This window comes from Salvelinus fontinalis, chromosome 18 (genome assembly GCF_029448725.1).
Source record: "Salvelinus fontinalis isolate EN_2023a chromosome 18, ASM2944872v1, whole genome shotgun sequence".
Lineage (NCBI taxonomy): Eukaryota > Metazoa > Chordata > Actinopteri > Salmoniformes > Salmonidae > Salvelinus > Salvelinus fontinalis.
Window position 1 is genome coordinate 27,883,303 of NC_074682.1, and position 119,621 is coordinate 28,002,923.

Genomic DNA, 119,621 nt, shown 5'->3' on the forward strand with positions numbered 1-119,621 from the left:
CCTCATCTCTGTACCCCACACATAGAATTATCTGTAAGGTCCCTCAGTCGAGCAGTGAATTTCAAACACAGATTCAACCACAAAGATCAGGGAGGTATTCCCATGCCTCGCAAAGAAGGGCACCTATTGGTAGATGGGTAAAAAATAATAATACATTGACTATCTCTTTGAGCATGGAGAAGTTATTAATTACACATTGAATGGTGTATCAATACACCCAGTCACTACAAAGATACAGATGTCCTTCCTAACTCAGTTGCCGGAGAGGAAGGAAACTGCTCAGGGATTTCGCCATGAGGCCAATGGTGACTTTAAAACAGTTACAGAATTTAATGGCTGTGATAGGAGAAAACTGAGGAAGGATCAACAACATTGTAGTTACTCCACAATACTAACCTAATTGACAGAGTGAGAAGAAGGAAGCCTGTACAGAATAAAAACATTCCAAAACATAAATCCTGTTTACAACAAGGCACTTAAGTAATACTGCCAAAGAAATGTAGCAAAGCAATTACATTTTTGTCCTGAACAGAAGTAGGAACCTAATTTATTTTTTCTTTCTGTTCCACTGTTCCAAACATCAAAATAAAGATCTGAACCAGTTCAACCAACCCCCCCCCCCTCCCAAATTATAGCCTTATATCGTTCCTTTCTGTCAATTTTTTTACCTGTGAAAACAAAATTTTACATTTAGCTAATTAAATTCCGTCACCAATCAGTGTGGATAGAGCAGGCAAGCTAGTTGTTTACATGTGTGATGGACAGACAAGTGTAGCCTATGGCTCAAGAGGTGACTGAAGTTTTACGAAAGAGAGTGAGAGAAGGTTGAGGAGCAGGCTTAAAGCACTAGGCAGCTTTATATGACATGCATTAACTAAATTAGGTCAACAAAATTATACCTAGGAGGAGCGGCTTCCGGCGCCGACCGAGATGGCCGCCTCGCTTCGCGTTCCTAGGAAACTATGCAGTATTTTGTTTTTTTATGTGTTATTCCTTACATTGGTACCCCAGGTAATCTTAGGTTTCATTACATACAGACGGGAGGAACTACTGAATATAAGAGCAACGTCAACTCACCATCGTTACAACCAGGAATATGACTCTCCCGAAGCAGATCCTGTGTTTTGCCTTCCACCCAATACAATGGATCTGATCCCAGCCGGCGACCCTAAACAACAACGCCGTAAAAGGGGAAAACGAAGTGGTCTCCTGGTCAGGCTTCGGAGACGGGCACATCGCGCTCCACTCCCTAGCATACTACTCGCCAATGTCCAGTCTCTTGACAATAAGGTTGATGAAATCCGAGCAAGGGTAACATTCCAGAGAGACATCAGGGATTGTAACGTTCTTTGCTTCACGGAAACATGGCTCACTCGAGAGACGCTAACGGAGTCGGTGCAGCCAGCTGGTTTCTTCACGCATCGCGCCGACAGAAACAAACATCTTTCTGGTAAGAAGAGGGGCGGGGGTGTATGCCTTATGATTAACGAGACGTGGTGTGATCATAACAACATACAGGAACTCAAGTCATTCTGTTCACCTGATTTAGAATTCCTCACAATCAAATGTCGACCGCATTATCTACCAAGGGAATTCTCTTCGATTATAATTACAGCCGTATATATTCCCCCCCAAGCAGACACATCGATGGCCCTGAACGAACTTTATCTGACTCTTTGTAAACTGGAAACCACACACCCTGAGGCTGCATTCATCGTAGCTGGGGATTTTAACAAGGCTAATCTGAAAACAAACCTCCCTAAATTCTATCAGCATATCGATTGTGCTACCAGGGCTGGTAAAACCTTGGATCATTGTTATACTAACTTCCGCGACGCATATAAGGCCCTCCCCCGCCCTCCTTTCGGAAAAGCTGACCACGACTCCATTTTGTTGCTTCCAGCCTACAAACAGAAAATGAAACAGCAAGCTCCCGCGCTCAGGTCTGTTCAACGCTGGTCCGACCAATCTGATTCCACGCTTCAAGACTGCTTCGATCACGTGGATTGGGATATGTTCCGCATTGCGTCCAACAACAACATTGACGAATACGCTGATTCGGTGAGCGAGTTCATTAGAAAGTGCATTGACGATGTCGTACCCACAGCAACGATTAAAACATTCCCAAACCAGAAACCGTGGATTGATGGCAGCATTCGCGTGAAACTGAAGGCGCGAACCACTGCTTTTAACCAGGGCAAGGTGACCGGAAACATGACCGAATACAAACAGTGTAGCTGTTCCCTCCGCAAGGCAATCAAACAAGCTAAGTCCCAGTATAGAGACAAAGTAGAGTCGCAATTCAACAGCTCAGACATAACAGAGGTATGTGGCAGGGTCTACAGTCAATCACGGATTACAAAAAGAAAACCAGCCCCGTCGCGGACCAGGATGTCTTGCTCCCAGACAGACTAAATAACTTTTTTGCTCGCTTTGAGGACAATACAGTGCCACTGACACGGCCTGCTACCAAAACCTGCGGGCTCTCCTTCACTTTAGCTGAGGTGAGTAAAACATTTAAACGTGTTAACCCTCGCAAGGCTGCAGGCCCAGACGGCATTCCCAGCCGCGTCCTCAGAGCATGCGCAGACCAGCTGGCTGGTGTGTTTAAGGACATATTCAATCAATCCTTATCCCAGTCTGCTGTTCCCACATGCTTCAAGAGGGCCACCATTGTTCCTGTTCCCAAGAAAGCTAAGGTAACTGAGCTAAACGACTACCGCCCCGTAGCACTCACTTCCGTCATCATTGAAGTGCTTTGAGAGACTAGTCAAGGACCATATCACCTCCACCCTACCTGACACCCTAGACCCACTCCAATTTGCTTACCGACCCAATAGGTCCACAGACGACGCAATCGCAACCACACTGCACACTGCCCTAACCCATCTGGACAAGAGGAATACCTATGTGAGAATGCTGTTCATCGACTACAGCTCAGCATTTAACACCATAGTACCCTCCAAACTCGTCATCAAGCTCGAGACCCTGGGTCTCGACCCCGCCCTGTGCAACTGGGTCCTGGACTTCCTGACGGGCCGCCCCCAGGTGGTGAGGGTAGGTAACAACATCTCCACCCCGCTGATCCTCAACCCTGGGGCCCCACAAGGGTGCGTTCTGAGCCCTCTCATGTACTCCCTGTTAACCCACGACTGCGTGGCCATGCACGCCTCCAACTCAATCATCAAGTTTGCGGACGACACTACAGTGGTAGGCTTGATTACCAACAACGATGAGACGGCCTACAGGGAGGAGGTGAGGGCCCTCGGAGTGTGGTGTCAGGAAAATAACCTCACACTCAATGTCAACAAAACAAAGGAGATGATTGTGGACTTCAGGAAACAGCAGAGGGAGCACCCCCCTATCCACATCAACGGGACAGTAGTGGAGAAGGTGGAAAGTTTTAAGTTCCTCGGTGTACACATCACGGACAAACTGAATTGGTCCACCCACACAGACAGCGTTGTGAAGGCGCAGCAGCGCCTCCAGGACACCTACACCACCCGATGTCACAGGAAGGCCATAAAGATCATCAAGGCCAACAACCACCCGAGCCACTGCCTGTTCACCCCGCTATCATCCAGAAGGCGAGGTCAGTACAGGTGCATCAAAGCAGGGACCGAGAGACTGAAAAACAACTTCTATCTCAAGGCCATCAGACTGTTAAACAGCCACCACTAACATTTAGTGGCCGCTGCCAACATACTGACTCAACTCCAGCCACTTTAATAATGGAAATTGATGGAAATTATGTAAAAATGTATCACTAGCCACTTTAAACAATGCCACTTAATATAATGTTTACATACCCTACATTACTCATCTCATATGTATATGTATATACTGTACTGTATATCCTCTACTGCATCTTGCCATCTTTATGTAATACATGTATCACTAGCCACTTTAAACTATGCCACTTTATGTTTACATACCCTACATTACTCATCTCATAAATATAGACTGTACACTATACCATCTACTGCATCTTGCCTATGCCGTTCTGTACCATCACTCATTCATATATCTTTATGTACATATTCTTTATCCCTTACACTTGTGTGTATAAGGTAGTAGTTGTGGAATTGTTAGGTTAGATTACTTGTTGGTTATTACTGCATTGTCGGAACTAGAAGCACAAGCATTTCGCTACACTCGCATTAACATCTGCTAACCATGTGTATGTGACAAATAAAATTTGATTTGATTTCTATGAAGGAACTTTGAATGTCCTTTGAGCTAGCTAGCTAACCAGCTTGAGCTATCACGCTATCAAGCTTGTGTGTGCAGAGCGGCACCAGAATTAGAAACACGTCTTACCTTTTTGTAGTTAATAAATCCAACTTGAAATGTGATAACTAGGCCTATAGTATCCTTAACTAGCATTGAAAAAGTGAATCCATTCTTTTCTAGCTAATAAAAAATCTCTCCCTATCTTCTCACGCTTCTAACGTAACCTATGCTTTGGAGGGACAGGTGCCTAAACACTCACAAACAATGGCAAAGATTTTCAGCTTTCAGGCAGACACTGGAATACGTTTCTGAGTGAGAGAGTGAGGGCTTTGCATAGGCGCTTTGTTGATCTTTTTTGTGGGACTAGAAAATAAATATAGAAAGTAAAATAACATTTTTACCGGTTTCCATGCTTTTAAAATAACAGCTCTGTTCCGGAACAGTATGGATCACTTTCGTTCCCGATTCCGTTTCTGTTCCTTGAAAATGTTTGCTATTTTCTGGTTTTCGGTTCTGTTCCCTGACCCGGTTCCAACCCCTAGTCCTGAATACAAATTGTTATGTTTGGGGCAAATCCAATACAACACATTACTGAGTCCCACTCCCCACATTTTCAAGCATAGTGGTGGCTGCATCATGTTAATGGTATGCTTATAATTCTTAAGGACTGGGGAGTTTTTCAGGATAAAAAAGAAATGAAATGGAGCTAAGAACAGGCAAAATCCTAGAGAAAAACCTGGTTCAGTCAGCTTTCCACCAGACACTGAGAGATGAATTCACCTTTCAGCAGGGCAATAACCTTAAACACAAGGCCAAATCTACACTGCAGTGGATCAAAATGCTAATAAAGTAATTTGCAATCCTAATTTAACTAAACCAAGAAGACAGTGAATGTTTAACTAAACCAAGAAGACATGTGAAGTGGCCGAGTTACAGTTTTGACTTAAATCTGCTTGAAAATCTATGGCAAGACCTGAAAATTGTGATCTAGCAATGATCAACATCCAATCAGACAGAGTTTGAAGATTTTTGAAAAGTATAAAGGGAAAATGTTGTGCAATCCATGTGTGGAAAGCTCTTAGATACTTACCAGGAAAGACTCACAGCTGTAATCGCTGCCAAATGTGATTCTAACATGTATTGACTCAGGGGGGTGAATACTTATCTAATCAAGATATACAGTGCATTCGTAAAGTACTCAGACCCCTTCACTTTTTCCACATTTTGTTACGTTACAGCCTTATTTCAAAATGGATTAAATAAAACATAATCTACAATCTACACACAATACCTCAAAATGACAAAGCAAAAACAGGTATTTAGAAATGTTTGCAAATTTATTACAAATAAAAAACAGAAATAACTTATTTACGTAAGTATTCAGACCCTTTGCTTTGTGTCTACAACTTGATTGGAGTCCACCTGTTGTCACGATCGTCTATGGGTGAGAGAGAGGACCAAGGCGCAGCGTGTGCAAAATACATTCTCTTTTATTTTAGAGAAGGGAAAACACAAAACGAACACTGAATACAAACTAAACAAAACAACAAACGACCGTGAAGCTAAATGACGTAAGTGCATAGACAAGCAACAAACGTTCAACATAGACAATTACCCACAAAACCCCAATGCCTATGACTGCCTTAAATATGGCTCTCAATCAGAGACAATGAACCACAGCTGCCTCTAATTGAGAACCAATCTAGGCAGCCATAGACATAACTAGACAACTACACTAGACACTGCCCCCATACACATACAACACCCCTAGACACTACAAAAACACATACATTCCCCATGTCACACCCTGACCTGACTAAAAAACATAAAGAAAACAAAGAACACTAAGGCCAGGGCGTGACACCTGTGGTAAATTCAATTGATTGGACATGATTTGGAATGGCACATACCTGTCTATATAAGGTCCCACAGTTGACAGTACATGTCAGAGAAAAATCCAGGCCATTAGGTCAAAGGAATTGTCCGTAGAACTCTGAGACAGTATTGTGTCTAGGCACAGATCTTGGGAAGAGTACCAAAAAATGTCTGCAGCATTGAAGGTTCCCAAGAACACAGCAGACTCCATCATTCTTAAATGGAAGAAGTTTGGAACCACCAAGACTCTTCCTAGAGGTGACTGCCCGGCTAAACTGGGGCTCCCGAGTGGTACAGCGGTCTAAGGCACTGCATCTCAGTACTAGAGGCGTCACTACTGTCGTGGCAATTTCCTGTATTACCAAATGATGAGAGAGCAAACCACACACACCAGTCAGAGTTATACTTAAACTTCACCTTTAATAATCATTAAGCTTTTGCAATAGCATTTGACTTTCAACATTTCAGTATCTCTAATTAAATAGTTGAGAGTGGCCAACATAATGGCAACTGAGATCTTTTATAGCAAAAATCCACCCCCTAGTCGACATGACAAACCACAGATAATAGGAACTGCTTCACAAAGAAAGACTTTTACTTGAGAGAGGAGTATCCCATAGCTAGACAGCATTCGCTATAAGCTATCGTTCAGTTTGGTCTCCTAAACAAGGTTCTAATCTCATCCTTGGTACTTCACTGTCTACCAAAACATTACCTCATCCAATGGCATATAACAATTGTCAATCCTAGATACTCCCAAACCTGGACAAACTCACTGAAGACAGTGAGCCTCTTAGGTCAAATACTAGGTCAAGATAAGGGCAACCTCAGAGGGGACATACAATGGTTCCAGACACAGCCATACTCTTTCCCCCAATGAGAAAAGTAGGGAGTGACTGGCGTACAGACATTGTATGAGATAACTAACTGGTTCCCCATTAATAACGCCATCCCTTCACATGGTTTAGGAATAGTTACAGACACATTCCCATAAGAAGACAATGTTCCATTCTGTCCTCCTCCCCATCTGATATTCTACATAGCACCACATGGTTTAACTTCTTATGGCTGCAGCCCGACGCCGGTAAACTTATGACAACAGCCAGCTCAAGTGGAGGGCGCGAAATTCAAAAGATATTTTTTTTAAATATTTAACTTTCACACATTAACAAGTCCAAGACACCAGATGAAAGGTGCACATCTTGTGAATCAAGCCAACATGTCCGATTTTTAAAATGTTTTACAGGGAAGACACAATATGTAAATCTATTAGCTAACCACTGTCTTTCAGGCCCCGCTGTCTTTCAGGCATTTTCACAGGTTGCGTGTAATATGTGTGTGTGTGTGTGTGTCTGTGTGTGTGTGTGTGTGTGTGTGTGTGTGTGTGTGTGTGTGTGTGTGTGTGTGTGTGTGTGTGTGTGTGTGTGTGTGTGTGTGTGTGTGTGTGTGTGTGTGTGTGTGTGTGTGTGTGTGTGTTCAAACACAAAAATCATTAGTCATTGCGGATGTTGACTGTCACAACATGTAGAGGGCATTGTCTCATGTCTGTAAGTGTCATCATGTAGCTATGTAAATAAATACAATTAAATATGAAATCATGATCTATCCCAGTTTCCAAGTAAAACCTCCTATTACATTTTTTTATTTGACATTTTATTTCACCTTTATTTAACCAGGTAGGCTAGTTGAGAACAAGTTCTCATTTACAACTGCGACCTGGCCAAGATAAAGCACAGCAGATTGACACATACAACAACACAGAGTTACACATGGAATAAACAAACAAATAATACAGTAGAAAAAAGAAAAAAGTCTATATACAGTCTATATACAGTCTATAATTACCCGAAGTAATTACAACATAGCAATTAAACACTGGAATGATAGATGTGCAGAAGATGACTGTGCAAGTAGAAATACTGGGGTGCAAAGGAGCAAGATAAATAAATAAATACAGTATGGGGATGGGGTAGTTGGATGGGCTGTTTACAGATGGGCTATGTACAGGTGCTGTGATCTGTGAGCTGCTCTGACAGCTGGTGCTTAAAGCTAGTGAGGGAGATATGAGTCTCCAGCTTCAGTGATTTTTTGCAGTTTGTTCCAGTCATTGGCAGCAGAGAACTGGAAGGAAAGGCGGCCAAAGAGGGAAATGGCTTTGGTGGTGACCAGTGAGATATACCTGCTGGAGCGCGTGCTACAGGTGGGTGCTGCTATGGTGACCAATGAGCTGAGAAAAGGCGGGGCTATACCTAGCAAAGACTTGTAGATGACCTGGAGCCAGTGGGTTTGGCGGCGGATATGAAGCGAGGGCCAGCCAACGAGAGCATACAGGTCGCAGTGGTGGTTATTATATTGGGCTTTGGTGACAAAACGGATGGCACTGTGATAGACTGCATCCAATTTGTTGAGTAGAGTGATGGAGGCTATTTTATAAATGACATCACCGAAGTCGAGGATTGGTAGGATGGTCAGTTTTACGAGGGTATGTTTGGCAGCATGAGTGAAGGATGCTTTGTTGCGAAATAGGAAGCCGATTCTAGATTTAATTTTGGATTGGAGATGCTTCATGTGAGTCTGGAAGGAGAGTTTACAGTCTAACCAGACACCTAGGTATTTGTAGTTGTCCACGTATTCTAAGTCAGAACCGTCCAGAGTAGTGATGCTGGACAGGCAGGCAGGTGCGGGCAGTGATCGGTTGAAGAGCATGCATTTAAGAGCAGTTGGAGGCCATGGAAGGAGAATTGTATTGCATTGAAGCTCGTCTGGAGGTTAGTTAACAGTGTCCAAAAAAGGTCCGGAAGTTTACAGAATGGCGTCGTCTGCGTAGAGGTGGATCAGAGAATCACCAGCAGCAAGAGCGACATCATTGATGTATACAGAGAAGAGAGTCGGCCTGAGAATTGAACCCTGTGGCACCCCCATAGAGACTGCCAGAGGTCCGGACAACAGGCCCTCCGATTTGACACACTGAACTCTATCAGATAAGTAGTTGGTGAACCAGGCGAAGCAATAATTTGAGAAACTAAGGCTGTTGAGTCTACCAATAAGAATGTGGTGATTGACAGAGTGGAAAGCCTTGGCCAGGTCGATGAATACGGCTGCACAGTAATGTCTCTTATCGATGGCGGTTATGATATCGTTTAGGACCTTGAGCGTGGCTGAGGTGCACCCATGACCAGTTCTGCATAGCGGAGAAGGTACGGTGGGATTCGAAATGGTCGGTAGTCTGTTTGTTAACTTGGCTTTCAAAGACCTTAGAAAGGCAGGGTAGGATAGATATAGGTCTGTAGCAGTTTGGGTCTAGAGTGTCTCCCCCTTTGAAGAGGGGGATGACCGAGGCAGCTTTCCAATCTTTGGGAATCTCAGACAATACAAAAGAGAGGTTGAACAGGCTAGTAATAGGGGTTGCAACAATTTCGGCAGATAATGTTAGAAAGAGAGGGTCCAGATTGTCTAGCATATGTACATGCTGTGTGGCTCACATTAGGCTGTTGTGTCTTTTGAAAGTGACATCAAATATGCATGTCGGTTGGACAGGTCCATAGTAATACTGTATACTAGAAAATAGTTGATAAAGCTCCCCTTCCCAGAAATGAATGACTGTAATAGCCTACTTCAGACCACAGATAGAGCACCTTGCGTCAACGTCCGATACACAATTGGCCTAGGTTAGACTGGAATGAACTACATTTGATCTGAAAGTTTTGACAACCTAGTATACCCGGTCAATACTTTCCGATGCACTGCTTCTGGTCTAAATGGGGAAACCGGTAGCCCTGTCAATGAACCAGTCGACGCGGACGGGGGTGGGGTAAAGGTTGGTGGGTTTCGCCAGGGGGGCAGAACCGCGCTGTGTGCATTTATCAAAGTAGGCCATGCATTATGTCAGACATTAACTCCTCTTCAAAAGGCTACAATGCAAGGAGGTCGGTAGATTGGTTAAAATGTATTTGTTTGATAGCTGTCATTGGTAGTTTTTAGTAAATGTATTTGTTTGACATTTAACCTACTTTGATATTTGCCATGGCTGCTGATCATTGATCTGGCTCTCTTTATCCTCACAAAGTCTTGGCAACATTGGGGGATGGATGCATTTGATATTGGACAGACATTGAAGGTTATATTCAAATGCTATTGTATTTTTAATACTCAGGCTATTTAGCAGTCTTTATGAGTTCTTACATTTTACAAATCCCTGGTCTTGGAAATTCTTGATTAGTACAGAGTTCTATTATTTTCTTAGGCCTATTGCTATGGATTAGACAGATAGTTTCATTCAAAATTGTATTTTTAAACTTGTTAAAGATAATTTATAGGCTCGGCCTATCATAGTTCTGTGATGAGCATCGAGATACCTGCTGGCTTGACTGATTTGCTGCAAGGATACACTGTGGAGGTACTACGGCGCCAACCGCCAGATTTGGTTGAATTCGCAATCCAATATTTCACGCGTCTACAAGACAGCCGAAAACACGACAGACATGTCAAAGAAAGCCTAGCCGATTCTACACTGGAAGGGGTGGCTTTTGATAGTATTTCAGTTGAATCAAATGAAGATGAAGACTCTGATGATGCCTATAGTGAGTGACATTTTTAATCTCTATTTGGCCACTATTTTTGCAATATTCTTCATGATTTGATTATTAAATCTATTTTAAAAGATTTTCTCATCTGTATTTGTATTATAACCTTTTTACTCTAAATTATAATAACTTTTTTTACTCTCACATAATAGGCTACACAAGCGCACAGAATGCATAAGGAACCATTATCTCATGGTATTATGAAGCCATTTTTTAAGTCAACTGCACACCAGTTGAATGGGTTCTCATCAAAGTAACGTGAGGGCCTGTGTAGTCAGGATTTTCTATTTCATTGCCAGAGGTTATCAGATTATAGGACTGCAGTGTTTTAGCCTACTGAATAGCTATTTGTCCTGAATTATTTCAGAATTATTCAGTAGTCTATTTCTAACAAAATAATACAAGTTTGTTTGTGGGTATCTTTGCCTCTTGATAAATCGGTTTCTGTGCCCTGACAAAAAGTCATGACAGAAAATAAGAGGGAAGAATCTGGTATGGCAGTAGGGGGATGGTCATGCACTGTAAGCTAAAGTGTGTCAATGGATCCATCAGAACAACTAATATTGATGTTCAGTGGGAGCAACTTAATTTCTAGTGCTGAAACATTTCTCTGTCTCGATAGTGCCCCCCTCCAACCCTAATAAATACAGTCGCAGACAATCTGGTGAGTGTCATCCTTTGGTTTTACATCCATTATATGCTGTGTATGAAGAATATTATTTCAGTCTCACTTGTGTGTTAGTTACAACATTCCCTTTGAGTGTATTTGTTTGTCCCCAGTGTGTGTCACAGTCATTTTGCTCCCCCAGTCTGTGCAGAGGCCTACAACCCAGATGATGATGAGGATGAGGACTTTGAGCCGCGGGTGGTACACTCCAAATCAGACGAGCAGCGTCGCAGACTCCAGGACGCCTGCCGAGACATTCTACTGTTCAAAACTCTCGACCAGGTAAAGTATTGTATGTAGTCCTGTAAGGGAGTGCGTAACTGGTGTCAGGGAAGTCAGGCGCAGGACAGCAAAACTGGATAATCAACGGAGCAGTTTTATTCATAAACCCACCGGTAACCAGAACCACAAACAAATGGGTACAAAATCCGTCGCTCACCAGAGAAAACATGCACATGCACTTACAATAAACAATTCCACACAAAGACATAGGGGGAACAGAGGGTTAAATACACAGCATGTAATGAGGGAAATTGAGACCAGGTGTGTGAGAAGTCAAGACAAAAACAAATGGAAAATGAAAAGTGGATCGATGATGGCTAGAAGACAGGCGACGCCGACCGCCGAGCGCCGCCCGAACAAGGAGAGGAACCGACTTCGGCGGAAGTCGTGACAAGTCCTTGTAAGCCACTGAGAGTAATTCATTCTAAGTCAGTGAGAGTAACTTGTAAGTTAAAAGTAATAGCGCTTACTCTTTTATCTTTTTATCTTTTGTTCGGTTATGAACTAAACAAGCCACCTCTCAATAGAGACAATACACATTAGAGATTGTATAGATTCATTTGTGTGATACTTGCTGGGTGTCCCAGTTTAGTATACAAACAAACACACATGGTCCTCTTCTAATGTGTGACTGTTGTTTCTCTCCTTCAGGAGCAGTTCTCAGAGGTTCTGGATGGCATGTTTGAGGTGTTGGTCAAACCACAGGAGCACATCATAAACCAGGGGGAGGATGGAGACAACTTCTATGTCATAGAGCGGTGTGTGTGTGTGTGTGTGTGTGTGTGTGTGTGTGTGTGTGTGTGTGTGTGTGTGTGTGTGTGTGTGTGTGTGTGTGTGTGTGTGTGTGTGTGTGTGTGTGTGTGTGTGCGTGTGCGTGTGCGTGCGTGTGTGTTGAATCTATCATTTTGTTCTGTTTGAGGAGCATTAGGCCTAATCATGTGAATGTGATGTTCTCTGATTCCTCTGGTGTCCTGTGTACCTCTCTCTCTGTCTGCTGTAGGGGTGTGTATGACATTATTGTGCTGATTGATGGAGTTGGAAAGTGTGTGGGAAAGTATGACAATAAGGGCAGTTTCGGGGAGCTGGCTCTCATGTACAACACCCCACGCGCTGCCACTATCATGGCCACCCAGGAGGGGGCACTGTGGGGACTGGTGAGTCACAGTAGTGTGTGTGTGTGTGTTTAATGTGTATCTATGAGAGATGAGTTGTAACCTTTATGTGAATGTTTTAGGATCGGGCCACATTCCATAGACTCATAGTGAAGAACAATGCCAAGAAGAGGAAGATGTACGAAGCCTTCATTGAGTGTGTACCCGTTCTAAAGTCTCTCGAGGTGTGTGAATGTCTGTTTTATTTGACCACAGAATCGTTTTTGTGTCCTTTACAATCAAAAGTGTACTATGTATTCAAAGTACAACATAAGAGAAGGTACGTGAGAGGCTCACATTATAAACAATCCACACTCAGAATGCATTTAAAGATCGATGTATACTTTTATCACACCATCTTCTGTCCTCGTCTTGCTTTTCCTCAGCTCTCTGAGAGGATGAAGATTGTTGATGTCGTGGGAATGAGAGCGTTCAAAGATGAGGAGTGCATCATAACACAGGTATTATGGCTTTTTATTGTACAGTTCATCTAAGATTATTCTTTACTTCAAACCACTGCTTCTTCTACTGCTTTTCTACACTTTTAGGGGCAGAAGGCAGATTGTTTCTACATCGTGGAGTCGGGCCAGGTGAAGATCATGATAATAAGCAAAGTAGGTGTACATGTTTTGCTCTTCACTTGGGTGTGTTAGACTTACTCTATAAATAATGACTTTGCTGTGGGTACCTGCGGCAAGGAACTGACTGTACTGAATGTATGCCTCTAACGTCATTGGAATGTGGTACAACACTCAGCTGTATGTCTCCCTACCTAGACTAAAGCAGGACAGCTGGACAATGCAGAGGTGGAGATTGCACGCTGCTCTAGAGGCCAATACTTCGGAGAGCTGGCTCTGGTCACCAACAAACCACGTGCAGCATCCGTCTATGCTGTAGGGGACACCAAGTGCTTGGGTACGTTGTACACACATACAGCGAGCTCCAACAGTGAGCTCCAAAAGTATTGGTACAGTGACACATTGTTTGTTGTTTTGTTTCTATACTCCAGCATTTTGGATTTGAAATGATACAATGACTATGGGTTTAAAGTGCAGACTGTCAGATTTAATTTGAAGGTATTTTCATCCATATCAGAAGAACCGTCTATAAATAACAGCACTTTTTGTACATAGTCCTCCCCATGTTAGGGCACTAAAAGTACTGGGACAAATTCACTTATATGTGTATTAAAGTAGTCAGTTTTGAATTTGTGTATTAAAGTACAAAGCTTTGTACTTTAATAAAATGTGTATTAAAGTACAAAGTTTTGAATTTGGTCCCATATTCCTAGCATGCAATGAAGCTCGTGACTCTACAAACTTGTTGGATGCAAGTTTTGGTTGTGTTTCAGATTATTTTGTGCCTAATAGAAATGAATGGAAAATAATGTATTGTGTCATTTTAGAGTCACTTTTATTGTAAATAACAATAGAATATGTTTCTAAACACTGCTACATTCATGTAGATGTTACCATGATTGCGGATAATCCTGAGCGAATCGTGAATAATGATGAGTTAGAAAGTTACAGACGCACAAATATCATACCCCCAAAACATGCTAACCTCTCACCATTACAATAACTGTCTCTCTGTCTCTAAAGCAGTCAGAAATGAATAGATCAGGGAGTGTTTTCAAACAGGGGGGAATTCCCTTTTAATGTACTTCTCTCTTCATGCGTACTCTGTATTCTGACCTTGAATTTAAGCATGAGAATAGCATGCTATTCACCCGCAATTCGTTTGGGGTAGGAGATCTAAGAAATTAAGGTGTGACGTAAGTGTGTTTACAGATACGCCATATTCTGACTTTGACTTAATTTCCTCATAATTCCACCACCTTTACGCGTGAGTAAACCATGAATACGGTTGAGCAAACCTGCCAGTTCCAAGTGGAAAAAGCATCTACTTTCTTTTTTTCTGCAATTGTTTTAGATGATTTTTACTTATAATCTCTGGAGACGAATGTGAAACCAGTCATATGGAAGCAAACTGAAAATCATATCAACATTACATGTATTGCGGACCCTTTTCCACAATGAAGTAGGATATAAATAGCTGTGCCATTATTCCGAAGTGCACACGAGCAGTGTGGTCAGCCTATAACATGCTGACCGGACTGGACATGTCGCTTGCAGGTTGCAAAATAAATGTAGGAATATATGTTATTCAATTATTGCACCCACACTGCTCGCACGCGCTAACGAGCGTCTGCATTGCCAAAGGCTAAAATAGAAGTCATTCCTATTTCTGACGCAGATCACGCTGCAAGTCCTGCCTTCACCATATAAATTCAAAGATGAAAAAGCATGGAAGAAGAAGAGATGACTAGAAATGATTCGGTTGACCGTTTTATGTGTGGATTAATTGTCGGAGTAGCGGACCTTGTGCATTTCAGGTAAAATAACAACTCAATGTTAATATCCCAGGACAAATTAGCTAGCAACAGCAAGCTAGCACATGTTGATTTTGTCCACCCACACCAGAAGCGATCAGGACATGCTGGTTGAAATATCAAAACGAACTCTGAACCAACTATATTAATTTGGGGACATGTCGAAAAGCATTAAACATTTATGGCAATTTAGCTAGCTTTCTTGCTGTTGCTAGCTAATTTGTCCTGGGATATAAACATTGGGTTGTTATTTTACCTGAAATGCACAAGTTCCTCTACTCCGACAATTAATCAGATCAAAGGGTAAACCAAGTTTGTTTCTAGTTATCTCTCCTCCTTCAGGCTTCTTCTTCGTTGGACTTTATATGGCGATTGGCAACCAACTTTAAGGTACATTACCACCACCAACTGAACTGGAGGGTGGACCTCAGTTCATCTTTCAAACACCCACATGGTTATATGCTCCTTAAAAACCAATGAGGAGATGAGAGAGGTGGGACTTGCAGCGCATCAAGTGTCACAAATAGAACCAAGTTCTATTTTAGCACCTGGCAACGCAAACGCTCATTGACGCTCGCGAGCATTGTGGGTACAATGATTGAATAACATGTATGTGTAAATTTATTTTGCAACGTGAGCGGTGTGATCAGCATGTAAGACGTTGGGGGGTTAGTCATACCATGGATCATTTAGCTAGTCAAAAAGACAGTCAAAAAGCAAATCTTAAGGAATAAGGTTTTGAAGTCTGTCCAATATCTAGGAGATACAAGAAAGCTCAGGAAATATTTGTGTTTGTTTGGCACATATTTAACCCCTTATTTTTATTGGCACAAAACTATTTCCATACTTCTATTAATTTGTGTGGGCAACCTTCAGACGAGTCCTGTGAAACTTGTGGAGTCGTAGAGAAAAACGGTGGCTAATATTTAACATGATAGAAATAGGAAAAGGAACATGTGGGTAGCCTATAATTAAGACATTCGAAGGTGCCCATCTCTGGAAGTTAAAAGGCCGTACATTTTAAATTCTGCATAATGGCACAGCATTTCATAAACTTTACTGTGGGAAAGTTGATATGTTGATATGCTTCAGTTTGCTGCCAATATGACTGGTTTCACATTTGGCTCGTGATTTTAAGGTAAAATAAAGGCTATCTAAAACAAGTGTCATTTATATTTGCAATTCTGTTATCCAAACAGATTACTCATTTACCTAGCTCTTATCAAATTGTAAATTACAGTGCATGGAGAATGCTGTTATTTCTATTGGGAAAAAAATAAAGTAGATGCTTTTTCCACATGAAACAGGTAGGTTGGTGAGACCTTAATAGGTGCCTCGCGTGTAAAGGAGGTGGAATTATGAGGGAATTAAGTCAAGGTCAGAATACGGTGTATCTGTAGACACGCCTCCACCACACTTTCATTTATTCAATCTCCACCCAAAACGAATTGCAGGCAAATTGCATGCTATTCAAAGTCAGAATACGCATAGAGAGAAAAGTACATAAAAAGGGATTTACGCACGCTTAACTCAGGTCAGAATGAATAAAGGCCCAGCAGATCAGTTTGGGTCTGTTTAGCTTTATCAGCTTTTTATTGTTTGACTTGACTTGCACTCCCTCCTTTTTTCTCTCTCTTTCCTCCTACACCCCGCCCCCCAGTAATAGATATTCAGGCGTTTGAGCGTTTGCTGGGTTCCTGTAAGGAGATTATGAAGAGGAACATTTCCCAATACGAGAACCAGCTGGTAGCTCTGTTTGGTTCTAGTGTAGATTTGAAACATTAAAGTATAATTGTAATAAACAGCACACTAACACAATCCAACAGAGTGCTTCCTAAACACATACTAGCTTTACATACTTACACATATTTGTTGACATTTAATTGTACAATCTACTGGACCTGATTTAATAATTGATATCAATGTTACAATGTGAACTGTCTCAAATTACTTTGATCATTTTGTTTATATGTAGTATTTTCCTTTTTTGACTATTGTTGTGGAAGTATCTGTATTGTTCACCGTGTTGGCTTGGTAATTTTTCATGCATGTTAGCCCAATTTATTGATAAATCTAGCCCAATAGCTTCCACACAAACAGATGCAGTTTTTGTACAGAAATTGCCTTGAGGTCAAAGGTCCATCAATCAAATATTAATGTCCTTTGCTTTGATATGGAAATACTTTTCATCTGCAGATGGGGAGATTTCATAAATGTAATCCCTAGTCAAAATGTTGTCAATAAAGTAAATGGAAGTAGGTATTTTGCAATGATTTTTGCAGTTACCTTTTTAATTGAAGCAGTTTAAACTGTGCTGTGTTACTGATGTGCTGGATGGCACTGGAGTTTATTGAACTTCAGGTGATGTGATAGCCAAGTGTCGGTGTGTGTAAGGACTTGGACCAACATGTTACTGTATACAATTTCAATACACAGTCACCCCTTTGGTAGACACTATCAGTGATGAAATCCTATCAAACTATAGAATGTTACCATAATGGAATGCATTTGCAAACATTTGACAATGGGCGAGTTCACCTTGGATAGGCAGAGTTTGCACATTTTAGACAATTCCATTGGTCCTTAACTGAAATCACCCACCCGGGCCATGCAAAACGAACTGGCTGACTGAAGGGGAAAAATCACGGAATCCACTACCACATCCTATCAATATGTTACATTAACCTAACCCAACTGTTAGGAATGCAGAAGTAAACTTCTACTGAACTGCAACAGAATATACATCCCCAGCATAAAAGAAATGTTAGTAGAAAGCTCAGACTATATTTACACAATGTTCAAATATTTATTTCAAACAGACAGCATCTCAAAGAGAAACAAGAAAAAAAACATCCAGATGAAAGAGCTCATGACTGTTTTAGTTTTCTGGATTAATTTTTTATTTGAGTAACAAAATGTGAAGTGCCCCCAGCAAACTCCACACAAGTTTTCCAACCTGCTGTGTCACAAGTATTTACACCACAAAACCAAGGGGTTTCCCTCAGTCCTTCCTTACACCCCCAATTAATTCATCCCACCTTACCATCTTGTATTTCCATGGTTGGCTGGAAGTCACTTGGTGTCAAGTTGTCACAAGTTCTAGTTTGTCAGTTTTAAATATTTAAAATATTTACAGAGTCCAGTATTCCAAAAACTCCTAAATCCCACTGTTGGTCGTATAATACGGAAACAGATGGAAGGGAACAGCCTTGTCTTGTTTAAGTAGAGAAATGGAACAGCAGAGCTGGTGGAATCAAAAGGGGTTTGTTAGGCTGACACAGTCCTCTCTACAAGATCTCAGTGCGTCCCAAATAGCACCCTATCCTCATATTGTGCATTACTTTTGACCAGGGCCCAAAGTACTGGACCAAATAAGAAATAGGGTGCCATTTTAGACGTGCCTAAAAGTTTTTTTAAAGTTCCTTCTTCCTCTATGGGAAAGGCTGAACAATGAAGTTTGTTTGTACATAATCACTGTACTTAAAAATACACGTTGAAATGTCTATTTTTGCCATTGTTTAATGGCTTCCATGATCCTTTCTTATGAAGAATTTAAAAAATGAACAGCAATCATTAAAAAAATGAAGAATAAAAGGCCACCCACGAAGTCACTCATTCTTCTTATTCATCAAACATCAACATTTTTTCTTCAAAGTAACTCCCTACGTAAAAATAAAACTCCCCAATAAATACAAATACAGCAGAGATATAGGGTTCTGGTCTAGTCCATCCCTGAGCTCGCTCTTTTGAGAAGGACAAAAATACCAGACAGGTGTGAAGAAGAAAAAAAAGATGTGACTTGGAAAAAGTTTGAATAGGACGTTATTCCCAAATGTTCCCAGTGTCTCCAGGAGCAAAGATCCTGCCATTCCTCTTGTTTCCTGAGGCTCAACTTGGTGTACATCCACTAATAAGAAGATGTATTTCCTTTTCCCCGCTAGAGGGGGGTGGGTTGTTACACAGAGGTGATGACAATCATGAGGTGAGGGGAGATATTAGAGATCCGGTTGAGGAGGTCAGGGGCTAGCCGGGATAAGTGGCTCTCTGAAAACTCACATGGTGGGAATATCTGCAACACATAGGCAGGCTGGAGAAGAGATAAAAATGGATCAGTTGAAAGACTATGCGATCTAAAGACCGCTCTAAAATGTAAAACAACATTTTATTTGTATGTAAATGTGAAGTTGTCAAAAACCAGCAGTGGCTGAATGTTTGCAAAAAGACAGACATCTACAGTAACAAACAAGCAGAGAGACTCACCTGATTGGAGCCTGGGTTGGGGACATTGATGATGCCTGCAGCCAGCTTGGCCTGCAAGTAGTTTATGAAAGCGGTCCTTAGGGCCTGGGTCTGATTCAGGACATCGTCCTGGTCCCGTCCACATGGCAGAGCTAGCAGGAGACAGAACTCACTCTCCCCCTGCAGGAAACAGAAGAAAAAAAACATTAGAACAGGCACATGTGATGTACATGAACTTGAGAAATTCTTCCTTAAAATTGAATTGGTCGCATTCACTACCAAAAAAGTAAGTGGACAACTGCTCGTTGAACATCTCATTCCAAAATCATGGGCATTAATGTGGAGTTGGTCCCCCCTTTGCACCTATAACAGCCTCCACTCTTCAGGGAATGCTTTTCCACTGTTGGAACATTGCTGCGGGGACTTGCTTCCATTCAGACAAGAGCATTAGTGAGGTCAGGCACTGGTGTTGGGAAATTAGAGCTGGCTTGCAGTCATCAGCATTCCAATTAATCCCAAAAGGTGTTTGATGGGGTTGATGTCAGGGCTCTGTGCATGCCAGTCAAGTTCTTCCACACCGATCTCAAACTATTTCTGTATGTACCTCGCTTTGTGCACAGGGGCAATGTCAAACTGACCAGGAAACGGCCTTCCCCAAACTGTTGCCACAAAGTTAGAACCACAGAATCATCTAGAATGTCATTGTATGTCAGGTTGGATGGGTCAAGTCCGGGCTCTGTCTGGGACACTCAAGGACATTCAGAGACTTGTCCCAAAGCCACTCCTGTGTTGCCTTGGCTGTGTGCTTAGGGTCGTTGTCCTGTTGAAAGGTGAACCTTCACCCCAGTCTGAGGTACTGCGCGCTCTGGAGCAGGTTTTCATCAAGGATCTCCTTTTACTTTGATTTGTAGAGGGCTGCAGAGTTGGTTGTCCTTCTGGAAGGTTCTCCCATCTCCACAGAGGAACTCTGGAGCCCTGTCAGAGTGAGCATCGGGTTCTTGATCACCTCCCTGACCAAGGCCCTTCTCCCCCAATTGCTTAGTTTGGCCAGGCAGCCAGCTCTAGGAAGTCTTGGTAGTTCCAAACTTCTTCCATTTAAGAATGATGGAGGCCACTGGGTTCTTGGGGAACTTCAATGCGGCAAAAAAAAATCCCAGTTTGCACAAATTCAATGTAGTTCCTTGACAGCCGTCGTGGTATCGGCTTGAGGGGGAATATACACTGCTATGATGATGACGGGAGGTAATGCGGTCTGAATTTGATTGAGTTATTCTAGGTCGGGTGAACAGTTCCTGTACGTTACCACAATCACACCATGAGTAGTTAAGCATGAAACATACATCTCCGCCTTATTTTTCCCAGGAGAGTTCTTTATTCCTGTCTGTGCGATGTACTGAGAACCCAACTGGCTGTATGGATGGGGACAGTATATCCAGAGAGAGCCATGATTCCGTAAATCAGTGTGTTACTTTATTGTCCAGGGACTGAACATTAGCGAGTAATATACTTGGAAGCGGTATGAACAAATGCTCCAATTCAGGAAAGTTAGCGCCGCTCTAATATCCAAAAGTTATTTCCGGCTGTATGTAATAGTGCAAAGGACGTTCTGAGCTAATACTGTGAGAAATAACAAAAATAACTTTACACTAAAGTTGCTTAGGAGCCATGAACAGGGCGACCATGTCTATCGGCACCATCTTGCCAGTCCTTCATGATTGGACCATTACTTTAGTTGCTTAGTGACTAGTTTATTGACTAGGTTAGTGAAAAGTGCTCATCATCAAGTAGCATCCACTCACTTCCTGTTTGCATCCACTTACACTGGGCCAAGTTAACACAATTTAGGATGGACTCTCATCCCCATGACAGGGAAAATAACTTACTGTCATTCTTCTAGCCACACCATCCAGTTGTGATGCCTCAAGTCTCATTCTCTGCACGATCCGAAGCAGCGCTCCTCCCTCTGGTAAGGGCAGCGATCGTAGAGCCAATGCTTTGTTGCCACAGACAAAATGCAACTGGACAGCAGCTTGGTCATTCTTCAGTGCTAGCAGCCCTTGCCACACTATCGGGTACTTCTGCTCAAACAGAAAATTAAAAAAAGTGATATAAAATGCTATTTCTTTTTGTAAATATTTAAAATAATAATATAAAAACAATATAATTGTGAACAGTTTACCTACACTACACTTTGTCCTGTCCACTTTGCCCACAGCTCTTGCCCATACCTCTCTGGTCCTGTTCAGTTGTCATTCTGGTTTTACACTCTACTGTCTCTAATTCGCGGTCTGTTCCCCATTTCCATAAATCCTTAAGTGACTCACCGTGAGCAGCTGCACCATGTTGACAGGTTGGTGTCCAACTTGTTTCACCTTGCCATCAGCTTGTGAATGGCTGGGGTCTGTACCCTGAGGTCCAGAAGAGTCATTTTAGTATAAACAAGTTGTTTTTCAAACATCATTCAAGACACTACCCCATAATCATTATCAAATTGTGCAGAGATACAGTACACCGAATAGGGTTTAACTCACTAAGGCAGAAGTGATGTTGATAGGTGCCTGGTTGATCCCAAAAGAAGTCTCTGGGATCTGGGAATGGACGGCCCGGGTGTTGCTGTACATCCCTGGATACTCTGAGAAGGAAGCTCCCGTCCCTGATGGCAGCAACTGCACCCTTTGTGGGGACGCCATGGCGGCCATAGATGGCCGAATCCCCATCATCCCATCCTTCAGAGGAGAGTGTGGGCTCTTGACCTCTTGTGGCTTTGTGCCATCCTTCTCAGAAACACCTTTAGTCAGCAGATGTGCCCTGGGGGACAGGGACGAGGTGATATTGGTAGATGTCGAAGAGGGTGGGACAGTCTCTTGGATGTGTCCCTGGTGTGGTTCTGAGGCAGAGCGCTCTCCCTGCGGGTGGTGCATGAGCACACGCATGTCCCTGGGTGACATGTACGGGTCCAGCTGTAGTCCGCTGCGTAGAGCTCCGCGGGGATCCACCTGCATAGTTTCTGGTTTCAGCTGGGTGGCAGATGGTCTCCCTGTGGCCTGATGGAAGCGTCTGGCATCCTCTTGCTCTCCCTCGTGGCCCCTTACATTCCCAGGGTTAACCTTGAGGACCATGTCTCTGCCTACCGCCTGGGGCGAGGTGGGACGTTGCTGGAGAGGACCAGACCAGGGAGAGGCAAGAGGGTCTCCATGCATCCCAAAACTCATCACAGAGAGAGGTGGTGTGTTCACCCTGACCTCTCCTTGGACAAGGTGCCCCATGGGGATTGCTTGGGAGACACGATGGGGTGACATCCTGCCAATGCCACCGTGAGCACTGTGAGGTTGCATGATGACAGACTGCTCAGGGTGGTGGACACTGGTGACATACTGCTGCATGGCGGGAAGGCCAGAGGGCAGCATCCCAGGGAGGCCTTTCGGAGAGGAGCCACCAATGGGAGAGGACACTTTAGTGAATGGAGAGTGTGGGTGGCCTGACTTGCGAGGAGAACGAGGCTCCTGTTTGACCCCACTGAGATGTGACGGAGTTCTGTCAGTGGCCGAGCCAGAAACAAAGCCTACGTGGTTGCCAGCCGGAGAGGGCAAGTGTGGGCTTATTGCAGGACTTATGGCAGAGTTCCAAGATGGTTTACCCCCGTCAGCAGTCATAGCATCAGCCCCATCCACTTTCTTTGGATGCTTCAATAACATTGTGAACTCTGGATGATGGTAACCCATCACTTGTGGACTACTAACCGTCTGCTGTAGCCTCTTCACAACTCCTTGAGGCCCTGATGGGTAGGGAGATTCTAACTTTTCCATACCAGTGTTTTCTTGTTTAATGGCAGACACAGGTTGTTGTGTCTTAGGATGCCCATGGTCTGTCTGTATTTGAGGACACTTCGGAGTGTTTGACTGGGAGTGGGTATACATCTCCTGTTTTATTTGGGGCATGGACACAAGCTGCTGAGATTCCATGTCAACTGCAGTAGCTGGTGGGATCTGGCTGATTTTGGCACTTATCCTCTGTGGTCCTTCCTTGATCTGCCCTGAGTGACTCAGCACCACCACTCCCTCTGAGGTATTCACCCTTAGACCTGGGATCGAGCCTGTACCGAGACCGGAGCTCTCAACCAAGTACCTCCCAGTACTTCCACCCTCCTCACCAACTGATGGTCCATGGTACAAACCACCGTCCCTGTCCTCCTTGCTGGGCGGCCTGTATGCCTGCTTGGGAAGTGGCAGGTCCACACAGGGATTTCTGTCAACCGAGATATTAACTTTCTCCATGTCGGGTGGATTGCAAACACGACTGATAACAGAAGTGGCAGTGGAGGCGATAACAGAAATCACAGACTTCGACTCAGGGGATGGTAGTGAGGCTGGGGGCCGGACTACAGGCTGAGCTGGATGAGATGGCAGCCTGTTATCATTTAGAGGGGCCTTACTAGGTACAGCAACCATTGGAGTATTACTATCAGAAGGGTGTGGAGGATCCCTAAGGGACGAGGTGCCCAGATTGGAAGGAACAGAACTACTGCATGGGACTGGGAGTGAAACATTTTTGTGCTTCATGAGAATCCTACGCAAGTCACTGATGTTGTGATCAGTCTCCATGTGTTCAGTGTCAAGGGACAGTCCTGGGTTCTCTACAGGAGCTGATGATGCTCTAGGAGAGGAAGGGACAACTGCGTCCTTGGACTGGTTGAGCCAATCTGGTGGGGAAACTGGGATCCTGCTGGGCTGTGTGGTTCTGATGTTTGGCTGGGTTGGGGGTGGAGAAAGTGAGGGTGAGATGCACTCTGGTGGTGGTGGTTGTGTATGAGGCTTGGTGAGAGTGGGACTTTTGGTTGTGGTGCAGACAGGTTTCAGATGTTTAGGTGGAGGTTGCTCTGAAGGGGCTGGAGGCAACTTTGATTCTTTAGGCATGTCTGTAGTCTTGGGAGCCAAATGCACCGTTTCAGGCTTCCAAGAGGTGGCTGTAATGACACCAGCAACTGTAGATGAGGGAATACTTTCTGGAACAGGCTGTTCATTGGAGGGTGTGCTGTCTGATGTGATAACAGAGGTGTTCTCCGGTTCTGATGAACTTTCTTTTACAGCATCCTTTTTGTTAGATTTTTGGCTCTTAGACCGCTTCGGTGTTTTAGCTCTGCCCTTAGCACCTTTCCTGGGTGTGGTTGGGAAAAATGACTCCCCCTGATTAGGAGATATGTTAGTCACAGGTTCAGCTCCCTTGGTCGGCTGGATGAAGGTTGGAATCTCTAGATCCGAATCCACAACAGCACTATTTACCGGCTCTTGAGGCAGAGGGACGGCTATATCCTCACCCATAATGGAATCAATTGCAGCAGCAAGTTCATACTCACTAGCAGGATTGGCTGGTTTGTCTTCCTCAGTCTCAATTTTTAATTCTGCAGGTGGTTGGGCAGGTGGAGTGGGTGGCTCAGCTGGGAGGGTTGGGTCTGTCAGTTTAGCAATGTTCTCCACAGCTTGCTCCAGCTCCTGTTCCTGTTGTAGCAAAGTTTTAGGATCTATTGGAGGCTTATTCTCTGATGTCACCCCATCTTTATCCTCGTTGCTAGAACTCACATCTTTTCCTGGACTAGACTCTAATAATAATGGGTCATTAGTAGGTTCACCTGGTTTAGTCTTTTTAGAAGAATCATCCTGATTTCCGGGTTCCTCATCCCCCATTTGAAGTAAATCTTTCACCTCAGTGACATTTAGTCTGATCTTGAGGTTCTTGAGGACAGGAGATTTTGGAGTCCGTGTCAAGCGTGGGGCTTTTCCTCTCCCACTCTTCTCCAAAACAGGCTGTTCTTCCATGACTGGAGGTTCAGTCTCTTTCTCACCTAATTTACTTCCACTGGCTTTCTCCTCAATAGGGCCAATTTTCTGCCCGTCTTTATCGCTTGATTTCTCTGTTCCTAGTTGTTGCTTGACATTCTCCTCTTTTTTTGTCACAACTGGCACCACAGAATCTTCTTTACATGAGACAGTGGAATCTGGCATGGCCAAAATGTCCTCATCTGTAAAATCTATCGGTTGAGCAACATCTTCAGGGGGCTCAGTTTTTTCCCCCTTCCTACTGGATCCAGTCACTGTGGACATGGGTAACTGACTTACCAACACTTTATGACCATGAGGAGAATGTCTGCCTTTTGACACTTTTGAGATTCTTTCACTACTCTCTGATTCATTGGAGTCCGTATCCTTGGTCTCCATTTTTGATCTATCCCCTTTAGCCGTTAACATGTCCTCTCCTTTTTGACGATTCTTAGGAGGACGTCCCCGCCTTGAGGTGATCGGCGCAAGTGAATCCTGTTCTAATGGTTGCTGAGGGGCTGCTTCTTTGTCTCCACCTCGCTTTCGTGCAGAACGTGGTGACTCAGTTACATCCTTTCCAGCCCCCTTAGTGGCATCTTCCTCAACTGGGGTGGCATATACAGATTTCACATTTCTACGCCTTGCTCTTCCAACATATATACTTTGCTCTGTGCCATGCTCGGGGTCTGCACCATGTATAGGAGACTTGCCTGTGGATTTGGAATCCAAGCTTCCCTTCAAAGACTCCGCTCTAGGGGATGATGCACGTTTTGTGCGTTCACTCTTGCGTGTAAGTGGTTTCTCTGAACTATTTGCTGAAACCAAAGGAGTCAGTGGGACTTGAGTAGGAGATTTACTCTTTTTGTTCTTGGACTTCTGAGGTGGTGAAATTGACTCATCCCTGGTTTCATTATCAACAAGCACCTGTATCTGATTGAGATCAAGTTTCTTTTCCACCCCTGTGTGAGTGTCTGTATCTTCAGTGTTGGTATCCTCTTTTGAAATCTCATCAACAAGGTTAGGTGGTGTGGAACTTTTCAATTCAGGTGGTAATTCAGGAGGTCCTAGCTCAAGCTCAGAACGACTCAATAACGTTTTATGAATATGGCAATCACTGTTGGAAGACTGCTCAGGAGTCAATGTTTTAATATCCTGAGCTATATCTTTAGATTTCTCTTCACTAGGGTATCTTTTAACTTTTCTCACCAAACGAATGGGCTCGGGGGCTACTAAATTAACAGAAGCAGGGGGAGACATCGAACGGGGAGACATTTGCGGGAGGGGAGGGAGCTGTTCATTTTTTATGTTTTCTTCTTTAGTCAAAGGTTCTAGAGCAGCTGACTCTAGGGATGGAGTAAACAAGACACATGTTTCCACTGGTGGAGACATCTGCTTGGGTGGAAGGGGTGGAGACATCTGCTTGGGTGGAAGGGGTGGAGACATCTGCTTGGGCATAAGTGGGGGCTGGGAAATCATGTCCTCAGCTGGGCTAATAGGTTTAATCTCTGGATCCATGACAGGTTCTGAGGTTTTAGGTAACTGCAGAGGTTGCTGTTCTGCCTCAGGTGACTTCTCCACCCTATTGTCATCTATGGAATCTGCCTTTTTCACATCCGGTAGCGGTTGGTCTTTCTGCTGTTGAAGCCGTGTGAACTCCAAAAAGCGGCTATGGAAGAGGACAACTGGTTCTGTGTCAGGCTGCCCATCTGCCGGGCCTTGCTGACCAATTTGCTGACCCTGACTCTGCTCAGGGTCCTCATGCTTTCGCTCAAGGTGCTGAAGACGTCTTGAGTCCTGCTCAAATATCGAGCTGTGAAGGAAACGTGAGGCAAACAGTTCCCTGCGTTCATGTTCCTCTGGCTTGGGCTTGGGCTCTTCCTTCCGGTCATCTAGTTTGTCTTCAGACCCACTACTGCGAATTTTCTTCTTCTTCATGTACCAAGAGGGTGTAGGTCGAGGTGCTGACTCAACCTTTTCAGTATCTTTCCTACTGCGTAAACCAGCAAAGTGTGAATCATAGTCCAAGAAAGACCAGTTGTCCTCCCTAGAGGAGGACAGAGACTTTGCTCGCTCTAGCAGGGCCTTGGTATCTGGTGTGATGGTTTGGTCAAGTGCAAAGGAGTAGAACTTCATCCTCTCCAAGGTGGCAAGCTTAGGGTCTGAAAATCTGTCTACTCTCTGCCTGTCAGACAAAGGTACCGAAGTGGAGGGCATAGGAGAGTGGGGTTTGTTCTCTCTATCCTCCTCAGAATCGGATCGTACTTCCCCAGGCTCCAAATCATGCACAATTCCGTACTCCAAACGCTTGCGATGGTGTGGATTTTTTGCAATGCCTCTTGAGAAGTTTAAGTCGGGTAAAAAATCTTGCTTGACTCTGCTGTCCCAACGTTTTTCCCGCTCTTCCTCACTAATTTGTAAAGGAGTGTTTGACTTGGACATTTGCATCGTATGTGTCCTTTTGACTGCCAGCTCCAGGTCTGGGTGGCTTTTATCCTCGGTTTTAACCTCCCTGAGGTGTGAAGATACCACAAAGTCCTCTTCAGCATGATGAGAAAAGTGTTGCAAGCCTGGAGATGCAGTGTTGTTCCACTCAGGATCTTCAGCATGATGAGAGAAGTGTTGCAAGCCTGGAGATGCAGTGTTATTCCACTCAGGATCTTCACTCTTTTGCCGGAAGCTCCTGTAGACACGGTCCCCCCTCTTGGCACTAATATCTGCATCAAATTGCTCTAGTTTCTTGAGTTTATGAGATGGGAAATTATCTGTGACGTCTTGAGGTGGCTTGCCCACTTCATGTACCAGACTGCGGTGTTCAAGATCCTCCCTTTCTAAGCCTTGTGGACTTCCTGTTTTTTCTTGTTTGTCTGGCTCTTGGAGCTGTTGGTGAAGTCTCCTTTGCTCCATCTGTTTGCGGTAACTCTGGGAGAGGTCAATATCCAGAGGCTCTTCCTTGACACCCTTGTCATTGTCCTGTGCACCATATTTGAAAGGGCTTGGTGGATCTTGATCTCTTGCATTATCCTGATCCATGTTCCCATCGTGGGAGAACCTTCTAGACATGCTGTGGCGTTTTGAGTCTATAGGGTCCATGCTCCCCTCGGGCAGCTCTTCCTGTCCTCTCATTACAGGATCCTGACTGCCAGGAAACACCAGCCTCTCCGTTTTGGATCTTGAATCCCTCCGCTGGGAGTCTTTTTGTTGAGCCTTATTGTCGCCATCCGTCTCTTTTGAAAAGGCAGTGCTTGCTCCAAAGTCTGGGGGTTGACTCCCATCCTCCAGCCTTCTCCTCTTCTGCCGAATGGTCCTCCCACTGGCATCTCCAAAGCGCCTCTTTCTCGCAGCCAGCCGATCAGAATCCAGTGATGGATCTTTCCCATCATTTCCAGTGTCAGACTTTTGGTGTTTCTTGGATCGTGTTTTAACATCCTTGTCTGTGATCTCACCTTTCCCTGACTCAAGCCTCTCACTTTTTACAGGCTCATGGCGAGAGGTTGACGCGGTCAGATCTGAAGGAGGAGGGTCATTGTCACCTTTATATATCTGTCTCTCAAGGCTGTCTTGGTCCGACACCTTTCCCCTTCCAGAGCCTCCATCCAGGCTGGGATCTAGCTTTGTCTCAGATGGTGGGATGCCGGGAGATTGCACCTTTCCTTTCCTTGATTTACTCTTCTCCCCTTTTTCTTTGTCACCTTTCTCCTTTCGTCTTCCCCGCTTGCTTTTCTCAGCCCCAGCTCCACGCTCACGCTCAGGTTCAACCAAGTGGGCGTCTTTTTCCAACCTCTCACTCTTAGAGCTGGTTCCATGTTCCAATGGAGGAGCCTTGTCAGCCTTGTCAAAGCGTGGTGGTGAGAGTGAGCTGCAACTACCACTTCGCTCAGAGGACTGGCTGTAGACCCGTCGCTCTGAGTCTCTGGGAGCACGCTCAGATGGTGAAGGGGAGGCAGAAGGGGTGATCGGGCGCCGTGGATGAGACGGGCTCCACCTGACTCGGTCTGCCTCAAAGCGCTCCCGCTCCCTTTCTCGCTCCCTCTGGATGTATGTGTATTTCCGAATGTCCTGCTCAAAAGGATCTCGATAATCCCTGAACTCCCGAGGGTCCTCATGATAGCGTGGGTCAAAGTGTTCTCCCTGGTAATGCTCCAACTCCGAATACCGATCACGGCTGCGGGCGGGGTAGTCTCTGTGAGGGTCTTCGGGGTAAATTGTGCCAGGGGTGCGTACATTCTCAAAGTAAGCTCTTTCTGCTGAGAACTCATGGTATGGAGGTCTTGGTCGTTCCTCCCTGTAAAGCAGGGGGTTGTGGAATAGGGGGGGGGGAAAACATTGAAGTGAGATCCAATAAGTACACCAGAAAACAGTAATTCAAAGTATTCCCTCCATTCATCTCACATTACAAATGTGAACCTTACCTTCTTTCAGTCGGAATTTCATAGAAATCTCTAATGTCTTGCCCAGAGGCCTGCATAGAGCGATAAAAAGCCATCTGACTCTCTTGACTGGCAAAATCCACCTGCAAATAAACAAATTAACTCCATCTGGTTTACTGTTAAAATGTCAGTCACTGATTGATTAATGAAACATATTTATTCCTACTTTTATTTTGTTGCCTCCAATCTTCCAGCCTTTTGTCTCCCTGACAGCTGCCTGTGCAAAATCTGTGTTGTTATACAATATGAGAGCCATCCCCTTCAACCTGTCAAACACAACCTAAAAGAGGAAAAGCAGAAATCTTGTTTAGAACAACTTCTCTAATATAGTATCAAAAATGTCAGGGATTCCAAGAACATTGGGGAGGGAAAAAAGGGTAGACCTTGACTACATGTCCATAGCGGCAGAAGTGGCGTGTGAGATATTGCTCTGTGATGTTGGAAGCCAAACCGTCCAGCCAAACACATGTTGTGGGCATACTCTTTCCAAAACCCAGCTGCAAAGGAGACCGAAAACACAGGATGTAGAAACATTGACAATAATAATTGCGGAGGGTAGTTCTGTATCACTGAACTCAATTCCTTTTCTACCAACATGGATAACTAGAGGTAAGGGCAATATAGATTTATGAATAATACCTTGAGCCGGTTGCTCCCTAAATACTCTCCATCCATCTTCTTTATAGCTTTGCAGACACTGGCAATATCAGAATACTGCACAAAGGCGTATTGAGGAATACCATTGACTTTTTTAATGTCAATATCCTGTATGAGAGATGACAAAATGCATAAATATTCAAAAGACAAAACAAAACAGGCAATTCTCTGGCATTTTTTAGAAGAGATATTTAACTTGCACAACCCATCAGTGTGCAGTAACATACATACCACAATCTCTCCAAAGCGCTGGAAGATATCAAGGAGCTGTTGGTAACTGGTGGTCTTCTCCAAGTTGCCTATAAACAGGGTCCTTGTGGCCTTGGGGTGGAATTCATCAATCCGTCCATCTAATGGCCTGAATTCATTCTCGCTCTCAGTTTCTGAGGGAAAGACTTCTATTACAATCACTAAACAAGACAATAGAAGTACACTCAACAGTATGTGAATGACCGCTCATTAGAACTCCATTAGGATTTAGGCCCAAGCTCAAATAATGAAAGAATTACAGACATTACATTACGACACTAAAAAGTTTCATACCAGGGCCGTTCCAGACAGAAACCTCGATCATCATGCCGAAAAAAAGCTTTCCTTTGGAGACGTTGAGGGCTTTCTCTTGGTCTTCCTGCTGTCTGAAGAACACCAGACCATATCGGTCCTCTGAGGCCCCGTGGATCTGCACAGATGTCACTTTCCCATGTTTCTTGAACTCATGGAACAGTCCATCTTTCAAACTTGTGTCTGGCGAGGGAAATGGACAGTTAATTGATGCTTGATATGGGTCATGCAGCTGCATCGTGAGACAAAATAAAAATGTTATGTCAAGGTGGAGAATGAGGGGGGGGGGGGGGGGGGGCTTTGATTACCTACCTCTACAGCTGAACATGTAGACACGAAATGGCAGAGGACTACGATATTTATTGGTGACCCCCTTCATAATGTCATGGTGCCCAGCAAAGTGTAACCAGAATGTCAAGGTGCACAGCAAAGTCCAGACAGAGTGCATGTTTATGAGTATGCTGCTAGGTATTGGTACTCACCTGTGGAACGCACTGGTAGGTTCTGCACCCTGATGCCAAAGCTTCTTCGTGGCTCATCACCTTCCATCACCATGGAGCAGGGCTGAGAAGGAGGTGCATGTGTAGCAGAGGACTGAACAGAGCGTGCACGAGACCCTTCACTTGAACTGCTGTTTGAATCGCTGCTGCCAAACGAACAAATGTGAGGAAAGAAGGGGTAATGTTCAGAGGGTCTTCAGCTAACTTGACTAAATAAAAGGGTACATTTGTATGCATCTCAAGTCGGCGATATTCTCTCCATAATCCTAGAGTCAAGCAAGATATTTTACAACTGGGTAAGTGGAATATGTTCCCTTCTCTTACTACATTCTCTACAACATAGGCTAATTGACTGATGCGTGCTCCATCCACACAAACAATAACATCCACACCATCACAAAAGCACATCCTACCTGCCACTGCCAGTGCTGCTGGTGCTGCTGACAGAATCAGAGCTAGAGGACCTACTGCGGGACCTAGAGCATGGACCTCTTTCTGGGGAGAGGGGGGCTCTTTTGGGGGAATGGGGGGCTTTGGGTGTTTGCCCCGTGGTCCTTTGCGGGGAGGGATGTCGAGACTGTGAGGAATGAGATGATCGACTGCGGCGGTGATGGTAAGTTCTGTCAACACGACGCCCCCTGTCATCTCGATAGGGGTCGCGGCGTGCAGCACTTGACAAGGTGAAGGGATCTCCTCGGATCCTGGACTCAAAATGAGGCTCTGGGGTTTCAAAGCTCCCACCCATTGCACTGCTACTTCCAGGGCCAGGGCTAACTCCAGCTGCAAACATGGTGCGATCACGGTAATAGTCTGCGTTGTAGTGGCGCTGTCTATCAAAAGTGCCAGTGCGCTCATGGTGTCCATAGGGGCTGTGATCATATGCACGCTCCCGGGTCTCTGAGCTGCTGGAAGACACAGGTAAAGGATGGATGGATAGGGGAGAGAGACAGAATAGATATAGAGAGGGTGAGTGTTAGTGTGACTCCAAAAATACAGATAACTAGTTCCAACACACAATGAAGTTTAAAATAGGCAGTGCACTGTTAAAATGTCAACTTAAATACACACAAACAGGGACCCCGCTGAGCACGGGTCTATGAAGATACAGGCCAATCATTTGTGATTCCATTAGAAGCAATAGAATACATGAGGGGCATTTGGTCAATTCAAACAATAGGTGTGTAGACATTAAATGATGTCCTCTAGTATTAATGCTGACAAACAGATTGTATCTGATAGGGGGAAAAAATGGGGCAGATCTACACTGGAGAGGCATACAGTAGAGCTGGGAGATATGAAAAAAATCCATAGTGATAAATTGCCTGAATTAAGGATTAAGGATAAATAGGATGATAAGTTTACCGCCTTTATTTTTTATGATCCTTTATAGTACTACTACTAGTTTGATGGTTGTAGCTATCAATTCTCACGTTAACAGTCACCCATATCAGCAAACTTATTTCATTTCAAACTACGCATTTCTCTAGTATAGCCTACTTATCGTAATGAACGATGCCAACAAAATTCCTGCGATAACTGATCGGTGTCGATAACTTTCTATTTATCGTCCCAGCTCTAGCATAGAGTAAGGTAACCCTCGGATAGGTTTAGTTTCATAAGGGCCATGCTTGAGATTCAAAAATGCATGAACACACATTGTGAAAATTTCTTTGTTGGCCAAACGTAACACAACCGCATCTGTGAAACTATTGAACTCCATCGTTTGCATTTATTCTAATTATCTAGAAGCTGTGTCATATCACATTTTTCAGAGTGAGCAAGTGAGTTCCTACTGAGATCAAATACAATTTCTGAATTAAGTAAGAACAGTGGGTCTTGGCAGTTGAGGGAAATGCTGGTGGACCTGCTAGATCTTAACTAGCCTATATTAAGCCACCTAGTAACGACTAGAAAAAGCAAGAAAGGGAGAGAGACAGAAAGAGTGACAGAAAAGAAAAAGAGAGCAAGGAAGAGAAAGAAAAACAAGCCCTCTGGCCCAAGCAGCTGCATCTTTTTCTCTAAAAGCTCTAACAATTAGTGCAGGAGACGAGGAAGAGAGACGCAGAGGGCAGGACAATACCAACCTTTTCCAAAAGCAGTAACCGAACCTATAATCCCAAATACAATCTAGGTCGTCAGAATTGTGTGAGCCGGAATAAAAAGCAAAAATCATTTGGATTTAAAAAAAAACTTGAGCAAAAAGGTTATTTTGTCTTCATGTGTATAGAGTCTGACGTTCGAGTAGAACACCGGGTAGGGTATGTATAATCCACCATCTCTTAATCTCTTCGTTTGATGTAAAAAGAAAGAAAACAACCAAATAAATGGATTTCTTATGACAACGATTGATACAGGTTTAATTTGAAAAAAGATGAGTCACACTTAAGGGCATATCGGTGCATTTCAAAAGTGACACTAGAGACGGGATAGACTGAAAACATTTCCAACTTGCTAGAATAAAGAAGGAACAAGTCTGAGTTGTCTGCATATTACTGTCCAAAATAGAGATCTGTATTATTCCTCTTCAAAACTAGCAATCCAGTTTGCATACCCTCCAGTAAAAAAACAGTATCTTCTCTCACCATAATGCACGGAATAATCCTAGGCCACTGCAACGTAATTAATTCCTTAAAATAGCACTATTACATATCCCAAGGGGCAAATAGACAGTCTACTCCCATCACTGTGTAGATGACATCTTCAGGCTTTATTCGGTTTTCTTTGAAAATGCAGACGTTTCTGTTCTTTGTTAGTAACCCCAAATACTGATGCTGAGAGGATATACAGCTAAATCCACACTGGAGCAGAGTAATCCAACAAAAGAAGTGCGGTTACACCTGTGTACATCCTATACCCAACATCCTTACATCCAATGTGGGGGTTACTTCCATGAGGCAGGTACATCCATAATGCATGTCTTCAGTTGTCTTCATGGCCATCTCTCTCTGAAAAATATTCCAATGGAATTTCTTGATAGGTGTTCTGTTACTCCTCAGTTTCTCTTTAGTTCCTTTTGATATAAACTCCATACTAAATTACAATTATACCCTGTAAAATGTAAATTCCCTTGTCTGAAAATGATCAACTAGCTGTGAATGATGTATTGATGGGGCCCTGTGATGACACCTAGCCAACTTACATCCTTAAGATGGCAATTTACATCCCTTGGTCCATGATGTTATTTAAATCCAGACGAATAGCAGATATCCTTGGTTTGGAGACTTCCAGAAAAATGCTCTCTGCCCAGCAGTGGAAAGGTGGTGAGGAAAAAACAACAATCCTTCCTGATGTATAGTCCATAGGTGAATTAACCTGCCTGAATATAATTCAAGAAAATATAGGGGTATTTAATCCATCGCAGGCAACGATTTACTTCCAAAGAACGACGATCCCAGGTAAATCGAGGTTAGAATCCATGGTTTGTAAAATAAAAATATCCGAAAACTCACCAGGATAAAATCCAACAAATGTGATATATCCAAACTCACCAGGATATTCCCCACAGGTGTAATATCCAACGTGATAGCAGGATACGTCTCACATAATAAATCCAAATTTTTGAATAATACCTCATACATCCACACCTCTTTAATGACCAATAGATTAGCATAAACAATTAACTTAGATATCCACAAAAAAAGGCCAGGTCTGTGCAGATGGTAAAGGGATTGTTCCCTAGGTTACCTTCATGTAAAACTGTAAGGAATCTATTGCCATTGCTTTATTAATAACCCAACAATGAAATTATGTTATTGCGGGATAAAATATATATTTTTACTGACACCCTGATCCCCCAGTACTTCAGAGGGAGACTATGTCCACTTACCAGTCTCTTATCCGTTCATACCGCCCCTCTCTGGTGTGGAGGGACACTGGGGGGCCAAACACTGGACCCACTGCCCCCCTAGAGAATCCTGAAACATCCCGCCCGTGACTGCTCGAAGGGGGGTTGTCATCAAGGCCCCGAACAGCACTAGGGACAGACCCAGGTTCGTTGTAGTCAGTGCGCAGGTCTCTGTCCCCCATCTTGTTGACAGCATTGTGAGCCTTCTGTGCACTTTTGATATCCACAAAATCCACAAAGGCTGCCACACCGCCCTCCGACCCTCGCTTCCGCAGGACCTTGACGCTCTCGACACGTCCATAGCTGAGGAGCAAGAACAGAGAGAGAAAATATGTCACACTATTGAGATACTATGTGCGTGTCCATTCAGACTTATGATAAGCAGATGAATATAATAGCTAGCCTAGTAGCTAGATTTTTAAACAGCAAAGAAAGCACAGGAGCCCGATTTTGCCTGGCAGCCAATTAGTCAAATTAGCATTAAAGGGAAAATCCAGTCATTAAGTGTGTGTGTGTGTATGTATATAACCCCCCCCCCCCATTACTCCACTGTTGATACAGAAAAAAAATGCTTGCATGTCAGCAGTCAAGTTTTCAAGATATTAAACTTTCAAGAAGCAGAGTCACCGGCATGATGATGTGGCAGGTGACACTTTACTTCTTTATAGTCCAATATCTTAACTTGACTGCTGACATGCAAAACATTGGGACTCTATCAACAGTGGACTAAGAAAAAAAACACCAAACAATACTTTGGGTGGACTTTCCCTTTAAAAATGGAGGCCCAAGCCTTTTGGCGCCTTTGTGTAGTGAACTTTAAAAAAATGAATGTCTTTTCTCAACTTAAAGTTGTTCTATTCCTTTACTAAATCTTCTTCCATAGAATATGAGGGTCAGTGGAACCTGTGGATTACAATTCTGCTTTAATATGAATCTATTATTAGTGTGAAAATAGGGTGCTCTGCTGTTATTTTGAAGTAATTGAAAAAATGCCAAGAACTCAAATGTTGGTTCTTCAATAGTTGCACACTTTCACTGAAACACTAGATCCATGTGCTGGTGTACACAGTGCTCATGTTCAATGAATCTGGCACTTGACTGAAAGCTAGTTCAAATAACCTAACTTCAGGCTCAAAGTAGTTGATTACGATGTAAATCGTTTCAAATAACTTATCATAACCGCAAGAAAGTAGCTACCTCCCTGCAACTTTAGAATATTGAGGGATCCAATAACGTTACCTGGCACAAGCTTGAGGATCGAGCAGAGAGATTCATGTTTATGGTAGCCACTTTTCGGACCATATGAACCGCTAATCATTGCAGTTAAGACGTGATGAATTATGCAGTGAACGAGCGATAGAATCAAGAAGCCCCCATATGTTACACGAGGGCTTTCATCATGTTAGCACGTTGATTAACTCGCCGCCAGGCAATCAAACACGATATCGTCCGCTAGGTAATTATGGCAGCTAGCTAAGCTAGCAGTAGCATCGGAGGAACGTGGAGAAACCATGCATTTAGCGCTAAAGTTAGATGACTTTGCATTATTCAGTAATCCAACTAATGATTAACAACATAGCCCCTACAAAACATAACTAGTAGATGATGTGTTACTACATCCTTCAATAATAAAATTTGCTACCTAACTAGTATGTTAGCTATATTTCTTGCTGAACTAGCTACCAAGGCATTAACTGATGTAGCTAGCGACGTCGTTAACGTATATCAAGTGAGCAAACGACAAAATGGTAGCTAGTTAGCTAACAAGCTAGCATTCAGTGGCATTTCAGCTTGCTGGATTCCAATAAATTGTGAAATTCTGGTATGTTGTCTGTTGGTTAAAAATATCACGGCGGAAAAAAATATTCAACAACAGAGGCCATTTGGTGTTGTATCTTGAAGATGGCTAACGTTAGCTAGCTCAGATAGCTAGCTATTGGACACAGAGCGCGCTGTCTCTCCTCTTGCGTAACTTACCGTTTAAAATGTTCGACAATTTTCTCCTCTCGAACATGTTCGGGTAAATTTCCCACCCAAAGGTGCCTGGTTTCCCGAACCATCATGTACGTTACTTTCCCCCTTCATACACATATGCTTTAGCAAGTTTTGATCTCCGCCGGTCGGGAAGTTCGCCTTACAAAATGAACGACGAGTGATTTCATGTAAAAAAAAAATATCTTGGCCTAGTAAGCTCCGTTCCAATGCCTGCGAATGTGTGTGTGTATTCTTCCCTGTGACGACTGCTTGGTTTCTCATGATTTGCGCGCTCCCGAGATCATGCGACAGCTATTCGAGAGCAATTATCCGTGCTTTTTACATTTCATAATAATGTAGCAGTCCTTGGGCTTTGCATTATAAAACAAATCTATGCAGTATCAGAGGTTGTACTGAATCGAGAAGTAATTCTGACTTCGTTACTGTTGCCTGAGGGTGATCTGTGATTATATGCTCCCCAAAATGGCTTATTCCAAGGCAACCCTGTGCTGGCACGATCTTTGCCTGGAGTGAATTGACAGGATAAGCGTCATTCTTCCCAAATCAAAGAGCCTTTATTTGTATCACGGCTTTGTGAATATTCCATTTAAATGGAGGTTGGTTAAGCAAGTAATCTTTGTAGGTCTAAATCATGGAGGTTTTAATGACACCTCTACTGTGTGTGCTCTGATATTGCATAACACACCATGTCCACCCCTATCATTGTTTATGTTCTCAGAACTATACAGCCCATGGGTTTATTCCCCTTGCATAGATCCTGTTTTCCTTGCATACGCCTATCATTTATTTCATTATTGAATTAGCATGTGTATTGTGTTCCCTTGAGGAAATTATGCATGAAGCCATACAAAGAACATGCTTGTCTCAAAAAAGCTTGATGACATGGATAGAGGCAGAGCAACGTAAAACTGTATAATATATTAGTTTATTTTGTCATATGAAAGGCTATATTGAGAATGGACACGCAGCACTGAGCACTACATAATATTCAAAGAATGCATACCACAAAATACTTAAGACACCTGTTCCTTCCTTGGCATAGACCAATCAGGTGAATCCAGGCAAATATTTTTGATGCATTTACTAGTGTGGATTAAAAACGAGTACAAAAGTATCAAGTATGAAATAAGTATAGGAGGCAATTGACAAACATTTATTGCTACATAAGGGATAATTGCAAATCATTTTTAAATACTGTGATTAAGAAAGTGTGAGGCATTCAAAGTCCAATGACTTATTCCCATGATGCAGAATTAAGAAGGCCTGTCTTCTCTCCCAGTTTCATAGATAGTTCTCCTTTACAATCTAATCAGGACTGTTGACTTTCAGCTTGCTTCTACATTGGCTCCACTGCACATTTGGATGTCTGTGCTGTCAGCTCTGGCTCAGTCCCATCCTGGTTCCTGCCTGGGCCCATATTCAGTGTCTCAGAGTAGGAAAGCTGATCTAGGATCAGGTCTGCAATTTGTATAAAAGCTTATTAATCTAAAAAGGCCAAACTGATCCTAGATCAGCACTCCTTTTCTGAGACGCTTTATCAATACGGGCCCTGGTTCTGAGTTCAGTATTAGAGCTGGGCAGACTGAACTGTGGTCAGGTGACAACATAGAGAATGATAGAGGCCTCTAGTGGCCAAAAGGCCATTTTAGCATGAGCAGCGCTATTGAGGACTTCCACCATTTTAATGTAGTCAACTGGGTGGGACTTCCAACTTTGTTGGCTGATCCCTCTTGGTGACCCTGTTGGAGTCATGTGCAACAGGATCATCAGGAGGGATCAGCCAATCGTGAAGAAGAAAATTGAAAACTTCAAAATGGAGATAGTCTCAATGCCCATGCTGTCACAGACGACCATAATGGCATTGATACAATGATGAGGCCTCTTTACATCTCTATGGGTGACAAGACTTACACAGCACCCTCCCATCCAGTGGATGGCAGCCATGGTCGTTTGGCTCTGGGGAGAGCTGGGTACTGCAGACCTGAATATAGGGTGAATAAAATGGAAAAAGCTGTGAGATCCAGATGCCACAGCCAAAGTTTCCTCTGTGAAAAATAAAGTTATTTTATTATATTCTGTTCTAACATGATTCTATTTTAGATGTTTGAACTGTGATTGTGAAGGACCCAATCCCCAGTAATTATTGTGCTGATTGAGATCGACACACAAATATAGCAAACACCCATAGTACGCCATCATATTTAGAGCATTTCTCCTGTTCCTGAACTGTATCTCACATCGATAGCAGTCCTCGTGAAAGGAGCGTCCCAGGCACTCCACGGTGTAGCTGTCTATGCCATCCTCTCTTGGAATGATCAGCTGCTGGCAGGCACTACACTGGGGAGCTTATTTCCTTCACCACACAAATCAGAGCGAGCACAGTGTTTCATCATTGTGAATTAATTATCAAATATTTTCAATTACAACAACATCAAGCCCATTTAGTAGCTCTCATCATCAAATGATCTTAATATATGAGTGTGTCAGAACTTGAACAGAAGATGGAGATTTGTGTAGCTATCTGTGTACCTGTAGTAATCCTGGAGGCAATACACTTCCCCAACCTCTCCCTGAGCAAAGCTCTGCTCTCCAATTGGTTGGCTGCATGTTGCACAGATAAAGCAAGGTGGGTGGTAAGCTCTTTCCAGTGCATGGATTACCTGGTCTTTGATAACTTCCCCACACGCCCAGCAAAGTTCCAAACTGTCCTGAAGGAAAGAAAGTAGTTTATCATGGTTTATTGTCTTAATCATCATCATCATAAAGACGAAGGATCTTAGTTTGAGCCAGTTTGTTACAGCAGGAGGGAAAATCAAGTCAGAAATTTCAGAAGACCGTAACCTTAATTATAATCACCATGTTTACTTCACAAACAGTAAATATACTAGTTGACACATATTGTTCTGACACTCACTCAGCAGTAGTTTGGAAAGGGTATGGATACTGGACACGCAGCTACCAAGACCCTGCTGCTGATGGAGATGACACATACTGACTCAAGGTAGTTGGGGAATGGGTGGGGGAGCTGGACAATAATAGGCTAATATTGATTATGAAAATTACGTTTCCACTACCTCTATGATGAAGACATTTCAAAGTGGAAATTACAAACTTCAGAAGCCTTTTTAAACCTCAAATATACTACATGTTTTTCATTTCCTGGAAAAGTTATCCTGCAACAGGGTGATCAATGTAAGATCCTATATGTTAAAGTCATCCACTATATTTCTTGTTCCTTCCCAGAAGGGTCTTCTTACGCAGCCTGGTCTCATGGACTAGACGTAACATAGTAAATGTAAATCCGTGACACTCAAATTAGTTTAATATGTTACGTTTGGTATGTTACATAGAACAGAAGGTTACTTAAGGTAAAAATGAATGGGTGAGCATATAAGGTGAATGTCTAGCAACCCAAAGGTTGCAATCTCATCACGGACAACTTTAGCATTTTAGCTAATTAGCAACTACTTACTACTTTTAACTACTTTACAACTACTTAGCATGTTAGCCAACCCTTCCACCAACCCTAACCTTAACCTTTTAACCTAACTCCTAACCTTAACCTTAACCCCTAGCCTTGCTAACATTAGTCACCTAGCTAACGTTAACATTAAACGTTAACCTTTTCTCAATAGGGGGTGCTGTTTGCACTTTGTAAAAATTTCGTTCCCAAATTAAACTGCCTCGTACTCAATTCTTGCTCGTACAATATGCATATTATTATTGGATAGAAAACTCTCTAGTTTCTAAAACCGTTGGAATTATATCTGTGAGTAAAACAGAACTCGAGTTGGAGCAATCTTCCTGTCAGCAAGTGAGAAATCTGAAATCAGCCAGGCTGTTCTGAGGTCAGTTTATTAATGTGCATGTCTTCTATTGGTTGAGATGCACTGCATACGCCTTCCCCTGGATGTCAGCAAATAGTGAGAATTGGAATGGAGTTGCTAGGCAGATCTGAGGCCATATAAATGGACTGGGAACATGGGGTCCGGTCTTTCCTTCATTCGCCATGCTTCAAGACAGACCTCAGGATGGCGTTCTAGAAAGCTCCCGTTATAGCCCTTAGATATATCCGGCTCTGATTTTATTCGATATAGGTGTTAAAGACATCATAATGTTGTTATTTTAAACCGAGTAATATCAGTTTATATCAGTATATTGCGATTTTCGGATATTTATTTGTGCTAGGTTCTAGTGAGTTGGGCACATCTGGGCCACATGGCTAATGTTTACTGCTAATTCCAAAGTTGAAGGCGACAATCTACAACCGAGCAACGATTCTTTTGGACAAAGGGCAACTTGCCCAAGATTCTGATGGGAGCTCATCAAAAAGTAAGAACTATTTATGATGTTAATTCGTTGTTCTGTTGAAAAATGTAAAACTCATATTCCGCCATTAATTTCGGTGCGGTCTCGCTTTAACGCATGCTGCATGTCGTAGTAACGTTAATTTTAAAAATCGAACACAGCGGTTGCATTAAGAACTAATGTATCTTTCATTTGCTGTCCAACCTGTATTTTTTAGTCAAGTTTATGATTAGTTACTGATTAGATTAGGTGCCTCTCCCAAGATTTCTCCCGACATTGTTGGCAGCTTGGCTACTATTCTCATTGTATATCCACAATTTGTGACGCTAAATATGCACATTTTCGAACAAACTCTATATGTATTGTGTAATATGATGTTATAGGACTGTCATCTGAATTCGTCTTTTGAGCTTCTAGTCATGAAATCTATGCAGCCTGCTCAATCACTTTTTATAGCTACCGTTTACAGGCCTCCTGGGCCATATACAGCGTTCCTCTCTGAGTTCCCTGAATTCCTATCAGACCTTGTAGTCATAGCAGATCATATTCTAATTTTTGGTGATTTTAATATTCATATGGAGAAGTCCACAGACCCACTCCAAAAGTCTTTCGGAGCCATCATCGACTCAGTGGGTTTTGTCCAACATGTCTCTGGACCTACTCACTGCCACAGTCATACTCTGGACCTAGTTTTGTCCCATGGAATAAATGTTGTAGATCTTAATGTTTTCCCACATAATCCTGGACTATCGGACCACCATTTTTATTACGTTTGCAATCGCAACAAATAATCTGCTCAGACCCCAACCAAGGAGCATCAAAAGTCGTGCTATAAATTCTCAGACAACACAAAAATTCCTTGATGCCCTTCCAGACTCCTTCTGCCTACCCACGGGCGTTGGAGGACAAAAATCAGTTAACCACTTAACTGAGGAACTCAATTTAACCTTGCGCAATACCCTAGATGCAGTTGCACCCCTAAAAACGAAAAACATTTGTCATAAGAAACTAGCTCCCTGGTATACAGAAAATACCCAAGCTTTGAAGCAAGCTTCCAGGAAATTGGAACAGAAATGGCGCCACACCAAACTGGAAGTCTTCCGACTAGCTTGGAAAGACAGTACCGTGCAGTACCGAAGAGCCCTCACTGCTGCTCGATCATCCTACTTTTCCAACTTAATCAATGAAAATAAGAACAATCCAAAATGTATTTTTGATACTGTTGCAAAGCTAACTAAAAAGCAGCATTCCCCAAGAGAGGATGGCTTTCACTTCAGCAGTAATAAATTCATGAACTTCTTTGAGGAAAAGATCATGACCATTAGAAAGCAAATTACGGACTCCTCTTTGAATCTGCGTATTCCTCCAGGGCTTAGCTGTCCTGGATCTGCACAGCTCTGCCAAGGCCTGGGATCGGGAGAGACACTTAAGTGTTTTAGTACTATATCTCTTGACACAATGATGAAAATAATCATGGCCTCTAAACCTTCAAGCTGCATACTGGATCCTATTCCTACTAAACTGCTGAAAGAGCTGCTTCCTGTGCTTGGCCCTCCTATGTTGAACATAATAAACAGCTCTCTATCCACCGGATGTGTACCAAACTCACTAAAAGTGGCAGTGATAAAGCCTCTCTTGAAAAAGCCAAACCTTGACCCGGAAAATATAAAAAACTATCGGCCTATATCGAATCTTCCATTCCTCTCAAAAATTTTAGAAAAAGCTGTTGCGCAGCAACTCACTGCCTTTCTGAAGACAAACAATGTATACGAAATGCTTCAGTCTGGTTTTAGACCCCATCATAGCACTGAGACTGCACTTGTGAAGGTGGTAAATGACCTTTTAATGGCGTCAGACCGAGGCTCTGCATCTGTCCTCGTGCTACTAGACCTTAGTGCTGCCTTTGACACCATCGATCACCACATTCTTTTGGAGAGACTGGAAACCCAAATTGGTCTACACGGACCAGTTCTGGCCTGGTTTAGATCTTACCTGTCGGAAAGATATCAGTTTGTCTCTGTGAATGGTTTGTCCTCTGACAAATCAACTGTGCATTTCGGTGTTCCTCAAGGTTCCGTTTTAGGACCACTATTGTTTTCACTATATATTTTACCTCTTGGGGATGTTATTCGAAAACATAATGTTAACTTTCACTGCTATGCGGATGACACACAGCTGTACATTTCAATGAAACATGGTGAAGCCCCAAAATTGCCCTCGCTAGAAGCCTGTGTTTCAGACATAAGGAAGTGGATGGCTGAAAACTTTCTACTTTTAAACTCGGACAAAACAGAGATGCTTGTTCTAGGTCCCAAGAAACAAAGAGATCTTCTGTTAAATCTGACAATTCATCTTGATGGTTGTAAAGTCGTCTCAAATAAAACTGTGAAGGACCTCGGCGTTACTCTTGACCCTGATCTCTCTTTTGACGAACATATCAAGACTGTTTCAAGGACAGCTTTTTTCCATCTACGTAACATTGCAAAAATCAGACATTTTCTGTCCAAAAATGATGCAGAAAAATTAATCCATGCATTTGTTACTTCTAGGTTAGACTACTGCAATGCAGTAATAAAGCACTAAATAAATAAAGCACTAAATAAACTTCAGTTAGTGCTAAATACGGCTGCTAGAATCCTGACTAGAACCAAGAAATTTGATCATATTACTCCAGTGCTAGCTTCCCTACACTGGCTTCCTGTTAAGGCAAGGGCTGATTTCAAGGTTTTACTGTTAACCTATAAAGCGTTACATGGGCTTGCTCCTACCTATCTTTCCGAGTTGGTCCTGCCGTACATACCAATACGTACGCTACGGTCACAAGATGCAGGCCTCCTAATTGTCCCTAGAATTTCTAAGCAAACAGCGGGAGGAAGGGCTTTCTCCTATAGATCTCCATTTTTATGGAACAGTCTGCCTACCCATGTGAGAGACGCAGACTCGGTCTCAACTTTTAAGTCTTTACTGAAGACTTCTCTTCAGTAGGTCATATGATTGAGTGTAGTCTGGCCCAGGAGTGTGAAGGTGAACGGAAAGGCTCTGGAGCAACGAACCACCCTTGCTGTCTCTGCCTGGCCGGTTCCCCTCTCTCCACTGAGATTCTCTGCCTCTAACCCTGTTACAGGGGCCGAGTCACTGGCTTACTGGTGCTCTTTCATGCCGTCCCTGGGAGGGGTGCGTCACTGACGTGATCTTCCTGTCTGGGTTGGCGCCCCCCCTTGGTTTGTGCTGTGGTGGAGATCTTTGTTGGCTATACTCTGCTTTGTCTCAGGATTATAAGTTGGTGGTTGAAGATATCCCTCCAGTGGTGCGGGGGCTGTGCTTTGGCAAAGTGGGTGGGGTTATATCCTTCCTATTTGGCCCTGTCCGGGGGTATCTTCAGATGGGGCCACAGTGTCTCCTGACCGCTCCTGTCTCAGCCTCCAGTATTTATGCTGCAGTAGTTTGTGTCGGGGGGCTAGGGTCAGTTGGTTATACCTGGAGTACTTCTCCTGTCTTATCCAGTGTGAATTTAAGTATGCTTTCTCTAATTCTCTCGTTCTCTCTTTCTTTCTCTCTCTGAGAACCTGAGCCCTAGGACCATACGTCAGGACTACCGGGCATGACGACTCCCTGCTGCCCCCAGTCCGCCTGGCCTTGCTGCTATTCCAGTTTCAACGGTTCTGCCTGTGGTTACGGAACCCCTACATGTCCCAGACCTGCTGTTTTCAACTCTTAATGATCGGCTATGAAAAGCCAACAGATTTATTCCTGATTATTATTTGACCATGCTTGTCATTTATGAACATTTTGAAAATCTTGGCTCTCTCTAATTTTCTCCTTCTCTCTTTCTTTCTCTCGGAGGACCTGAGCCCTGGGACCATACGTCGGGACTGCCGGGCGTGGTGGCTCCTTGCTGTCCCCAGTCCGCCTGGCCTTGCTGCTGTTCCGGTTTCAGCTGTTCTGCCTGCGGTTATGGAACCGGCACCTGTCCCAGACCTGTTGTTTTTCAACTCTTAAAGATCGGCTATGAAAAGCCAACTGAATATTATTCATGATTATTATTTGACCATGCTTGTCACTTATGAACATTTTTGAACATCTTGGCATAGTTCTGTTATAATCTCCACCTGGCACAGCCAGAAGAGGACTGGCCACCCCTCATAGCCTGGTTCCTCTCTAGGTTTCTTCATAGGTTTTGGCCTTTCTAGGGAGTTTTTCCTAGCCACCGTGCTTCTACACCTGCATTCTAGCTGTTTGGGGTTTTAGGCTGGGTCTCTGTACAGCACTTCGAGATATTAGCTGATGTACGAAGGGCTATATAAAATAAACTTGATTGATTGATTGATCTGAAGAAGTTTGAGAAGGTTAGTGAAAAAATGTATATCTTTTGCTGGTTTATTCGTTATCGCTATTGTTGGCTTGAATCAATGCTGTTGTGTGGTTGGCTATTGTAGTAAGCTAATATAATGCTATATTGTGTTTTCGCTGTAAAACACTTAAAAAATCTGAAATATTGGCTGGATTCACAAGATCTTTGTCTTTCATTTGCTGTACGCTGTGTATTTTTCATAAATGTTTTATGATGAGTAATTAGGTAATACACGATGGTCTCTGTAGTTATTCTAGTTGCTTTGGTGAGAGTTGTGATGGTGGCTGCAATGGTAAACTATGATTTATACCTGAAATATGCACATTTTTCTAACAAAACATATGCTATACAATAAATATGTTATCAGACTGTCATCTGATGAAGTTGTTTCTTGGTTAGTGACTATTTATATCTTTATTTGGTCAAAATTGTGATAGCTACCTATGCAGGAAAAAAATGGTGGGAAAAAAAAAGTTGTGTCTTTTGCTATCGTGTTTAGCTAATAGATTTACATATTGTGTCTTCCCTGTAAAACGTTTTAAAAAATCAGAAATGATGGCTGGATTCACAAGATGTGTATCTTTCATCTGGTGTCTTGGACTTGTGATTTAATGATATTTAGATGCTAGTATTTACTTGTGACGCTATGCTAGGCTATGCTAGTCAGCTTTTTTACTGATGGGGGTGCTCCCGGATCCGGGATTGTGTGCAAGTAGAAGTTTTAATGTACAAATTGCAATCCGTAACATATGGTATGAAATGCAATTTGTAGCATATCATACAAATTGTTATTTGTAACATATCATACGAAATGGATGATAGACATTCACAAATGAATACATACCATACGAAACGTAACACATCAAACTAATTGGAGTGTCCTGGATTTACATTTACTATGTTACGTCTACACCTGAGTCCAGGTTGTCATACCTGGTAGCAGTCCTTACAGAGTGGTATTCCTGCCTTGTTATAGTACAGTTTACCAGCCAGGGGGATATGGCACTGTCTGCACTGGAAGCAACTGGCATGGTATGTCCTGTTCAGAGCCTCGATGGCAGTTTCACTCAGGGCCACAGGCTTACAGCAGAAGCCACACACCTCTACAAAGCACACATTCACATATCAAGCAGGGTTCAAGTTACACATTTACATTTAGGTGTGTTCCAAGTCGATATCTCTGGCAATTGAACAGATGCTAAATATATACCATTTACAATCTGCTACTGTAAATGTAATATATTATTATTATATTTTAATTCTTATGCGGTGTACCCGATTTGTTATGAGGGTGCCCAGCCCCTCTCACCCCCCTAGCTCCCCTGTAATTCGACCTCTGATATCATAACTGTTAAATGTGAAAGGTGCCAGGCCCGGGTGACATTTCTAAAAGTTACCAGACACAGTTTCACCCTTCACCTTACCCTTGGTCTCTACCATCACTAGCTGCTCCTCTGGACTGCCCTGGATACGCTGAGATGCTTCCTTCTGTTCCCCCCCACCACTAGATGGTGTGCTTTGGTCCAGCTGTCTATCCACTGCAGCGCTCTGTGGGTAAAAAAGGGGGATAAAGTCAAAGATTCTTCACTTGCGTGACTAATCAATTAGTTTAAGCACACAGACACGGTATTCTTAAGCCTTCCGTAACAGTGCCATTTTTAAGTAATATCAATACACTATTTTCTCTCTATTTTCTCAGTCTCAAAATTAGATAAAAAATGTTGAGGTCCAAACCTTCTGGGTGGAGAGGGAATAGGGCTACAGTTCATGGTAATGGTGAAAGGGGCCCCAGTCTTGCACACTGAGTGTTCTTTGCAAAAATACATCAAATCCCCAGTGCCCCTCCGTTCAGGCATCTTATTGGCCTGTGTTTTCATTGTTTCGACTGAGACATCGAAAATTCTGAACACAATAATGGGGCGACAGGGAGGTTCATGTTTTTCTGAGAGAGATCAACAGTTTAGATAAAATGCTATTTCTTCTAAGTAAAGGGAGGCAGTGCCAGGCGATGTCTGAGAAAGGCCCAAAAAATTACCAAAGACGCCAGCAACCCGAGACATGGACTTTTCTCCATGCTCCCGTCCAGCAGGTGGTTATGGTGCATCATGGCTCAGACCAACAGACTCCGAAACAGCTTCTATCTCCTGGCCATAACACTGTTAAATGGCTAAAAACTACTGCTCTCCCTTTCCCACAGACTATCCACACTGACTCTGTGCCCATCCACTGGTCTCTAACCACTCAGACGCACACACCTGCCCTGTCACTCTTACTCACATACTCACACACTCATTACTGACGCCACACACTTACAAGCCCCCCCCCACACCTACGGTTATGCAAAAATTATTATTATTGATTAGATGTATTATTACCATTATGCTGCTGTTCATTGATTATTGATTGCTATTACCATTACTATCTATCTATTTATCATGCTTCTGGTCACTATAACTCCTGTTTACATGTAAATGTTATCATTCATATATTGCCATAAGTATTTATACACTGAGTATACAAACATTAAGAACACCTATTTCCATGACATAGAATGACTAGGTGAATCCAGGTGAAAACTATGATCCCTTATTGATGTCACCTGTTAAATCCACTTCAATCAGTGGAGATGAAGGGGAGAAGACAGGTTAAAGAAGGTTTTTAAACCTTTAGACATGGATTGTGTGTTTGCCATTCAGAGGGTGAATGGCCAAGACAAAATATTTAAGTGTCTTTGAACGGGTTATGGTAGTAGATGCCAAGTGCACCGGTTTGAGTGTGTCAAGAACTACAACGCTGCTGGGTTTTTCACGCCCAATATTTTCCTGTGTGTATCAAGAATGGTCCACCACCCAAAGGACATCCAGCCAACTTGACACAACTGTGGGAAGCATTGGAGTCAACATGGGCCAGCATCCCTGAGGAACGCTTGCGACATGTTGTAGAGTCCATGCCCCAACGAATTGAGGCTGTTCTGAGGGCAAAGGGGGGTGCCACTCAATATTACGGATAGCCAGGAACACACTCCAACACTCAGACATTATTTACAAAAGATGCATGTGTTTAGGGAGTCCATCTGACCATAGGCAGAAGGGATGACCACATGTTCTCTCGATAAGTGTGTGAATTTCACAATTTTCCTGTCCTTCTAAGCATTCAAAATGTAACAAGTACTTTTGGTTGTCAGGGAAAATGTATGGAGTAAAAAGTACAATATTTTCTATTGGAATGTAGTGAAGTAAAAGTAAAAATAGTAAAGTACAGATACCCAAAAAAACTACTTAAGTAGTACTTTAAAGTATTTTTACTTAAATACTTTACACCACTGTACCCCTCCCTGTACATTGAATAAAGTACTGGCACTGACCTGTATACAGTGTACTTGCATTGTCCTGTTTCTTCAACTTATTTCGTACTTCTTGTGTGTTTTTGATTACATGTTCTATTATTTTCTGTATTATTCTTATTATTAATGTTATTATTATCATGTCATTGTTGTTAAATTGTTCTCAAGTAAGAATTTTACTGTACTGTTTTACACCTGTTACACACTACAGTGTCTCTGTACACAGATTTTGGCACCCATCACTATCAGTACATCACCGTGTGCATTGCTGGACATTACAGAACACATTTTCAACACAATGGTCATGATATGAGGTCTTGTCAGAAATATAAGTGGACCTGTTCTATAGTACTATCAGAAGAAATCTAGAAGAAGAAATCTGTCACCACTGAAAAATCCACAATAATCGAGAATTTCAATAAGCATTTCTCTACGGCTGGCCATGCTTTCCACCTGGCTACCCCAACCCCGGCCAACAGCTCTGCACCCCCGCAATAACTGGCCCAAGCACCCCCCCCCCCCCCCCCCCCCCTCCAGTTCTATGCTGCCAATGACTGGAACGAATTGCAAATATCACTGAAGTTGGAGACCTATATCTCCCTCACTAACTTTAAGCGTCAGCTGTCAGAGCAGCTTACCGATCGCTGCAGCTGTACACAGCCCATCTGTAAATAGCCCATCCAACCAACTACCTACCTCATCCCCATGTTTGTTTTTGTTTTTCTGCTCTTTTGCACACCAATATTTCTACTTGCACATCCTCATCTGCACATCTATCACTCCAGTGTAAATTGCTGAATTGTAATTACTTCGCCACTATTGGCCAATTTATTGCCTTACCTCCTTACCTCATTTGCACACACTGTACACAGATTTTTCTATTGTGTTATTGACTGTACATTTGTTTATCCCATGTGTAACTCTGTGTTGTTGTTTTTGTTGCAATGCTTTGCTTGATCTTGACCAGGTCGCAGTTGTAAATGAGAACTTGTTCTCAACTGGCCTACCTGGTTAAATAAAGGTGAAATAAAAATAATAAAAGGAAATTTGTAAAAAACATTTGAATGGCAATAACATAGCCTTGTCCCAGATCTGTTTGTGAAGTCTTGCCAGCTCCTATGGTCATTGTAATGTCATGGCTACCAATAGCATGGGATGTAGAGCCAGTCTTACCAGTTGGTCAGACACGGGTGGTCTGTCTGAGGACACAGGTTGGAGGAGGGGGGCAGTGGGGGGCTCCTGCACGAGTGGAGGAGGCAGGAGAGGTGTAGGATCCTTAGTCAGCTCAGCATCCACAGACACGGGTGGAGGAGGCAGGAGAGGTGTAGGATCCTCAGTCAGTTCAGCATCCACAGACACGGGTGGAGGAGGCAGGAGAGGTGTAGGATCCTCAGTCAGCTCAGCATCCACAGACACGGGTGGAGGCAGGAGAGGTGTAGGATCCTCAGTCAGCTCATCATCCACAGACACGGGTGGAGGAGGCAGGAGAGGTGTAGGATCCTCAGTCAGCTCAGCTCAGCATCCACAGACACAGGAGGGGGAGGAAGGAGCTCTGTGAGGAAGAGGTTCAAGAGTTTGTGGTTTTGGAGGTTCTCTGTATTGATATGAATGTTGCAGTAATCATCATCACAAACCTGTCTGTCAACATGTTCTTTATACAGTGTATGTATTTTGTTATCATTCATAACAATACAATTATATGTAAATGGTAATATCTAGACTTCTTCACAGCAAAAAAATACAGATTTTGTAATACATGTATTGACTACTCCTGGTTATCTTCAGGACCCTTGTCTGCTTCTGTCTTTGTCTGCTGCTGCTGTGTCTCTCAGACCCCGGCTGAGGTCAGGGGTCACTGTGCTGGTTGGAGTTGTGGGCTCCGAGTGTCTGGGCAGGGAAAGTGTGGAGCTCTGGACCCCTTCGTGTGTACTGCCCTGGGACTCAGATGGAGCCCTCTCCGCCTGTGAATTGTGCCTTGCTGTGTGCCACTGACACTAAGTTTACGAGTGCTGCTGTCCTCAGGGCCAACCCGCATGGCTGTACGTGGCATGTCATTGGCGGTGGCGCTGTGTGTGCGTGTGTGTTGGTGCTGTGTGACTGTGGCTCTGTAAGGGGATGCCAGCGTACTAAAGAAGGAGGACACCATCCTCTTCTGTGGAGAAGCCGAAGCCATGATGCTAAAACACACATAATGCAACAGACCGTCGTCAGGTACAACATGAAACACACTAAACAACATAGTATTTATTTGATTCAAATTCAATAAGCTGAGTCACCTTCCCACTGTAAATAACACGTAAATAACTTTTTACACCAGTTGACCGACCTTAACCTGTACACACCACATTTCACCTGTTTCACTCCCTCATGCAGTACATAAATGTACGCAGACATAAAAGCATTTATAAAATATGTATACATATGGTATGCTGTACTTGTATGAAAAACATTGCATGGCTAACAAAACTCCCTGCTCCGGCAAAACGCTACGTCCACGGACATTCGTTTATTTTCCTTAATGAGTCTGGATCAGAGTACCTCCCTGACTATTTCCAGAACGCAAACATATTCTGTCCTGATATAACCGTTCTGATTGATCCAAGAAAAATCTATGGGTTGGGCCAGAGCCAGCCCAGAACACATGGGTAAAGCGACGTTTATAACATTCATCATTGGCTTTGATACACTGATTGGTTAGAGATGATCCAATCGCTGATTACTTTGTTTTGTACAAAAACCCTTATTTTGACGTCACCACAAACGACTTCAATGATGGCAATCTGACTGAAGTATGTAGCGAGCATAGAGCAGAGGAATAATTCAGTTTGAGTCGTCAGGCAATGAAAAACACTCAAACAGTCGAAAATACACACAAATGAGTACACACACACACACTCAAGCACTAAGACTTGCATCCTCTCTGCTGCCAAACTACTTTGAAATGAGACCCCTAATAATTAGTGCAAATCATTTTCTACTGTGTAATTGCATACCTGCTTGAAAAATGTGGACATGAGCTCTGTATTCCCCCTCTTTCTCTTTTCCTCTCTGTGTTTCGGCACTCCAGGTCCGCTCCTCTATTGTCACTCCTAAGCCGCCACTGAGAGGGCGAACTCTGGCAGAAAGAACAGTTATCTACAGAAAGCCCCTCCTTTTCCTCCAGTACCTCCATCCCTCGCTCCCTCCCCCTTCCTCTCCCGCTGAATGACAACACCACTTCCCCAACCGTAAAAGGTGAACAGTTAATCACTAACAAAGTACAGTAAAAAGCATGACACATACTCACTCATGCATAGTCTTACACACTCACACATTAGTATTGTACACAGCACGTACAGTATCACACAGAGTAGACACACCAGAAGACACCCTTCTTTCCTTACACCTTATCTTATGAAATCCAGCAGGATGTGACTGTACCTGCCTTTCCAGCTCCCCTCTCTCTGTAGCTATCTTCTTCCCCTCTCTTTCTCCATCTCCCTCCTCTCTCTCATTTTCTCTGCTTTCCCTTATTGTTCTGTCAGTTTTATTTCTCCTACCTCCCTCATCCAGTCTGCCCTCTTTTTTTCTTCCCCCTCATTTCTCTTTCCATCGCAAACTCTGCAAAAATGTTTTGTTGATTTCATGATGAATTCACAACTCAACCAAATTTAAACATTTAAAAATGTGTAACGTTGTCGTACTCTTCCTCCTCCTCGGACGAGGAGAGGAGAGAGGGATCGGAAGACCAATGCGCAGCAAGGTATGTAGACATAATGATTTATTAGACAGACGAAACAATGACACGAACTATACTTGAATAAACTACAAAATAACAAAAAACGAATGTGTAGACAGACCTGAACAATACGAACTTACAAATAACACGAAGAACGCACGAACAGGGAAAATAGACTACACAAAAGAACGATGTACAAAACAACGATGTACAAAACAAACCGAAAACAGTCCCGTGTGGTGCGCAGACAGACACGGAAGACAATCACCCACAAACAAACAGTGTGAACACACCTACCTTAATATGACTCTCAATCAGAGGAAATGAAAAACACCTGCCTCTAATTGAGAGCCATATCAGGTCACCCAAAACCAACATAGAAACAGAAAACATAGACTGCCCACCCACACTCACGTCCTGACCAACTAACACATACAAAACTAACAGAAACCAGGTCAGGAACGTGACAAAATGTAAAAGAACACTGGATGCTCAGGGCAAAAAAAATGTGATTGGACTAATAGGAGCAGTAAGGAGCAAACACATTACAGTGCAATGAATCATAGCAAAATGACTGGTTAAATAGTGGGGATAGAGAGAAAGAGAGAGAAAGACAGGGAGAAAGAGAGGGAGAGAGAAAGAAAGAATGAAAGAGAGAATGATTGTGGGACGACGGCTGGCAGAAAAAGAAAACAGAAGGTTGCCAGATGAAAAGATATAGGTGGGCTTGAAAATGGAAGGGAGATAAAGAGAGAGAAGGGAAATACCAGAGATGTGTGAACAGAGTTAGAGAGGAGTTAAATGGAGAGAGGGCGCTAAAGAGAGAGAGAGATTTGTCATTGTTTATAATTGTATTACAATGTATATTGTATACATTGTTGCTTTGGCAATATTGACACAATGTTTTTCATGCCAATAAAGCAGCTTGAATTTGAATTTGAAATTTTGAGAGAGCGAGGCAGAGAGAGAGAGAGAGAGAGGCAGAGAGAGAGAGAGAGAGAGAGAGAGAGAAACACACATAATGCATGCAGAGCAGAATTAGGCCGATACCCACTAATTATCAAAATCCAGAAAAGAGCCGTTAAATTCTACAACCACCTAAAAGGAAGCGATTCCCAAACCTTCCATAACAAAGCCATCACCGACAGAGAGATGAACCTGGAGAAGAGTCCCCTAAGCAAGCTGGTCCTAGGTCTTTGTTCACAAACACAAACACACCCCACAGAGCCCCAGGACAACAGCACAATTAGACCCAACCAAATCATGAGAAAACAAGAAGATAATTACTTGTCACATTGGAAAGAATTAACAAAAAAACAGAGCAAACTAGAATGCTATTTGGCCCTAAACAGAGAGTACACAGTGGCAGAATACCTGACCACTGTGACTGACCCAAACTTAAGGAAAGCTTTGACTATGTACAGACTCAGTGAGCATAGTCTTGCTATTGAAAAAGGCCGCCGTAGGCAGACATGGCTCTCAAGAGAAGACAGGCTATGTGCACACTGCCCACAAAATGAGGTGGAAACTGAGCTGCACTTCCTAACCTCCTGCCCAATGTATGACCATATTAGAGAGACATATTTCCCTCAGATTACACAGATCCACAAAGAATTTGAAAACAAATCCAATTTTGATAAACTCCCATATCTACTGGGAGAAATTCCACAGTGTGCCATCACAGCAGCAAGATTTGTGACCTGTTGCCACAAGAAAAGGGCAACCAGTGAAGAACAAACACCATTGTAAATACAACCCATAATTATGCTTATTTATTTTAACTTGTGTGCTTTAACCATTTGTACATTGTTACAACACTGTATATATATAATATAACATTTGTAATGTCTTTATTGTTTTGAAACTTCTTTATGTGTAATGTTTACTGTTAATGTTTGGCAATGTTAACACATGTTTCCCATGCCAATAAAGCCCCTTGAATTGAATTGAATTGAGAGAGAGAGAGACAGGTAACTTCCACAAAGCTGTGAACGATCTGAGAGACAAGGCAAGAAGGGCCTTCTATGCCATCAAAAGGAACATAAATTTCAACATACCAATTAGGATCTGGCTAAAAATACTTGAATCAGTCATAGAGCCCATTGCCCTTTATGGTTGTGAGTTCTGGGGTCCGCTCACCAACCAAGATTTCACAAAATGGGACAAACACCAAATTGAGACTCTGCATGCAGAATTCTGCAAAAATATCCTCTGTGTACAACGTAGAACACCAAATAATGCATGCAGAGCAGAATTAGGCCGATACCCACTAATTATCAAAATCCAGAAAAGAGCCGTTAAATTCTACAACCACCTAAAAGGAAGCGATTCCCAAACTTCCATAACAAAGCCATCACCTACAGAGAGATGAACCTGGAGAAGAGTCCCCTAAGCAAGCTGGTCCTAGGGCTCTGTTCACAAACACAAACACACCCCACAGAGCCCCAGGACAACAGCACAATTAGACCCAGCCAAATCATGAGAAAACAAAAAGATAATTACTTGACACATTGGAAAGAATTTACAAAAAAACAGAGCAAACTAGAATGCTATTTGGCCCTAAACAGAGAGTACACAGTGGCAGAATACCTGACCACTGTGACTGACCCAAACGTAAGGAAAGCTTTGACTATGTACAGACTCAGTGAGCATAGTCTTGCTATTGAAAAAGGCCGCCGTAGGCAGACATGGCTCTCAAGAGAAGACAGGCTATGTGCACACTGCCCACAAAATGAGGTGGAAACTGAGCTGCACTTCCTATCCTCCTGCCCAATGTATGACCATATTAGAGAGACATATTTCCCTCAGATTACACAGATCCACAAAGAATTGGAAAACAAATCCAATTTTGATAAACTCCCATATCTACTGGGAGAAATTCCACAGTGTGCCATCACAGCAGCAAGATTGGTGACCTGTTGCCACAAGAAAAGGGCAACCAGTGAAGATCAAACACCATTGTAAATACAACCCATATTTATGCTTATTTATTTTAACTTGTGTGCTTTAACCATTTGTACATTGTTACAACACTGTATATATATAATATAACCTTTGTAATGTCTTTATTGTTTTGAAACTTCTGTATGTGTAATGTTTACTGTTAATTTGTATTGTTTATTTCACTTTTGTATAATATCTACCTCACTTGCTTTGGCAATGTTAACACATGTTTCCCATGCCAATAAAGCCCCTTGAATTGAAATTGAATTGAGAGAGAGAGAGAGAGAGAGAGAGAGAGAGAAGAGCTACCAGAATGGGAGCTGGGTCAGGGGGTCTGTGTTGTTCCAGTGTCTGACAAATGGAATGCTACTCTGTGGTGATGTCACAGCTGCAGGAGGGCATACCCTGTTATGACATCAGCCCCTAAAATCTAGGCCCCTCCCCCACAACTTCCCTTCATCAAGAACCCAGATGCAGAAATGGGGAAACTGACAACACAACTCTAATATTTCTGTAAGAGAAGAGATGGCCATTGTAGGGAAACAGCACATAATGTTACATCCCTTTGAAATAAATCGCCTTTTGGTTTATTCAGTACAAATAGGGTGACTCCAAGGGAAACACAAACAGGATGATGATGAACATTTCACAACAAGTGTGTTTGTAAAAGGACAGAAAAGGCATGTAGGCATGATTTGCATTTTAGAAACCATTTGTGTGGCCCTGGCCACATATAAAAAGCTGTTCTCAACTTTAATCTGGTTTTATTCGCAACTATTTAAAACCCTAGACATAACGCTGGCATCATTAACCAAATAATGGTCTAATTTCTCTTTCGTTTGGTTGATAAAGCATGATTCCTGTCTGTACTTCCTGTTTGACTGTAAGTTGCCCAGGACAAGAACATCTGCTAAATGACTAAAATGTAAATCTACTAGGATTGCGCAACTGGGTGTGCTGATGACTACTTTTTGAAGGGACAAGGTACACCCAGTAGAGACAACAGTTACCACACACCTCTCCCTCTGGTCTTTGAGTTCATCCCCATCTTCAACCCTCTCCTTCTCATCATTCCCCCATTTTACTTACCACTCAACCACTTCCTTACCACCTTCTATCTTTCACTGTATACTCACCCCTCTTAAATAATAGAAATGATCATCACAATTGTTATATTTTGAATAGTCAACTCAGGACATCTGGTAAAGCTAAATAGACTACAACTCCTAGCTACAGCTCAAATCTATACCATAAAGTTAGAGTGTTATATAAGCCACTTAGCCAGAGAACAAACTGTATATTTGTGGCTCTAGCAACCACATCCTTGTCACTGTGGTAATAGACTGGTTAATAATTCAAGAGAAGACAGAGGAAAGAAACAACAGATCAGTGCCCTTGTGTAAGCAAGTTTAGGTCTCCCTTCACTGGTCCAAACCACACAGTGTCATAACAAGGTCATAAACAACCATTCATATTTTAATATTGCTAATATTTATGACAAAAATTGTGTACGTCTATTGGACAAAACAGTATCAAAGATGAATATGTCTGTATAAATGGGGACATTGTTGGATTTCAACATATCACTGAGTGAGACAGGCCAGTAGATAGCTGTGTTTGATGTAATAGTTATTTTTCTCTATCTGAGGTAGAATGAAACAAGGACTGGTCTGTGTTGTGGTATTCTGCAGCCTGATAGTCTCTCTGTGTGTCTCTGTCTGATGATATGGAGCACAGGCTTCTCCTTGGTGACATGTGCTGCTGTGTGCTGCTGGAGTGCCGGGCAGATCTGCTGGGAATGTCTTCTTCTGCTTCCACCTAAAAAGCAATAGAACAACAGAGAATACTGTCATGAAGATACAGAAAACTATTTCGAATCAATGATTACTGTATGATCACAAAAGTCTGTGCCATAAAAGCTGAAGAATCTTTCCCGTTTTAGAGGTATTGTGTTTTCTCCACGTTCCCTAAAGGTCCTCGAAGCAGAAATGAAAGAGAAAACGCAATTGATGCTCATTCTAACATTCTTCTTGTAAGCAAAGCTTTATTAAATCTTCCACGGCAAAGTTATGACAGACGAGAAGCTGCATGTATGTAATTACAGACAAGTTGACTAACAAATAGCCTACCCAATGTTGGCAGAAATATTATCTAGGCTTTTTAAAAACATGTCTAGGTTTAAACCATTGTTTTCCCGCACCCCTGTGAAATGTTTTCGCCGTCCCTGCAGAGAAAGAAAGAGAAGGAGAAAGAGAAAGAGAGAGAGAGAGAGACGGAGAGAGAGACGGAGAGAGAGAGAGAGAGAGAGAGAGACAGAAAGTGAGCAAACACAGAGCAAGAGTGAGATGTGTACAGGCTGTGGAGCCACACTAACCTGGGGCAGGGCTCGGAGGAGGTCCTGAGAAGGCAACAGACAGACAAATTCCCCCAGGAAGGTGATGAGGATGTGGAGCATGTCGGTCCAGCGGCCCACCATCAGCATGAGCACCAGCAGGGCTCCCAGACGCAAAGCCACCGTGTGCAGCAAGGCCTCACTACCAGGGCGTCGATTCCGCTCCTCTGTGGAGGGCAATAGAGAAGACAATGAACAAACGTGACACTACTAGGGTGCTAGATAAATGTATACTGATAATGTACATTTGTACATCCACTGTATATCAACTGTATATTTGTAGAGCCACTGCTCAATCTCTTATAGCTCTATGCTCACTCTACCTATTTGTATATAATGTATGTCAACTTTGTGTAAACTCCGCTGTCTGTATTCTGTCTCTAATTGTTGTCTATCACTAGCTGCACCATATCACCGGGTAAAATTCAGGTATGTGTAAATGTACATGGAGAATAAAGGTGATTCTGTTCAGTAGGGCACTCTGCAAAGTTTTGTGACTGAACATTAAAATCTGTGTTTTTATTGGACAAATTGAGGTAGTACTTGCCCCATTACACTCTGTTGTGAAATGTTTCCTCACTACTGAACACGACCCTGATATTTAAGAGGCTATTCTACTTGTTGTGGTGCTACTTCTCTCAATTGATTGATTAAATTCATTCCTTGGGCTGCTAAGACTTTCAATGGAAATCAAGCCAATCTAAGTGATGCATCACCTTGGACGTAGACCACCAACAGGGTGTAGCAGATGGTCAGTGGTGTCCAGAACCTCAGAGACTCCGCCTCGGACAGGAATTGGTGGTGCACGTTGGCGAGGCTGGCCATGCCGGCCACGGCAAAGGCCAGGAGCACGGCTCTCTGCAGCGAGGGAAGCAGGGAGTGGCCGGAGTTCAGAAGGGTGATGCAGACCCCACAGTAGCGCTGGGAGCTGTGTAGGTGGTAGAGCCTGGAGACGTGGCCCCAGAGAAGGTGGCAGTGACCCGCCAGCAGCCAGCTGAGGCCAGCCGCCAGCAGGAGGCTGAGGGAGCGATGGGGAGCCCCCTCCTGGAGGAAGTGGAGACTGCAGCTCAGAGCACAGCCTAGAGAAAACTGGCACTGGACCAGCATGAGCTTGGTGCTGCCTGGGAGGATATCCTGGGCGGGCGGGCAGGCAGGCAGGCAGGCAGGCAGACAGACAGACAGACAGATTAACGCATGGATTAAGGAATACATTTATAGAACAATGAATGACAATGTCCCCCAAAACAAAACACAAAAATAACATTGGTGTACCATATTTACAAAAGGAACCAAAAAACAATATAAAACACACTGTGTTGATGTGTGTGTGTTTGTGTGTGTCTCACCGGTCCTGCAGTGATCCAGGCAGCGACGGCCCTGAGGGAGAACTCCAGGACCACTAGGGAGGAGACCCGGGGGCCGACCAGAGACAGGAGGCCAGTCAGGAACCAAAACTGCAGCACACCACTCAACCCATGTCCCCCCAACGGCTTGTTCCCTGCTGCAGGCGAAGACTCTGACCTTCCCTTGTCTTTACTGTCCTCATTACATCCAGAACCACTGCTACAGCGGAGAGATTAAGTTAAGTGTACACCAATAACGTTGTACACATATGCACTATCGCATACAACATTGCATTTGATGTAAGCATTCATGAACACAGGTTATTCATAAACACGGTAGAGGTTATTTATTGTTTTGAGACAATATATATTAAAAAGCAACAGTATCTCACCTGATTGACTGAAAGAGTAGGTGAACTCTCATGAGATTATAGAACACTGATATTCCACATGCACCAACCAGACCTGAGGAACACACGCACACACGCGCGCGTTACTATCATCATCACCAATAAAGTTTCTGAACATGATCGTTTCATCATCACCACCATAATTCAAGGACTTAATATGAAACCGGTGCAATAACATAGACGCGAACGGATAAATGTATAACCGTATAGCGACTCACCTTGCAATACACAATCGAAAGGGTTGGAGTCAAATGGCAGCCACACCGGGATCCACGCTAGCCAGTTTGAGGGAGACGTTGACATTTGTTCGTTTTTTCTGGCTGGCACGATCCGCCCAAGTATTTGTTAATCCACCAATGCTAGAAACTTCGATCCAAAATGTACAGTGATATTGCTATTGATTAGAAACACAGGACCAAGTAGGACGTATTAGTATCCTTTCCTCCGCAACACGAAACTCTTCAGATGGTTTTCATGTTGCCTTCATTTTCACCGTATTGATCACTTATGTGTTCTCTCCATGTTGACGTTTCAAAGGTCGTATGATTGTGGTCTGACGTGTGCCCCCCCTGTCTGAGGAGGCCTAGACGTTTCATGATCAAAAGGGGTTGCAATAGATGATTGTCTGAAATCGCATCAAGGGAATCTGCTCGATTAGGCTGTTGTCTTTAAGAAATGCATTCTCAGAAGCTACTCATTTGTGCCGTCAATGGGGTCTGTGAATGTTAAACGGATGTGTATTCCAATTTTAAAGTAGAATGGTCTTTATTAATAGAAATTCAATATAACAATTATACATATACTTCAATTAGTTCAAATTATCTTAAATGTTTCTCATCTTCAGAAATGCACAAGTCAAAAGCATTTTTATTTTCACACATTACATGGAAACGACAAACATATCAGTAAAACTGTTGCCTCAAAATTATCTAGGTCACTAACCTAGAATAAAAGGCACATATTACACAGAATTGTTGATCTGACCAACCTTCGTCTTGCTTGGGCCTTCTTGTGCACAGTTTGACCTTTGATCTTAAAGCGGCAATCAGCAGTTGAAGCCATTAAAAAAATAAAAGAGAACTCCCCGATTCCTGTTTTGGCCAAAGTTGAGGGATGTGGCTGGAGAATTGTAACCACTCTTAAATTCATAGACAGAACTATGGATGCAAGACTGACCATCCATGATATCAAAATTTTGAGGATATATAGTGTTTATTTACATTTACACTTTGTTTACAAACACTGGAGTAAAACAAGCTTATATTTTGGGTTCTGATGGGGTATTCCATTTGAACTAAGCTCATGAAGAAATTCTAAGATATATTCTTTAAGAATTAATGGATACATATAATTTATGTATAAGTATATAGCAACTGCAGATTGCCCCTTTAAGGCATGGAGTGAGCCTCATCTTCCATATCCTCCTTCAACATCACTGTCCAGGAACTTGCAGTGTCAGTAAAATAAACCGGAGATGGATCAAGTTGTTTAAGTCAAGTTAAGTGATGTATGTCAAGCCATTACATATCCTTCCTGTCAACTACTGAGTGAGTGCAAGTGTCACGTTCGTCGTAACATTTAAGTGACGAGGACCAAGGCGCAGCGTGATAACAATACATTCTTCTTTAATGAAGACGAAGACGAAAACGAAACAAACACTATACAAACTAATCAAAACAACAAACCGACGAACGTGAAGCTGTGAAAACAATAAGTGCAGACACTGGCAACTTACACATAGACAATCACCCACAACCTACCTAATGACTATGGCTGCCTAAATATGGCTCCCAATCAGAGACAACGATAGACAGCTGTCTCTAATTGAGAACCAATCTAGGCAACCATAGACTTACATAAACACCTACAATGAACACAACCCCATGAACTCTACAAACACCCACTAGACAATACAAACACCCTAGACGAGACAAAAACACACAAACATCCCCCATGTCACACCCTGACCTAACTAAAATAATAAAGAAAACAAAGATAACTAAGGACAGGGCATGACAGTACCCCCCCCCCACCCCCCCCCACCCCCAAAGGTGCGGACTCTGGCCGCAAAACCTGACACAGAAGGGGTGGGTCCGGGTGGGCCTTCCTACGGCGGTGGCTCGGGTGCGGGACGTGGACCCCACTCCACCATAGTTAATACCTGCTTAGGGGGCCTCCCAGGAACGAGGACCCTTGCAACGAGTCCCGGACTGAAGACCATCTTAGAGGGCGCCACTGGACGGAGGGGCACTAAATATGATTTTAATAATGCAAGATTTTACATCCCAGCAGTCTTTAAAATGACATTCAGGAGCAAAAGATTTTCAATAGTTGTTTTAAAAAATATGAATTGAAATATAATATTGGAATGGAATATAACTCATAACATTACATAACATTGGAATATAACATTTAATAACAATAACTTAACTTCTTGCGACTACAGGGGGTGCTGTTTTCTCATTAGCATAATTGCATTACAGATTAAACGGCTTCCTACTAAATTCTTTATCGTACAATATGCATATTATTACTATTATTGGATAGAAAACAGTCTCTAGTTTCTATAGGCGTTGGAATTTTGTCTCTGAGTGGAACAGAACTCATTCTACAGCAATTTCCCTGTCAGATTTCACACATTTTGGCCCCTGATCTGGAGTCAGTTTAAAGGCCACTGTGAACGCTATCAGGATACGGACACTGCTTACGTCTTCCCCTGGATGCCTTTACGTGATGACGATTTGAATGGTATCGATTGCGCAATCACAGCCCCTATAAAACAAAAACACGTGTAGGTAGGAACTCCTTTCCAGCTGCGTCGGGCGCGCGGTGGCCACCGACCCTGCTCTTTTTCCAAGCATTAGTGTAGCCAGTTATATTTCTCCGGTCATGTTTCTACTCGTTATAGGAGTTAAAAACATCATAAGGTAGTTAATTTAAACCGTTTTATAGAAATTTATATCCGTTTAGTGCAATTTTGGGACATTTATTTCTGAGACACTGTGAATCTCTGGGCACGGTTCCAGTTCATGCCGAACGCAATGGGCATTTCTACATGGCAAGAGGACAGCTTTCGACCAAAAGACGATTAGACCCAAGAAAGGATTCTTTGCCCAAGATTCTGATGGAAGAACAGCTCAAAGTAGGAACCATTTATTATGATAAATCGTGTTTCTGTCGAGAAATGTTATTCGCTTATGACGCCTTCTTTTTAGACGTAGCTTCGCTTGGCGCAAACTGTATTGAAAAGTAAGGATAATTTAAAAAATGTAAATCAGCGATTGTATTAAGAATTAAATTGTCTATCAATCGCTGTCCACCCTATATTTTTTAGTCACGTTTATGAGTATTTATGTATACGACTAGATCACTGTCTAATATGGCGCACGACATTGTCTGACCAGCTGGGCAACTTTTGTCATTGTCTAACCATGATTTTGGTGGCTAAATATGCACATTTTCGAACAAACTGTATATGTATGTTGTAATGTGATGTTACAGGAGTGTCATCTGAAGAATTCTGAGAAGGTTAGTGAAAAAATTTATATATTTTGGCGATGTTTACGTTATCGCTCTCTTTGGCTAGAATCAATGCTCTGGTAACGTTTGCATATGTGGTATGCTAATATAACGATTTATTGTGTTTTCGATGTAAGACACTTAGAAAATCTGAAATATTGTCTGTATTCACAGGATCTGTGTCTTTCGATTAGTGTATGCTGTGTATTTTTACGAAATGTTTGATGATTAGTAATTAGGTAAACACGTTGCTCATTGTATTTATTCTAGGCCATTTGTGACGGTGGGTGCAATTGTAAACTCTGATATCTACCTGAAATATGCACATTTTTCTAACAAAACCTATCCTATACCATAAATATGTTATCAGACTGTCATCTGGTGAGTTTTTTTCTTGGTTAGTGGCTATCAATATCTTAGTTTAGCCGAATTGGTGATAGCACCTGATGGAGTAAGAAACTGATGGAGTTAGAAAAGTGGTGTCTTTTGCTAACGTGTTTAGCTAATAGATTTACATATTGTGTCTTCCCTGTAAAACATTATAAAAATCTGAAATGGTGGCTTTATTCACAGGATCTGTATCTTTCATTAGGTGTCTTGGACTTGTGATTTAATGATATTTAGATGCTACTATTTAATTGTGACGCTATGCTAGCGATGCTAATCAGTGTGGGGGGGGGGGGGGGGAGGTGCTCCCGGACCCGGGGTAGGTGCTCGGTAGAGGTTAACTAATAAATTCAGTGTAACATTGATGTGGCAACTCTCTTATGCTCTGCTATTGCAAGATTCTAATTTGTACAGAGGTCACAAATAAAGTTATCCCGAGCACAACTCATGAGCCCACCTCCTGCACTGCTCACACGTAATTCAGTCCCCACCTGTGACTGAAAACAGGGTGAGAGATGTCAATTGAAAAGCTCTCTCTTTATTTGACATTAAATGCTGTGTAAAATAGCTAAAAGGCTATAAAGTAACATTAACTGCAATTAAGTTACATAATCTTTTTTATGTATTTTACCTCAGACGATTTGGTAGTAAGGTTGCTAGTTAGCACTCCTTGCAGCTTATGCTAACTAGCTAGCTGGCTATCATTTACTGCTAGTGAAGTTGCTAGAGCAAGTTAGCATAAACTAGCTAACTTGGGGGGGGGGGGGGGGGGGGGGGGGGTCGAGTTGCCCCCACACACTCATCCGACACCATGTTTTGTATGTTTATTCCATATAAGAGCTAGGTAATGTTGATTAGAAAGTCTTTACTTCAGCATCACTCTGTAGCATGCATACAGCTCCATTCAGTGCATAGTAAGTCATGCCTAACTTGGCTCACTAGTGCTATATAGTATAGTACTAGTGAGGAAGGGGTGGGGCAGTTACCCGCTATTACTCTATAAGACTTGTTTCAAATGATCACTTGTACATTCAACATAGCCACTTCATATGCGCACTCGCTCCAGAGTGGCAAAAATATCCTTTCTATTTTATTCAGCTAAGTTCAAATATATTCTTCTTACTCTAAAATCATATAATATAAAATAATGGCATGGGATTTATACGCATATCTTGTCAGCTAAATGAAGAAGCCTACAGCTTATGGCATGGAGCATAGCCAGATAACATACAGTAGGCCAACTTATATTCTGTTCTTCGGAAATACATTTTCTTCATATCATAATGTTTATTTAGACCTGACTAAAATAAATAATGGATTTATTGTGATGGTGTATATTAAATTGATTTCTTATACTTTTTTCAATGTAGATATTCCAAAGGCGTGCATCAGCAGTATGCAGCAGTATGAGTGGAGGCCTGGGGATGCTAAACATGTTTATGTTAATTAACGGCCAATTACCGTGAGACCGGGCAGTATTTTGCATGACAATAACAGACAACCCTAATCTATATACACCATCCTTATCTGCTGGTGCTGTACTATAATTGTCATCTGCATGTGTGACACCTGGCTTGTAACGCAATAGGCAACACAGTCTGGGAGTGCGATACATGGTTTCTATAGTTACCTGCAAGCGTGCCACCCATTCTTTGGTGGAGCTGAAGGTGGCCAGTTGGGTGGCTGATCCCACCATGACTCGAGGCACAGCCCCGTTCACACCCCTCCACAGCCCCACCACGCCCTCCCGCCAGTAGATATTGGCGAAGGCACTCGACACCCCCTGAGGGAGGGAAAGGGGATCCTCCATCAGTTAAAGTGCTTTTTACCACAAGGTGTGGAGAGGTATACTCTAGTAAACTGTAGCTAGAGGCAACTGGCTTGTAAAGCAAATTCAGAAGAAGACAGATACATTTTGAGGGAGAAAAGTTGGAAGTGTCGAACCACATGTGTAGGCTACCATATATAGCCTAGTGCTTCTCGCTGTTGAATGTGAAAGTGTTTTCAAATGGAAATTCCTCTCTGAAGTATGGACATTTTTCTATTATTAATAAGTTATGAACTCTGCACTTACATCACTTGTGGACATTTTGCCCACAAATGATAGTGTGTCAGGGTATTGGATTGCTTCAGCCTATGGCACACACAAAGGGATATTGTACCAGTTGACTTTACTGTAGAAAACCTGCATACCTTAGATCTATACATTGCCAAAACGTGCACCCCTTGGGTCCCGAGGGCCAAGTTTGGGAAACACTGTTTTATTGTAAGTGTGAGAGGAGTACCAAGACAAAATAAAGCCTGTTTGCCCCTACCTCTGAAACTGAAAGGGTGTTAATACAGGATTTTTGCAATATCAGAGCCATCATTAAAAATGTTTTGGCATGGGGCATCCCGAGTGGCACAGTGGTCTAAGGCACTGCATCGCAGTGCTAGAGGCTTCACTACAGACCCGGGTTCGATAGTGGGCTGTATCACAACCGGCCGTGATCGGGAGTCCCATAGGGTGGTGCACAATTGGCCCGTCGTCGTCCCAGTTAGGGGAGGGTTTGGTTGGGGGAGGCTTTACTTGGCTCATTGCGCTTTAGCGACTCCTTGTGGCGGCCCGGGCACCTGCAGGCTGACCTCAGTAGTCAGGTGAATGGTGTTTCCTTTGACACATTAGTACGGCTGGCTTCCGGGTTAAGCATGCGGGTGTTAAGAAGCGCGGTTTGGGGGGACAAAATGGCGCCGTAGAGAGAACACTGTGTTTCAGCGAGCTCCCGTGGCATTCGTAAATTTATATTCTTTCATTAATCTTCTAGCTTGAAAAAGTGGTAGAATTGGCTAAATAAGTTATCCTGCAATGAGTCTTGACGGTTATTTCTCAAAAATCTCCGACAACATGCCCAGCAGAGCTACTAAGAACTCGACCAAAACCACCATCCCTGTAGATGTGCAGGAGGAGCTAGCTTACGTTAGCGAAGCTAACACCGTTACGGATCCAGGCACAATGGACCTGGTGATTCAAAAGATGACGGACAACATTACTAAAGTGATCGATGTTAAGATAAGAACGGTCTTGGAAGCAATAGCAGGCCATTCAGCTGAGTTACAGAGGGTGGTCAAACGTGTCGATGAGGCGGAAGGAAGAATTGCTACAGTGGAAGCTTCAACTACATCTATGGACGCTTGTCACGTTCCTGACCTGTTTTCTCTTGTTTTGTATGTGTTTATTGGTCAGGGCGTGAGTTGGGTGGGCAGTCTATGTTTTCTGTTTCTATGTTGGTTTTGGGTTGCCTGGTATGGCTCTTAATTAGAGGCAGGTGTTTTGCGTTTTCCTCTAATTGAGAGTCATATTAAGGTAGGTTGTTCTCACTGTTTGTTTGTGGGTGATTGTCTCCTGTGTCGTCCGTGTCTGTACCATACGGGACTGTTTGGCTGTTCATTCGTTTGATGTAGTCTGTTCCTGTCCGTGAGTTCTACGTGTAGTTATGTAAGTTCATGTTCAGGTTTCGTCTACGTCGTTTTCTTATTTTGTAATTTTCCAAGTGTTTTCGAATTCGTCTTTGTATTTCAAATAAATTACTTTATGTCATCATACCTTGCTGCGTATTGGTCCACCGATCCTTCTCTCCTCTCCTCGTCCGAGGAGGAGGAGGACGACAGCCGTTACAGAATCACCCACCAAACTAGGACCAAGCGGCGGGGGAGAGCTCAACAGAGCAACCAGGACTCCTGGACTTGGGAGGAGATCCTGGACGGTAAAGGACCCTGGGTTCAGCCAGGGGAATATCGCCGTCCCAAGGCGGAGTTGGAAGCAGCGAAGGCAGAGAGGCGCTGGTATGAGGAGGCAGCGCGGCGACACGGTTGGGAGCCCGAGAGTCAGACCCCAAAATTTCTTGGGGGGGGGGGGGGGGGGGGGGGGCACACGAGGAGTGTGGCAAAGCCGGGTAGGATACCTGAGCCAACTCCCCGTGCTTACCGTGGAGTGAGAGGGCGTCGTACTGGTAAGACACCGTGTTATGCTGTAAAGCGCACGGTGTCCCCAGTACGCGTGCTTAGCCCAGTGCGGGCTATTCCACCTCGCCGCACTGGTAGGGCTAAGTTGGGCATCGAGCCGGATGTCATGAAGCTGGCCACCAGTGCGTCTCCTCGGGCCGGCATACATGGCACCAGCCTTACGAATGGTGTCCCCGGTTCGCCAACATAGGTCAGTGCGGGCTATTCCACCTCGCCGCACTGGCAGGGCTACGGGCACCATTCAACCTGGTAAGGTTGGGCAGGCTCGGTGCTCAAGAGCACGTGTCCTCCTTCACGGTCCGGTATACCCGGTGCCACCTCCATGTACCAGTCCTCCGGTGGCAGTCACCCGTACCAGGCTGTCTCTCCGGGTTCTCTCTCCAGCTGTTTCCTCCTTTCCAGCGCAGCCAGTGCCTATACCACGCACCAGGCTGTCTCTCCGTCTCCTCTCTACAGAGCTGCCCGTCTGTCCAGAGCCGTCCAGCCAGGACCAGCCAGAGCCGTCCAGCCAGGACCTGCCAGAGCCGTCCAGCCAGGACCTGCCAGAGCCGTCCAGCCAGGACCTGCCAGAGCCGTCCAGCCAGGACCTGCCAGAGCCGTCCAGCCAGGACCTGCCAGAGCCGTCCAGCCAGGACCTGCCAGAGCCGTCCAGCCAGGACCTGCCAGAGCCGTTCAGCCAGGACCAGGCTGTCTCTCCGGGTTCTCTCTCCAGCTGTTTCCTCCTCTCCAGCGCAGCCAGTGCCTATACCACGCACCAGGCTGTCTCTCCGTCTCCTCTCTACAGAGCTGCCCGTCTGTCCAGAGCCGTCCAGCCAGGACCAGCCAGAGCCGTCCAGCCAGACACGTTCAGTAAAAATTTTTGAGGAATGGATCCCTGACTACTTACAAATGGACACTAAGGCTGGTCGTGTGAAGCTGGACAGAGCCCATCGCTCTCAGGCACCGATACCCGGTCCCAACCAGCGCCCACGGCCAGTGGTTATAAAGTTCCACAACTTCACCGACAAGCAGCGCGTTACGGATGCGGCTAGAAACATCGGCTCTGACGGTAGTCAACGTAAAGGTCCAAAGGTCTCATTCTTCAATGATTATTCCACAGCGGTTGTACGAAGACGCAAAGGGTTTGATGAGGCGAAGGCTCGACTCAGGAGAATGAAGATGGACTACGCTCTGTTGTACCCGGCCACATTGAAGATTATGGTCAACGGATCGCCTAAGAAACTCTTCACACCTGAGGAGGCTGCTGCGTTTATTGACTCTCTCGGGTAAATAACTTTAAGCTGCGCCGCCGCAGCATTGGATAACTTTATTATCTTATTTGAATCTGATCAGGAAACAGTGGTGTGAGTTCTCACATGCTCCGGTTCAGTAATATTCGTATTTTTATTATTTTTCTTGCTAAAGTAACTGCCGCTATAGCTCAGGCTGAGACATGGGTGAATCTATATTGGTGCCCGGGCTTGGTTTTAGGTGGAAGAGCCTCAATCTTCATATATTGATTTTCATTTTCATATGTATAAAGGACGAGGCTATTGAGTGGCAATGCAGACTTAAGAGTCTACATTGGAAAGTTGAAATCCCCTGCATGTTAGCTAGTTGCATGTTAGCTAGTGGGAAAACCCCCTTTTGGATCTTTACATGTTTCATTTTTGGGTTTAGTATAGTTAGAGTTCAGGGTTCATATCGTTTGGTTATGCTCGGTGAGATAGAAGAGAGTTCAACACATGGAAAAAGGTACCACCCCATTTTTACAGTGGGATTCAGTCTGAATATGAAACGGTCAAAGTGCAATGGCAGGTAACACACTGCGTGTATGTACATGGAACATTAGAGGGAGCCATAATCCCATTAAAAGGAAGAAGGTACTGTCTTTTTTGAAGAAAGAAAATATTGATATTGCCCTGTTGCAAGAAACTCATTTGGATGATAAGGAGCATCTGAAATTACAACAAGGGGGGTTTGGTCAAGTGTTTTTCTCATCATTTACATCCAGAAGTAGAGGTCTAGCAATTCTTGTGAAAAAGAACTTACCACTTAAGGTCTTGAATTGTGTGAAAGATAAACTTGGTCGCTTTGTTATAATTAATGGTACTTTACAAGGGCAGAACATCTCCATAATGAATATTTACTTCCCCCCTGCCCACCCCCCTGATTTCCTTACTAAGGTATTTCTAGACTTTTCAGAATTAAACTCAGACACTGCAGTGGTTGGAGGAGATTTTAATTGTTTGTTGAACCCCCTTATTGATAAGTTGCCCACCGGTATAGCTTCACTCTCTCCTCGAGCTAAGTCACTTAAAGCTATTTGTGATGATCTGGGGTATGCTGATGTTTGGAGAACTTTTCACCCCTCCAACAGAGAGTTCACTTTTTTCTCTGCACCTCATGGATGTCAGACTAGAATAGATTACTTTTTTATGCCCAGGACGTCTTTGCAGTCTGTTTTATCCACTAGGATAGGAAGCATAGTCATATCTGATCATGCGGAGGTGAACCTGGACATAAAACTCAACGGGGCATTCAATCTGTCAAGACATTGGAGGTTGAATACAACCATCCTTAAAGACCATACGTTCACATCATATTTTATTACAGAGTTTAAAGCATTTTTCTCTATTAACTCTCAATCAACAGATAATCCCTTGCTCCTTTGGGAAACCTGTAAAGCGTACGCCAGGGGTTTGATTATGTCATACACAGCCACTAAGAGGCGGAAAAAGCGTGAAAAGCAAAAAAGGTTAAAGGTTGAATTAGGAACTAAAGAGAAGGACTACATTAAAACTCCCACTCCTGCCCTATTAAAGGAAATATCAGTTCTCAGATCAACATTGGACTCTCTCCTAACACAGGACGCTGAAAAGAAAATGGGATTTGTCAGACAAAAACTATATGAACATGGCGATAAGCCAGGAAAGTACTTGGCGTACCTAGCTAAAAAGAGAGCTGACTCACAGTCAATTGCTACTATTACTGATTCGGATGGCAATCATTTATATGAAAATAAATTGATAAATGATTCATTTAAGACATTTTATGCAAATCTTTATGCCTCAGAACTGCCAAATGACGCACCCAAATTAATGGAGAATTTCTTTTCTAAGATTGAGCTCCCTACTATCTCCGAAGAACAGAGGTCTCTCCTTAATGCCCCTATTACCGAGGAAGAGATAATGTTCGCAATTAAGAATCTGCAAAACGGTAAGGCCCCAGGACCAGACGGGTTTGGTAGTGAATTCTATAAAGAGTTTCATGGCCTGTTCCTTGAGCCATTGCATGATATGTTTAACCACTCATTTTCAAATGACCAGCTCCCTCAAACGCTGAGGAAAGCCAACATATCACTTATTCTCAAAAAGGGAAAATGTCCAGAGTCTTGTTCCTCGTACAGACCAATTTCCATTCTGAATGTGGATAGAAAATTACTTTCTAAAATTCTAGCCACAAGATTAGAGGGCTCACTGACACTAATTGTGAAAGGAGACCAAACTGGCTTCATTAAGGGCCGTAAGTCGTGCAACAATGTCAGGCGGCTTCTCAATGTAATTCAAGCCTACCAACAAAGGGCTAGGGATGGTCTTGTGCTCTCCCTAGATGCTGAGAAAGCATTTGATCGTGTGGAGTGGTCTTACCTACTCTTTGCTCTAAATAAATTTGGTCTAGGGGACAACTTTATAAAATGGGTGAAAGTTTTATATGATGATCCTCAGGCTGCTGTCCTTACTAATGGGCTAAGGTCAAATAGCTTCTCTATATACAGGGGTACCAGACAGGGCTACCCTTTGTCCCCCCTCCTATTTGCACTCGCTATGGAACCACTGGCCGAGGCCATCAGGGTAACGCCTGCTATACAGGGGCTGCTCATTGGTGATGTTCACCATAAAATAAGCTTGTATGCTGATGATGTCCTGATATTCATCTCTAATCCCGAGACCTCAACTACATCTCTTATTAATATTATTCAATTATTCAGCGAATTCTCAGGCTACAAGATTAACTTAACTAAATCAGAGGCTATGACACTTGGTAGCCTTCACTCTGTACCTAATACTTCTCCCCCCTTCCCTTTTAAATGGTCTCCCTCATGCTTTACGTATCTGGGTATATTTGTAACTCCTAAATTCCAGCAAATGTACAAAGCCAATTTTGTTCCCTTGTTTGATACAATAAGACAGGATCTGGAGCGCTGGAACTCTCTCCCGATTTCTTGGTTGGGTAGAATATCCCTCTTGAAAATGAACATTTTACCTAGACTACTTTACCCAATCCAAATGATCCCAGTATTACTCTCCAATAAGATAATTAAGGATGTAAACGGATGGCTAAGTTCCTTCATATGGAGTAAACGCAAGCCAAGGCTTAAGATGGCAATATTGCAGCTGCCAAGTTCTATGGGGGGCTTGGATCTGCCCAATATCAGGTTCTATCAGTGGTGTGCCCACCTATGTTATATTTCTGATTGGATCACAAACGATGACTCCTCTATTTGGTTAGACATTGAGACTTCTCTTTCAAAATACCCCTTACAGGATATTTTATTTTTCAGAAGTTTCAAGTCTGTAGAAGATCACTGCAATAATCCTATTACACTTAACACACTCAAGGTTTGGAGGTCAGTTCAGCGCTTCCTGGGAAGGTCCAAACTAACCTCTGCTCTTACCCCAATTCTTAACAACCCAGATTTTGGTCCAGGATTGCTGGATGCTGGCTTTAACTTTTGGCTTAATAAGGGCATACGCAGACTAAATGACTTATTTGCTGATAAGATTCTATTGTCATTTGAGCAGATGGTGGAGAAATATCGACTCCCAAAGCAGGACTTTTTCCGCTTCCTACAAGTAAGACATTATATTGTGAAGAGCACCACCTTAATTGGTAACCCTGATATGTCTGTCATTGAGAGAAAGCTTTTTTTTCCACAAAGGAAAATGTCTGTAAGTCTGTTTTATGATGCTTTAAGGTCCTTTCCTGCTGTCAACACACAGAAGGTGAAACAAGTGTGGGAGAAAGAATTGTCTGTGACTATTGACGAAGAGATGTGGGAGGACATTTGGAGATATGCAAAAACAATATCTATATGTAATCGTACTAAAGCAATCCAATTAAGAATAATACACAGATTGCATATATCCCCAAATCGCAGACATGCCTTTAGCCCCTCTTCCTCTTCTCCTCAGTGTCTTAAATGCAAAACTGATACAGGCACCCTAACACATTGTTTATGGTCATGTACCAAAATACAACGATACTGGTCTGGTGTTCTGCAAGAAATTGAAAATATCCTAGGGGTTGATCTAGAATTGGACCCAGTTTCGTTACTGTTAGGTCTCCCTAGTAGGCATGTTACTTCTGTGAGTAAGAGGAGGCTTTACAACATCCTTACCTTTGCTGCAAGGAAAAACATCCTTTTACGGTGGATTAGTGATAAGGTTCCTTCTATTAAAGATTGGCATGAGATACTTTTTGAATGGGTGCCTCTGGAATATCTGACATGTACATTGCATTCTAAAACAGATCAGTTCTACAAAGTGTGGGAACCCTATCTAAATTACCTAGAACCTGAGCTATCAGCTATTATGCTGCAAGGATTCTCTTAGAATGGTGGTGATCTATGTACTCAGAATTACACTGTATGTTCCATGTGTGGAACCTAACTTCTTAGTCTAAACCGAGCTTTTTTGTTTAATTTCTGTTTGTAAGTTTGTTTAAAATGTGTGTATTGAGAGACGCAATGATGGGGATAGGGTGGGAGAAGCGGGGGGAGGGAGATGGTGTGCGTATGTATGTGTATGTGTATGTATATGTATATGTGTATATATATATGTATGCGCAGGTATGTGTAGGCGGGTGCTGTTTCTCTTTCCTTGTCTCTGTTGTTGTATCTCTTTAATATGGGTGAAAATTGTGAAATTCCAATAAAAATACTGTTAAAAAAAAAAAAGAAGCGCGGTTTGGCAGGTCATGTGTCGAAGGACACATGACTCAACCTTCGTCTCCCGAGCCCGTTGGGGAGTTGCAGCAATGAGATAAGATCAAAAGTGGGGAGAAAAAGGGTAAAATACAAAAAAAAATATTGTCAGGTCTTGAACACAGGGAACATATGTCCTGCATCCACATGTGATACACATGTACACACACGCATACACCCCTCACCTGATGGTTGTGCTGGTGACCCACTGTGATGGCCTCAACTATCTGGGCCTGCAGATGTGTCTTCACCTGTGGAGGAAAAATAAGACATAGATTCTTCAATGTATTGAATACACATTTGACATACACAGCATTGCAAAGAGAGCCTCTGCAGTACATCACCCTATAATTAAAGAAGCACAACCCTGTCAATAAATAGAGACACACTGTTCAGTGGTTACACCTGGTATTAGTTACACAACATGCACACGTTTTTCAGCACTCTGCACACACACCCCTTCAGGATGCCCATGACCTCAATTTTACATCTGTCTTTCCTCACTGTTCATCTCTCTATCTCTCGCTCTCTCACTCTCTCTCTCAATGACCGTTACTTAGGTTATTGAGATGAGTTTGGCTCCCACAGTATACATGCACACATACTCCGGAGGCCAAGCCCTCCCTGGTCTTTCTCACATACCGGGTGTAATCAGAAATCTCTTTCTATTATTTTGTCTCGCTTCCCTTCATACACTGCCAAAAAGGACAGAAGGGACTGCTGGGAAGTATTTTGGGTAGTGCTTGGAAGTGGATACATGCCAGGTATATTTAGTGACCCAGATACTCAGAAACATATCTATATGTATAGTGTTTTCAGAATGCTGGAGAGATTATGCGGCTACATTGATGTATTGAGCAACAGATGCAGCCTAGACAACAACAACAGTAGCATGAGTATATGAGGGCCACCTTGTGTTATTATATGGGTTATTATAGGGAAATTATACAAGTGAGGGGCAACTGCCTGAACGCATGGGGAAATACACAGCCACTGTAGAAGCAACTGCCCTTCGCACAGTAACAATCACATCCCTGAACATAACATGATACGTAACACGCTGAACTGGCTGACTTGATAGATTTAAGCAATAAGGCACGAGAGGGTGTGGTATATACCACGGCTTAGGGCTGTTCTTACGCGGAGTGCCTGGACACAACCCTTAGCCGTGGTATATTGGCCATATACCACAAACCCCCGAGGGGCCTCATTTCTATTATAAACTGGTTACCAACGTAATTAGAGCAGTAAAATAAATGTTTTGTCATACCGGTGGTATAAGGTCTGATATATCATTGCTGTCAACCAATCAGCATTCAGGGCTCGAACCACCCAGTTTATAATTGTATTTACAGTACCTGCACAAATGCCCCAGGTTCTCATAACAGGGAACATGGCTGGTGCAATATTTATGACACTTATGATTATACTCCATAAGGTATGATGGTATGATGCACTGAATGCTCAAAAAGCCTTTGTTGTGAAAATGGGGCACGTACTGTAGGGCAGGGTGTCATGCCTGCGCCAGCTCACCCTCTCTGGTGCTCTGGCGCCCTCGAGTGCCTCTCTGGAACGTAATCATTACACACACCTGTCAACATCATTACGCGCATCAGCGCTCATTGGACTCACCTGGACTCCTTCACTTTGTTGTTTGCCCCTCTATATCTGTCTGTCCTCAGTTTGTTCCCAGTGTCAGCATTATTGTCGATTTGTTTTCCCCTGTCCAGACGCTGTCCGTGTTCTGTTTCATGTCCATTGTTTATTAAATGGTCACTCCCTGTACTTGCTTCTCGTCTCCCAGCGTCTGTCCTTAACACAGGGATCATCAACTAGATTCAGCCGCGGGCCGATTTTTTCTTGGTCAGGGGGCCATAACATAATTACAAATAATTTGTAGACTGCAAATTGACGGCAAGAAGCCGTAGATATAACATTTGACTAAAACATAATCAATTCAAGTGTTGCTTACGTTTGTATACGATAACATACAGTATATCTCTCTATTCTGTGGGAAAACTTTGGAAGAGATTTCCTAAATTAAAATCAATTTGAGCTGATTTGCTGTCGTTTATCAGTTTTTACAATGTAGGGTAAATACTGTTGTTACGACCTGGCTCATATTTCGTAACAACAAAGGGAGACCACGCATGTCTTAAATGTATAAAGGAATACATGTATTAAACTAAATAATAATAAATACAACAATGTAACATAAGCTGTGGACGTCTGTAGGGTCAGTAGTGTATGCAGTGTGTGGATGAGTGGAGAGGGTGTTATATGGTGAAAACAGACCGAAAAAAAACACAAGGTGGTGGAAACCAGCCTGCCAGTCAGGGAAGAGAGAGAGTGTTGGCTGATGTGGCCACCCTTTATAGCCTGCCGGCCAAGCCTGCCCAGGTGCGCCATATCAGCTGACGATCCTCCCAGCTCTGCCCACTGGCCTCCTGCAACAAGCAGACTACTAAACAGGAGATCCCAGCAGACAGAGTGGGAGGGACGTCACACTGTAAATACTCTAGATGCTATATATGTTATGTATGTAGATTATGACCCCAAGTGCCTTCCATATCTCTTTACCTTTTACAAAGCTATTGACTACGAGAGAAACAACAAAACAAACATGCTACTCACCAGATAGGCAGGAGAGGCGATGATGGCCCCCAGAGCCCCGGCGATGGCTCCTGACATCAGACTTCCTCCAGGGGCTGCAGTGACCCCCACGGCATCACAGTAGGAGTAGAAGCCCAGCCTCACACCGTTTATCAAACCCTGGTACAACAGCCCAGCTGAGAGCCCCTTCTGCAGCCCGCGGAGCCCGTCTGTCCTACCCACCACCCAATAGGGCCTGGACCACCCCGCGGTAGTGCCGCTGGTAGGTCCCCCGCGCCCGCAGCTCTCCCTGCAGCTGCAGTCACGTCTTCACCACCTCCAGGGGGTTAGTGAACACACAGGCCCCGCAGCACGACAACGCACCCAAGGCAAAGTCCAGCGGGGGCCACCGGACCAGAGGGAGCTGCGGCGAGGAGACCGTGGCGGCCCGGGAAAGAGGGGGGATTGGGGATGTCATGGCAACTGAATGGAGCTGAATAGAGTGGGAGTTGGGAGACCTGAAGGGAGAGTCTGTGGCAGGGTAGTTTAGAAGCTGGGTACCGGTCATCTCTGAAGTGCGGAGTGTCCAATGTTGTCCTGCGTGATGAGTCTACCCACTGCCCAGGCTATGTCAGGGCTTCCAGATGGGTGAGAGGGTATGGAGTGTACTACTGGGTATGGTGCATGTGATCATGAAATCTTGGAAACAGAGGTCAGAACTGTACGGCTGACGGAGACTGGTATGATAAGAAGTCAGTGATTACTGCCTGATATGACGTCACATGTGACCTGTGCTCCTGTTACTGTGCTCCTCTGCCATTGGTGCTCAGTGTTTCTGGGATGATGTTCTTAGATGCCTCATGCCAGTCTGTCCATAAGTATAAGTATAGTTACATCTTGAGGTCCTCAATGTTCTTGAAAACATTGATGAATTGGGTTAAAGGGTTGTGTTTGTTCACTGAGCTAACATGTCTACATGTGCAATGATCATTGAGTAAGTCCAGCCAAGAGACCTGGCCCAACTTGAGAGACAGCAGAGCCTGTAAAATAATGAAGGAACTTATCAGGAGTTATGTAGAGGTGTTATGCGGAGTAATGAGTTGGAAAGAGGAGTTATGAGGAAGAACTACATGTCTTGCTTTGGTTACTTCTTTGGTTCCCTTTCTTTAAATAATATGTAACAGGAGAGAGTGAGGAAAGAGGACAGCTGACACTACATTTCTTCTCAACAAAACTGTCACATAACACTCATATTTTCCACCTCTGCAGTTTTGTCACTTTACAGCTTGTTGTACAAAGAAAAATACACATTAACTTCCAATAACAGCACACACATACATATACTAACTCTACAATTACGGACATAAGGAGGGCCCACAAGTTATAAATCAAGCACTTAAGACACTGAAGTCTGATCCCCAGAGTGACTGCATAATCTGCACATATCTACAAACGTCTTCATTTCTGATAGCAAATGAAGCAGATCTTACTCTTGTTGTGTTCCTTTCCTCTCTCTGCTTCCCCTCCCTGCACAGCCAGACAACTTCAGTAAACATGTGTTCCCAGCACTCCCATTCATTGTGAAAGTCTCCTCCTACTGCCTTAGGCCAGAACCAATCCAGACAACCCTGTCCGACACCTCACCACATCGCCTGCTTTGTTCAAATGCTCTGTTCCAATCGAAAGCTCAGCTCTGTCCCCTGCCTTGGTCCTATTGATTCTCTCTGGGTAAAAGGTTATAGTTATGAGAGAGGGGGTGGAGTGGAAGTGTGTCACACAGGAAAAAGGGGGAAAGCATATTGACCACTGCTGTGCTTCTGATACTGTGGTTTAGATTTTTGTCTAGTAGGATTCCTAATCATGTGCTAAGGAAAAACAGGTTAATCTGCGAACCACAACAAAAGAAGTGACACATTTATAGGCTACTACACTCAGTCCCTAATTAAAGTTAGGCTGGTATTATATAGTCATGGTAGTAGGCAATTATGGTTGGTAAAAAACTGGTTTACCCTATACATTACTGGGAGCTTGTATATAGTTTACTTGCCATTAGCCGGCAACTCTACCAACTTTTTTGTGTCCGCCAGCTTATGCTTTTTATTAGGTGATAAAATGATTTCTTCATGAACAAATCACAATACCCAACATGAAAAATACTATAGTATACTATGGTATAAATACTATAGTACTGACTAGTGTTTTACTGACTTTACTGTAGTTTTCACTGTAGTGTTTTCCAATAAACATTGATAAAAGATACAAGTATTATACATGGAACTTTAGATAAACCTCTCCTTAATGCAACTGCTGTGTCAGATTTCAAAAAAACTTTACGCAAAAAGCACACCATGCTATAATCTGAGTACAGCGCTCAGAGCCCAAACAAGCCATAAAAATATCCGCCATGTTGTGGAGTCAACAGATGTCAGAATAGCATTATAAATATTCACTTACCTTTGATGATCTTCATCAGAATGCACTCCCAGGAATCCCAGTACCACAATAAATGTTTGATTTGTTCCATGAAGTCCATCATTTATGTCCAAATACCTCCTTTTTGTTTGCGCATTCAGTACACAATCCAAACTCACGACGCACGGGCAATCCTTGCGAAAGTTCAGACGAAAAGTCATATTACAGTTCGTAGAAACATGTCAAACGAAGTATAGAATCAATCTTTAGGATGTTTTTAACATAAATCTTCAATAATGTTCCAACCGGAGAATTCCTTTGTCTGTAGAAATGCGATGGAATGCAGGTCTAACTCTCACGTGAACGCACGTGGTCAGCTCATGGCACTCTGCCAGACCTATGACTCAAAGAGCCCTCATTCCCCCCTCCTTCACAGTAGAAGCATCAAACAAGGTTCTAAAGACTGTTGACATCTAGTTGAAGCCTTAGGAAGTGCAATATGACCAATATCCCACTATATATAATAGGCCATGAGTTGAAAAACTACAAACCTCAGATTTCCCACTTTCTGGTTGAATTTTTTCTCAGGTTTTTGCCTGCCATATGAGTTATGTTATACTCACAGACATCAGACAGTTTTAGAAACTTCAGAGTGTTTTCTATCCAAATCGACTAATAATATGCATATATTAGCAACTGGGCCTGAGTAGCAGGCTGTTTACTCTGGGCACCTTATTCATCCAAGCTACTCAATACTGCCCCCAGCCATAAGAATTTTTAAGAACCAGTTAATTTTGTTTGTAGTAAAAAGTGTGTACTGTAGCCTTTCCCAGCTGGAGATCTGTTGGCAGATTGGATTGTCTGACTGACCACAACTTTCTGCATGTGGTATTTCATTTGTTTTGGCGTGATGTATACCGTGATGATTTAAGTTGTAGTGAAGACTACAGAGATGTGACACTCTTTATAGTTGTGTGGTAGAGTTGATTGCAATCTGATTGTATTAATGAGACCGGGTTCACCCATCACTTCATGAAAGGACAATTGCAATACTGAGGTCACGTGTGTTCACTGAACTCCTTTAGCGGGCTGGACTCTTTTAGGCCAGAGGTACAGGACTTTTCTTGAGGAACCAGAGCTCATAGTTATGTGATCATTTATTTTGGTAATGCAAAAGAACCCAGTTTGTTATTTCCAATGTTGTAAGGGTTTATGAAAAGTGTATGTCCATACCGACTTTTACATAAGTCTTTGTATTGGTGTAGACTTGACGGATCAGATAGGACTCATTCCCTCCCAAACAAAAAGGAGAAATCAATATTTTCTCTGGTAGGTATAACCTACCTGGCACCCCTACAAACAATAACCTCAAGTCAAAACCGTTGTCATTTTCTCTTTTATTTGTAACCTTTATTTTGTAAGATGGTTGCCAAATATGTGATGGCCCAGAATCTAAATACTTTCAGGACACAAATCAGCTTAGCCGCTCGACTGAAGGTTGATGAATGTGTCTGAGAAGAACTACACCTAGTGCCAAGATAAAAAAAAATCAAGATCATTTTATGAGCACTGTGTGCTAGGCTATTTGTGATAAACCCCCCCAAACTCTCACCACTAGTTTCAATTACTATTCTTAACACAGGTGATCTCATCACAACCAGATCATTGGTGTATAGATTGTGAAAAGAGCAGGAGTGCAATCATGTACAAAAGCTGTGAGGTGGTTTTCATTCTTACAATAAATGCAGGATTTAGACCTGGAACCTCAGTTAACTATAGTTCAGTCAGGAATGCATCAATAACTGCTAGCATACATATCCAGTCAACTGAATCAACAATAAATAAAACCTGACAGTTAAGACATGGAGGCCTTTATTGTTTTCTTATGCTTACACAGTACACTGCAACACCCTCCCGAGCCCCCCCTAAACAACAATCAACATGCATTTACACCACACACACACCAACATCCATGCTATTACACACATTCACGCAGTTTCCAATGTAAACAATGCAGGCTGAAAGAGTGATTTAAAAAAAGCAAGGTAGTCAGTTGTCCACTGTTGTGCCCTCGTAAGCAAGCGCAAGGCTCGTTCCATTTTCTTTTCTCTCAGTAAGTTCAAAGCGGGGCGAACAAAGAGGAAAAGAAACTGTCTACATCTTTTGGGATAAACTGCTGTCCAATCAGGCCATTTGACCAACCTTCGACACACACACACACACACACACACACACACACACACACACACACACACACACACACACACAGTGTTGGGAGGTCAGGATGCCCATTCATCCAACAGTCACCATTAAAGCAACAACATCCTCAAGTGTCTTATTAAAAATGTACTGTCTGAAATGTTATTTTCTTTAAAGTTATGTGATAGGAAGATGGGGGGGTAGAGGGAGAGAAGTTAGTGTGAGAGGGAAGAGGAACGTCAAGAATTAGTGTGACACATTATTTTCCCACAATCCTCAGCGGTAGAGGAAAAAGGCCTTGTTTTACTTCCCTTGTATGGGTTAGGATGGATTGATCGTCCGTTACCTAGCAACACTTTGGCGTCACTCACAAACCTGTCCATTGCTGCATTACCTCTTAGCGCGCACAAAGTACAAGGCATTAGTTTTAGGGTAGTACTTCACGTTCTGCTTCTTGTCCATCAAGCCCCCGAATATGATGAGCTCGCCCCTACCCTGGACCACTGTGTGAAGGCTGGTCTCGGGGGGGCCTGTGACGGCAGCGGGGGTGCCGTTCCCGTAAACCCTCCAGGAGACGAGACCGGCTGCTTTGGCTCGGGACACGTCCAGGACATACATCTGCATGGGCTTGCAATTGAGCGACTGGTACAGGGGCTTGCCCACGTTCAGGCTCTGCGGCGGGTGGTGGCCAAGCCGCCGTGCGATAGGCGGGATGGAGTGTCCGTCAGACCCGGCAGCAGCAGCCTGTGGCGGGCTGGAAGAGGGGGATGTTCCTCCTGAAGCAGCTCCTTGGGACAAGGGGTTTGAGGAGGATGAAGAGGACAGGTTTTTGACAGCCTCCAGGCCTCGTCTCAGGGCTGCGGGGGACACGGCCCCCGGGGGAGTGCGTGGGGAGCCAGGGGCAGGTGGAGGCGTATGCACGCCGTTAGTGCTGGGTACCTCAGAAAGGGGGTGGGTGGCTGAGGGGGGAGACTCCCAGCCGTAGTCCGAAGAGACAGGGGGGCGAGAGGGCGGGGAGGCATCCTGGGCAGGGCTGGTTCGGGGAGAGGGGGATGAACCGTTGAGTAGAGGATGGAGGGAGGGCAGAGGCGGGCTGTCAGGCCCCTGGGAGGGGGATGGCTGTTGAGAGGAGGAGCCGGGGCTACCCTCTCTTGCACCCCCTCTGGCCGAGGGACGTGGTCTCAGTGTCCCCCAGCGGCCGTTCACACAGGGGGCCTCCTCAACGGCCCCCAGGACGACCCCGGCGGCGCCGCTCCTTACAGGGGACTGGGAGCGCAGCGAAGAGGGCTCTGGGCCCAGGGGGCCAGGGGAGGCACTGATGGGGGAGGGCCGAGAGTTCAGGCTGGGGCTGAGTGGCGCACGGCCAGACGGAGCCTGGGAGAACACCACTACACACTGTCCAACCTGGAGAGCGCGTGAGATGGACAGACAGAAAACAATGAAGGAAGTTGAGTTGAAAGTAAACCTACAAAACAATATCCCAACAGCGTTTAGTGCAGTGAGACCGTGGATAGATGACAGAGAGCAACATACCCTGCAGGCAGGGTGGCACCACAGTTCTGGAGCTCCATGGTCGTCGTTCTCCACCCTCAGCTGCTGCCATGTCCAGGGTGGGGCACCCATGTGCAGGAGCCAGGCATCTTTCAGCAGCTAGCAGGGACATGAGAGAGAAGGGAGGTGCAGAGTCACAAACAGCAAAACAAGAAGGCAGAGTTTTTTTATGCATGGACAATAATAATGCTGCCTTTCATTAGAGAACATAGGCTCTCACTGCATTAGGGCCTCCACAGCCTCCCAGAATAAGAAGAGTCTCGTTGTCAATCACAATCTGTGAGAGAGGAGAATATACATTTAAAACATGTGGATAACCATCTATACAAGCCACAAAAAGGTAACTTGTATTCCCTGTAAAAGCACAGACAGATACCTTTCAAAAGTTTCAGGTCAATCAGAAATGTCCTTGTTTTTGAAAGAAAAGCACATTTTGTCCATTAAAATAACATAAAATTGATCAAAAATACAGTGTAGACATTGTTCATGTTGTAAATGACTATTGTAGCTGGAAACGGCTGATTTTTAATGGAATATCTACATAGGCATACAAAGGCCCATTATCAGCAACCATCACTCCTGTGTTCCAATGGCACGTTGTGTTAGCTAATCCAAGTGTATCATTTTAAAAGGCTAATTGATCATTAGAAAACCCTTTTGCATTTATATTAGCACAGCTGAAACTGTTTTTCTGATTAAAGAAGCACTAAAAGTGGACTTATTTAGACTAGTTGAGTATCTAGAGCATCAGCATTTGTGGGTTCGATTACAGGCTCAAAATGACCAGAATCAAAGAACTTTCTTCTGAAACTCGTCAGTTTATTATTGTTCTGAGAAATGAAGGCTATTCCATGCGAGAAATTGCCAAGACCCTGAAGCCCATTTTAAACATTTATTTTTATTGGCCAGTCTGAGATATGGCTTTTTCTTTGCAACTCTGCCTAGAAGGCCAGCATCCCGGAGTTGCCTCTTCACTGTTAACATTGAGACTGGTGTTTTGCTGGTACTATTTAATAAAGCTGCCAGTTGAGGACTTGTGAGGCGTCTGTTTCTCAAACTAGACACTCTAATGTACTTGTCCACTTGCTCAGTTGTGCACCGGGGCCTCCCACTCTTTCTATTCTGGTTAGAGCCAGTTAGCGCTGAGTAGTACACAGCGTTGTACGAGATCTTCAGTTTCTTGGCAATTTCTCGCATGGAATAGCCTTAATTTCCAGAACAAGAATAGACTGACGAGTTTCAGAAGAAAGTTCTTTGTTTCTGTCCATTTTGAGCCTGTAATCGAACCCACAAATGCTGATGCTCCAGATATTCAACTAGTCCAAAGGCCAGTTTTATAGCTTCTTTAAATAAGAACAAAAGTTTTCAGCTGTGTTAACATAATTGCAAAAGGGTTTTCTAATAATCAATTAGCCTTTTAAAATAATAAAGTTGGATTAGCTAACACAATGTGCCATTAGAACTCAGGAGTGATGGTTGCTGATAATGGGCCTGTAGATATTCCCTAAAAAATAAAACAGCCATTTCCAGCTACAATAGTCATTTACAACATTAACATAGTCTACACTGTATTTCGGATCTATTTGATGTTATTTTAAAGAACAAAAATGTGCTTTTCTTTCAAAAACAAGGACATTTATAACTGACCCCAAACTTTTGAACAGTAGTGTATTTACTAAATAATCTGAAATACTGCATGATGGGGATATGGAAGGTGTGTGGTGGAAATGCAGGAATTGAGATATGTAGAGGGTGATGGAGGTATTGAGGGGAGAAGGTGTGAAGGAAAAACATCCTGACCTGAGACTGGCCTCCTCGTGGGTGTGGGGACGGGCCGGAGATGGTGGGCTTGGACCAGGACCACTGCTCCAGATCCAGAACCCACACCTCGTTACTCCTGATTAGGGACCAGTGGAGAGAGCAGGGGGACACAGTGAGCCAAAAGCACACACCTTGACAGATTCACAGACAACTATCAACATTAAACTTTTTTTTTATGACATGATTTCCCTTTACTTTCAAGACATTCACACTACAACCTTTGAACATTGTCTCGCTATACCACAACTGTATTTATTTTAAGTGTTTTAACTGATGTGTCAGGTTGTTCCATTGTAGTGTCTGGTTTGGCACAGTATAGTAAAATGTGCAGAAAACTAAAAAGGTAAAAGCTCCTCAAAGTAATGACATACATTTGGCGGGCTCCTAGCGACCCTCCAAACACCACCATGGCGCTCCCTATGACGGAGGAGGAGTGACCGGCCATGGGTAGGGGTCCTTGGGTTGTCACGATGCAGTTCCACCTGAGGGCACATGGAGAAGTTTACGGGCTTAGTTAGATGACGGTAAAGTGATAAAAGACCAAGCACTGATGGCTAGGTAAGGCTATAAGTATAATTAAGTGAGAAGTAGACATTGGTCTGAAGAAAAAGGAAATTCACAAGCCCCACAATGTTATTCCACCCATGCTCTACCAAGATTTTCCAGCACACAACTTTGACCTACTACAGTAGCTATGTTGGTCTATTGTACTTCAAACAATGTGCATGCAGGTTACTTAGGATTCAAACCTTCTCAAACAGCCTAATTCATACTCTTAGAGGAGGTGCCTCCATAATAATGTGATTTGTATTGGATTCTTCACACACGCCACACTAATCCCATTCCACTACCTTTTCAAGCTGTTTTTATTATTATATGAAAGCAAGCTTATTTGAGTGAGCTGTTTTGTCTGGTAGTAGTGGTGCCTGTCTGTATTTTCTTAAACCTTTATTTTAGCAATACATTTCATAACACACTTTTTTGGTCGGTAGGTGCCCAACATAAGTGTGTTGGACACAGTCACTAATGTATAGAGGTCTACAGAGCCCGTCTGCATTCTGGATTTCTGTAACTGTTAGCTAACCTGTGTAATATTGACATACGTTCAGAAACACTTGTTTTGCAAATATGGCCCTGTTTTATTAATTGCTGTGCTGATCAATGGTCAGTTCATTACCTCTGTCAAATGAATATGTAGCTTAAAGTTGTGTGTTTGTATTTAAAGCTACAACACATTTTACAATAGGACTATATCTAAAAAGACATACAGCAGGACACTGTAAAGTATATTATTCCTCTGAAGAGTACGAAGTAGGCCGTTTGAGAAGTTTGAATCCTAAGCAACCTGCATATACATTGCTTGAAGTACAATAGACCAACATAGTGTAGTAGGGCAAAGCTGGGTGCTGAAAACCCCTGGTAAAGCATGAGTGGGGTAGGCATTGTGGTGCTCACATGAATTTCCTTTCTTTTTCAGCTTCAAACCAATACCTACTTCTCACTTTAAAAGATTTTTGCACCGGAAGGTGAATTCTGTTAAAGGTGCATTATACAACATTTCCACATGCAAAGCCTGATTTTTTTGAAGCAACCAAATGTCTGTCATTGGCAGTGCTATTGTAACATTTAAAATGTGTCATCTGCCAAAAGGTCTGGGCCTTAACGGTACAGGTTGTGTGCTTGCATAACTGCAAGGGTTGCTAGTTTAAACCCTGGTCTGCTGGCTATTGCCAGCTGAAATCAGTTTTGAACTATCTATTAAAAGTATGTGTAGTATATGTACCATGGATAGTCAAAAGTAATTGTCTGCTGTTTTCAGAAGGTGAATAGCTCAATTGATTGTAACAGTAAAATATGACTCAATTTCCATTGAAAATAATGTATACTGTTGGGTCCTGAGAATATGAAATGTTACTTATTCATGTCACTGATGGAGGGCTAAGGTTGAGGGTCTACACCAGTAGTTAAGGGTTATAGGAGGAAGGTAGATAGTGGGTGCAACTAAGCTTGGAATGTGTTGAGTGCAGAGAAGCGATTACATGTGGCAGACATTGATAAGGGGATAAGGGGAGACGGGTGGAGATCTTAGAAACTAACAATGTCACTGAGGGAGAGAGGGTAATGTATAACGTTTACATTATGTCAGCATGTTATTGTTAGCCATCAGGGATCCTCTGGGAGGAGAAGAGACACAGTCTGGTTTCAATGACCATGACAGCCTTGAGTTGGTGAGGAGGGAGCACTTTGGGGTAGAGGTCAGGTTAGATGAAGTAAGGAAGAACAGATATCACTAAGGTTCTGTCTAGCAACAGGGATGCAATGGCTGTTCGGTTGTGTAGGAGACAGCGTTAAATATCAGTGCTTGTGTGAAATGTTTTTTCTGAATTACAGCTGTAACGACCCTTTGGGAAGAATTAAACTTGGTTAAGCATCTCTAGTGGCCATGAGTTATTTACTCTGAAAAATGAGAACCTAACAATACTAAACAAGAATAAACGCAATATTATGTAAAATCTTGGTTCCATGTTTCATGAGCTGAAATAAAATATCCCAGAAATGTTCCATACGCACAAAAAGCGTATTTTTCTAAAAAGTAGTACACAAATTTGTTTACATCCCTGTTAGTGAGCATTTCTCCTTTGCCAAGATAATCCATCCACCTGACAAGTGTGACATATCTAGAAGCAGATTAAACAGTATGATCATTACACAGGTGTACTTTGTGCTGGGGACAATAAAAGGCCACTCTAAAATGTGCAGTTTTGTCACACAACGCCACAGTTTTGAGGGAGCGTGCAACTGGCAAGCTGACTGCAAGAATGTCCACCAGAGCTGTTGCCAGAGAATTGAATGGTTATTTCTCTACCAACGTCCTTTTAGAGAATTTGGCAGTACGTCCAACCGAACTCACAACCACGTGTAACCATGCCAGGCCTTTCACATCTGGCTTCTTCACCTGCGGGATCGTCTGAGACCAGCCACCCGTTGTGTGTTTGCACAACTTTAGAATTTTTGCACAAACTGTCAGAAACCGTCTCAGGAAAGCTCATTTGCGTGCCCGTCGTCCTCACCAGGGTCTTGACCTGACTGCAATTGGGCAAATACTCACCTCCGATGGCCACTGGCACGCTGGAGATTGTGCTCTTCACAGATGATACATGGTTTCAATTTTACCAGGCAGATTTCAGACACAGTCTATGGCGTCGTGTGGGCGAGCGTTTTGCTAATGTCTACGTTGTAAACAGAGTGCCCCATGGTGGCAGTGGGGTTATGGTATGGGCAGGCATAAGCTACAGAGAACGAACACAATGGCATTTTATCAATGGCAATTTGAATGACGAGATCCTGAGGCCCACTGTTGTGCCATTAATCTGCCACCATCACCTCATGTTTCAGCATGATAAAGCACGACTTCATGTCGCAAGGATCTGTACACAATTCCTGGAAGCTGAAAATGTCTCACTTCTTCCATGGCCAGTATACTCACCTGACATGTCACTCATTGGGTTGCTCGGGATCGACGTGTACGACAGCATGTTCCAGTTCCCACAGAATATCCAGCAACTTTGCACAACCATTGAAGAGGAGTGGGACAACATACCACAGGCCACTATCAACAGCCTGATCAACTCTATTCAAAGGAGATGTGTTGCGCTGCATGAGGTAAATGGTAGTCACACCAGATACTGACTGGTTTTAACTGATCCATGCCCCTACCTTTTTATTTAAGGTATCTGTGACCAACAGATGCATCTCTCTATTCCCAGTCATGTGAAATTAATAGATTAGGGCCTAATGAATTTATTTAAATTGACTGATTTCCTTATATGAACTGTAACTCAGTAAAATCTTTGAAATTGTTGCAAGTTGTGTTTATATTTTTGTTCTGTGTAAAAGAAAACTGTTTTAGATCATTGACTTTTGAAGGTTGTATAACTCAGCCATAGAGTCTAAAATACATCCCCATGTACACCATAGCCGCGTCTTTCTTGTGCATTTTACAGCTTGTTTCTAGCCTAAAGCATCCTATACAGATTATACCATTCTATACAATTATATAATCCAGGTTTGGTGGGGCATTAGTTGTTGACAAATATCCAACACATGGGCAAGTCCAGCATCCAGATCGGAGCTGTAAATACAATGAGTTGTTAGTTTGGCACTGTTGATCAGTACACATTTGGATTCAAATGTCAAGACAGGAGAAGGAGCGTACTGGAATTTATTCTGGATGTTCGAAACTGGTGAATTCTTCTGATGCTAGCAAGCATGCATTTGCACACTATAATGCACAAGCGAAGAGCTGTTGAAATGTGCATTGGGGATTTAACATAGCTAGCTACATGTGGCTAGCAATTTGTTTTCTCAGTTTGAGTTGTTTCCATTGTTTGCAGTATGGTTTTGGAAACATAAGGAATGTATCTTTCATATCAGTGAGAAATAATTTAAATAAAGGTTCAATTAAACACCTTTATAGGGTTAGGGTTCCCACTCGGCCATATCTCCATGCAACAGCGCTAGTTTACAGAAGACAGACTGAAGACAAAGACGGCCACTTATGCTAACTGAACAAAGCTAACCGCTGAAAAACCTACCAAGAAAAATGTTCAAGAGCTAGGTAGCAGTGTGATAATTTGCCCAAAGTTGGGTGTTGGTTTTGAAATGATGTAGCTATGTTTTGTGGAAAAATGTACGGCTGGCATTTGGACCTAAGCTAGCTAATGTTAGCTAGCGTCTGTGTCGAGGTCAGCTGTAGCTAGCTAGCTAATGACTGAAGTGATGTGTAAAAACTCTTCTTTGCCTGTTTGTTAGCTAGCTAGCTTACGGCTGACTGGTGTTAGCTAGCTAGAGAGGCTAGTTTCTGGACTTTGGATAAGCAAGCTAACATAAACTAGGTAACGTTTACTAGCATTTTTTATTAACCTCAGCTTGAATATACACCATACAGTGTATGGTTGTTCTCATCCACTTCTTATAACTGGCAGCCTGGTTCTGCAGCATTAGCTGTGTTGTTACTTATCAACAGAGTTGTTCGACATGGTGTTGGAACTCTGAAATTCAACTGAAAAATATGGCAGCATGTCAGAAATGCTACGAAAATGTAGCACATCATTTGAATCCTAATGGACAGAAGTTAGCATGTGAGAGGGATAAATTATACATTTAATAAAAACTGTTGCACCTACAAACTTAGATATTTTTTAAGTCCAATGGTCACTTTCAGGACAATATAGTCTCGTTTTAATCCGACATCTAGAATTTGAGCTAGGTGGGCACAGAAAAGAACTCTGAAAACTCAATACCTAACAACCCTGTTAAAAATCTGGTAACAGACGGACGGCTCATGACGATAGGCGGGGAGTGTGTCGTACCTCCTAGTTGATTTGCACATTTTCATTGACATTGGTGTCATTGGCTTAGATATGATGGTATGGATATTTGCACATAATGTTGAGCTTCAACCAATGCCATACTATTGTGGGGCTATGGGTTTTCAGTCTCTACACAGAAAAAATTGTCATGAGTAATAGCACTCTGACTATCAGCCTTAATGAGAGTGAACAGTAGTCAACATGTGATGTTGACACATACTGTATGGCTAAAGGAGTTAATTCATCCACAGGGTCTAGGCCTATCTCCAAATCTTCTGGTCTCTTCCTCTTACCAGTTTTTGGAGGGGGAGTATGTGTGGATCTCGTCAAAGAACCTCTCAGGCTGATGTAGTGGGTATGGGCTAGGTCGAGTCCATCCACCAAAAAGCACCAGCAGATTGTTGTACATCACCAGGGTAGCACCCGCTTTAGGAGACGGATAGGAGCCTGTGTGGGCAAAAGGAGTAAGAATAAGTCTTCATACAGTGCATTCGGACAGTATTCAGACCCCTTGACTTTTTCCACATTTTGTTACGTTACAGCCTTATTCTAAAATTGATTAAATTGTTTTTCCCCCCTAATCTACACACAATACTCATCTACACACACAATACCCCATAATGACAAAGCAAAAACAGGTTTTTCGAAATTTTTGCAAATGTATTCTAAATGAAAAGTATTCAGACTCTAAACTCAGTACTTTGTTGAAGCACCTTTGGCAGCGATTAGTCTCCAGTCTTCTTGGGTATGACGCTACAAGCTAGACAGACCTGTATTTGGGGAGATTATCCCATTCTTCTTTGTAGATCTTCTCAAGCTCTGTCAGGTTGGCTGGGGAGCATCGCTGCACAGCTATTTTCAGGTCTCTCTAGAGATGTTAGATTGGTTTCAAGTCCGGGCTTTGGCTGGGCCACTCAAGGACATTCAGACACTTGTCCCAAAGCCACTTCTGCGTTGTCTTGGCTGTATGCAGTTGGAAAGTGAACTGTCGCTCTGGCGCAGGGTTTCATCAAGGATCTCTCTGTGCTTTGCTCCGTTCACCTTTCCCTCAAGCCTGACAAATTTCTCAGTCCCTGGCGCTGAAAACATCCCCACAGCATGATGCTGCCACCATCATGCTTCAACGTAGGGATGGTGCCAAGTTTCCTCCAGACGTGACGCTTGGCATTCAGGCCAAATAGTTCAATCTTGGATTCATCAAACCAGAGAATCTTGTTTCACATGGGCTGAGAGTCCTTTAGGTGCCTTTTGGCAAACTCCAAGCGGGCTGTCATGTGCCTTTTACTGAGGAGTGGCTTCCGTCTGGCCACTCTACCATAAAGGCCTGATTGGTGGAGTGCTGCAGAAAAGGTTGTCCTTCTGGAAGGTTCTCCCATCTCCACAGAGGAACTCTGGAGCTCTGTCAAGAGTAACAATCGGGTGGTTCTTGGCCACTGTGTTCTTGGGGACCTTCAATGCTGCAGAAATGTTTTGGTACCCTTCCCCAGATCTGTGCCTCGGCACAATCCTGTCTCGGCGCTCTACAGACAATTCCTTCGACTTCATGGCTTGGTTTTTGCTCTGACATGCAATGTCAACTGTGGGACCTAAATAGACATGTCCAATCAATTGAATTTACCACAGGTGGACTCCACTCAAGTTGTAGAAACATCTCAAGGATGATTCATGGAAACTGGATGCATCTCATAGCAAAGGGTCTGAATACTTATGTAAAGGTATCTGTTTTTACGTATTATAAATTTGCAAACATTTCTAAAAACCTGTTTTGGCTTTGTCACTATGGGGTAGTGTGTAGATCGATGAGGATTTTTATTTATTTAATCCATTTTAGAACAAGGTTGTAATGTAACAAAATGTGGAAAAGGGGGTCTGAGTAATTTCCAAATGGACTGTACATACTTATATGTCATGCATACAAAGGTTGGAAGTCGATTTAAACATGACAAACTACATCTGCAAGCGGAGTAAAAAAATTACTAAAACAATAATAAAATAAAAAAAATTGCCGCACACGAACCATCAAGGAACGTTATTTTCACTTTCCTTGTTACAAGTAGGCAGTATCCACCCCAAGAGCTGATTTCTTACCCGAGGCTAAAGGGCGGATCCACTCCTTGCTGTTGAGGTCAAGTCTCCACAGGTCGTTGAAGGCAGCGTTGCAGCTACTTTGAGTACAGCCCCCAAACACATACATGGACTGGTTGGAGTCGTAGTAGCATGCACCTGCAACACACACATACATGGTTTGAGTAATAATGACTTACAAACTGGCGTCCGTGGGCCAGATCCTGCCTGTTAATCAATTTAGAATAGCCCTTGGATCAATTATGAACGTTCATTTAATTTTTTGTTTTTATCTCGTAAAAATCCGGTGTTTAGTGCCAAAAGGAGCATTCGTTCAATATTCTCCAATGGGAGAATCTGTATTCATGTAGTCCCACCCCTTGATTGCTGTCAATCAATATCACCCAACATACCAGTTACAGCCAATTAGAGCTGCAAACAGGGGTACAAGGGTCTGCCCGCCTGTCGGCTCTTTCACCACAGAGGAGATCACTACACTGCCCAATACACCAGAGCGTGCTTTGTACTTAACTCAGCTGTGAGTGAAAAAGACCATGGACTCAGTTATGGCGATCATGAATTTAGACTGCAACATCGCTTGCTTCGTAGTCTGCTGAGCATCCTGATCTACTTTTACATAATGACGTTCGGTGGCTAAGGGTAATAATACTCTCAAGAGAACAGCCTGTGAGCTTAGGGAGGACATAGTTGCTTTTCTCCGCCACAAGAAAGCTAACACATATCTAACAAAAATGCTTGATGAGTTCGTATCAGATGTTTTTCAGTGATCTTCAATCAACTCAATGGACTTAATTTGGGACTACAGGGGAGGGATAAAACAGTTATTGACATGATTGAAAAACAGACTTTTTTTCAAAATACATTTTCTCCTCTGAATTGAGCCCAAACAAAAGGCTCTATTTCGCTACACTGCGCAACTATATTCAGTCACCATCAGTTAGAGCTGGGCGATATGGCCTGAAAATCTGGATTTTTTTCAAGCTTATGGGTGATTCACAATATACATTGATTTTTTAAAATGTTTTCTCTAAATCTTTGATGTACAAATACAGGTCAAATACACTGCATTTCAAACAGTCAGCAATAATCAAATGAATTCCGTGCTTGTGAAATTAGGCAAAATACACAGAGTGTACAAAACGTGTGCCATTCAGCGGGTGAATGGACAAGACACAAGATTGAAGTGTGCCTTTGAAAAGGTATGGTAGTAGGGGCCAGGCACACCGGTCTGTGTCAAGAACTGCAACACTGCTGGGTTTTTCACGCTCAACAGTTTCCCTTGTGTATCAAGAATGTGCCACCACCTAAAGGACATCCAGCCAACTTGAAAACTGTGGCAAGCATTGCAGTCAACATGGGCCAGGATCCCTGTGGAATGCTTTCGACACCTTGTAGAGTCCATGCGCCGACGAATTGAGGCTGTTCTGAGGGGGAAAGGAAGGTGTTCTTAATGTGTTGTACACTCAGTGTATAAGCCCCACTAATAATACAATTATTTTAGCAAAATAGTTTAACCAGCTTTTTTTGCAATAATCACTTATCTGGCTTTCAAGTATGTCTATGAAAATGCCCTTTTTGTTACAACTTTAAAAAGAAACACGAATAATGCACATTCACTAATAATGACTAACTTCTTGTAGCAGACATTATAGAAAATGAACACAAGGTCTCAAACAATCTCACGTGCTAGTGAGTAGCCAGCTAATCTTTATATTTCAAGTTTAGCCAACTTGGATCTATTTCCTAGCTAACAAGGTTGAACAGTTGAATTGTTGTGAACACACCCTTCTGTCTCCAACTGTTCGAACAGCATGCTAGCCTGTCCACTTTGTTCAGATGTTGAAATCAAGTGTAAGCCTACCTTATTTCTCAGAATGAGAACGAGTTGCCAATTCCTTATATAAAATAGTGTTCTATGCTTATTGCACACACAACTAACTCTCTCCCCCACGTTCTCTACAGATGTGGGGGAGAGAGACTTCTAAGCAAAAGCTAGTCAACTGAGTTTCTATAGGTAAAAAAATATTTAAATAAATAAATAACAAAATGATAAATAGAAAATAAAACAGAATATGATACTAGTCAACTGAGATATGCCATGCACAAAGGTTTCCTATGTGTAAATAAAAACTAAAGATGAAGCTTGTATGTAATTAAACAATTTGATGCATTGAATTAGGCTAATCTTAAAAGCACTTAAAATGAACTTTTAGCAACATTTCATTTTAATAAAAGAGCTTCATAAGATTAGAATTGTGTTTGTGCATTGTTTTTTGTACCGGTTTTAGGATAGATCCCATCCCATGTAGAAAATATCTGGCCCCCGTAAATAACCTTTTTCAAATCCAACCCCTGCAAGATGGGGCTATTCAACTGACTTACACCTTCAATGCCCTATCCCTAATACTTTCAATTTAAATTGTGTATGGCATTACTTTTTTAAAGATAATACTTAGGACTGCACAGCCTGGAGTTGATTATCCAGCTTATACCATGGCCAATCAACTCAATTCAACAAAGCGGTGGTATATGTTGTATACTGACTGTGTGAGAAGCGTTGCGTGATGGGTGTTCCAGGATATGGGTATGTACGACTCTCCCACTGAATATTGCCCTCCTGGACGGCCCGCAGAAAACCATGGTAACACTGATATGCAACACCTGGGGGGGAGAAAGAGATTGGAGATGAGGTGAGTGACTACTATGGTTTTATGTGAGTCACAGCCACAATAAAAGCAACATAATAAGTAACACGTCATTATCTTAACTGTTTTTTAAATAATAAGTCACTTATTGTCATGGTTGACTCAAGTGTCCCATCTGAAAATGGGATAAACATTACTTGACCCATTGTAAAAAAAGAAACCACTTCAGTCAAACAGCTGAGTGGTAGTTTGGGTTTCCACTCGGGTGTCTCAAAATTGTTGCTGTTGCCTTCTTGGTAATGTGAGCGATTAGTGCTTTATGAGGTCGGTTCGGTTTCAGTTCAATTATTACAAAATAATCACGTTTTCGATTTCACTATGTATTTATTTGACATTAAATTCATTATTAAATAAGCCAAAAAAATTGTAAACATTCAATTGCCAAAACATTGAAAATACCCTGCTCAAAAAAATAAAGGGAACACTTAAACAACACAAGTAACTCCAAGTCAATCACACTTCTGTGAAATCAAACTGTCCACTTAGGAAGCAACACTGATTGACAATAAATTTCACATGCTGTTGTGCAAATGGAATAGACAACAGGTGGAAATTATAGGCAATTAGCAAGACATGCCCAATAAAGGAATGGTTCTGCAGGTGGTGACCACAGACCACTTCTCAGTTTCTATGCTTCCTGGCTGATGTTTTGGTCACTTTTGAATGCTGGCGGTGCTTTCACTCTAGTGGTAGCATGAGACGGGGTCTACAACCCACACAAGTGGCTCAGGTAGTGCAGTTCATCCAGGATGGCAAATCAATGCGAGCTGTGGCAAAAAGGTTTGCTGTGTCTGTCAGCGTAGTGTCCAGAGCATGGAGGCGCTACCAGGAGACAGGCCAGTACATCAGGAGACGTGGAGGAGGCCGTAGGAGGGCAACAACCCAGCGACAGGACCGCTACCTCCGCCTTTGTGCAAGGAGGTGCACTGCCAGAGCCCTGCAAAATGACCTCCAGCAGGCCACAAATGGTCATTTTTGAATGACCCCAGACACAGATTCAACCATGAAGACCAGGGAGGTTTCCCAATGCCTCGCAAAGAAGGACACCTACAGTATTGGTAGATGGGTAAAAAAAACAGACATTTAATATGCCTTTGAGCATGGTGAAGTTATTAATTACATTTTGGATGGTGTACACCCAGCCAGTACAAAGATACAGGTGTCTTTCCTATCTCAGTTGCTGGAGAGGAAGGAAACCCCTCAGGAATTTCACCATAAGGCCAATGGTGACTGTAAAACAGTTAGAGTGCAATGGCGATAGGAAAAAACTGAGGACTGATCAACAACACTGTAGTTACTCCACTATACTAACCTAGTTGAGCGTGAGAAGGAAGCCTGTACAGAATACAAAAATATGCCAAAACATGCATCCTGTTTGCATAACCTAGGGCCAGTAACCGAAAGGTTGCTGGATTGAATCCCCGAGCTGACAAGGGAAAAATCTGTGGTTCTGCCCCTGAACAAGGCAGTTAACCCACTGTTCCCCGGTAGGCCGTCATTGTAAATAAGAATTTGTTCTTAACCGAATTAACCAAATAAATAAATGTTAAATTAAAAAGTAATAATGCAATAAGTAATACTGCAAAAAGTGTGGCAACGAAATACACTTGTTGTCCTAAACAACAAACTGTTATGTTTAGGGCTAATTCAATACAACATAATACTGAGTAACACTCTCCATATTTTCAAGCATAGTGGTGGCTCAGAATTAAGGGCGTCCCGGGTACAATAAAAATATGTATTTGATCAGTCAAAACATACGCTGGGACAGTTGTGGGACGATGGGACAGAAAAATATCAAATGCATACAACAGTGGTTCATTACTAAAATGTTTAAACACAACTGGGGCGGCAGGTAGCCTAGTGGTTAGAGCATTGAACTTGTAACCGAGGCTAGGCAAGATCGAATCCCCGAGCTGACAAGGTAAAAATCTGTCGTTCTGCCCCTGAACAAGGCAGTTAACCCACTGTTCCTAGGCCATCATTGAAAATAAGAATTTGTTCTTAACTGACTTGCCAAAAGGTAAAATAAAATGTATAAAGACGAGGCAGATGAAACAGTTCACAACATTTAGCTTAAAAGTTGATAAACTATGAATAATTCACATTACAAGCGCAGCAATGTGTTTACTCCTCTCGGCCATAAGCGTGAATGTTCAAAAATGCTAGTACGGGAGAACACCATTCTAAAACACGCACCTGATGCTAGAGGTTTTTATAATGCGACAGATGGATATAGAGCATAATAGTAGAAACGTAGAATATCTGAAGATGCAACAATATGATTGTGCCTTACTGACTTTGGACAGTAGAAGAAATGCTGGTTAATGGCATATCTAGAAATCTTTGCTTATTTTTTTTACCCCTTTTTCATGATATCCAATTGGTAGTTACAGTCTTGTCCCATTGCTGCAACTCCCATACGGACTCGGGAGATGTATAATATTAGAATATCATTCCAATGTTGGGCAAATATCCCTATTAAAATGCACATTTGACTCTCTCCCAGCCTGTCTGCGGCCCAGCGGCCCGGAACTAAGGTTTCGTGTGCCGGGAGTTGCTGCAGCATTTGCATTGTCTATAGGCTATGGCTTGCTACTATAGTATTCTACATAATATGGTTATATCTCCCTGACCTGAACCGAATGCACACTGTAAAATGTGCAAAGTATTTCTGCCTCGTGCTGCAACACTGCCTGACTGGGGTCTGAGTGTGTGCACGTGAAGAGCTGAGTTACATATTCATTTTTAGAAGCGTTCCACACAGGCATAAAAGTTTGTTTAACTTGAAATGGAAGTCTACTGAAGAGAGACTTTGTCCTTGTGTTCCTTGGCTATTTACACTGTTTTGTTCACAAGCTAGGTTGTTTTTCAATATTTGAGTTTGAACTGCTGAGGAAGAGAAGCAACGTGGATACTTGTCAGACTCCCAATCTACAGGCACAAACATGACTTGAGTAGCATTACCACGGTAACCTCCCGCCCTTAAAGAGGCAGGTGAACATTTTTGTCTCATCTGATATTTTGGTTTAAAGTCTCAGGTCACAAAACATTTACTTAAACAATTCCACATTACTCCTTACTAGTAATACATTTATTGTTTTAGAGACATTACAAAGCACGCTCATCTGTTTTTTTGTGTTTTGTTAATGCAATTTTAGCCCAAAAATTATTTGGTCTGATTTGAAATCTGAGTGACTGGTAGATTTTAAAATCTACCTGCCACAGTGGCTGATGTACCAGAAAGTACATTTTAGGCCCTGGCCGTTAGCAAGTGGTGGTGCTCAAAAAGGTAAAGGCGACCATTCTTCAGTACCTGAAGAGGGAGGGTGAAGCAGAGAAAGTGAAGGCTGGGGAACACACGTTCTTTATTGTTGTGTAATGTGGTTTAATGGGACAGCTGGTGGTGGAATGTAATGTCTCTAACTTAAGTGTATTCAGTAACCATTTCACAATAACATTGTTCTCTTAGATATATTATTGTATACATTTAGTTAGCATGTTCAATTAATAAAGTGTCTGTTTTAATTAACAAATTAAGTTTATATAATATAGACTTTCTCAGAAATACACAAATTACTTTAAAAGCACTGTAAATTACCTTGACCCATGGTTGCATATCAAAAAATAAAATAAGCATTTAAATTTTGGGACGGTTCAAGTTCAGTTTGGTTTAGTTGAAATTGCACTTCGGAACGGTGATGAAAAAAGTTAGTCGCAAGCCCTGGTTATGGGTATGCTTGTAATCGCTAAACACATGCAAAATCCTAGAGGAAAACCTGATTCAGCCTGCTTTCTGGAGACAGAAGAAATGCACACCAGGTTAGGTGAGGTGCTGGCTAGCAGAGTAGAACACTTGAAAAAGAGCCGCCGCACACTAGGAGCTCAGATGCAATCATTTAATAACGTTTCGACAGCCAAGCTGCTTTCATCAGGCAATAATGACAAACACTGCGGGTCACTAGTTTATATAGAGTTTGAAAGGACACACATGGGTGTCTAATCATGGCCGGCTGTGGCTTGATTTCATTGGTCAATTTTCAGATATAAATAGAACATATAATAAAGCATGAATGGATTACATACGATCAGAGTTACCATTTGGCCACATTGACCTACAAACATTTACAATGGATAGCAAAAACATAAATCACAAGAATGGCTTCAGATCAAACTTTCCGTTGAAACCGAAGGAAGCAAGGATCTTTAAATTAAAGATTCAGATGGCCTCTTGTTTTAACAATGTATTGTCAAGGTCACCCCCTCTCCTAAGGAGGGTGCAGTGTTCGATGCCAAAATAGCGAAGGGACAAAATAGAGTAGTTAGCTTCCAAAAAGTGTGCCGCAATTGGATACGTTGAGTTTTTGCACCTAATGGTGCTACGATGCGCAGAGATTATTACTTTTCATTTTTTAAGATAAATAACTACCTTAGTTGAGCACGTGACAACACCTTTGATTGATCTGTTTCCCTGTTTGTGGGTGTTTTAATGATCTACATTTGTAAGTTCCATTGCATTGAGTGCAGCCATTACACTTGTAGTTTCCATCCGGAAGGGGCACAAGGAGATGTCATGCGGGGGTATTATGGGGTGGTAAATCACAGAGTTTACCACTTGATCTCAGATTTCTGCTCCAAGAGAATACGACCAAGGGAGGGTCCAAAAAAACACATTACCAATACTGTCATCGGATCTTAGAATGTGCCAATGTTTGTGAACGATTCCCTTAATTTGTTCAGAGTATTTTGAATAGCGCGTAGTAAGAACGCAAGAACGCTTCTTTTTACGAGACGATCTCTTTCAAATACTATGTCTTTTTTTTCTCTCAACGCCAGTATTGATCTGACCATTTTTGTACCTACTTTTCTTGAATTTCCTTTGCATCTCAGCCATGTTTCTGTTGAAAGCTGAATTCACCTTTCAGAAAGACAATAACCCAAGACAAGGCCAAATCTACACTGGAGTTGCTTACCAAGAAGACGGTGGATGTTCCTGAGTGGCCGAGTTACAGTTTTGACTTAAATCTGCTTGAAAATCTATGGCAAGACCTTAAAATGGTTGTCTAGCAATGATTGCTAATGATTGAGAATTTTGAAAAAAATAACAGGCAAATCATGCACAATCCAGGTGTGAAAAGCTCTTAGACTTACCCAAAAGACTCATAGCTGTAATCACATCCAAATGTGATTAATACATGTATTGACTCAGGTGGTTGAATACTAATTCTAATGAAGATAGTATTTATTTATTAATTTTTACAAATATTATAATTTTTCTTCCACTTTGAAAGAGTATTTTCTGTAGATCGTTGACAAAATAAATGACAATCAATTTTAATTCCACTTTGTAACAACAAAATATCTAACCTAATGTAGCAGGCATAAAAGTGTATCCATCTCTGAGCCAGAAAAAACAAGCGCAATGGATTATGGTTATTGTATTTCATTACCACGTTTGTGCTGAACTAGGTTGAATATTTGCTTAATGAAAACTACAACTCCTTTCAGTCCAGCATCCCACATACACTGAACAAAAATATAAACGCAATATGTAAAGTGATCATGATCATTACACTGGTGCACCTTGTGCTGGGGACAAAAAGGCCACTAAAATGTGCAGTTGTCACACAACACAATGCCACAGAGGTCTGAAGTTTTGGGAGAGTGTGCAATCGGCAAGCAAACTGCAGGAATGTCCACCAGAGCTGTTAACAGAACATTTGTTGTTAATTTCTCTACCATAAACTGCTTCCAATGTCGCTTTAGAGAATTTGACAGTACTTCCAACCAACCACACAACCACAGACCACATGTATAGCGTCATGTGGGCGAACGGTTTGCTAATGTCAACGTTGTGAACAGAGTGCCCCATGGTGCCGGTGGGGTTATGATATGGGCAGGTGTAACCAATGTGAAATGGCTAGCTAGCTAGTGGGTTGCGTGCTAATAGCGTTTCAATCGGTGACGTCACTCGCTTTGAGACCTTGAAGTAGTTGTTCCACTTGTTCTGCAAGGGCCGCGGCTTTTGTGGAGCGATGGGTAACGATTCTTTGTGGGAGGCAGTTGTAGATGTGTGCAGAGGGCCCCTGGTTCGAGCCCAGGTAGGGGCGAGGAGAAGGACGGAAGCTATACTGTTACACAGGCATAAGATATGGACAATGAACACAATTGCATTTTATCGTTGGCAATAAGAATGCACAGAGATACCGTGACGAGATCCTGAGGCCCATTGTTGTGCCATTCATCTGCCATCATCACCTCGTGTTTCAGCGTGATAATGCACGGCCCCATGTTCCAAGGATCTGTACACAATTCCTGGAAGCTGAAAATGTCCCAGTTCTTCCATGGCCTGCATGTCACCCATTGAGCATGTTTGTGATGCTCTGGATCGATGGAAACGGCAGCATGTTCCCATTCCCGCCAATATCCAGCAACTTCGCAACCATTGAAGAGGCGTGGGACATTCGAGCAGCCCGATCAATTCTACGCAAAGGAGATGCGTCACGCTGCATGAGGCAAATGGTGGTCACACACCAGATACAGACTGGTTTTCTGATCCACACCCCTACCATTTTTTAAGGTATCTGTGACCAATAGATGCATTACTGTATTCCAAGCCATGTGAAATCCATAGATTAGGGTCTAATGAATTTATTTCAATTGGCATATTTCATTATATGAACTGTATGTATGCATGTTGCGTTTATATTTTTGTTAAGTATATTTCTTTTTTTATCCCATTTTTATCCCCAATTTCATGATATCCAATTGGTAGTTACGATCTTGCCTCATCACTGCAACTCCCCAACGGGGTCGGGAGAGGCGAATGTTGAGACAAGCGTCCTCCGAAACATGACCCGCCAAGCCACGCTGCTTCTTAAACACACTGCTTGCTTAACCCAGATGCCAGCCACACCAATATATTGGAGGAAACAACGTTTGACCAACAACCAAAGTCAGCTTGCAGGCACCCGACCAGCCACAATGAGTAGCTAGTGCGCGATGAGCCAAGGAAAGGCCCCCGGCCAAACCCCCCACTAACCTGGACAGCGCTGGGGCAATTGTGCACAGCCCTATGGGGCTCCCGATCACGGACGGCTGTGGCACAGCCTGGTATTGAACCTCAGGTTGTAATGGCGCCTCAGCACTGCGATGCAGAGCCTTAGACCGCTGCCACTCGGGACACCAGCATCCCACATAGTTCTCGACTTGATTCTCTCATAAATGATTTGATTTCTCTCTAGAGAAACAGCTCATTGGGCTCACAATTTTTTTTTATTTTTTTTTTATAAATGCAATTCAAGTATTTGAGTTGTATTTGAGAGTAACAATGGCGCAGGAGAAGGGTGACGTTTTACGTGTCCCCAACCGATCGTGTTTTTTTGTTTGTTTATAAAAAAAAATGTTTTTAGTTATTTTGTACATAATGTTACCGCTACCATCTATTATGTCCGAAAATAACTTCTAGACATCAGGACTGCGATTAATCACCACAGTCTGGCAGAATCTTTTTTTTCCTTTAACAAGTCTGACGAGCCCGATGCGAATGATATACTACTTTCCGGGATTCCTCCGATGGCATTGAGGAGGAGTACACCACATCAGTCATTGGCTTCATGAATAAGTGCTTCGTTGACGTCGTCCCCACAGTGACCGTACGTACATACCCCAACCAGAAGCCATGGATTACAGGCTACATACGCACTGAGCTAAAGGCTAGAGCTGCCGCTTTCAAGGAGCGGGACTCTAACCCGAAAGTTATAAGAAATCCCGCTATGCCCTCCGACGAACCATCAAACAGGTATAGCTTCAATACAGGACTAAGATCGAATCGTACTACACCGGCTCGGACGCTCGTCGGATGTGGCAGGGCTTGCAAACCATTACAGACTACAAAAGGAAACACAGCCGAGAACTGCCCAGTGATATGAGTCGACCAGACGAGCTAAACTACTTCCATGCTCACTTCAAGTCAAATAACACTGAAACATGCAAGAGAGCAACAGCTGTTCCGGAAGAATGTGTGATCATGCTCTCCACAGCCGATGTGAGTAAGACCTTTAAACCGGTCAACATTCACAAGGCCGCGGGCCCAGACGGATTACCAGGACGTGTACTGCGAGCATGCGCTGACCAACTGGCAAGTGTCTTCACTGACATTTTCAACCTCTCCCTATCCGGGTCTGTAATACCAACATGTTAGAAGCAGACCACCATAGTCCCTGTGCCCAAGAACACTAAGGTAACCTGCCTAAATGACTACAGATCCGTAGCACTCACGTCTGTAGCCATGAAGTGCTTTGAAAGACTGGTTATGGCTCACATCAACACCATTATCCCAGAAACCCTAGATCCAATCCAATTTGCATACCGCCCCTACAGATCCACAGGTGATGCAATCTCTATTGCACTTCACACTGCCCTTTCCCACATGGACAAAAGGAACACCTATGTGAGAATGCTATTCATTGACTATAGCTCAGCGTTCAACACCATAGTTCCCTCAAAGCTCATCAATAAGCTAAGGACCCTGGGACTAAACACCTCCCCCTGCAACTGGATCCCGGACTTCCTGATGGGCCGACCCCAGGTGGTAAGGGTAGGTAACAACTCATCCGCCACGCTGATCCTCAACACAGGGGCCCCTCAGGGGTGCTTGCTCAGTCCCCTCCTGTACTCACTGTTCACTCATGACTGCACGGCCAGGCACGACTCCAATACCATCAAGTTTGCCAATGACAACAATGGTAGGCCTGATCACCGACAACGACGAGACAGCCTATAGGGAGGAGGTCAGAGACCTGGCCGTGTGGTGCCAGGACAACAACCTCTCCCTCAACGTAATCAAGACAGAGGAGATGATTGTGGACTACAGGAAAAAGAGGACCGAGCACACCCCCATTCTCATCGACGGGGCTGCAGTGGTTCAGGATGAGAGCTTCAAGTTACTTGGTGTCCACATCACCAACAAACTAACACGATCCAAGCACACCAAGACAGACTCTCAGGAGTCTCAGGAGACTGAAAAGATTTGGCACGGGTCTTCAGATCCTCAAAAGGTTCTACAGCTGCACCACCGAGAGCATCCTGACTGGTTTCATCACTGCATAGTATGGCAACTGCTCGGCCTCCGACTGCAAGGCACTACAGAAGGTAGTGCTCACGGCCCAGTACATCACTGGGCCAAGCTTCCTGCCATCCAGGACCTCTATACCAAGCGTTGTCAGAGGAAGGCCCTAAGAATTGTCAAAGACTCCAACCACCCTAGTCATAGACTGTTTTCTCTGCTACCGCATGGCAAGCGGTGCCGGAGCGCCAAATCTATGTCCAAGAGGCTTCGAAAGATCTTCTACCCCCAAGCCATAAGACTCCTGAACAGCTAATCAAATGGCTACGCAGACTATTTGCATTGCCCCCCTCCTCTGGAACACTGCTGCTACTCTCTATAATTATCTATGCAGAGCCACTTTAATAACTCTACCTACATGTACATATTACCTCAACTAACCAGACCAGTGCCCCCCGCACATTGACTCTGTACCGGTACCCCCCTGCATATAGTCTCGCTTTGGTATTTTACTGCTGCCCTTTGATTACTTGTTACTTTTATTTCTTATCCGTATTTCTTTAAACTGCATTGTTGGTTAGGGGCTTGTAAGTAAGCATTTCACTATCTGTTGTATTCGGCACATGTGACTAATAAAATTTGATTTGAATAGACGTTGGTCAATTAGTTGTTTAATAACCAAAACATTTTTATTTGGGTTATTTGCACAGCACTACTATTTGGGTTTAGAACGGTGGTGGAGGTTGTTGTGTCATCAGTAGAGAGACATACCTTTAATGAGGCGATACCACTGTTTACACACCAGTGCAGCGGTCTTGTGCTCCTGGTATGGTGAGAGGAAGGACAGGATGTATTCTAGGACTTCCTCCGGCAGTTCCACCATTGTCCCCTCACCCTCATTGCAGCCTTCAATGTCCCCCTCTCCTCTGCTGGTCCCCAATTTCAGATCTCCCCCCTGTGCCATTCCAACAGGCCCTGATACATCTTCCTCTGTATCCATGGCAACAAAGTACCCATCATCACTGTCTGAAGAGCGGGACATTCTTTCTGTGCCTGGACATAGATGGGAGATGACAATAAAAAGGTGGGCCCAAAGACAAACAATAATAGTACATTCCATCAATTCCATCACGTAACATGTGCTTCATGGTAGTATTGGGAATTTACAACAGTGTTGGGATAGACATACTGTAGCGAATTTAGCTTACTAGCTTTGGGGGAGGGAGTATGTGTATTGGTTGGAACCAATACACAGACTCCCGATGTTAAGCAACCTGCTTAATTAATGTAGCTAGCTAGCTGGATAACTAAGCAAAGTGGTTAGCTAATTGGCACAATACCGTTAGCTAGCTACTAGTAGCATTAACAGCCACCGATGAACGCATCCTTTCTGGCCCGCCCTCACTAATTAGAATTTCCATCTATGGTAGGGCATCAAATTAGTTAACACTGTGTCAAATAATTTATATTTTGTTACCAATCCGTGGAAAACTGTCATGAAAAATGCCAGTGTATCTGTGGAATATAACGTTAGAGATAGCTTGCTAGCTAGTAGGTATAGCTAAAGTAGCTAGCTAAAGCGTTAAGTTAGCCAGCTAGGATGCAGTAAGAAACTACTAACGTTAGTGGTTTGTTTGGCTTCTGCTCTATTTCTGTCAGGTTTTCAGGGGCCATATTTCCCTTCCAATCATAACCCCAACAGCTTTGATATTCACCGTAATTCTGCACGTATTCTTTAGTTGGTTTTCTATTTTGTGAATTATCTTTTCTCATTCACTTTATCAGCTTCTGCAGTAAATCGCCATACTCCAAGCATTCGCCATCTTCATCAGTGGCAGCATCATCTGCAACGCGGGAGCGCGCACGTAAATCGTCATGGTCAAGAACTAGAGAAATTAAGTGGATTGGTAATAATCGGTATAGCTAGGTCTATTGGACTAAAATACTGTACCATGACAAACAAACACAACATATTGAATCAAATTACTATCAAATCAAGAAATTACCCACATTTTATATTATTGCATTGATACCAATTTGATCATCTGAAACTGGAAACACCTATCTCCCTCACTAGCTTTAAGCACCAGCTGTCAGAGCAGCTCATAGATTACTGCACCTGTACATAACCCATCTACAATTTAGCCCAAACAACTACCTCTTTACCTACTGTATTTATTTATTAATTTATTTTGCTCCTTTGCACCCCATTATTTCTGTCTCTACTTTGCACTTTCTTCCAATGCAAACCAACCATTCCAGTGTTTTTTTTTAGTTTTTATTTTACTTGCTGTGTTGTACTCACTTCGCCTCCATGGCCTTTTTATATTTTTATTTATTTATACATATATCTGTTTGCCTTCACCTCCCTTATCTCACCTCACTTGCTCACATTGTATATAGACTTATTTTTTTATTTTTTTCACTGTATTATTGACTATATGTTTGTTTTTACTCCATGTGTAACTATGTGTTGTTGTATGTGTCGAACTGCTTTGCTTTATCTTGGCCAGGTCGCAATTGTAAATGAGAACGTGTTCTCAATTTGCCTACCTGGTTAAATAAAGGTTAAATAAAATAAAAAAAATAAAAAAAATCTACATCACCCTCCCTTTTGTACACTGCTGCTACTCACTGTTTGTTTGTACTTCATAGTCACTTCGCCCCCACCTACATGTGCAGATTACCTCAACTAGCCTGTACCCCCGCACACTGACTCGATACCGGTGCCCCCTGTATATAGCCTCGTTATTCTTATTGTGCTACTTTTTATTTTAGTCTAATTGGTAAAGATTTTATTCTTATTGAACTGCACTGTTGGTTAAGGGATTGTAACTAAGCATTTCACGGTAAAGTCTACACTTGTTGTATTCGGCGCATGTGACAAATAAAGTTTGATTTGATTTGATTTAGTTCCTCCCTGTCTCTGGCACACACTCCAGCACAGTAGCGGTAATGCACCAATAACTTTGGATGCCAATGGCAGAAAAACCCCAATGAAGAAGAGAAGGTTGCTGATGACCATAGAGATAGATAGGGGACTCTAGTTCCCAAAAGCCTATTTTGTAACATAGGCAGTGCCATTGAGGACTTTCACCATTTTGAAGTGGTCAACTTGGTGGGACTTCCTATGGGTTAAGGAAGGATCACATGATTCCATCCGGATCATCAGGAGGGATCAGTCATTGAATTATACTTGTGAGCAAACATTCCATAACTGCAAGTGGCAGTAAATAGTAAATTGCCTAACTTGGCTTTATACCTGTCAAACCACACACTCTAGTGGTAGAATGCACCTTTTCAGTTTATTTGCCAACTCAGAAATATTAGAAGAAGAAAATTAACGACTTCAAAATGGAGATGGCCTCAATGGCGCTGCCCATGCTTTCACAGGCGCCCTAATGTGATATCTATCTAAGTCTATGCTAGTGACTGACTGTTCTTCTTTTTTGATTTTGCATCGGTGCAGACACCCAGCTACAGTGTCCGTTGTTATGGTGAACTGTGAAGTGTAGAAGTGTGCAGCATGGCATGGGACAAAGGAATGTGTAATATCGGTGTGTGTGTCAATTGTGGGGGTGCCCATGTTGCTGGGCTTCAGAAGTGCCCGGTGCAAGAGAGACAGGTTGAGGTTGCCAGGGTCATTGTAGAACAGAAGGTGTCTTGTGCTGAGGCAGTAATGAGAGTATAGGATCATGGGTCAAGGGTTAGTAGGCATAGGCCCGGGTTTCCCAAACTCGTCCTCGGGACCCCAAGTGGTACATGTCTTGTTTTTTCCCTAGCACTACACAGCTGATTCAAATAATCAACTAATCATCAAGCTTTGATCATTTCAATCAGCTTTGTTGTGTTATGGCAAAAAACTAAATGGCAAAAAACTAAATGGACCGACTTTGCGAAACACTGGCCTAGGCCAATACAGAATGATCCGAATTTGTGCTTCAGTAAGGTTGGCTTTTTAGCATTCATTGCCATGGTTATCAACTGTACCACAGAAATGGAATGTAAATCACAGAAAATAGATGTTGTGATGGCAGAGAAGTACTTGGGTGTACGAGGTTTTACTGCAGAAGAGTTCATGCTGCATTATGTAGAAATCCCAAAACAAGCAATTATTATACCATCTAAACCACTTTGAAATATCTGTTCCATAACCAAAAATATTGTGTTTTCAGCTGTTTGAAGCTGATGTACAAAACCGAAAGTAAAAGACACAAAAATTAAACTTAAAGAACTGGAAGCATATATACAACTTCTTAGACTTGCTTTCACTGAGAATGACAGATCTATAACTAACATTTCTTTCTGAATTTGGTCGGTCGCCCAAAAGTTACATATTGTAGCTTTAAGTGTGGAAGGAAGATTTAACGAAAGAGTCCAGTCCTCCCAGGCCAACGGCCTGGTGTAGGATCAGTTAGGGTCAAAGTAGTGGAGTGGGGTGGTGATTTTTATTTTTATGAAGTAGTGGTATATTGGTGTAGTTGGTGGTGCAGAACCAAGCACGAGATAGTGAGTTCCTATTGGCACGTTGTATTATCTATTTGCATATTTCCGTTAGGGAACACCTACTCCGACCCTTGTCTTCTGGCAGATCAATTGTTTCATGGTGGGTGAAAACAGATTTCGGTGATGTGGAATCGATGAAGGTAACAAGAAGTGGTCTCAGTGGTGCCATGTTCTTGGTTTTCATTACAGATTGGGCTACTTTGTAAACGATGTCGCAGGTGAAGATGTATTGGTTGCGGGTTTTTGGCTATTTGTAAATTGCACCGGAGCCGCCATGACATTTCTCTTAAAAACCTTATTTCTCTCAAATGTTGTGAAGAAGCTGATTAAACAGCACGATCATTACACAGGTTCACCTTGTGCTGGGGACATTACACGGCCACTCTAAAATGTGCAGTTTTGTCACACAACACATGAACTGTAATTCAGTAAAATCTTCAAAGTTGTTGCATGTTGCATTTATGTTTTTGTTCAGTATAGATTGTCATTATGGAGACACCTATTTCCAACTCTTTTTTGGCAAACATATTAATACTCATGAACTGATGCACATCAATAAATAATGTAGACACTGGAAAATGCACTGGAAAATTACTAAATTCGCTTGGAGGTTGTTCGAACCTCGTTCTAATGTTGACTTTGCTTAAAGGAAACGGTATCAAGCTAAGAGTTTTATGCATTCTCAGTTCTTGGGTCTCGGGGGCTGCACATGTAGAAATTTGAAATGGAAATTATAGGACTACTTCGGGTGGTTATTTTAATGAAACTCAATGAAACTGATATTAAATTTGGAGAATGATACATTTGCCTCTGTTGGCCATCAAGTAGCCTATTCATTTAAATGCCATTGTAGGCTACCATTTGATACAATAAATATGTTGAAATTACGATATCACTGAGGTCATTGCAAATCAATTTGTGCCACTTGTGTAGCCTAACTGAACCTGGCAAACCAATTTAATAAAAAGCCTATAACTTCAATTTATTGTTGTTGTAGCCTTGTGTTATTATGCAATTATTAATGGACATGTTTTGTTAATACCTCTTAAGGATCGAATCCTTTTTTTCAATTTCTGCCGAAAATGACATACCCAAATCTAACTGCCTGTAGCTCAGGACCTGAAGCTATGATATGCATATTCTTAATACCATTTGAAAGGAAACACTTTCATGTTTGTGGAAATGTGAAATGAATGTAGGAGAATATAACTCATTAGATCTGGTAAAATATTTTTTTTAAATTGTACCATCATCTTTGAAATGCAAGAGAAAGGCCATAATGTATTATTCCAGCCCAGGCACAATTTAGATTTTGGCCACTAGATGGTAGCAGTGTATGTGCAATGTTTTAGACTGGGCCAATGAACCATTGTATATCTTTTCAAAATGTTGTATCAAGACTGCCAAAATGTGCCTAAATGGTTTATTAATACACTTTCAAATTCATAATTGTGCACTCCCCTCAAACAATAGCATGGTATTTTTTCTCAGTAATAGCTATTGTAAATTGGCCCGTGCAGTTAGTTGAACAAGAATTTAAGATTTCTGCCCATATCAGATATGTCTATGTCCTGGGATTTCTTTTTGTTGGACACCGATCCCGTAGATGTTAATTAAAGTTTAATATATCAAAGCTCTATCGCAATTCCAGATCAGTTGTTAGAATGCATTAGATTGACGGTACCAGTAGTCAGATTACGCTACAGGCTAAAAAATATATTTTTACAAATAAACACTGTCTGTTGTTGGCAAGCATATTCAGTTCATATACATATTATTAATATTTAATTCTGTGATTGAAAGTATGACCCCATCCTCAGTAGCCTATTCCAGCAGGCTATTGGGAAACACAAGCACTTCTTACCTTGAAATCGCCTCGCTATTCATGTTGAATAAATGAGTCTGTTAATTTATCTAAGCAAGCTGCTAAATCATTCAGTTTCCATCTTGCCTACATCTTGTCTAGGCTACTGTAGATTACATGACATGAGATGTAGGCCTATCAGGGGCTATAGGCAACCTGCCTTTATCTAAGAAAACCATGGCAAAGTTGAATTACTGTCATAAACCCAGATTTTAGTCTGTAGCCTATGCCTATTGAAATGACAAGTCAATCTTGCAAATGGGCCATTTATAACAGTTTGTAGTCTTAACATCTGGCACATAATAACAGCACAATTGCTAGAAAATAGCCTAACATTAGATGTTTTTATATTAGTCAAAGTGTTTTTTGCTCAGAGATTTTGAGGTCCTCTGTCCACCTTTCATCACTCAAACTCTCCTGTCGGATTTATCTATATTTATGCACATGTGCAAAGAGAATTTATTTACAATTATAAACCTGGTTAAGCCTTAAACCCTGAAAGCTGATTGGCTGAAAGCTGTGGTATATCAGACCCTATACCACGGGTAAGACAACCAAAAAAAAACTTTTACTGTTCTAATCACGTTCGTAACCAGTTTATAATAGCAATGGTATTTGGCCAACGGCTGTACCCAGGCACTCCGTGCTTAGCCTTGGTATATTGGCCAAATACCATACCGCCATGTGCCGATCATACCTGTCAAACAAGTTAAATCGAAATCCATTGAGGGATAAGGGAAATTATATTTTCTCTTGCGACATATTTAAATGACTTTATTACATCATGTCATAGCTCGCAATAATTATTATTTTGAGGAAAAACAAACTTTGCTTCTAACCTTACCTTACAACTATATTCCTTCTTAATTGGCTCGATAATGTTGTGGAAAAATTGTTTATTGTATAAATATTGCAATTCCTATATTGCAAAGTTGACCAACTGAAGAGGAAGATTCCCGGTGTTTGTGATGCTCGTTGTTTAGTGCGACGCAGACAGGGTGGCGTGAGTGGTGAAACAGAAGAGTCATTGCCTGTTCTTTTGAGTTTTGATATTGAGTTTTTGCCCAACAGTGGTGTTAGGAGATAAGTCATCCCGTACAAGCTTTTGTGCCAAATACATTACATTTTTACAGGTGTCAAGCTTATGGGCATGTGACAGCAGTGTGTAGGAGAGAGGTCCCTAGGTGTGAGAAGTGTGCAGAAGGTCATGAGACAAAGGAATGTGTAGCATTGGAGATAGAAGCAGTATGTGTTAATTGTAGGGGTGCCCATAGGGCTGGGGATCAGAAATGTCTGGTTGAGGTTTCCAGTGTCGAAGTAGTACAGAAGTTGTCCTCTGCTGAGGCAGTGAAGAAAGTAGAGGAAGATGGGTCAAGGTGGGAGGAGGGGTGAGTTGAGTGGTGTGAGTAGTAGAGCTGTACCAGTACAGAGGGATAGGCCAACAAGTGATATATGTTTCAGTAAGATTGGATTTTTAGCGTTTATAGCAATAGTTATCAACTTTAGGGGAAATGGTAGAGGTGATGACGTTGCAGCGTGGTAGGCACAGCTTGTCTCATTAATTAATCACACAAATTGAGGATTAGCTGATAACTATGAAACAAACATTCTGGATAATATAGAGAAGGCGAAAGTTCAGACGAAAAGTTCAAAAACTTATATTACAGTTCGTAGAAACATGTCAAACGATGTATAGAATCAATCTTTAGGATGTTTTTAACATAAATCTGCAATATTGTTCCAACCGGAGAATTCCTTTGTCTTTAGAATTGCAATGGAACGCAGGTCGCTCTCACGTGAGCGTGCATGATCAGCTCATGCCCCTCTGGCAGACCCCTGACTCAATCAGCTCTCCTTCCCCCCTCCTTCACAGTAGAAGCATCAAACAAGGTTCTAAAGACGGTTGACATCTAGTGGACGCCTTAGGAAGTACAATATGACCCATAGACACTGTATATTCGATAGGTAATGAGTTGAAAAACTACAAACCTCAGATTTCCCACTTCCTGGTTGGATTTTTCTCAGGTTTTCGCCTGCCATATGAGTTCTGTTATACTCACAGACATCATTCAAACTTCAGAGTGTTTTCTATCCAATATTACTAATAATATGCATATATTAGCTTAGCACTTTCATGTTCGGATGAAAAGCGTGCCCAGAGTAAACTTCCTCCTACTCTGGCCCAGTAGCAGGAAGTTTACTCTGGGCACGCTTTTCATCCGAACATGAAAATGCTGCCCCCTATCCCAAACAGGTTTTAAATACCTCAATGGATTGTAAAGGAAATAATTTTACAAGCTATCACCCTCAAGCACTTAAGGAGATTACAAAGATCATGGATACATTAGAACTAGTGGATATATGGAGGTTGAAAAACCCTGACCTAGTGAGATATACATGGAGGAGGCTATATGACCCCATAGACGTCTTGATTACTTCCTAGTCTAGTTCTTGCAAAAAAACGATTAATAGGAGACCGAATGCGATTCAGACCACCATCTAATTGGCTTCCATATAACTCTTATAGAATTCCCACGTGGACGGGGATATTGGAAAATGAATCAAAGTCTATTGGATGACAATTTGTGCTCAACTAATACAAAATCATTCATAATTTACTTTTTGTTGTACAACATAGGTACAGTAGATCCCCTTAATGTATGGGACACTTTCAAGTGCACTTTTAGAGGCCATTCAATACAATACTCACCATTAAAACAAAAGCATTTTAGGTCAAAAGAGATTAGACTATTATAGGAAATAGCGGAAGTAACAGTGCAGGTAGATGGTAAAGGAAACTGTACTATAGAGGCACAAAATAGGTTAGAGGAAAAATAAAAGAAATGGAGGTGTTTATTGAAGAACGATCAAGTGTAATGTATTACAAAAAAAACGAATTGGATGGAAAATGGGGGAAAATGCACAAAATTCTTCAACACAGAAATTCTACCAAAAATAATTTATAGAAACTCGTTACAAATGATGGAGTTATCCATGATTCACCAAATGATATTTTGAAAGAGGAAGCAAAAATATTTTAAGCATATGTTTTCTTTTCAGTCTCCTCCATTTCCACTGAATGATGTTAACTGTAAGGATTTCTTTCCTAATAATAACAATAATAATAATAATGTAAAATTAACAAATTTACAGAAATACCAGTGTGAAGGCCAATTTACAGAAGAGGAACTTTGAGGCAATACAATCTTTTCAGTCTGGAAAAACACCAGGGCTTGACGTATACCAGTAGAGGTATATCAGAACGTTTTTTTATGTACACAAAGATCCATTATTAGCATGTTTTAATTACTCTTATACAAATGGTAGACTTTCAGGTACTCAACAAGATGTGATGCAGGAATCCTGGCAAAATGCATAGCATATAGAATAAAAAAGGTTATACCAGATATTGTTCACCCTGATCAGACAGTTTTTTTTTTATTACATATACGACAATTACTTGAAACAATTTAACATTATGAAACATTGAAGATACCAGGTCTGGTCTTCATAGCAGATTTTGAAAAGGCATTTGATATAGTACGATTAGAGTTTATATATAAATGCCTGGAATATTTTAATTGGATGAATCTCTAATACAATAGGTTAAAGTTATGCACAGCAACCCTAGAGGTAAAATGGTAAACAATGGTTACTTCTCAGAAAGTATTGAGCTTTTAAGAGGAGTAAAACAAGGCTGTCCGTTGTCTCTGTATCTATTTATTATGGCCATTGAAATTAAAATTAAAATTAGATCCAACAAGAACATCAAGGGGTGAGAAATCCAGGGTATAAAAACAAAAGTGTCAATGTATGCTGATGACTCTAGTTTCTTCTTAAGTCTGCAATCTGGATCCCTGCACAGTCTCATTGAAGATCTTGATCATTTTTCTAGCCTTTCTGGATTAAAGCCTAATTATGACAAGTGTACCATATTACGTATTGGATCGTTAAAAAATATATTGTTTACACTACCTTGTAGTTTACCAATAAAATGTGTGGATGGTGAAGTAGACATACTTGGTATTCACATCTCAAAAAATATAAATTAACTTACCACAATTAATTTCAATAGAAAGTTAGCAAAAATAGATATGATTTTGGAGAGGTTACCATGGAGAGGTAAATACTTGTCTATTTATGAAAAATGGATGAAAAATGGATGGAAAAATTACATTGATTAACTCTTTGGTCCTATCACAGTTTACTTACTTACTAATGGCATTGCCTACTCCAGATGATTCGTTTTTAAAATCATATGAGAAAAAAATATTTCATTTTATTTGGAATGCTAAACCAGGCAAAATTAAACGTGCCTATTTATATAATGAATATACGTTTGGGGGGCTAAAATGATTCAATATTAAAGCTTTAAACCTTTCACTAAAAACTTCACTCATGCATAAATGATTTAAACCCCAAATGGTTCTCCAGTAGATTATTAAGAAAAGCTCATCATTTGTTTAAAAATAGCTTTTTCGCCTTTATATAGATTACAACTTCTCATTTCCAGCTAATTGAAAATTACATTTTGTTTAAAGTATCGCCCTTTCTTAAACAAGCCATACAAAGCTGGTTACAATTTCAGTTTTATCCTCCAGAAAAGTTAGAACAAATATTACAACAAATGTTATGGTTAAACTCAAATATATTGATTCATTAAAAAAACATTCTTTATGGAAAAAAAAATCTAACATTTTATCATATTTATTAGTGATATTATTGTAATGACCTGACTAGATCATAAAAGAACAACTGTCCAGACAGAGGATTGAGTTTACGAATGGACGGTTTATTAAACCAACTTTACACAGGCTACTGTTTGGCCGTAGCCCACGCCAAATAAATGAAAGATAACCCACAAGCCAATCGTGACCTTCTCTTGTGAAGCCCAGACGTAAGAGAGAGAACAAAGGCAAAACCTGGTCTTAACTTCCAATGCTCCATCCCCCTGCCCAACCCCCCTCCACGCCACTCCGCCAACCACCAGGATGCCCGGCATCAGAACATTCCAGGCATTCCCGTGATTGGCAGATAGCAGGTTGACTGACATGTCGGACCCCGCGAACACAACCACCTACTAGCCTAACACATAACACACAGCTGTCTGTGCGGGTCGCTACACAGCCCCCCCACCACAAAGTCCCTCGTCCCCGAGGGAACAAACAAAGTCTCTGAAGCGACCCGGAGGTCTCCTTTGCCTGCGTGGCCGTGATGGTCGCAGAGTGCCCCTCTGGGAACCAGGGGATGAGGGCAGGGATATGGGGGACAAGGAAGCGGGAACGGGCAATACAGTCCGTGGCTCTGGGGAACCACGCGGTGACACAGGGGGGGAGACAGGGGGAGTGGGCTGTCTGGAGCCTTGTCTGCGGCACCTGGGGGTGGGTGCCTGGAGAATGGCATTGCCAGAGAGGGGAATTGTGGGGGTTCCTGGGGTTTGGGGAGAAGAGGCCCCTCTGTATGGGGCTAACCTGTCCCGGTGCAGTGCCACCTTTCTCCCCCTGGGAGGAAGCTGCACCCGGTAAACAACCTCCCCTACCCTCTCCAGGACACTGCAGGGTCCCACCCAGTGACTGTCCAACTTGGGGCATCTGCCTTTTTTCCTTAGCGGGCTGTAGACCCAGACCAGCTCCCCAGCCACAAAGTGCCTTCCCCGGGTGTGCACGTCATAGTTCCTCTTCTGCCTCACACCTGCATTCACCAGCTGCTCTCTGGCGAAGGTGTGGGCTGTCTCCAGGCGGTCCTGGAGTCTCCGGGCATACTCCGGCCCCGGGGGAACATGAGGGCTATCCAGGGGCCGACCAAACGCCATCTCCGCAGGGGTGCGGATCTCTCTCCCCAGCATGAGGAGGGCAGGCGTGCAGTCTTGGACAGCGGAGCGGCATGCCATGAGGACCATAGGCAGGTGCTTGTCCCAGTCACGCTGGTGTTTGGAAGAGACGATGGCCAGCTGCTGTCCAAGCGTTTTATTGAAGCGCTCTACAAGGCCATCACTTTGAGGATGGAGAGGAGTAGTGCGGGTCTTGTGCATACCCAGCCTCTCACACATGGTGGCGAACACACGGGACTCAAAGTTTCTGCCCTGGTCGCTGTGGATGGACTCTGCAGCTCCAAACCTGCTGAACATCCCCGCTGTCAGGGCGTCGACGATGGTCTCTGCCTCCTGGTCAGGCAGAGCATAGGCCTCGGGCCATTTTGTGAAATAGTCCATGGCCGTGAGCACCCAGCGGTTTCCACTGTCTGTGGTGAGGAACGGCCCAACTACATCCACTCCCACCCTCTCCATGCGAGCCCCCACTGGGAACTGTTGGAGCTGAGCATGAGAGCGGCCTGGGGGGCCCTTTCTCGCTGTGCAGTTGTCACAGCAGCGACAAAAGTCCTCCACATCCCTCTTGTGCTGCCCCCAGTAGAAGCCCTGACGGAGACGGCGCAGTGTTTTTGTGACCCCAAAGTGTCCAGTCCCCACCCCGCCATGAGTACTCTGGAGCACAGCCTCCCGCAATGCTTTTGGGACCACCACCTGCCACCTCTCCTCTCCCGTAGCTGACTCCTTCCATGCCCGCTGTAGCACGCCATCAGCCAGCCGCAGTCTCTCAAACTTTGACCACAACCCTTTGGTCGCGAGTGAGAGCGCTGTCACCTCTTCCCATGGTGGCCTCACCTGCGCCTCTACCCACTGTAGCACTGGCTGTAGGTCTGTGTCCCGTCCCTGCTGCTGCCGCCATTCAGCCACGTCGACAGTCTGCAGCTCACAGCAGACAGGCCCGCTCGCCCGACACACTGTGGCACAGACCCCCTCTGCACACAGCTCTCTCTCCCGTCCCTCTCTCCGTTCACAGTGGCGGCAGCCGTCTGCAGTACAGGGCCGACGGGACATGGCGTCGGCGTTGGAGTGGCGTGCCCCTGCCCTGTGCACCACCGTGAAGTCATACGGCTGAAGCTCCTCCAACCAGCGTGCCACCTGGCCCTCTGGCTCTCTGAAAGACATGAGCCACTGGAGAGCAGAGTGGTCAGTCCTTACAGTAAAGGGCAGACCACCCAGGTAGTACTTGAAGTGTTTGACGGAAGCCACAACAGCCAAGAGCTCCCGCCGGGTGACACAGTAGCGGCGCTCATGTTTGTCAAATGTTTTGCTGAAGTACGCCACCACTCTCTCTCCCGCTGGCCCCACCTGGGCCAGCACCCCACCCATGCCCACATTGCTCGCGTCTGTGTCCAGGATAAAGGGCAAGGTGAGGTCAGGGGGGGCGAGCACGGGGGCCTCGATCAGTGCACGTTTGAGGGTGTTGAACGCCTCCTCACACTCCACTGTCCAAGTGAAAGCTTTGTCCTTCGGCAGCAGGCGGTTCAGTGGAGCAGCAACGCTTGAGAAGCCCCGTACAAACCTCCTGTAGTACGAGGCCAGGCCCAGGAAGCTCTTCAGCTGACGCTGGTCGGTGGGGGTGGGCCAGTCTCTGACAGCCCCTACCTTGTCCTCCATGGTGCTGATCCCCTCCTTCCCCACTCGGTGGCCCAAGAAGGACACCTCTCTCCTCATGAAGTGGCACTTCTCGGGGTGGAGCTTCAGACCTGCGGCAGCCACCCTCTCCAGCACACGCCGTAGCGCCCCCAGGGCTGACTGGAAGGAGCTGCCATGGGCCAGGATGTCATCGAGGTATACCAGACACTGCTGTCTGGGGATGCCATCCAGCACCCTGTCCATCAAACGCTCAAAAGTAGCTGGAGCGTTGCACAGGCCAAAGCACAGGACCTTGAACTGCCAGTGTCCTCTGTTAGTGGAGAATGCAGTTTTGGCTCTGGCCTCTGGGGAGAGGGGCACCTGCCAGTAGCCACTGCGGAGGTCTAGTGAGGAGAACCAGGAGGACCCCCTAACCAGGTCCAGCGACTCATCGATACGTGGTATGGGGTATGAGTCCTTCCTGGTTACCTCATTCAGCCGCCTGTAGTCCGCACAGAACCTCAGCTTGCCCCCCTTCTTCGGAACCATGACGACTGGCGCCGCCCAGGGGCTGTCTGAGGGCTCAATGAAGTCTGCCCGCTGCATCTCCAACACAGCCTTGTCTGCCGCCTCCTGGCGTGCCAGCGGGATACGGCGGGGACGCATCTTGATGGGCCGAGCATCACCTGTGTCGATCTCATGCTGCACCAGATGAGTCTGACCCACCTCTTCCTCACTCAGCGCAAAGCTGTCTCTGAATTCAAACAGCAACTGCCACAACCGTTCCTGCTGCTCGGGGTCAAGACCAACACAGTTCCTCCCCCATATCTCCCTCACTGCAGACAGTGTCCTCTCCTCTCCCATCTGGGGTAGCTGGGCTGGGGGGGCGCGGCCTGGGCTCACAGAGGGCTGTGTCATGGAGGTAGCTGGGGGAATGTAACACACCGCAGTAGGTGACAGGGGGGCTGGGGAAAAGTCACACACAGCTGTGGGGGAGGGGGGGCAGCCATGAGTCTCTGCTGCTTTAACTGTTGGAGTAAAGGGTTTGTTGGGTTGAGTGAATGTGACATTAGGGGGGGCCATGGTGACTTCCGGCCCTCCCTGGAAGCTCAGTGTGCCCCTATTTAGGTCTAACTGGCAGCCTGTGCTCCTAAGAAAGTCCAACCCCAGAATACAAGGGTCCTGCACAGCCGCCACCCACACAGGATGACGCACAGTCCTGCCCCCTACTGTCAGAGTCATTATTCCCTTCCCTTTCATGGGTGCCAGCTCACCTGTGACTGTGCGGAGCTGCACAGTTGTAGGCTCACACTGAGTCCAACCTGGCACAATATCTGGCCTCACCAGGGTTACTGTGGACCCAGTGTCCACCAGGGCGGAGCAGGGCACACCCTCCACAGTGACAGGGACATGACAAAAGTCCCCAACACAGGTCCGGCCCACCACAACAACAGGCTCCATCCGCTTGCTCTCGTCTGCTTCTGGGGGAAGTGGAGCCTTGCTTCCCCGTCTGTGCCGGTGGGCTCCTCCTGAAGATGATGGTGGTTGGGATAGAAAGCCAGGGGTCCGCACTACCCGGTCTATGCGGACCCCGAGCCGTTTCCCTGAGCTCTGGGGGACATGGGGCAATTTCGGCGCAGATGGCCTGGCTGGCCACAACCCCAGCAGACCCTGGGACCAGGGTGTGTGTTTTGTGCCGCCTGTAGCGACACAGCACGAATGAGTTCTGTCATTTCAGCCACCCATGCAGGCTTTTCCGGCTCCGGGCTGCTCTGCCCCCCAGCTTGCACCCCCACCAAAGCCCCAGCTGAAGTCCCAGCCCACACCAGCTCCCTCTCCAAAGCCATCTCCAAGGCTATCTGCAATGACACAGGATGAGCCAGCTGGGTCTGTATGCGCAGCTCCGTAGGAGAGAGCGCCTGTATGAACTGGTCCCGTGCTAGCTCGCTCTGCACGGAGGGGGGCATGTGAGCATATGCCCGCCGAGAGAGGCTCTCAATGTCATTAGCTAACACCCGTAGAGGCTCTCCAGGCTGCCTGCGTCTATTACTCAGTTCGGAGCGCAGTAGCCCGGGCTGTACACACTGTCCATAGCGCCTCCTCAGTGCT

At 43.3% G+C, this 119,621-nt stretch overlaps 4 protein-coding genes and 2 pseudogenes across 14 annotated transcripts; 1 reads left to right on the top strand and 5 right to left on the bottom strand.

The window, feature by feature from the left end:
- The first annotated feature begins 9,980 nt into the window (after positions 1 to 9,980).
- LOC129815935 (cAMP-dependent protein kinase type II-alpha regulatory subunit-like) lies at positions 9,981 to 17,700 on the top strand. The gene is made up of 10 exons (XM_055870148.1): positions 9,981 to 10,688; positions 11,314 to 11,355; positions 11,501 to 11,640; positions 12,292 to 12,398; positions 12,641 to 12,794; positions 12,875 to 12,976; positions 13,178 to 13,252; positions 13,340 to 13,405; positions 13,568 to 13,706; positions 16,844 to 17,700. The coding sequence occupies exons 1-10, from the start codon at positions 10,448 to 10,450 to the stop codon at positions 16,966 to 16,968; spliced, it is 1,191 nt and encodes a 396-aa protein (XP_055726123.1). The 5' UTR covers positions 9,981 to 10,447; the 3' UTR covers positions 16,969 to 17,700.
- A 275-nt stretch (positions 17,701 to 17,975) lies between these two features.
- On the bottom strand, positions 17,976 to 37,705 carry LOC129815885 (msx2-interacting protein-like). Of its 8 annotated transcripts, none has more exons than XM_055870035.1 (15): positions 37,202 to 37,705; positions 35,207 to 35,527; positions 31,794 to 32,285; positions 31,363 to 31,523; positions 30,863 to 31,063; positions 30,551 to 30,714; positions 30,302 to 30,427; positions 30,046 to 30,159; positions 29,829 to 29,942; positions 29,645 to 29,745; positions 21,954 to 29,517; positions 21,747 to 21,830; positions 21,306 to 21,500; positions 19,444 to 19,602; positions 17,976 to 19,270 (listed from the first exon to the last, which is right to left on the bottom strand). In XM_055870035.1, exons 1-15 carry the CDS (start codon positions 37,285 to 37,287, stop codon positions 19,139 to 19,141), a joined length of 10,014 nt encoding a protein of 3,337 aa, XP_055726010.1. In that variant the 5' UTR covers positions 37,288 to 37,705; the 3' UTR covers positions 17,976 to 19,138. The 8 variants fall into 8 exon arrangements, with proteins under 8 accessions (XP_055726010.1, XP_055726008.1, XP_055726012.1 ...); XM_055870033.1 differs by having other exon boundaries at positions 31,363 to 31,526; XM_055870037.1 differs by having other exon boundaries at positions 30,551 to 30,702; positions 31,363 to 31,526; positions 31,794 to 32,282; positions 37,202 to 37,704.
- A 438-nt stretch (positions 37,706 to 38,143) lies between these two features.
- Positions 38,144 to 52,367, bottom strand: LOC129816007 (filamin-binding LIM protein 1-like; annotated as a pseudogene).
- A 3,543-nt stretch (positions 52,368 to 55,910) lies between these two features.
- LOC129815908 (transmembrane protein 82-like) lies at positions 55,911 to 62,068 on the bottom strand. 3 transcript variants are annotated; one of them, XM_055870115.1, is made up of 7 exons: positions 60,246 to 62,068; positions 60,010 to 60,082; positions 59,621 to 59,834; positions 58,991 to 59,408; positions 58,257 to 58,441; positions 58,083 to 58,106; positions 55,911 to 57,700 (listed from the first exon to the last, which is right to left on the bottom strand). In XM_055870115.1, the coding sequence occupies exons 1-7, from the start codon at positions 60,328 to 60,330 to the stop codon at positions 57,512 to 57,514; spliced, it is 1,188 nt and encodes a 395-aa protein (XP_055726090.1). In that variant the 5' UTR covers positions 60,331 to 62,068; the 3' UTR covers positions 55,911 to 57,511. The 3 variants fall into 3 exon arrangements, with proteins under 3 accessions (XP_055726090.1, XP_055726089.1, XP_055726091.1); XM_055870114.1 differs by having other exon boundaries at positions 59,621 to 59,837; XM_055870116.1 differs by lacking the exon at positions 58,083 to 58,106 and having other exon boundaries at positions 56,447 to 57,700; positions 59,621 to 59,837.
- On the bottom strand, positions 62,066 to 78,502 carry LOC129815917 (solute carrier family 25 member 34-like; annotated as a pseudogene).
- A 2,257-nt stretch (positions 78,503 to 80,759) lies between these two features.
- On the bottom strand, positions 80,760 to 105,568 carry LOC129815896 (F-box only protein 42-like). Of its 2 annotated transcripts, none has more exons than XM_055870079.1 (10): positions 105,420 to 105,568; positions 104,476 to 104,757; positions 94,477 to 94,593; positions 91,936 to 92,070; positions 90,141 to 90,294; positions 84,847 to 84,957; positions 84,455 to 84,551; positions 82,875 to 82,931; positions 82,637 to 82,753; positions 80,760 to 82,507 (listed from the first exon to the last, which is right to left on the bottom strand). In XM_055870079.1, exons 1-10 carry the CDS (start codon positions 105,475 to 105,477, stop codon positions 81,494 to 81,496), a joined length of 2,142 nt encoding a protein of 713 aa, XP_055726054.1. In that variant the 5' UTR covers positions 105,478 to 105,568; the 3' UTR covers positions 80,760 to 81,493. The 2 variants fall into 2 exon arrangements, with proteins under 2 accessions (XP_055726054.1, XP_055726055.1); XM_055870080.1 differs by lacking the exon at positions 105,420 to 105,568 and adding an exon at positions 105,326 to 105,410.
- Between the last annotated feature and the right edge of the window lie 14,053 nt (positions 105,569 to 119,621).

Excerpts from the sequence above, each read along its gene's own strand:
- LOC129815896 (XM_055870079.1), bottom strand. The coding sequence starts at position 105,477 with ATGAGAAAAGATAATTCACAAAATAGAAAACCAACTAAAGAATACGTG. Across the intron at positions 92,071-94,476 it reads CACGCAACGCTTCTCACACA|GTGCATGCTACTACGACTCC; the intron begins GTCAGTATACAA and ends TGTGTGTTGCAG. Across the intron at positions 84,958-90,140 it reads TACTCCCCCTCCAAAAACTG|GTGGAACTGCATCGTGACAA; the intron begins GTAAGAGGAAGA and ends ATGTGCCCTCAG.
- LOC129815935 (XM_055870148.1), top strand. The coding sequence starts at position 10,448 with ATGAGCATCGAGATACCTGCTGGCTTGACTGATTTGCTGCAAGGATAC. Across the intron at positions 10,689-11,313 it reads AGACTCTGATGATGCCTATA|TGCCCCCCTCCAACCCTAAT; the intron begins GTGAGTGACATT and ends CTGTCTCGATAG. Across the intron at positions 11,356-11,500 it reads ATACAGTCGCAGACAATCTG|TCTGTGCAGAGGCCTACAAC; the intron begins GTGAGTGTCATC and ends TTGCTCCCCCAG.
- LOC129815885 (XM_055870033.1), bottom strand. The coding sequence starts at position 37,287 with ATGATGGTTCGGGAAACCAGGCACCTTTGGGTGGGAAATTTACCCGAA. Across the intron at positions 29,943-30,045 it reads GCTATGGACATGTAGTCAAG|GTTGTGTTTGACAGGTTGAA; the intron begins GTCTACCCTTTT and ends TTCCTCTTTTAG. Across the intron at positions 21,831-21,953 it reads TCAACATCACTTCTGCCTTA|GGTACAGACCCCAGCCATTC; the intron begins GTGAGTTAAACC and ends TCTGGACCTCAG.
- LOC129815908 (XM_055870114.1), bottom strand. The coding sequence starts at position 60,330 with ATGTCAACGTCTCCCTCAAACTGGCTAGCGTGGATCCCGGTGTGGCTG. Across the intron at positions 60,083-60,245 it reads TTTCGATTGTGTATTGCAAG|GTCTGGTTGGTGCATGTGGA; the intron begins GTGAGTCGCTAT and ends TGTGTTCCTCAG. Across the intron at positions 58,107-58,256 it reads TCCTCCGAGCCCTGCCCCAG|GGACGGCGAAAACATTTCAC; the intron begins GTTAGTGTGGCT and ends CTTTCTCTGCAG.